At 44.0% G+C, this 107,500-nt stretch overlaps 2 protein-coding genes and 1 long non-coding RNA gene across 5 annotated transcripts; all 3 read left to right on the top strand.

The window, feature by feature from the left end:
- The first annotated feature begins 21,702 nt into the window (after positions 1–21,702).
- Positions 21,703–65,219, top strand: LOC109884519 (ceramide synthase 2). 3 transcript variants are annotated; one of them, XM_031837687.1, is made up of 11 exons: positions 21,703–22,349; positions 37,113–37,286; positions 38,271–38,388; positions 41,590–41,708; positions 57,732–57,789; positions 58,254–58,304; positions 58,664–58,756; positions 59,453–59,581; positions 59,885–59,991; positions 60,195–60,348; positions 61,513–65,219. In XM_031837687.1, exons 2-11 carry the CDS (start codon positions 37,114–37,116, stop codon positions 61,642–61,644), a joined length of 1,134 nt encoding a protein of 377 aa, XP_031693547.1. In that variant the 5' UTR covers positions 21,703–22,349; position 37,113; the 3' UTR covers positions 61,645–65,219. The 3 variants fall into 3 exon arrangements, with proteins under 3 accessions (XP_031693547.1, XP_031693562.1, XP_031693554.1); XM_031837702.1 differs by lacking the exon at positions 21,703–22,349 and adding an exon at positions 23,561–23,727 and having other exon boundaries at positions 61,513–64,141; XM_031837694.1 differs by lacking the exon at positions 21,703–22,349 and adding an exon at positions 27,881–27,987 and having other exon boundaries at positions 61,513–64,141.
- Positions 65,220–65,657: 438 nt separating this feature from the next.
- LOC116376542 (aryl hydrocarbon receptor nuclear translocator) lies at positions 65,658–80,984 on the top strand. Its single transcript, XM_031837680.1, has 19 exons — positions 65,658–65,896; positions 66,762–66,855; positions 67,038–67,085; positions 67,197–67,241; positions 67,981–68,194; positions 69,708–69,921; positions 70,961–71,063; positions 71,146–71,211; positions 72,815–72,900; positions 74,484–74,560; positions 74,652–74,786; positions 75,417–75,643; positions 76,386–76,508; positions 78,376–78,457; positions 78,696–78,892; positions 78,993–79,167; positions 79,610–79,784; positions 79,896–80,032; positions 80,150–80,984. The coding sequence occupies exons 1-19, from the start codon at positions 65,860–65,862 to the stop codon at positions 80,231–80,233; spliced, it is 2,319 nt and encodes a 772-aa protein (XP_031693540.1). The 5' UTR covers positions 65,658–65,859; the 3' UTR covers positions 80,234–80,984.
- A 7,088-nt stretch (positions 80,985–88,072) lies between these two features.
- LOC116376541 (uncharacterized) lies at positions 88,073–91,632 on the top strand. Its single transcript, XR_004211969.1, has 2 exons — positions 88,073–88,300; positions 88,766–91,632. It is a non-coding gene; the product is annotated as an uncharacterized LOC116376541 (long non-coding RNA).
- The last annotated feature ends 15,868 nt before the right edge of the window (positions 91,633–107,500 follow it).

Here is a 107,500-nt window from a genome sequence, read left to right as displayed (position 1 = left end):
CCTTATCCATCCCTGGCAGTCCTCTGGACTCGTGTCCTCACATCCGGCACGCATGGCTTCCAAAAGAGACATTTGGTCATGTGGGTGGTGACCAAACACTTTCCACCTCCAGGCAGAGACAAACTCCTCTATTGGGTTGAGGAAGGGTGAATATGCAGGCAGGTACAAAACCATAAATCTGTGATGTGCTGCAAACCAATCTGTGACAGCTGCAGAGTGGTGAAAAGCAACGTTATCGCAAACTATGACAAAAACTTGGGGGTTTCTTACTGGCTCCCCCTGTTCTGCTGGCACTAGCTGAGAATAGAGCTGTTCTAGGAAAGCTATAAGCCTTTCTGTGTTGTATGGGCCAATGAGTGGTGTGTTGAGAAGCAAACCATCATTGGCCATTGCAGCACACATGGTGATATTTCCCCCCCTTTGGCCTGGAACCTCCACAGTGGCCCTTTGACCTATAACATTCCTTCCTCTGCGCCGTGTTTTGGCAAGGTTAAATCCAGCTTCATCGATAAATACAAATGAATGTGGTCTTTCCAGTGCTTCCACCTCCATTACTCTCTGAAAAACAGTAAGTGCACAGTTTTACTGTAAATATTTTGTATAGCTGTGTACGTAACCTCAGACGTCTTACCTGGACATATTGGTATCTTTGCTCTTTTACCCGTTCACTGTTTCTCTCGAACGGTACAGTGTATAACTGTTTCATTGTAACTTGGTGTTTCTTTAGGACTCGAGCAATAGTTGTTGTGCTGACAGAATTAACATTTTCAAATATATCATTATCAGCCAGCACTCTATCTTGAATCTCCCGCAGTTTTATTGCATTGTTGACAACAACCATGTCAACAATAGCATTATCCTGCGCATCTGAAAATTTTTCCTCTTCCCCCTGTTGGGGGCAGCCTTTGGGTCCTGTTGTAAAAATATATTTTACAGTCAAACTTACTGTAATATATATCTGTGTAAATATTCTATAATTGCAATACAAAATAGATTCCTGTAATGTTTTCATTTACTGTAAGGATGTAACTCTCACCTGTTTGCATGATGGAAAAATCGCATTACAGATGCCACTGTGGATCTTTGCAGATTGGGTTGCACCCTCAACCCTGCCTCTCTCAATGAGAGACCATGGTTCACGACATGGTCTATAAGTGTAGCCCTTATTTCATCTGAAATAACAGCTCTTTGTCTTCTTTGTCTTCCTCCACGCATCCGCCCTCTCCCTGCCACCCTTCTCCCTCCACGAACCCATCTTCCTTGTTCCATTTCCAAAATGAGTCTTTCTGAGCTCTACCTATACATACTGTAATATGTGTGTGTGTTCACTAACAAGTCTAAAACAAGACACCAGACCAGCTAGATCTACTGTCTCTATTAATATGACAGACCAGCTAGATCTACTGTCTCTATTATATTATGACAGACCAGCTAGATCTACTGTCTCTATTATATTATGACAGACCAGCTAGATCTACTGTCTCTATTATATTATGACAGACCAGCTAGATCTACTGTCTCTATTATAATATGACAGACCAGCTAGATCTACTGTCTCTATTATATTATGACAGACCAGCTAGATCTACTGTCTCTATTATATTATGACAGACCAGCTAGATCTACTGTCTCTATTATATTATGACAGACCAGCTAGATCTACTGTCTCTATTATATTATGACAGACCAGCTAGATCTACTGTCTCTTTATATTATGACAGACCAGCTAGATCTACTGTCTCTATTATATATATGACAGACCACTAGATCTACTGTCTCTATTATATATATGACAGACCAGCTAGATCTACTGTCTCTATTATATTATGACAGACCAGCTAGATCTACTGTCTCTATTATATATGACAGACCAGCTAGATCTACTGTCTCTATTAATTATGACAGACCAGCTAGATCTACTGTCTCTATTATATTATGACAGACCAGCTAGATCTACTGTCTCTATTATATATGACAGACCAGCTAGATCTACTGTCTCTATTATATTATGACAGACCAGCTAGATCTACTGTCTCTATTATATTATGACAGACCAGCTAGATCTACTGTCTCTATTATATTATGACAGACCAGCTAGATCTACTGTCTCTATTATATTATGACAGACCAGCTAGATCTACTGTCTCTATTATATTATGACAGACCAGCTAGATCTACTGTCTCTATTATATTATGACAGACCAGCTAGATCTACTGTCTCTATTATATTATGACAGACCAGCTATCTACTACTGTCTCTATTAATATGACAGACCAGCTAGATCTACTGTCTCTATTATATTATGACAGACCAGCTAGATCTACTGTCTCTATTATATTATGATGACAGACCAGCTAGATCTACTCTGTCTCTATTTAATATGACAGACAGCTAGATCTACTGTCTCTATTATATATGATGACAGACCAGCTAGATCTACTGTCTCTATTATATTATGACAGACCAGCTAGATCTACTGTCTCTATTATATTATGACAGACCAGCTAGATCTACTGTCTCTATTATATTATGACAGACCAGCTAGATCTACTGTCTCTATTATATTATGACAGACCAGCTAGATCTACTGTCTCTATTATATTATGACAGACCAGCTAGATCTACTGTCTCTATTATATTATGACAGACCAGCTAGATCTACTGTCTCTATTATATTATGACAGACCAGCTAGATCTACTGTCTCTATTATATTATGACAGACCAGCTAGATCTACTGTCTCTATATATTATGACAGACCAGCTAGATCTACTGTCTCTATTATATTATGACAGACCAGCTAGATCTACTGTCTCTATTATAATACAGACAGCTAGATCTACTGACTCTCTATTATATTATGACAGACCAGCTAGATCTACTGTCTCTATTATATTATGACAGACCAGCTAGATCTACTGTCTCTATTATATTATGACAGACCAGCTAGATCTACTGTCTCTATATATATGACAGACCAGCTAGATCTACTGTCTCTATTATATTATGACAGACCAGCTAGATCTACTGTCTCTATTATATATGACAGACCAGCTAGATCTACTGTCTCTATTATATTATGACAGACCAGCTAGATCTACTGTCTCTATTATATTATGACAGACCAGCTAGATCTACTGTCTCTATTTATTATGACAGACCAGCTAGATCTACTGTCTCTATTATATATGACAGACCAGCTAGATCTACTGTCTCTATTATATTATGACAGACCAGCTAGATCTACTGTCTCTATTATATTATGACAGACCAGCTAGATCTACTGTCTCTATTATATTATGACAGACCAGCTAGATCTACTGTCTCTATTATATTATGACAGACCAGCTAGATCTACTGTCTCTATTATATATTACAGACCAGCTAGATCTACTGTCTCTATTATATTATGACAGACCAGCTAGATCTACTGTCTCTATTATATTATGACAGACCAGCTAGATCTACTGTCTCTATTATAATATGACAGACCAGCTAGATCTACTGTCTCTATTATATTATGACAGACCAGCTAGATCTACTCTCTATGTCTCTATTATATTATGACAGACCAGCTAGATCTACTGTCTCTATTATATTATGACAGAGCCAGATCTACTGTCTCTATTATTTATGACAGACCAGCTAGATCTACTGTCTCTATTATATTATGACAGACCAGCTAGATCTACTGTCTCTATTATATTATGACAGACCAGCTAGATCTACTGTCTCTATTATATTATGACAGACCAGCTAGATCTACTGTCTCTATTATATTATGACAGACCAGCTAGATCTACTGTCTCTATTATATTATGACAGACCAGCTAGATCTACTGTCTCTATTATATTATGACAGACCAGCTAGATCTACTGTCTCTATTATATTATGACAGACCAGCTAGATCTACTGTCTCTATTATATTATGACAGACCAGCTAGATCTACTGTCTCTATTATTATGACAGACCAGCTAGATCTACTGTCTCTATTATATATATGACAGACCAGCTAGATCTACTGTCTCTATTATATTTGACAGACCAGCTAGATCTACTGTCTCTATTTATTATGACAGACCCTAGATCTACTGTCTCTATTATATTATGACAGACCAGCTAGATCTACTGTCTCTATTATATTATGACAGACCAGCTAGATCTACTGTCTCTATATATTATGACAGACCAGCTAGATCTACTGTCTCTATTATATTATGACAGACCAGCTAGATCTACTGTCTCTATTATATTATGACAGACCAGCTAGATCTACTGTCTCTATTATATTATGACAGACCAGCTAGATCTACTGTCTCTATTATATTATGACAGACCAGCTAGATCTACTGTCTCTATTATATTATGACAGACCAGCTAGATCTACTGTCTCTATTATATTATGACAGACCAGCTAGATCTACTGTCTCTATTATATATGACAGACCAGCTAGATCTACTGTCTCTCTATTATATTATGACAGACCAGCTAGATCTACTGTCTCTATTATATTATGACAGACCAGCTAGATCTACTGTCTCTATTATATTATGACAGACCAGCTAGATCTACTGTCTCTATTATATATGACAGACCAGCTAGATCTACTGTCTCTATTATATTATGACAGACCAGCTAGATCTACTGTCTCTATTATATATGACAGACCAGCTAGATCTACTGTCTCTATTATATTATGACAGACCAGCTAGATCTACTGTCTCTATTATATTATGACAGACCAGCTAGATCTACTGTCTCTATTATATTATGACAGACCAGCTAGATCTACTGTCTCTATTATATGACAGACCAGCTAGATCTACTGTCTCTATTATATTATGACAGACCAGCTAGATCTACTGTCTCTATTATATTATGACAGACCAGCTAGATCTACTGTCTCTATTATATTATGACAGACCAGCTAGATCTACTGTCTCTATTATATTATGACAGACCAGCTAGATCTACTGTCTCTATTATATTATGACAGACCAGCTAGATCTACTGTCTCTATTATAATATGACAGACCAGCTAGATCTACTGTCTCTATTATATTATGACAGACCAGCTAGATCTACTGTCTCTATTAATATGACAGACCAGCTAGATCTACTGTCTCTATTATATTATGACAGAAGCTAGACATCTACTGCTAGCTTATAACTACAATCTAGATCTATTATATATTATGACAGACCAGCTAGATCTACTGTCTCTATTATATATATGACAGACCAGCTAGATCTACTGTCTCTATTATATTATGACAGACCAGCTAGATCTACTGTCTCTATTATATATGACAGACCAGCTAGATCTACTGTCTCTATTATATTATGACAGACCAGCTAGATCTACTGTCTCTGTCTCTATTATTATGACAGACCAGCTAGATCTACTGTCTCTATTATATTATGACAGACCAGCTAGATCTACTGTCTCTATTATTATGACAGACCAGCTAGATCTACTGTCTCTATTATATTATGACAGACCAGCTAGATCTACTGTCTCTATTATATTATGACAGACCAGCTAGATCTACTGTCTCTATTATTATGACAGACCAGCTAGATCTACTGTCTCTATTATATTATGACAGACCAGCTAGATCTACTGTCTCTATTATATTATGACAGACCAGCTAGATCTACTGTCTCTATTATATTATGACAGACCAGCTAGATCTACTGTCTCTATTATATTATGACAGACCAGCTAGATCTACTGTCTCTATTATATTATGACAGACCAGCTAGATCTACTGTCTCTATTATATTATGACAGACCAGCTAGATCTACTGTCTCTATTATATTATGACAGACCAGCTAGATCTACTGTCTCTATTATATTATGACAGACCAGCTAGATCTACTGTCTCTATTATATATGACAGACCAGCTAGATCTACTGTCTCTATTATATTATGACAGACCAGCTAGATCTACTGTCTCTATTATATTATGACAGACCAGCTAGATCTACTGTCTCTATTATATTATGACAGACCAGCTAGATCTACTGTCTCTATTATATTATGACAGACCAGCTAGATCTACTGTCTCTATTATATTATGACAGACCAGCTAGATCTACTGTCTCTATTATATTATGACAGACCAGCTAGATCTACTGTCTCTATTATTATGACAGACCAGCTAGATCTACTGTCTCTATTATATTATGACAGACCAGCTAGATCTACTGTCTCTATTATATTATGACAGACCAGCTAGATCTACTGTCTCTATTATATTATGACAGACCAGCTAGATCTACTGTCTCTATTTATTATGACAGACCAGCTAGATCTACTGTCTCTATTATATTATGACAGACCAGCTAGATCTACTGTCTCTATTATATTATGACAGACCAGCTAGATCTACTGTCTCTATTATATTATGACAGACCAGCTAGATCTACTGTCTATTATATTATGACAGACCAGCTAGATCTACTGTCTCTATTATATTATGACAGAGCCAGCTAGATCTACTGTCTCTATATTATGACAGACCAGCTAGATCTACTGTCTCTATTATATTATGACAGACCAGCTAGATCTACTGTCTCTATTATATTATGACAGACCAGCTAGATCTACTGTCTCTATTATAATATGACAGACCAGCTAGATCTACTGTCTCTATTATATTATGACAGACCAGCTAGATCTACTGTCTCTATTATATTGACAGACCAGCTAGATCTACTGTCTCTCTATTATATTATGACAGACCAGCTAGATCTACTGTCTCTATTATTATGACAGACCAGCTAGATCTACTGTCTCTATTATATTATGACAGACCAGCTAGATCTACTGTCTCTATTTATAATATGACAGACCAGCTAGATCTACTGTCTCTATTATATTATGACAGACCAGCTAGATCTACTGTCTCTATTATATTATGACAGACCAGCTAGATCTACTGTCTCTATTATATTATGACAGACCAGCTAGATCTACTGTCTCTATTATATTATGACAGACCAGCTAGATCTACTGTCTCTATATAATATGACAGACCAGCTAGATCTACTGTCTCTATTATATTATGACAGACCAGCTAGATCTACTGTCTCTATTATATTATGACAGACCAGCTAGATCTACTGTCTCTATTATATTATGACAGACCAGCTAGATCTACTGTCTCTATTATATTATGACAGACCAGCTAGATCTACTGTCTCTATTATATTATGACAGACCAGCTAGATCTACTGTCTCTATTTATTATGACAGACCAGCTAGATCTACTGTCTCTATTATATTATGACAGACCAGCTAGATCTACTGTCTCTATTATATTATGACAGACCAGCTAGATCTACTGTCTCTATTATATTATGACAGACCAGCTAGATCTACTGTCTCTATTATATTATGACAGACCAGCTAGATCTACTGTCTCTATTATATTATGACAGACCAGCTAGATCTACTGTCTCTATTATATTATGACAGACCAGCTAGATCTACTGTCTCTATTATATTATGACAGACCAGCTAGATCTACTGTCTCTATTATATTATGACAGACCAGCTAGATCTACTGTCTCTATTATATATGACAGACCAGCTAGATCTACTGTCTCTATTAATTATGACAGACCAGCTAGATCTACTGTCTCTATTATATTATGACAGACCAGCTAGATCTACTGTCTCTATTATATTATGACAGACCAGCTAGATCTACTGTCTCTATTATATTATGACAGACCAGCTAGATCTACTGTCTCTATTATATTATGACAGACCAGCTAGATCTACTGTCTCTATTATATTATGACAGACCAGCTAGATCTACTGTCTCTATTATATTATGACAGACCAGCTAGATCTACTGTCTCTATTATATTATGACAGACCAGCTAGATCTACTGTCTCTATTATATTATGACAGACCAGCTAGATCTACTGTCTCTATTATATATATGACAGAGCTAGATCTACTGTCTCTATTATATTATGACAGACCAGCTAGATCTACTGTCTCTATTATAATATGACAGACCAGCTAGATCTACTGTCTCTATTATATTATGACAGACCAGCTAGATCTACTGTCTCTTTATATTATGACAGACCAGCTAGATCTACTGTCTCTATTATATTATGACAGACCAGCTAGATCTACTGTCTCTATTATATTATGACAGACCAGCTAGATCTACTGTCTCTATTATATTATGACAGACCAGCTAGATCTACTGTCTCTATTATAATATGACAGACCAGCTAGATCTACTGTCTCTATTTATATTATGACAGACCAGCTAGATCTACTGTCTCTATTATTTATGACAGACCAGCTAGATCTACTGTCTCTATTATTTATGACAGACCAGCTAGATCTACTGTCTCTATTATATTATGACAGACCAGCTAGATCTACTGTCTCTATTATATTATGACAGACCAGCTAGATCTACTGTCTCTATTATATTATGACAGACCAGCTAGATCTACTGTCTCTATTATATTATGACAGACCAGCTAGATCTACTGTCTCTATTATATTGACAGACCAGCTAGATCTACTGTCTCTATTATATTATGACAGACCAGCTAGATCTACTGTCTCTATTATATTATGACAGACCAGCTAGATCTACTGTCTCTATTATATTATGACAGACCAGCTAGATCTACTGTCTCTATTATATTATGACAGACCAGCTAGATCTACTGTCTCTATTATATTATGACAGACCAGCTAGATCTACTGTCTCTATTATATTATGACAGACCAGCTAGATCTACTGTCTCTATTATATTATGACAGACCAGCTAGATCTACTGTCTCTGTCTCTTTATATTACAGACCAGCTAGATCTACTGTCTCTATTATATTATGACAGACCAGCTAGATCTACTGTCTCTATTATATTATGACAGACCAGCTAGATCTACTGTCTCTATTATATTATGACAGACCAGCTAGATCTACTGTCTCTATTATATTATGACAGACCAGCTAGATCTACTGTCTCTATTATATTATGACAGACCAGCTAGATCTACTGTCTCTATTATATTATGACAGACCAGCTAGATCTACTGTCTCTATTATATATTATGACAGACCAGCTAGATCTACTGTCTCTATTATTATTATGACAGACCAGCTAGATCTACTGTCTCTATTATATTATGACAGACCAGCTAGATCTACTGTCTCTATTATATTGACAGACCAGCTAGATCTACTGTCTCTATTATATTATGACAGACCAGCTAGATCTACTGTCTCTATTATATTATGACAGACCAGCTAGATCTACTGTCTTCTATTATATATGACAGACCAGCTAGATCTACTGTCTCTATTATATTATGACAGACCAGCTAGATCTACTGTCTCTATTATATTATGACAGACCAGCTAGATCTACTGTCTCTATTATATTATGACAGACCAGCTAGATCTACTGTCTCTATTATATTATGATGACAGACCAGCTAGATCTACTGTCTCTATTATATTATGACAGACCAGCTAGATCTACTGTCTCTATTATATTATGACAGACCAGCTAGATCTACTGTCTCTATTATATTATGACAGACCAGCTAGATGATACTGTCTCTATATATTATGACAGACCGGCTAGATCTACTGTCTCTATTATATTATGACAGACCAGCTAGATCTACTGTCTCTCTTATATTATGACAGACCAGCTAGATCTACTGTCTCTATTATATTATGACAGACCAGCTAGATCTACTGTCTCTATTATATTATGACAGACCAGCTAGATCTACTGTCTCTATTATATTATGACAGAGCTAGATCTAGTCTCTATCTATAACAACACTAGCTCTCTACTGTCTCTATTATATATGACAGACCAGCTAGATCTACTGTCTCTATTATATTATGACAGACCAGCTAGATCTACTGTCTCTATTATATTATGACAGACCAGCTAGATCTACTGTCTCTATTATATATGACAGACCAGCTAGATCTACTGTCTCTATTATTTTATTATGACAGACCAGCTAGATCTACTGTCTCTATTATTATGACAGACCAGCTAGATCTACTGTCTCTATTATATTATGACAGACCAGCTAGATCTACTGTCTCTATTATATATGACAGACCAGCTAGATCTACTGTCTCTATTATATTATGACAGACCAGCTAGATCTACTGTCTCTATTATATTATGACAGACCAGCTAGATCTACTGTCTCTATTATATATGACAGACCAGCTAGATCTACTGTCTCTATTATATTATGACAGACCAGCTAGATCTACTGTCTCTCTATTATATTATGACAGACCAGCTAGATCTACTGTCTCTATTATATTATGACAGACCAGCTAGATCTACTGTCTCTATTATATATGACAGACCAGCTAGATCTACTGTCTCTATTATTATGACAGACCAGCTAGATCTACTGTCTCTATTATATTATGACAGACCAGCTAGATCTACTGTCTCTATTATATTATGACAGACCAGCTAGATCTACTGTCTCTATTATATTATGACAGACCAGCTAGATCTACTGTCTCTATTATATTATGACAGACCAGCTAGATCTACTGTCTCTATTATATTATGACAGACCAGCTAGATCTACTGTCTCTATTATATTATGACAGACCAGCTAGATCTACTGTCTCTATTATATTATGACAGACCAGCTAGATCTACTGTCTCTATTTATTATGACAGACCACAGCTAGATCTACTGTCTCTATTATATTATGACAGACCAGCTAGATCTACTGTCTCTATTATATTATGACAGACCAGCTAGATCTACTGTCTCTATTATATTATGACAGACCAGCTAGATCTACTGTCTCTATATATTATGACAGACCAGCTAGATCTACTGTCTCTATTATATTATGACAGACCAGCTAGATCTACTGTCTCTCTATTATATTATGACAGACCAGCTAGATCTACTGTCTCTATTATATATTGACAGACCAGCTAGATCTACTGTCTCTATTATATTATGACAGACCAGCTAGATCTACTGTCTCTTATATTATGACAGACCAGCTAGATCTACTGTCTCTATTATATTATGACAGACCAGCTAGATCTACTGTCTCTATTATATTATGACAGACCAGCTAGATCTACTGTCTCTATTATATTATGACAGACCAGCTAGATCTACTGTCTCTATTATATTATGACAGACCAGCTAGATCTACTGTCTCTATTATATTATGACAGACCAGCTAGATCTACTGTCTCTATTATATTATGACAGACCAGCTAGATCTACTGTCTCTATTATATTATGACAGACCAGCTAGATCTACTGTCTCTTTATATTATGACAGACCAGCTAGATCTACTGTCTCTCTATTATATTATGATGACAGACCAGCTAGATCTACTGTCTCTATTATATTATGACAGACCAGCTAGATCTACTGTCTCTATTATATTATGACAGACCAGCTAGATCTACTGTCTCTATTTATTATGACAGACCAGCTAGATCTACTGTCTCTATTATATTATGACAGACCAGCTAGATCTACTGTCTCTATTATATTATGACAGACCACCAGCTAGATCTACTGTCTCTATTATATTATGACAGACCAGCTAGATCTACTACTCTCTATTATATTATGACAGACCAGCTAGATCTACTGTCTCTATTATATTATGACAGACCAGCTAGATCTACTGTCTCTATTATATATGACAGACCAGCTAGATCTACTGTCTCTATTATATTATGACAGACAGCTAGATCTACTGTCTCTATTATATTATGACAGACCAGCTAGATCTACTGTCTCTATTATTATGACAGACCAGCTAGATCTACTGTCTCTATTTATATTATGACAGACCAGCTAGATCTACTGTCTCTATTATATTATGACAGACCAGCTAGATCTACTGTCTCTATTATATTATGACAGACCAGCTAGATCTACTGTCTTATTATATTATGACAGACCAGCTAGATCTACTGTCTCTATTATATTATGACAGACCAGCTAGATCTACTGTCTCTATTATATTATGACAGACCAGCTAGATCTACTGTCTCTATTATATTATGACAGACCAGCTAGATCTACTGTCTCTTTATATTATGACAGACCAGCTAGATCTACTGTCTCTATTATATTATGACAGACCAGCTAGATCTACTGTCTCTATTATATTATGACAGACCAGCTAGATCTACTGTCTCTATTATTTATGACAGACCAGCTAGATCTACTGTCTCTATTATATTATGACAGACCAGCTAGATCTACTGTCTCTATTATATTATGACAGACCAGCTAGATCTACTGTCTCTATTATATTATGACAGACACAGCTAGATCTACTGTCTATTATATTATGACAGACCAGCTAGATCTACTGTCTCTATTATATTATGACAGACCAGCTAGATCTACTGTCTCTATTATATTATGACAGACCAGCTAGCTAGATCTCTCTATTATATTATGACAGACCAGCTAGATCTACTGTCTCTATTTATCTCTGTCTCTATTATAATTATGACAGACCAGCTAGATCTACTGTCTCTATTATATTATGACAGACCAGCTAGATCTACTGTCTCTATTATATTATGACAGACCAGCTAGATCTGTGTCTCTATTATATTATGACAGACCAGCTAGATCTACTGTCTCTATTATTTATGACAGACCAGCTAGATCTACTGTCTCTATATATATTTGACAGACCAGCTAGATCTACTGTCTCTATTATATTATGACAGACCAGCTAGATCTACTGTCTCTATTATATTATGACAGACCAGCTAGATCTACTGTCTCTATTATATTATGACAGACCAGCTAGATCTACTGTCTCTCTATTATATTATGACAGACAGCTAGATCTACCTGTCTCTATTATATTATGACAGACCAGCTAGATCTACTGTCTCTATTATAATTAGACAGACCAGCTAGATCTACTGTCTCTATTATATTATGACAGACCAGCTAGATCTACTGTCTCTATTATATTATGACAGACCAGCTAGATCTACTGTCTCTATTATATTATGACAGACCAGCTAGATCTACTGTCTCTATTATTTATGACAGACCAGCTAGATCTACTGTCTCTATTATATTATGACAGACAGCTAGATCTACTGTCTCTATTATATTATGACAGACCAGCTAGATCTATGTCTCTATTATTTATGATGACAGACCAGCTAGATCTACTGTCTCTATTATATTATGACAGACCAGCTAGATCTACTGTTCTTTATTTATTGACAGACCAGCTAGATCTACTGTCTCTACTATTATATTATGACAGACCAGCTAGATCTACTGTCTCTATTATAAATTAGCAGACCAGCTAGATCTACTGTCTCTATTATATTATGACAGACCAGCTAGATCTACTGTCTCTATTGTATTATGACAGACCACTAGATCTACTGTCTCTATTATATTATGACAGACCAGCTAGATCTACTGTCTCTATTATATTATGACAGACCAGCTAGATCTACTGTCTCTATTATATTATGACAGACCAGCTAGATCTACTGTCTCTATTATATTATGACAGACCACAGCTAGATCTACTGTCCTATTATATTATGACAGACCAGCTAGATCTACTGTCTCTATTATATATTATGACAGACCAGCTAGATCTACTGTCTCTATTATATTATGAAGACAGATCAGTCTAATCTGGTTACTGAGTCTATATTATATTATGACAGACCAGCTAGATCTACTGTCTCTATTATATTATGACAGACCAGCTAGATCTACTGTCTCTATTATTTTATGACAGACCAGCTAGATCTAACTGTCTCTATTATATTATGACAGACCAGCTAGATCTACTGTCTCTATTATATTATGACAGACCAGCTAGATCTACTGTCTCTATTATATTATGACAGACCAGCTAGATCTACTGTCTCTATTAAATTATGACAGACCAGCTAGATCTACTGTCTCTATAACTATGACAGACCACTAGATCTACTGTCTCTATTATATTATGACAGACCAGCTAGATCTACTGTCTCATGTATTATGACAGACCAGCTAGATCTACTGTCCTATTATCTATGACAGACCAGCTAGATCTACTGTCTCATTATATTATGACAGACCAGCTAGATCTACTGTCTCTATTATATTATGACCAACCAGCTAGATCTACTGTCTCTATTATATTATGACAGACCAGCTAGATCTACTGTCTCTATTATATTATGACACCACCTTTAGCAGCAATTACAGCATTGAGTATTCTTGGGTATGACGCTATAAGCTTGGCAAACCTGTATTTGGGGAGTTTCTCCCATTCTTCTCTGCAGATCCTCTCAAGCTCTGTCAGGTTGGATGGGGAGCATCGATGCACAGTTATTTTCAGGTCTCTCCAGAGATGTTAGATCGGGTTCAAGTCCAGGCTCTGACTGGGCAACTCAAGGACATTCAAAAACTTCTCCCGAAGCCACTCCTGCATTGTCTTGGCTGTGTGCTTAGGGTTGTTGTACTGTTGGAAGGTGAACCTTCGCCCCAGTCTGAGGTCCTGAGCTCTCTGGAGCAGGTTTTTTATCAAGGATCTCTCTGTACTTTGCTCCGTTCATTTTTCTCTCGATCCTGACTAGTCTCCCAGTCCCTGCCGCTGAAAAACATCCCCGCAGCCTGATGCTGCCACCACCATGCTTCACCGTAGGGATGGTGCCAGATTTCCTCCAGACGTGATGCTTGGCATTCAGCCTAAAGAGTTCAATCTTGGTTTCATCATACCCGAGAATCTTGTTTCTCATGGTCTGAGAATCTTTAGGTGCCTTTTGGCAAACTCCAAGTGGGCTGTCATGTGCCTTTTACTGAGGAGTGGCTTCCGTCTGTTACTATAAAAGCCTGATTGTTGGAGTGCTGCAGAGATGGTTGTCCTTCTGGAAGGTTTTCCTATATCCACAGAGGAAATCTGGAGCTCTATCAGAGTGACCACCGGGTTCTTGGTCACCTCCCTGACCAAGGCCCTGATTGCTCAGTTTGGTCAGGTGGCCAGCTCTAGGAAGTCATGGTAGTTCCAAACTTCTTCCATTTAAGAATGATGGAGGCCACTGTGTTCTTGGGGACCTTCAAAGCTGCATACATTTTTTGGTACCCTTCCCCAGATCTGTGCTTCGACATAACCCTGTCTCGGAGCTCTACGGACAATTCCTTCAATCTCATGGATTGGTTTTTGCTCTGACATGCATTGTCATCTGTGACAGGTGTGTGCCTTTTCAAATCATGTCCAATACATTGAATTTACTACCCGTGGACTCCAATCAAGTTGTAGAAACATCTCAAGGATGATCAATGGAAACAGGATGCACCTGAGCTCAAATTAGAGACTCATAGCAAAGTGTCTGAATGCTTATGTAAATAAGATATTTACATAAGTCATTTCTAAAAACCTGTTTTTGCTTTGTCATTATGGGGTATTGTGTGTTGATTGATGAGAATTTAAAAATATATATATTTTAGAATAAGACTAATGTAACAAAATGTGGAAAAATTCAAGGGGTCTGAATACTTTCCGAATGCATTGTTATACTGTATTCTAGTGATGGCTTATCTTATATAACTATTGCTGTACACACCTTTTCTATTCACATACTGTCCATACTGTCTTTACACACACCATTCACTTAGGGTGAGTTCAGAAAGAGTGGGACATCATATCAACTGGCACAGCTTAATCCTAAGGGTTTATTTATTGGTCTTGGTTACTAAATCCTTGCTGAGAAACCACATGATCCAAATCACATCAATTCATTGGTGTCACCTCATCAAGGGGGTCAGAGCAAACTTCAAACGTTTTTTTTTTGTTTCGATGTTAAGTTATAAAACTGTCATAAATAATGCACTGAGCCAAATGATGATGTAAATGTGCATACTATGTACTGGTGCATCAAAATGCATTCAGAAGTTGACAATATTATGTTTCCATTTTGTAATTCAGTCATTGTTTTTCAACCATAGCTAGCAAAAGTAGGACAGCATGGAGTAGCAAAAGTAGGACAGCATGGAGTAGCTAAAGTAGAACGGCATGGAGTAGCTAAAGTAGGACAGCATGGAGTAGCTAAAGTAGGATGGCATGGAGTAGCTAAAGTAGTACGGCATGGAGTAGCTGAAGTAGGACGGCATGGAGTAGCTAAAGTAGGAGAGCATGGAGTAGCTAAAGTAGGATGGCATGGAGTAGCTAAAGTAGAACGGCATGGAGTAGCTGAAGTAGGACAGCATGGAGTAGCTAAAGTAGGACAGCATGGAGTAGCTAAAGTAGGACGGCATGGAGTAGCTAAAGTAGGACGGCATGGAGTAGCTAAAGTAGGACGGCATGGAGTAGCTGAAGTAGGACAGCATGGAGTAGCTAAAGTAGGACGGCATGGAGTAGCTAAAGTAGGACAGCCTGGAGTAGCTAAAGTAGGATGGCATGGAGTAGCTAAAGTAGAACGGCATGGAGTAGCTGAAGTAGGACAGCATGGAGTAGCTAAAGTAGGACGGCATGGAGTAGCTAAAGTAGGACAGCATGGAGTAGCTAAAGTAGTACAGCATGGAGTAGCTGAAGTGGGACAGCAAGGAGTAGCTAAAGTAGCACGGGATGGAGTAGCTAAAGTAGTACAGCATGGAGTAGCTGAAGTGGGACAGCATGGAGTAGCTGAAGTGGGACAGTCTTATAGGCTTTTCCAATTGAGGAAAGAGTTCCAGATTACATTAGGGACCTCCTGTACTTAGGCTAGACAGGGCTCTGGTGTTGTATAACTATATCCTGTTCATGTTCTCTTGTAGTACTGTTATTAGTACTGCTATTTGAGTCCATTCAGAAAAAGTGTGACCCTTTTTGCATTTCCCTCTTCTGTAACCTCTTCAGACCTCTAGCCAACAAATTAGCCCTACACATGATACATTCTGAAATCCTCAGATGTCTCCTAATCACACAAAATCTAATTGTCATTGGGTTACAATTAACACTATAACAATGGGTTCTAGTTCACCTGACCTGCTGTCCCAGTCTAACAATACAAACTGAAAATATGGTTTTGACTCAGCGTACACAAATGTGTGTCTTATGTCTCCAGTGAATATGATATTTTGTGTGTGTGTGTGTGATAAGGAAACGTATTGAGGATTTCAGAAATGTATTATGTGGCTTTGGGATAATATGTTGGATAGATGTCAAAAAAGGTTACAGGAGACATAAATGCAAAACGTGTCTGTAACGGTTTTCTTCCTGGGAAGAAGAGGCGGACCAAAACGTAGCGTGGTTAGAGTTCATGTTAATTTAATAAGGTAACTCAAACATGAACAGGATACAAAACAATAACCGTGAAAACCGAAACAGTCCTAACTGGTGCATAAAACACAAAGACAGGAAACAACCACCCACAAACCCCAACACAAAACAGGCTACCTAAATATGGTTCCCAATCAGAGACAATGACTAACACCTGCCTCTGATTGAGAACCATATCAGGCCAAACATAGAAATATACAAACTAGACACACAACATAGAATGCCCACCCAGCTCACGTCCTGACCAACACTAAAACAAGGAAAACACAAAAGAACTATGGTCAGAACGTGACAGTGTCCCACCTATTCCAAATTCCCCCTGCATATAGGCCTACTGTATTTTTATATTCCAGACTCTGGTCCGGAAGCTACATTCCTGCAATTCTATCCATTTTGCCATGGGATTATGTACTGTGTATTTAAATACTGTATTCTCCACATGTGTAACTCTGTGTTGTCTGTTCACACTGCTATGCTTTATCTTGGCCAGGTCGCAGTTGCAAATGAGAACTTGTTCTCAACTAGCCTACCTGGTTAAATAAAGGTGTTCTCAACTAGCCTACCTGGTTAAATAAAGGTGAAATAAAAAATAAAATAAATAAATAGCTCCTTCTATTATTTCTACTACTGTAGCATTTTGGTTACACCGTTTATGCACACCACATATTTACTTATATACTAGATTTTTGACATAGAGTAGCTCACTGTAATATATCTACTGGTGTACAGTGTTGTGTTGGCTGTACATGTCATTCTTAGTATATCTTGTGTAAATTCATCCGGTGTATATCCTTATAGATTGCATTTGGATAACTGTTACAGAGCCATTTGGGTTAACTGGATTCATTCCGACATTTCAAGATTTATATATAATGTTTTATTATTTGTGGAGCCTACTTGTTTGACATTTTACTGCATTGTTAGGAGCTAGTAACATAAGCATTTCACTGCACCCACTATAACATCTGCTAAACTGTGTATGCGACCAATAAACAGTGATTTGAGAATATAGAGGACTTTACATGAATTACCGCGATGTTCAGCACTGTGCTTGTCTGGTCTCATCTCATCCTCCCTTTGAACCCGATGTTCAGCTTCACGTGCAAATTGCCCGATCAGCCACTTACTATCTGGTTGCATAGAAGTCAGTGATGTTTTAACTCTTGTCCCCATCTGTCCCGCCCCCTCAGCTATGGGGGACCAGTGGTGACATAATTCAGAATGCTATTCCAATTACGCGCGACTTTTGGTATCGCCTACATGTGCGCCACATTGGCCTATATGTCTCAGTGGCAGTGGTGTAAAAGTACTTAAGTAAAAATACTTTAAAGTACTACTTAAGTTGTTTTTTGGGGTATCTGTACTTTACTATTTATATTTTTGAGTACTTTTATTTGATGACTCCTTGCTGTCCCCAGTCCACCTGGTTGTGCTGCTGCTCCAGTTTCAACTGTTCTGCCTGCTGCTATGGAACCCTGACCTGTTCACTGGACGTGCTACCTGTCCCAGACCTGCTGTTTTCAACTCTCTAGAGACAGCAGGTGTGGTAGAGATACTCTGAATGATCGGCTATGAAAAGCCAACTGAAAGTTACTCCTGAGTTGCTGACCTGTTGCACCCTCTTACAACCACTGTGATTATTATTATTTTGACCCTGCTGGTCATCTATGAACATTTTAACATTTTGACCATGTTCTGTTATAATCTCCACCCGGCACACCCAGAAGAGGACTGGCCACTCCTCATAGCTGCCTGTGACTGGAACGAATTGCAAAAATCGCTGAAGTTGGAGACTTTTATCTCCCTCACCAACTTCAAACATCAGCTATCTGAGCAGCTAACCGATCGCTGCAGCTGTACATAGTCTATTGTTAAATAGCCCACCCTTCTTCACCTACCTCATCCCCATACTGTTTTTATTTATTTACTTTTCTGCTCTTTTGCACACCAATATCTCTACCTGAACATGACCATCTGATCACTCATCACTCCAGTGTTAATCTGCAAAATTGTAATTATTTGCCTACCTCCTCATGCCTTTTGCACACATTGTATATAGACTCCCCCTTTGTTTTCTACTGTGTTATTGACTTGTTAATTGTTTACTCCATGTGTAACTCTTTGTTGTCTGCTCACACTGCTATGCTTTATCTTGGCCAGGTCGCAGTTGCAAATGAGAACTTGTTCTCAACTAGCCTACCTGGTTAAATAAAGGTGTTCTCAACTAGCCTACCTGGTTAAATAAAGGTTAAAAAAAAATATATTAAAAAAAATAGCCTGGTTCCTCTCTAGGTTTCTTCCTAAGTTCCGGCCTTTCTAGGGAGTTTTTCCTAGCCAACGTGCTTCTACACCTGCATTGCTTGCTGTTTGGGGTTTTAGGCTGGGTTTCTGTACAACACTTTGTGACATCAGCTGATGTAAGAAGGGCTTTATAAATACATTTGATTGATTGATTGATTGATTGAACTTAGCTGGTTCATTGTCCATGCAAGGAAGTCAGGCTAGAAAGCATTTGAGCTATGTAGCCTATGACAACAAAAACAAAAACTGTACTGTGTGACAGAGCCATAGACTACCTTAAAAAAAACACAAAAAAACATCCTCTCTGGGCAGCTATAAAAATAAAGTCAAAATATGTTTGATGTCTTCTGTGCCCATATGAATAACCCCTGTAACTGGAATGATGAGATAGGTGTTCTTCTCCTCTGTTATTGTTTTATTATTTCACTGCCATACTGTGTTCCATCTTGTCTAGCCATCTTGTCTCAAGAGGACCACAATGGAAATAAGTCAACATGAAAGAGAGGAGGATGGCATTGGCTTTCAACTAGTCTTCAAGTAGGGTGAGTCAACATTTATTGTTTTACAGACACACATACACACAGAAATCAGTACCATGGACAGCCACAGGATGTTTAGCATTATTGATTGGACTACATTTATTTAGGTATCTTTCAGTTTGTTGTTTAAACTAAGCATATATAGCCTTGTTGATTTGATGTTTAAATGTTAAAGTTTAAATGGTGCTGGAATAGTGAAGGCAGTGTTCCTTGTTGTCTTTGTGCTGACTTGCAGTAACTCAATGGTTTTAAATCAGTAGTTACTTAGTAAACTGTCGAAAGCACGAACTTGCTTGACCCTGCTGCAGGTGATAAAACTGATTGTATGCAATATTTGCTTTGTGGACTTCACTAGACAGATGTTGCGATCCTATTTTATGATGAAACAAACGTATGTGTTGTTGAATCTATTCCGCCAATGTGTGACGTATTTGTGCTGTCACAGCCTTACTGAATATCACGGTGGGGTATGAACAAATGGGTTATAGAGCAAACAATGCAATTATCACAACATAGGTTGTAATATGGCTTTTTACTGGCTTGGCTGCCTCACTGATTTTATACACACACAGCTACTGATAGGCCTACATTCAAGTCACCAAATAATGTCTAAAGTCCAAACCCATAAAACAAGTCACTTTTAGACAACTATTTGTTCATAATTGCATGTATTTAGATGGCCTCTTGCAGGGGACCCAAACTACACTCAGCTGCCGGACAATTTTTTTCTTGAGCGGATGGTTGGGGGGCCAGAACATATAACATTGTACACTGTAATTGACCACAAGAAGTCCAAACATATATAATATTTGACCAAAACAAACCTTCATTACATTGGAATACGATCTAATGTGTCTCTCTATTACACGTGGAAATACTTGAAAATCACTTGGAGCTAATTTCCTGGTGTTCTTACAGTCTTTAATGTCCAACAATGAAAAATCAGCAAAATAAAATCATCCTGTGTGCTGCCAGTTGGGGAACCCTGGGCCCTATTGTATTTTTTAGGTTAGCCTATATTGTATTTTTTAGGTTAGCCTATATTGTATTTTTTAGGTTAGCCTATATTGTATTTTTTTTTAGGTTAGCCTATATTGTATTTTTTAGGTTAGCCTATATTGTATTTTTTAGGTTAGCCTATATTGTATTTTTTAGGTTAGCCTATATTGTATTTTTTAGGTTAGCCTATATTGTATGTTTTAGGTTAGCCTATATTGTATTTTTTAGGTTAGCCTATATTGTATTTTTTAGGTTAGCCTATATTGTATTTTTTAGGTTAGCCTATATTGTATTTTTTAGGTTAGCCTATATTGTATTTTTTAGGTTAGCCTATATTGTATTTTTTAGGTTAGCCTATATTGTATTTTTTAGGTTAGCCTATATTGTATGTTTTAGGTTAGCCTATATTGTTTTTTTAGGTTAGCCTATATTGTATTTTTTTAGGTTAGCCTATATTGTATTTTTTGGTCGTTTACGCACTAATAGTTGGTCATGTAAATAGCCTTAATCGCACCATTAATCGCACCGGAAACAAAATGCGGATGTGTGTGTGTCAACCAAGTGTTCTCGTGTGCCTAAACGTCATCTGTGACTCTTCCTCCCAGTTATTTTCTATTTCACTCCTAGTCTCACCCCTCTCGCGGTCCGTTCTCCAGACGCAGCAGCTCGGCTAGTATACGCCTATTCCCGGCCAACCCCCCTGTCCCCCAGAGAGAAGAGAAAGAATACATGGGACACAACGAAAGATAAATTATCCTAGATTGTTGTTTAGATTTATCCAGGACAATCAGAGCGGATATCCATCGACACAGAAAGAAACCCCGCCTTTACTCGTCTCGCGGTCTCTCAACTTCTCCCACCTACTCTTTATTTTTATCTCAATCCTTCTTTCTATTAAAATTGTTTTTGACTGGATGGAAAGATGTGGATAAACGGCGGAAGTGGTCAGGTCGGACCCTAATCTAAAACAACGAGACTCCCGGGCCGTCACGAACGCAGCAGGCAGAATATATTCAACAGGACGGAGCTATACTTTCTCTGGCTGGACTGATTTTCTGCTCAGCGGTCGAACTTTCTGAAAATTGCATATAGGCTACCGCTGTCTGTTCTGTGTGCTCTAACCCAAAGTCTCATACATTGCCTTGAACCTCAGTGAGAGGGGATTGGGACCAAAGTAAGTACCGTTATCTCAATCACATCAATAAGACTGTTATTGTGGTATAAACTGAATAACGGTTTCGTCTGAATATGCAGTGTTTCTACAATAGTCAGTACTCTGTTGTCTGTTCAAGTGTCGAAGATTTTCAACCTAATCCTACCCGTAACCCTAACTTTAACCACACGGCTAACCTTATGCCTAACCCTAACATTAAATTACTAACAAAAGGCTTATTTTTTTTCATGATTTTCTACAATAGCCAATTTTGACTTTGTGGCCGTGCTGATCCTTTCGGTTATCTAGGCATGCAGCCCACAATGAAGCGCGATCACTTGGACACGCGTCATTACGCAAGCCATGTACGTTTATCCTATGATTAAGGAACGCCGTTTGGGTCTTTTCGTGTCAAAAAATCTACACTTCAAATAACACTATTTGATGTGTCAAATAAGCTTGTTGGATCTGAATATGACTGCACGTCACATAATCATTTAACGCGTTCATAAAGCTTTTACGTAGGTATTACACATTGATTACACTATCACTCGTATGTCATATGTTACAACGATTCACCGACACGTATGCTATGATGCTGGTAAAGTTGTCTCGCGCACCTACAACGCTGGTCATAAAAAAAGCTAGCTAGCTGATGGATGCAAACAATGTTCTTCCCCAAAAACATAGCAAAACAACATCTGTTTCAGGAGCTATAGTTAGACAATTAACTATATAGCTAGGTGTCATAATTTAAAAGGACCCTAATTTATAACAGCTTTTATTTGATTAATGGTGGACGGACCCATCTATGTGAAACTAGCCACAATAAGGATTAGCCACAATACTGGATTTTGAGGTTAGCCTTCAAAATAAAAGTATGTCATTGACAGTGACGCAAATCGCTGTCGATTATGCCATAGTTAAATACATCATGCTAAACGAGTTTGGAATGTTGTTTATATAAAATTTAAAAAATGATTATAATTTGACACTGGATATATTAGACTTTAGCATTGCATTGGGGGCATACATACTTATTTCACTGTGTCACCGAGTAGACTGATACCCCATTTCATTGCTTCACATTCCAACTTTGTTTAACATGATCTAGTCTAAATATGGCATGATTCCACTAGTAACCTTCTGCATCACTTTCAAAGAGGTACTTTTATTTTGAAGGCAACCCGTAAATTCCACTATTGTGCCTAATCCTTATTGTGGCTAGCTTCACAACACATAATCGTTCCAGTCAAGCATCACGCCTCTGTCAGCAAATCAAATCAAATGTTATTTGTCACATGCGCCGAATACAACAGGTGTAGTAGACCTTACAGTGAAATGCTTACTTTTACAAGCCCTTAACCAACAATGCAGTTTTAAGAAAATCCCCCAAAAGGTAAGAGATAAGAATAACAACAAATTAAAGAGCAGCAGTAAATAACAATAGCCGGGCTATATACAGGGGTTACCGGTACAGAGTCAATGTGTCAATGTGCGGGGGGCACCGGTGTCGAAGTAATTGAGGTAGTTATGTACATGTAGGTAAGAGTTATTTAAGTGCCTATGCATAGATAATAACAGAGAGTAGCAGCAGCGGGGGGGCAATGCAAATAATCTGGGTAGCCATTTGATTAGCACTGATCTGATAGAAGTGAACAGGACAGCTGGACCTCTGATGAAGCTAGCTGGCTGCTTATAACGTTAGTTTTGGGCAACAGGGTTAAGTAGCTGGCTAGCTATTTATATCCATGAACTGAAGTTCAATTTCAATAGGCGAACAACAAGTGACTACCTAGCTAATACTTACTCGCAAGGATTCCTAAATAATTGCTAAGAATAATGAAAATGACTGCAGTTTCGACTGATCATTGTTTTCAGGCTGGTTGTATTGGTGCTAGCTAGGTACCAAGTTAAAGCTAGCTAGCTACCCTAGAAGTTGCTGTCGGAACAAATAATGCCTTATAATTAAAGCAATATTGTAAATATATCGTTCGTGGCCGGTGTGCGCTTGTTTGCAGACTTTTTATGTACAGCTTTGACAGTGCTACTGACAGTAGTGGTGGCGCTTGGTTTACAAATGCAAATTCAGCACACACAACATTCTATAATATAATTATGTTATTTGACGTGTCAAATTAAAAGCTTATTTAATGTGTCAAATAGTGTCATTTGATGCGTCAAATAGTGTTATTTGACATGTATCTTTTTTGACACGCAAAGACCCAAACACTGTTCCATATATTATGAGATAATTGTGAACTCGGATCAAATCGGTCAAATCATGACGTCGGTGATCTTCAGGTCAAAAAGTCGGAGTTCTACAAAGTGGTCCGAGTTCCTGAGTTGGAAGTTGGGTTCTTTTTCAGAGTGGGAGCTTTTTTTTTATCAGTTGTTTTGAACGCTCGGAAGTCTGAGATTTCTGAGTTCATAGATGTTTTGAATAAGGTATATTGTGTTTGGGTCCTTCTGACAAATTGTAAAATAAAAAAAGCTTAAACGTACAAATGCAGAAATCGCTCAGCCATTTCTTGGTTGCTAAAATTCTAATACTTTGCCTAATTTCAGTTTATGTGACAAAACAAGCGTAGATAATCATTTCACAATCCAAACCGCTGTGAAATAAATACATTTTCAATAACCCAAAATATAGATTTTTCAGCTGTTTGAAGCAGGTGTACAAAAGCGAAGGTAAAAGTGTGAAAAACAGGAATGGGAAGCATATGGAGTGGCATGTAGCAATGGGAAGCATATGGAGTGGCATGTAGCAATGGGAAGCATATGGAGTGGCATGTAGCAATGGGAAGCATATGGAGTGGCATGTAGCAATGGGAAGCATATGGAGTGGCATGTAGCAATGGGAAGCATATGGAGTGGCATGTAGCAATGGGAAGCATATGGAGTGGCATGTAGCAATTGGAAGCATATGGAGTGGCATGTAGCAATGGGAAGCATATGGAGTGGCATGTAGCAATGGGAAGCATATGGAGTGGCATGTAGCAATGGGAAGCATATGGTGTGGCATGTAGCAATGGGAAGCATATGGAGTGGCATGTAGCAATGGGAAGCATATGGTGTGGCATGTAGCAATGGGAAGCATATGGTGTGGCATGTAGCAATGGGAAGCATATGGAGTGGCATGTAGCAATGGGAAGCATATGGAGTGGCATGTAGCAATGGGAAGCATATGGAGTGGCATGTAGCAATGGGAAGCATATGGAGTGGCATGTAGCAATGGGAAGCATATGGAGTGGCATGTAGCAATGGGAAGCATATGGAGTGGCATGTAGCAATGGGAAGCATATGGAGTGGCATGTAGCAATGGGAAGCATATGGAGTGGCATGTAGCAATTGGAAGCATATGGAGTGGCATGTAGCAATGGGAAGCATATGGAGTGGCATGTAGCAATGGGAAGCATATGGAGTGGCATGTAGCAATGGGAAGCATATGGTGTGGCATGTAGCAATGGGAAGCATATGGAGTGGCATGTAGCAATGGGAAGCATATGGTGTGGCATGTAGCAATGGGAAGCATATGGTGTGGCATGTAGCAATGGGAAGCATATGGAGTGGCATGTAGCAATGGGAAGCATATGGAGTGGCATGTAGCAATGGGAAGCATATGGAGTGGCATGTAGCAATTGGAAGCATATGGAGTGGCATGTAGCAATGGGAAGCATATGGTGTGGCATGTAGCAATGGGAAGCATATGGAGTGGCATGTAGCAATGGGAAGCATATGGAGTGGCATGTAGCAATGGGAAGCATATGGAGTGGCATGTAGTAATGGGAAGCATATGGAGTGGCATGTAGCAATGAATAAGATCATATTTACTCTTCATAACTTATATTTTAAACTATATCTTAAACGTTTGACTGTCAAATGCATCCTTATTAAAAAGAACAGGTAAAAGTAAGGTGCTCACTCAGACAGCATGATGTCACTCAGACAGCATGATGTCACTCAGACAGCATGATGTCACTCAGACAGCATGATGTCACTCAGACAGCATGATGTCACTCAGACAGCATGATGTCACTCAGACAGCATGATGTCACACAGACAGCATGATGTCACACAGACAGCATGATGTCACACAGACAGCATGATGTCACACAGACAGCATGATGTCACTGATCTTAAACACACTGATGGATCAATAGCTGACTGTTAACACATCAAAGATCTGAATCCTAACCCTCTACCCTGCATCTATCCATTAGGCTTTACTCCTTCAATCACTTCAATCACATTTTATTGCATGTCTGTCTGTGTGTGGCCCTCTAATTTCAGTAAAGTGCTCTTTTACAGGGTCACAGAAAGGAGTACAGTCCAACATCCTCTCCCTCTGCCAGTTGGAGAAGGAGACAGACAGAACAGAATATTGCTGTTAAAAATGTTGCAGGCATGACCTGCATTAAAGTGAATTTTCAGTCGTAATAATATAACATCAGTGTGTGTGTGTGTGACTGGTGAGGATACAGAGGGTCACGCTCTGGATCTCTAAACCTTCTAATCCGAGGTCATGAAATCCCATTTTTAGTTTGAGATTAACCAAACCAGAATGTGGACTTTAATCTGGTTGTGAATTATATTACTTTATGTTGAAATTACACTGACTCTAAATAATTTAACCTGACATAATTTAGACCCACTGTTGGACAAAGTCTATCTTATTCAAGAGATTTTTATCTCAGTAGGCCAAATCCTAATTTGAGGTCTGCCTGTCACGCAAACCTCCCATTGACTGGAAGCATGATTTACAACATGGCAGTCTCAGTTATGAACGCTGATCTCAAATTACAATTAAGGTCACTGAAACTAGACAGGTCTCTCTCTCTCATATATATATATATATATATATATATATATATATATATATATATATATATATATATATATATATATATATTACTCCACACTTCTCTACTCTATCCTGGTCATCTCTGTGTGCCAGAGGATGTATGATATGCGTTATGACTCACATTCTCCTGTCAGACAGCCCCACAGAAACAGAGGGAGGGAGAGAGATGGCACTTCCACTCTCCCATCCAGCCAGAGAGACATCCTCCATCTGATTGGCTCAGAAAAATGGCCAGAGTCCGGTCACATGATCCTGTCAGCCAATAGGAAGGGGAGTTGGGCTTCTGTCAGGAAAAGTGCTGTAGCAGGCTGGATCCTCTGGCTGACCTGAAAAAGTTTTTTTCTTTGATCTGTTGCGATGCGTGCACACACACACACACACTGACGCTCTTAGACTCAAGAACACTGGTATTGACTGAAATGTCACCACCATGTTTCTAATGTTTATCTAAATGAAATCTGTGATTCCTCCCATGGAGAGACCTCTAGACCATATGTTAGCATACTGACACCCCCAGGCCTACTCTACTGTTTACTGCAGGTACGGCTGCTTTATGTCCACATGATATTGTGAGTTGGGACCAGTGGTTATCACACAGGGAAGTGAGTCCGGTCTTTATTGCTTCTCTGCTGTGTGTGATGTGTTATGATCTTTGGACTGCTCTGTGGCTCTGTTTTGTATCAGGGAAGATCCCTGTATCTGTGCTGTTGTGGTTAACTCTGCCTAGAAGACTCACCTATACAAGAATCAACTGCCTAAAACACAGTAGGACAGAGGAATTTCTACATCTACAATGTATGTTGCTTTTAAGAATTGTCTGTGAGAATTGTCTAGGGCATTTGGAATTTTTCTTAGGAGTGTGCAGTAGTTGTAAGCAATGTACTGTGTCCTACCCTCCTCTTTGCTCTGTGTACATCTGCTTGTTAGTGTTGTGATCTTCAACAGCATTTTACAGAGTTCCGTACTATATTTCTAGAATAGCAGGCAATCTGGGTGATGTGCCCTAAAGGCATGGAAAGTAGAAGAGTTCAATACCTCTGCTAGTGTGCTCACAGAAAGTCAACAGGGTTATTCACCTGTCCAGCCCCCCCCCCGCCCCCCCCCACCTCCAGTCTGTGTTGTGGAGGTGTTGATTTCCCAGTGAATACATGGACCCTCCCTCCCTTCCTCTGAGTTCAGCAGGATGATGTTGTATCAGTAATCCCATGATGCTAGCAGGAATGCTATGCTGCAGAGGAGTGACAGGTGAAACAATAGCACTAATGCTGTCTCAATAGCAGCAGCAACCCCCCAGGACTCGGTGTCATCAACCTTGCAGCGTTTGTACAACAGGGTGCAGGGGTTTGCCAAATCCTGCATCCTATAGCCCACGTTGGAGAAACTACTTTAGACACATGTTGATGTGTTTTTAACATCATCTACACTGATCTCAATAGACTGGATAGGTGGAAGCTTTATAGCAGAGGTCCAGCTGTCCTGTCCGCTTCTATCAGATCAGTGCTGACAGAGGAGATGAGATGACGAGAGGAAGGCATTTTAGAGTATTGAGATACACACCTGATGAAGGAAAGGAGATGAGGAGGGGAAGACGATTGAGATGCACTCTCTCTGAGTTGTGACAGGAAATGTGTCTGGTGTTGATGAGTAACCTGCTATGATGTGGAATTAACTGAACAATGACAGTGTCTCAGGGGAGAGTGTGTGTGAGAAGGGAAGGCTTCTGTAGACGTAACTTAGTGTTGTAACTTCATTTACCATCTTGTTAGTGTGACTGGTGTATGGGGATCCACGCCTACGTAACCTAAGCTATCCAAAGCTAGCCTAGCGTTAGCTAACATTTTTATTGAAGCTCAAAGGGTCAGTTCTGTATTAGCCGGTAGCTCCTATCCGTTTCAATGTTAACCAATGTGACAAGCCCAGTTTATCTTAGTATATGCTACCGTTGGGTGTCAGCGGCACTCCCTTCCCTGGCTGTATATCAGTCCTTAATTTGTGTGTAAATCCAGCTACATAGTTGAAAGAGAGCCAGGCCTGCTCTGTGTCTGGGTCTGGGAGTAATGTTAGGCAGGGAAGGAAGGAGAGGGCCAGGCCTGCTCTGTGTCTGGGTCTGGGAGTAATGTTAGGCAGGGAAGGAAGGAGGGAGGCAGGCAGCGAGGTAGGCATGGAGGGAGGCCTCGCTCTGCCTCTCTGAGCTTCTGTCAGCTGGGGAGGGAACCTACTCAATGAGGCAAGTCCTGGAGGGATCAGGGAGGGGGAGTGGTTTGGGGGCTGAGGAGAATCGGGGGAGTGGGTTGGGTAGGGTGTAGGAGGGTGGCGTCAGAGAGGATTAGGGTAGTGGTTTAGGGTTGAGTGGTGTGTGGGAGGACATTCTGACTCAGCACAGATAGATGATTCACAGCAAAAAATTCAGCCATGATTCATACCGTCCCCCACTCAACTCCCGTCCCCATCCTACCACACCCAAATCACAGTCAAAGTAAAGCTTCTCTCTACTTTTCTCTCTCTGAAACCACGAAGCGCCTGTCATGAATCAGGAAGCCAAGTGTTTGTTTCTTGGGCTTTAGGAATGTAACTGAAGAAGTGCCTCAGGCCTTGAAAAATAAGAAAATAACTGATTGAAAGGAAGGTGATATCATCTTGCAACGTGGTCTCAGAGCATTTTGTATTATTCTGTACGTAAATCCAAAACACGCCATTTATACTGAACAAAAATATAAAAACGCAACATGCAACAATTTCAAAGATTTTATTTCACATGACTGGGAATACAGATATGCATCTGTTGGTCACAGATACCTTAAAACCACCATTTGCCTCATGCAGCGCGACAAATCTCCCGATCAGGCTGTTAATTGTGGCCTGTGGCCCAGTCCTCTTCAATGGCTATGAGAAGTTGCTGGATATTGGCGGGAACTGGAACACGCTGTCGTACACGTCCATCCAGAGCATCCCAAACATGCTCAATTGGTGACATGTCTGGTGAGTATGCAGGCCATGGAAGAACTGGGACATTTTCAGCTTCCAGGAATTGTGTATAGATCCTTGCGACATAGAGCTGTGCATTACCATGCTGAAACATGGCAGCAGATTAAAGGCACGACAATGTGCCTCAGGATCTCATCACGGTATCTCTGTGTATTCAAATTGCCATCGATAAAATGCAATTGTGTTGTTGTCCGTAGCATATGCCTGCCCATGCCATAACCCCACCGCCAGTATGGGTCTCTCTGTTCACAACGTTGACATCAGCAAACCGCTCGCCTACATGATGCTATACACATGGTCTGCGGTTGTGAGCCAAATTCTCTAAAACGACGTTGGAGGCAGCTTATGGTAGAGCAATTAACATTACATTCTCTGACAACAGCTCTGGTGGACATTCCTGCAGTCAGCATGCCAATTGCACGCTCCCTCAAAATTTGAGACATCTGTGGCATTGTGTTGTTTGACAAAACTGCACATTTTAGAGTGGCCTTTTATTGTCCCCAGAACAAGATGCACTAGTGTAATGATCATGCTTTTTAACCAGCTTCTTGATATTCCACACCTGTCAGGTGGATGGATTATCTTGGCAAAGGAGAAATGCTCATTAACATTAGCTAGGTGGCTAACGCGGTTAAGGTTAGATTTAGTGGAAGGGTTGGCTGAAAGGGTTAGGGGAAGGGGTAGCTAACATGCTACATAAACTCAGCAAAAAAAGAAACGTCCCTTTTTCAGGACCCTGTCTTTAAAAGATCATTTGTAAAAATCCAAATAACTTCACAGATCTTCATTGTAAAGGGTTTAAACACTGTTTCCCATGCTCGTTCAATGAATAATAAACAACTAATGAAAATGCACCTGTAGAACGGTCGTTAAGACACTAACAGCTTACAGACGGTAGGCAATTAAGGTCACAGTTATGAAAACTTACCACACTAAAGAGGCCTTTCTACTGACTGAAAAACATCAAAAGAATGGCTCATCTGCGTGAACGTGCCTTAGGCATGCGGCATGAGGACTGCAGATGTGGCCAGGGCAAATAAATTGCAATGTCCGTACTGTGAGATGCCTAAGACAGCACTACACGGAGACAGGACGGACAGCTGATCATCCTCGTAGTGGCAGACCACGTGTAACAACACCTGCACAGGATTGGTACATCCGAACATCACACCTGCGGGACAGGTACAGGATGGCAACAACAACTGCTCAAGTTACACCAGGAACGCACAATCCCTCCATCAGTGCTCAGATTGTCCTCAATATGCTGAGAGAGGCTGGACTGAGGGCTTGTAGGCCTGTTGTAAGGAAGATCGTCAACAGACATCTCCGGCAGCAACGTCGCCTATGGGCACAACCCCACTGTCGCTGGACCAGACAGGACTGGCAAAAACACTGAGGCCTGTACTCTGGAGCGGAATCGATTTGGAGGTGGAGGGTCCATCGTGGTCTGGGGCGGTGTGTCACAGCATCATCGGACTGAGCTTGTTGTCATTGCAGGCAATCTCAATGCTGTGCATTACATGGAAGACATCCTCCTCCCTCATGTGGTACCCTTCCTGCAGGCTCATCCTGACATGACCCTCCAGCATGACAATGTCACCAGCCATACTTCTCATTCTGTGTGTGATTTCCTGAAAGATAGGAATGTCAGTGGTCTGCCATCGCCAGCGAAGAGCCCGGATCTCAATCCCACTGAGTGAGCATGTCTGGGACCAGTTGGATCGGAGGGTGAGGGCTAGGGCCATTCCCCCCAGAAATCTCCGGTAACTTGCAGGTGCCTTGGTGGAAGAGTGGGATAACATCTCACAGCAAGAACTGGCAATTCTGGTGCAGTCCATGAGGAGGAGATGCACTACAGTACTTAATGCAGCTGGTGGCCACACCAGATACTGACTTTGACTTTTGATTTTGACCCCCCCTTTGTTCAGGGACACATTATTCAATTTCTGTTAGTCACATGTCTGTGGAACTTATTAAGTTTATGTCTCAGTTGTTGAATCTTGTTATGTTCATACAAATATTTACACGTGTTAAGATTGCTGAAAATAAATGCAGTGGACAGTGAGAGGACGTTTAGTTGCAAAGGAGCTATAAAGTAGTTGCAAAGTTGGCAATTAGCTAAAATGCTAAAGTTGTCTGATGAGATTGAAACACGCAACCTTTGGGTTTCTAGATGTTCGTGTTGGTAGACGTTTGCGTTATATTCCCACCCCTAACAACCACCCTCCTTTCGTTTTTGCTTTAAGTAACCTTATATCTTACATAAGCATACCAAATATAACATATCATACTCATTTTAGTGTTCTGGATTTATGCTTACTATGTTACGTCTAGGCTATGACACCAGACTGGGATATCAGTGAACAACAAATGCTGTGGTAACAGCTACGAAGGTGCCAGGGCAATGAGTGGAGCTTACTCAGGTGTTCAAAACACATGAGACCGAGAGCCTAATGCTTCATAGGGAGTTTTTTAAGGAGTTTTAGTTTTGAAAACGATCTCTCCACAAAAGCGACAGTTTTACAGGGATGGTAAAAACTGCACTACCTGACCCACTTGGTCTTGATTGCCATAGCAACATCCGGGGAACTGGGCAGAAGAGTTCAAATACAGCAGTTCTGCAACATCTTTAATTTAGCCTCTGATTCTCCTTAATTGCCGGCCTCAACAGGTTACGGAAAGAGATGAACTGTAGCCTATTGAAAGCTCTGGGGACAGGTCGTCTGGATACTTAACAGTCAATAAATTGGCAGATGCAAACAGATTATCATCTTTAGCGGCCAACAGTTCTTGAGGGCTTGAACAAAAAAGCTGTTTGCTATTTCGTTCATACTGGTGAACCGGCATTTGAGTTGTGGGGTTGCAAACTCAACAGTGCCTTATCTCAGGTATACCTTGGCATACATCATTCAAGACTGTTTAAATTGTGTGCAGCGCAATGGACATATAATGTCACAGGAAAGACTGTCTGGGTTGGCAATACTCAGTATAGAGAACAGTTGGGCCAGTAACCTGGACCTACAGGCTGTGGTGAAAACATATGCACACAAAATAAACTGTTTCGCCTGTGCTGGCTGTATATAGGCATTGCTATGCCTTGTCCATGTGGTGGATGAATGAAGAAGTGATTTATGTTCAGTTGTACTTCCCCTCTGTGGGCCACTGGGCCTATACTACACCTGTTGTGTTGATAGTATGTTGACCACTAGTTAGGAGCCTGCAGGTCTTGGTCCTAAATGTTGTGTTGATAGTATGTTGACCACTAGTTAGGAGTCTGCAGGTCTTGGTCCTAAATGTTGTTGATACTATGTGGACCACTAGTTAGGAGTCTGCAGATCTCGGTCCTAAATGTTGTTGATAGTATGTTGACCACTAGTTAGGAGCCTGCAGGTCTCGGTCCTAAATGTTGTGTTGATAGTATGTTGACCACTAGTTAGGAGCCTGCAGGTCTTGGTCCTAAATGTTGTGTTGATAGTATGTTGACCACTAGTTAGGAGTCTGCAGGTCTTGGTCCTAAATGTTGTTGATACTATGTGGACCACTAGTTAGGAGTCTGCAGATCTCGGTCCTAAATGTTGTGTTGATAGTATGTTGACCACTAGTTAGGAGTCTGCAGGTCTCGATCCTAAATGTTGTGTTGATAGTATGTTGACCACTAGTTAGGAGCCTGCAGGTCACGGTCCTAAATGTTGTTGATAGTATGTTGACCACTAGTTAGGAGCCTGCAGGTCTCGATCCTAAATGTTGTGTTGATAGTATGTTGACCACTAGTTAGGAGCCTGCAGGTCACGGTCCTAAATGTTGTTGATAGTATGTGGACCACTAGTTAAGAGTCTGCAGATCTCGGTCCTAAATGTTATGTTGATAGTATGTTGACCACTAGTTAGGAGCCTGCAGGTCTCGATCCTAAATGTTGTTGATAGTATGTGGACCACTGGGCCTCTCCTACACTTGTTGTGTTGATAGTATGTTGACCACTAGTTAGGAGCCTGCAGGTCTCGGCCCTAAATGTTGTTGATAGTATGTTGACCACTAGTTAGGAGCCTGCAGGTCTCGATCCTAAATGTTGTGTTGATAGTATGTTGACCACTAGTTAGGAGCCTGCAGGTCTCGATCCTAAATGTTGTGTTGATAGTATGTTGACCACTAGTTAGGAGCCTGCAGGTCACGGTCCTAAATGTTGTGTTGATAGTATGTTGACCACTAGTTAGGAGCCTGCAGGTGTCGGTCCTAAATGTTATGTTGATACTATGTGGACCACTAGTTAGGAGCCTGCAGGTCTCGGTCCTAAATGTTATGTTGATAGTATGTTGACCACTAGTTAGGAGCCTGCAGGTCACGGTCCTAAATGTTATGTTGATAGTATGTTGACCACTAGTTAGTCTGCAGGCCCCGAACCTAAAGATGTTGGATTTAGATTTAAAGATGTAGCATTTAGCAGTTTCGTCTTCAAAACGTGAAAAGGGGCTACTTCTAAATATTATTCAGTAAAAACAGCGAAATACACTGCTCAAAGAAATAAAGGGAACGCTTAAACAACACAATGTAACTCCAAGTCAATCACACTTCTGTGAAATCAAACTGTCCACTTAGGAAGCAACACTGATTGACAATACATTTCACATGCTGTTGTGCAAATGGAATAGACAACAGGTGGAAATTATAGGCAATTAGGCAAGACACCCCCAATAAAGGAGTGGTTCTGCAGGTGGTGACCACAGGCCACTTCTCAGTTCCTATGCTTCCTGGCTGATGTTTTGGTCACTTTTGAATGCTGGCGGTGCTTTCACTCTAGTGGTAGCATGAGACGGAGTCTACAACCCACACAAGTGGGTCAGGTAGTGCAGCTCATCCAGGATGGCACATCAATGCGAGCTGTGGCAAGAAGGTTTGCTGTGTCTGTCAGCGTAGTGTCCAGAGCATGGAGGCGCTACCAGGAGACAGGCCAGTACATCAGGAGACATGGAGGAGGCCGTAGGAGGGCAACAACCCAGCAGCAGGACCGCTACCCCCCGCCTTTGTGCAAGGAGGAGCAGGAGGAGCACTGCCAGAGCCCTGCAAAATGACCTCCAGCAGGCCACAAATGTGCATGTTTCTGCTCAAACGGTCAGAAACAGACTCCATGAGGGTGGTATGAGGGCCCGACGTCCACAGGTGAACACCAAGATTGGCAAATTCGCCACTGGCGCCCTGTACTCTTCACAGATGAAAGCAGGTTCACACTGAGCACATGTGACAGACGTGACAGAGTCTGGAGACGCCGTGGAGAACGTTCTGCTGCCTCCAACATCCTCCAGCATGACCGGTTTGGCGGTGGGTCAGTCATGGTGTGGGGTGGCATTTCTTTGGGGGGCCGCACAGCCCTCCATGTGCTCGCCAGAGGTAGCCTGACTGCCATTAGGTACCGAGATGAGATCCTCAGACCCCTTGTGAGACCATATGCTGGTGCGGTTGGCCCTGGGTTGCAAGACAATGCTAGACCTCATGTGGCTGGAGTGTGTCAGCAGTTCCTGCAAGAGGAAGGCATTGATGCAATGGACTGGCCCGCCCGTTCCCCAGACCTGAATCCAATTGAGCACATCTGGGACATCATGTCTCGCTCCATCCACCAACGCTACATTGCAACACAGACTGTCCAGGAGTTGGCGGATGCTTTAGTCCAGGTCTGGGAGGAGATCCCTCAGGAGACCATCCGCCACCTCATCAGGAGCATGTCCAGGCGTTGTAGGGCGGTCATACAGGCACGTGGAGGCCACACACACTACTGAGCCTCATTTGGACTTGTTTTAAGGACATTACATCAAAGTTGGATCAGCCTGTAGTGTGGTTTTCCACTTTAATTTTGAGTGTGACTCCAAATCCAGACCTCCATGGGTTGATACATTTGATTTCCATTGATCATTTTTGTGTGATTTTGTTGTCAGCACATTCAACTATGTCAAGAAAAAAGTATTTAATAAGAATATTTCATTCATTCAGATCTAGGATGTGTTATTTTAGTGTTCCCTTTATTTTTTTGAGCAGTGTATATAAAATCAGACTTTATTAACCAACTGTATTAGCTCAACCCCCTTGTTGAAAGTGAGAAAACAACACAACAAGTAGGGGCAGCATGAGGTTGCCCGCAACCTTTGGATTCCATCTTTAATTTGAGCCAGTTTGCTACAGCAGGAAAATAATCCTACATCAACATGAATGTGATTATTATGTAGATTATAATTCATTTACATTTTCGTAGGGATTGATACATTTTACATAAGGGAATATTAAGTCTGAAATTTCGAAATGGAAATTACAAACTTCAGAAGCCTTTTTAAACCTCAAATACACAACAAGTTTTACATTTCCTACATTGCAGGACAGTTCTCCTACAACAGGGTGATCAAATGAAGATCCTACATCTGTAATTGAATGGGGAAGATTTGCACAATGGCATTACATCTAATTAGTTGGTGCCAATCTTTCCTATTCAATTGGCCTGCAGATTTCTCCCAATGCGTGTTATGTGGAGTTTACACAACAGATGGTATAGATTAGAATATGGATCTGACTTCAGATGATTGTTGAGGTATGAACATTTCCTCTGATTGGGATGGTTCCTGTTGTTTAACTGCGGTGAGAGAAATGGATAAATAAACATTCATTCAGTTAGGGATTTTAACCCTTTCCATTCTTCCTGTGTCTGGCTAGGATGAGATAGAGAAGGATTAGACAGACATTGTGTCATAAAAGAGACCAGGAAGTAGGCTACACATGGGACAACTGGTCACATCCTTTCATTAACTGGCAATTCAAATAACCACAAAGGATGATGTAACCACTCCTTTCTCCCATCCCTCTGAGGCAGCATGCTGCCAGCTGGTTGTGTTTGTGTGTGTGTGTGTGTGTGTGTGTGAATGTCAGTATATTAACCGTCTTCTCTGCTCTCTCCCCAGTATGGTGTCCAGCCTGAGCGAGTGGTTCTGGAATGAGCGGCTGTGGTTCCCTGAGGGGCTGGGTTGGGCTGACCTGGAGGACAAAGATGGCCGTGTCTACGCCAAGGCCAGCGACCTTTGGGTGGTGCTACCCATCGCCCTAGCCTTCCTCGTAATACGACAGATCTTCGAGGGGTACGTCTGTCCGTCTGTCTGTCTGTTTGGCTGGCTGTCACCCCTCATACGATTAATCCTCTGACTCTTTCCCTCATCTGTCTACATGTTAATACCTCTTCTCTTTCACCATCTGTCTACATGTTAATACCTCTTCTCTTTCCCCATCTGTCTACATGTTAATACCTCTTCTCTTTCACCATCTGTCTACATGTTAATACCTCTTCTCTTTCCCCATCTGTCTACATGTTAATACCTCTTCTCTTTCACCATCTGTCTACATGTTAATACCTCTTCTCTTTCACCATCTGTCTACATGTTTATATTCCTACGCCCCCCCTCCTCCACATGCTCCACCCTTTTTCTCCCTCCCTCCCTCGCTCCCTCGCTCCCTCGCTCCCTCTCTCCCTGTTCCCTGTTCCCTCCCTCTCTCCCTCTTCCCTCTTCACTCCTTCCCTCCCTCCCTCCCTCCCTCCCTCCCTCCCTCCCTCCCTCCCTCCCTCCCTCCCTCCCCCCTCCCTCCCTCCCTCCCTCCCTCCCTCCCTCCCTCTTCCTCCCTCCCTCCCTCCCTCCCTCCCTCCCTCCCTCCCTCCCTCCCTCCCTCCCTCCCTCCCTCCTCCTCCCTCCCTCCCTCTCTTCCTCTCTCCCTCTCGCTCTCCCCCTCCCTCCCTCCCTCTCTCCGTCTCTCCCTCCCTTTAATTACATTATTTTACCTTCAATCTGTAATTTAATCTCGGTCTGTTTTCACTGAGTCACTCTGATCATATCTCTGCTTCCTCTTCTCCTCTGTGTCCTTTCCCTCCCTCCCTCTCTTCTCTTCTCTCACCCACCTGTATGTTGTGTGTTAGCTTAGCAATAGCAATCAGTCAACCTTTCTCTGTCACTCTCTCTCTATCACTTTCTCTCCCTCCCTTCATACCTCTCCATCCTCCCTCATGATAATATCAAACCGTATCATGCCGTCTCTCTCTCTTCCTCCCATCTCCTCCCTCTCTGTGTGTGCAGGTTAGTGGCCACCCCACTGGCTGCTGTCATGGGGGTGAAGGAGAAAGTTCGGCTCATAGTCTCACACAACCCCACACTGGAGTCCTTCTACTGTAACACAACCAAGAACCCCTCACAGGTAACACAACTAAAAAAGACTACACCAATGCACGCATGCACAGAGACGCATGCACACAGGTACGCACGCACACACACACATGAACACATTAACACTACACAATTGCTACAGATCTTAATTTGTTCAGTCTTTTGTTGCAAAAAGAATTCTGCACAGCAGGAAAAAACGTGTGTATTTGAGTTTTAAAAATGTTTCTAAAGTTTGTCATTTCAGACTTGATTTGCCCTAACGAAAAATGTATCAACCCCTAATTATAATCCATATAATAATTCACATATCTCGTTGCTGCAGAATTATTTTCCTGCTGTAGCAAACTGACTCAAATTAAGATCCTACATCTGTATACAGCACCACACAAATCATTATGCTAAACTGTATCACTTTCTACCCTTCTCTCCCTCCTCCCTTTCTCTATCCCCCCGCTCTCTCTCCCTCCTCCCTTTCTCTCTCCCCCTATCCCCCGCTCTCCCTGCCTCTTCCCTTTCTCTCTCCCCCTATCCCCTGCTCTCTCTCCCTCCTCCCTTTCTCTCTCCCCCTATCCCCCGCTCTCTCTCCCTCCTCCCTTTCTCTCTCCCCCTATCCCCCGCTCTCTCTCCCTCCTCCCTTTCTCTCTCCCCCTATCCTCCGCTCTCCCTTTCTCTCTCCCCCTATCCCCGCTCTCTCTTCCGCCTCCCTTTCTCTCTCCCCCTATCCCCCGCTCTCTCTCCATCCTCCCTTTCTCTCTCCCCCTATCCCCCGCTCTCTCTCCCTCCTCCCTTTCTCTCTCCCCCTATCCCCCGCTCTCTCTCCCTCCTCCCTTACTCTCTCCCCCTATCCCCCGCTCTCTCTCCCTCCTCCCTTTCTCTCTCCCCCTATCCCCCGCTCTCTCTCCTTCCTCCCTTTCTCTCCCCCCTATCCCCCGCTCTCCCTGCCCTCTCCCTTTCTCTCTCCCCCTATCCCCCCGCTCTCTCTCCCTCCTCCCTTTCTCTCTCCCCCTATCCCCCGCTCTCCCTTCCCTCTCCCTTTCTCTCTCTCCCTCCTCCCTTTCTCTCTCCCCCTATCCCCGCTCTCCCTGCCCTCTCCCTTTCTCTCTCCCCCTATCCCCCGCTCTCTCTTCCGCCTCCCTTTCTCTCTCCCCCTATCCCCCGCTCTCTCTCCCTCCTCCCTTTCTCTCTCCCCCTATCCCCCGCTCTCCCTGCCCTCTCCCTTTCTCTCTCCCCCTATCCCCGCTCTCTCTTCCGCCTCCCTTTCTCTCTCCCCCTATCCCCCGCTCTCTCTCCCTCCTCCCTTTCTCTCTCCCCCTATCCCCCGCTCTCTCTCCCTCCTCCCTTTCTCTCTCCCCCTATCCCCCGCTCTCTCTCCCGCCTCCCTTTCTCTCTCCCCTATCCCCCGCTCTCTCTTCCGCCTCCCTTTCTCTCTCCCCCTATCCCCCGCTCTTTCTTCCGCCTCCCTTTCTCTCTCTCCCCCTATCCCCCGCTCTCTCTCCCTCCTCCCTTTCTCTCTCCCCCTATCCCCCGCTCTCTCTCCATCCCTCCATTTCTCTCTCCCCCTATCCCCCGCTCTCTCTCCCTCCTCCCTTTCTCTCTCTCCCTCCTCCCTTTCTCTCTCTCCCTCCTCCCTTTCTCTCTCCCCCTATCCCCCGCTCTCTTCTCCATCCTCCCTTTCTCTCTCCCCCTATCCCCCGCTCTCTCTCATCCTCCCTTTCTCTCCCTCCCTCTCCCTTTCTCTCTCTCTCCCTCCTCCCTCTCTCTCCACCCTTCCCCCGCTCTCTCTCCCTCCTCCCTTTCTCTCTCCCCCTCCTCCCTTTCTCTCTCCCCCTATCCTCCGCTCTCCCTTTCTCTCTCCCCCTATCCCCGCTCTCTCTTCCGCCTCCCTTTCTCTCTCCCCCTATCCCCCGCTCTCTCTCCCTCCTCCCTTTCTCTCTCCCCCTATCCCCCGCTCTCTCTCCCTCCTCCCTTTCTCTCTCCCCCTATCCCCCGCTCTCTCTCCCTCCTCCCTTTCTCTCTCCCCCTATCCCCCGCTCTCTCTCCATCCTCCCTTTCTCTCTCCCCCTATCCCCCACTCTCTCTCCCTCATCCCTTTCTCTCTCCCCCTATCCCCCGCTCTCTCTCCCTCCTCCCTTTCTCTCTCCCCCTATCCCCCGCTCTCTCTCCCTCCTCCCTTTCTCTCTCCCCCTATCCCCCGCTCTCTCTCCCTCCTCCCTTTCTCTCTCCCCCTATCCCCCGCTCTCTCTCCTTCCTCCCTTTCTCTCCCCCTATCCCCCGCTCTCCCTGCCCTCTCCCTTTCTCTCTCCCCCTATCCCCCGCTCTCTCTCCCTCCTCCCTTTCTCTCTCCCCCTATCCCCCGCTCTCCCTTCCCTCTCCCTTTCTCTCTCCCCCTATCCCCCGCTCTCTCTCCCTCCTCCCTTTCTCTCTCCCCCTATCCCCCGCTCTCCCTGCCCTCTCCCTTTCTCTCTCCCCCTATCCCCCGCTCTCTCTTCCGCCTCCCTTTCTCTCTCCCCCTATCCCCCGCTCTCTCTCCCTCCTCCCTTTCTCTCTCCCCCTATCCCCCGCTCTCTCTCCCTCCTCCCTTTCTCTCTCCCCCTATCCCCCGCTCTCTCTTCCGCCTCCCTTTCTCTCTCCCCCTATCCCCCGCTCTTTCTTCCGCCTCCCTTTCTCTCTCCCCCTATCCCCCGCTCTCTCTCCCTCCTCCCTTTCTCTCTCCCCCTATCCCCCGCTCTCTCTCCATCCTCCATTTCTCTCTCCCCCTATCCCCCGCTCTCTCTCCCTCCTCCCTTTCTCTCTCTCCCTCCTCCCTTTCTCTCTCTCCCTCCTCCCTTTCTCTCTCCCCCTATCCCCCGCTCTCTCTCCATCCTCCCTTTCTCTCTCCCCCTATCCCCCGCTCTCTCTCATCCTCCCTTTCTCTCCCTCCCTCTCCCTTTCTCTCTCTCTCCCTCCTCCCTCTCTCTCCACCCTTCCCCCGCTCTCTCTCCCTCCTCCCTTTCTCTCTCCCCCTATCCCCCGCTCTCTCTCTCTCTCCTCCCTTTCTCTCTCTCCCTATCCCCCGCTCTCTCTCCCTCCTCCCTTTCTCTCTCCCCCTATCCCCCGCTCTCTCTCCCTCCTCCCTTTCTCTCTCCCCTTATCCCCCGCTCTCCCTCCCTTTCTCTCTCCCCCTATCCCCCGCTCTCCCTCCCTCCTCCCTTTCTTTCTCCCTCTATTCCCCCGCTCTCCCTCCCTCCTACAGAGTTCTATAGACAGTCTGTGTAAGCAGACAGGTTGTTCAGAGAGACAGGTGCAGAGATGGTTCAGGAGACGCAGGAACCAGGACCGACCCAGTCTACTGAAGAAGTTCAAAGAGGCCAGGTACACACACACACACACACACACACAAACAAATACCTATATGCATACACACTCCCACACATGCACACACACACACATGCATGAACACAGGCACAAAACAAGATAACAACACAGCTGCTTCACAAAAAGCTGCTTAATGCAAATCTCTCACCAACACACCCCCATGCACAGACACACCCCCATGCACAGACACACCCCCATGCACAGACACACCCCCATGCACAGACACACCCCCATGCACAGACACACCCCCATGCACAGACACACACACACACACGTGCTGTGAGCACATGTCTGAGTGTTAAAGCATGAGTCTATTTACAGTATATCTGACACTCATTATATTGCCAGCCTGGTTTTATCAAGGCTCCTCCTACCCCCCGGGCCCCACACACACACCGCCCGCCCCTCACATCCCTCACCAGTCCCAGGAGACAGTTTGGCCCTATCAGCAGAATCAATTTATATCCCAACAGTGTGTGCCATTGTTATTGGACTGAGACAGTGGCTGTGTTACACTAATACTGACATTAATATCACAATCACTAGTGTAGATAACAACCTGTAGTTAATATCACAATCACTAGTGTAGATATAACCTGTAGTTAATATCACAATCACTAGTGTAGATAACAACCTGCAGTTAATATCACATTCACTAGTGTAGATAACAACTGTTACGGTTTTCTTGCGTCGAAAGAGAGTCGGACCAAAATGCAGCGTGGTTAATTCAATACATGTTTAATACACGAAAAAACAAGAAACGTAACGCGAAAACCTATACAGCCTAAACTGGTGCAAACTAACACAGAGACAGGAACAATCACCCACGAAACACTCAAAGAATATGGCTGCCTAAATATGGTTCCCAATCAGAGACAACGATAATCACCTGCCTCTAATTGAGAACCAATTCAGACAGCCATAGACTATGCTAGAAAACCCCACTAAACCACAATCCCAAAACCTACGAAAAACCCCAATACAAAAACGCACCACAAAATAAACCCATGTCACACCCTGGCCTGGCCAAATAAACAAAGAAAACACAAAGTACTAAGACCAGGGCGTGACAACAACATGTAGTTAATATCACAATCACTAGTGTAGATATAACCTGTAGTTAATATCACAATCACTAGTGTAGATAACAACCTGGAGTTAATATCACAATCACTAGTGTAGATAACAACCTGGAGTTAATATCACAATCACTAGTGTAGATAACAACCTGGAGTTAATATCACAATCACTAGTGTAGAGACAACCTGTAGTTAATATCACAATCACTAGTGTAGAGACAACCTGTAGTTAATATCACAATCACTAGTGTAGAGACAACCTGTAGTTAATATCACAATCACTAGTGTAGAGACAACCTGTAGTTAATATCACAATCACTAGTGTAGATAGCAACCTGTAGTTAATATCACAATCACTAGTGTAGATAGCAACCTGTAGTTAATATCACAATCACTAGTGTAGATAGCAACCTGTAGTTAATATCACAATCACTAGTGTAGAGACAACCTGTAGTTAATATCACAATCACTAGTGTAGATACAACCTGTAGTTAATATCACAATCACTAGTGTAGACAACAACCAGTACCTCCAGTACAGTACTGGAGGTCTCTATCTGTAGTCAGCAGGTTGTTGTGTTGTACAGTACTGGAGGTCTCTATCTGTAGTCAGCAGGTTGTTGTGTTGTACAGTACTGGAGGTCTCTATCTGTAGTCAGCAGGTTGTTGTACAGTACTGGAGGTCTCTATCTGTAGTCAGCAGGTTGTTGTGTTGTACAGTACTGGAGGTCTCTATCTGTAGTCAGCAGGTTGTTGTACAGTACTGGAGGTCTCTATCTGTAGTCAGCAGGTTGTTGTGTTGTACAGTACTGGAGGTCTCTATCTGTAGTCAGCAGGTTGTTGTACAGTACTGGAGGTCTCTATCTGTAGTCAGCAGGTTGTTGTACAGTACTGGAGGTCTCTATCTGTAGTCAGCAGGTTGTTGTACAGTACTGAAGGTCTCTATCTGTAGTCAGCAGGTTGTTGTACAGTACTGAAGGTCTCTATCTGTAGTCAGCAGGTTGTTGTACAGTACTGGAGGTCTCTATCTGTAGTCAGCAGGTTGTTGTACAGTACTGAAGGTCTCTATCTGTAGTCAGCAGGTTGTTGTACAGTACTGGAGGTCTCTATCTGTAGTCAGCAGGTTGTTGTACAGTACTGGAGGTCTCTATCTGTAGTCAGCAGGTTGTTGTACAGTACTGAAGGTCTCTATCTGTAGTCAGCAGGTTGTTGTACAGTACTGGAGGTCTCTATCTGTAGTCAGCAGGTTGTTGTGTTGTACAGTACTGGAGGTCTCTATCTGTATTCAGCAGGTTGTTGTGTTGTACAGTACTGGAGGTCTCTATCTGTAGTCAGCAGGTTGTTGTACAGTACTGGAGGTCTCTATCTGTAGTCAGCAGGTTGTTGTACAGTACTGAAGGTCTCTATCTGTAGTCAGCAGGTTGTTGTACAGTACTGGAGGTCTCTATCTGTAGTCAGCAGGTTGTTGTACAGTACTGGAGGTCTCTATCTGTAGTCAGCAGGTTGTTGTGTTGTACAGTACTGGAGGTCTCTATCTGTAGTCAGCAGGTTGTTGTACAGTACTGGAGGTCTCTATCTGTAGTCAGCAGGTTGTTGTACAGTACTGGAGGTCTCTATCTGTAGTCAGCAGGTTGTTGTACAGTACTGGAGGTCTCTATCTGTAGTCAGCAGGTTGTTGTGTTGTACAGTACTGGAGGTCTCTATCTGTAGTCAGCAGGTTGTTGTGTTGTACAGTACTGGAGGTCTCTATCTGTAGTCAGCAGGTTGTTGTGTTGTACAGCACTGGAGGTCTCTATCTGTAGTCAGCAGGTTGTTGTGTTGTACAGTACTGGAAGTCTCTATCTGTAGTCAGCAGGTTGTTGTACATTACTGGAGGTCTCTATCTGTAGTCAGCAGGTTGTTGTACATTACTGGAGGTCTCTATCTGTAGTCAGCAGGTTGTTGTGTCGTACAGTACTGGAGGTCTCTATCTGTAGTCAGCAGGTTGTTTTTGTTCATTATACTGGAGGTCTCTATCTGTAGTCAGCAGGTTGTTGTGTCGTACAGTACTGGAGGTCTCTATCTGTAGTCAGCAGGTTGTTGTGTTGTACAGTACTGGAGGTCTCTATCTGTAGTCAGCAGGTTGTTGTACAGTACTGGAGGTCTCTATCTGTAGTCAGCAGGTTGTTGTACAGTACTGGAGGTCTCTATCTGTAGTCAGCAGGTTGTTGTACAGTACTGGAGGTCTCTATCTGTAGTCAGCAGGTTGTTGTACAGTACTGAAGGTCTCTATCTGTAGTCAGCAGGTTGTTGTACAGTACTGGAGGTCTCTATCTGTAGTCAGCAGGTTGTTGTGTTGTACAGTACTGGAGGTCTCTATCTGTAGTCAGCAGGTTGTTGTGTTGTACAGTACTGGAGGTCTCTATCTGTAGTCAGCAGGTTGTTGTGTTGTACAGTACTGGAGGTCTCTATCTGTAGTCAGCAGGTTGTTGTACAGTACTGGAGGTCTCTATCTGTAGTCAGCAGGTTGTTGTACAGTACTGAAGGTCTCTATCTGTAGTCAGCAGGTTGTTGTACAGTACTGGAGGTCTCTATCTGTAGTCAGCAGGTTGTTGTACAGTACTGAAGGTCTCTATCTGTAGTCAGCAGGTTGTTGTACAGTACTGGAGGTCTCTATCTGTAGTCAGCAGGTTGTTGTGTTGTACAGTACTGGAGGTCTCTATCTGTATTCAGCAGGTTGTTGTGTTGTACAGTACTGGAGGTCTCTATCTGTAGTCAGCAGGTTGTTGTACAGTACTGGAGGTCTCTATCTGTAGTCAGCAGGTTGTTGTACAGTACTGAAGGTCTCTATCTGTAGTCAGCAGGTTGTTGTACAGTACTGGAGGTCTCTATCTGTAGTCAGCAGGTTGTTGTACAGTACTGGAGGTCTCTATCTGTAGTCAGCAGGTTGTTGTGTTGTACAGTACTGGAGGTCTCTATCTGTAGTCAGCAGGTTGTTGTGTCGTACAGTACTGGAGGTCTCTATCTGTAGTCAGCAGGTTGTTGTGTTGTACAGTACTGGAGGTCTCTATCTGTAGTCAGCAGGTTGTTGTGTTGTACAGCACTGGAGGTCTCTATCTGTAGTCAGCAGGTTGTTGTGTTGTACAGTACTGGAAGTCTCTATCTGTAGTCAGCAGGTTGTTGTACATTACTGGAGGTCTCTATCTGTAGTCAGCAGGTTGTTGTACAGTACTGGAGGTCTCTATCTGTAGTCAGCAGGTTGTTGTGTCGTACAGTACTGGAGGTCTCTATCTGTAGTCAGCAGGTTGTTTTTGTTCATTATACTGGAGGTCTCTATCTGTAGTCAGCAGGTTGTTGTGTCGTACAGTACTGGAGGTCTCTATCTGTAGTCAGCAGGTTGTTGTGTTGTACAGTACTGGAGGTCTCTATCTGTAGTCAGCAGGTTGTTGTACAGGACTGGAGGTCTCTATCTGTAGTCAGCAGGTTGTTGTACAGTACTGGAGGTCTCTATCTGTAGTCAGCAGGTTGTTGTACAGTACTGGAGGTCTCTATCTGTAGTCAGCAGGTTGTTGTACAGTACTGAAGGTCTCTATCTGTAGTCAGCAGGTTGTTGTACAGTACTGGAGGTCTCTATCTGTAGTCAGCAGGTTGTTGTGTTGTACAGTACTGGAGGTCTCTATCTGTAGTCAGCAGGTTGTTGTGTTGTACAGTACTGGAGGTCTCTATCTGTAGTCAGCAGGTTGTTGTGTTGTACAGTACTGGAGGTCTCTATCTGTAGTCAGCAGGTTGTTGTACAGTACTGGAGGTCTCTATCTGTAGTCAGCAGGTTGTTGTACAGTACTGAAGGTCTCTATCTGTAGTCAGCAGGTTGTTGTACAGTACTGGAGGTCTCTATCTGTAGTCAGCAGGTTGTTGGACAGTACTGAAGGTCTCTATCTGTAGTCAGCAGGTTGTTGTACATTACTGGAGGTCTCTATCTGTAGTCAGCAGGTTGTTGTGTTGTACAGTACTGGAGGTCTCTATCTGTAGTCAGCAGGTTGTTGTGTTGTACAGTACTGGAGGTCTCTATCTGTAGTCAGCAGGTTGTTGTACAGTACTGGAGGCCTCTATCTGTAGTCAGCAGGTTGTTGTACAGTACTGAAGGTCTCTATCTGTAGTCAGCAGGTTGTTGTACAGTACTGGAGGTCTCTATCTGTAGTCAGCAGGTTGTTGTACAGTACTGGAGGTCTCTATCTGTAGTCAGCAGGTTGTTGTGTTGTACAGTACTGGAGGTCTCTATCTGTAGTCAGCAGGTTGTTGTGTTGTACAGTACTGGAGGTCTCTATCTGTAGTCAGCAGGTTGTTGTGTTGTACAGCACTGGAGGTCTCTATCTGTAGTCAGCAGGTTGTTGTGTTGTACAGTACTGGAAGTCTCTATCTGTAGTCAGCAGGTTGTTGTACATTACTGGAGGTCTCTATCTGTAGTCAGCAGGTTGTTGTACATTACTGGAGGTCTCTATCTGTAGTCAGCAGGTTGTTGTGTTGTACAGTACTGGAGGTCTCTATCTGTAGTCAGCAGGTTGTTGTACAGTACTGGAGGTCTCTATCTGTAGTCAGCAGGTTGTTGTGTCGTACAGTACTGGAGGTCTCTATCTGTAGTCAGCAGGTTGTTGTGTCGTACAGTACTAGGGGTCTCTATCTGTAGTCAGCAGGTTGTTTTTGTTCATTATACTGGAGGTCTCTATCTGTAGTCAGCAGGTTGTTGTACAGTACTGGAGGTCTCTATCTGTAGTCAGCAGGTTGTTGTACAGTACTGGAGGTCTCTATCTGTAGTCAGCAGGTTGTTGTACAGTACTGAAGGTCTCTATCTGTAGTCAGCAGGTTGTTGTACAGTACTGGAGGTCTCTATCTGTAGTCAGCAGGTTGTTGTGTTGTACAGTACTGGAGGTCTCTATCTGTAGTCAGCAGGTTGTTGTGTTGTACAGTACTGGAGGTCTCTATCTTAGGTCAGCAGGTTGTTGTACAGTACTGGAGGTCTCTATCTGTAGTCAGCAGGTTGTTGTACAGTACTGGAGGTCTCTATCTGTAGTCAGCAGGTTGTTGTACAGTACTGGAGGTCTCTATCTGTAGTCAGCAGGTTGTTGTGCAGTACTGGAGGTCTCTATCTGTAGTCAGCAGGTTGTTGTACAGTACTGAAGGTCTCTATCTGTAGTCAGCAGGTTGTTGTGTTGTACAGTACTGGAGGTCTCTATCTGTAGTCAGCAGGTTGTTGTACAGTACTGGAGGTCTCTATCTGTAGTCAGCAGGTTGTTGTGTCGTACAGTACTGGAGGTCTCTATCTGTAGTCAGCAGGTTGTTGTGTCGTACAGTACTAGGGGTCTCTATCTGTAGTCAGCAGGTTGTTTTTGTTCATTATACTGGAGGTCTCTATCTGTAGTCAGCAGGTTGTTGTACAGTACTGGAGGTCTCTATCTGTAGTCAGCAGGTTGTTGTACAGTACTGGAGGTCTCTATCTGTAGTCAGCAGGTTGTTGTACAGTACTGGAGGTCTCTATCTGTAGTCAGCAGGTTGTTGTACAGTACTGAAGGTCTCTATCTGTAGTCAGCAGGTTGTTGTACAGTACTGGAGGTCTCTATCTGTAGTCAGCAGGTTGTTGTGTTGTACAGTACTGGAGGTCTCTATCTGTAGTCAGCAGGTTGTTGTGTTGTACAGTACTGGAGGTCTCTATCTGTAGTCAGCAGGTTGTTGTACAGTACTGGAGGTCTCTATCTGTAGTCAGCAGGTTGTTGTACAGTACTGAAGGTCTCTATCTGTAGTCAGCAGGTTGTTGTGTTGTACAGCACTGGAGGTCTCTATCTGTAGTCAGCAGGTTGTTGTGTTGTACAGTACTGGAAGTCTCTATCTGTAGTCAGCAGGTTGTTGTACATTACTGGAGGTCTCTATCTGTAGTCAGCAGGTTGTTGTACATTACTGGAGGTCTCTATCTGTAGTCAGCAGGTTGTTGTGTTGTACAGTACTGGAGGTCTCTATCTGTAGTCAGCAGGTTGTTGTACAGTACTGGAGGTCTCTATCTGTAGTCAGCAGGTTGTTGTGTCGTACAGTACTGGAGGTCTCTATCTGTAGTCAGCAGGTTGTTGTGTCGTACAGTACTGGAGGTCTCTATCTGTAGTCAGCAGGTTGTTTTTGTTCATTATACTGGAGGTCTCTATCTGTAGTCAGCAGGTTGTTGTACAGTACTGGAGGTCTCTATCTGTAGTCAGCAGGTTGTTGTACAGTACTGGAGGTCTCTATCTGTAGTCAGCAGGTTGTTGTACAGTACTGAAGGTCTCTATCTGTAGTCAGCAGGTTGTTGTACAGTACTGGAGGTCTCTATCTGTAGTCAGCAGGTTGTTGTGTTGTACAGTACTGGGGGTCTCTATCTGTAGTCAGCAGGTTGTTGTACAGTACTGGAAGTCTCTATCTGTAGTCAGCAGGTTGTTGTACATTACTGGAGATCTCTATCTGTAGTCAGCAGGTTGTTGTGTTGTACAGTACTGGAGGTCTCTATCTGTAGTCAGCAGGTTGTTGTACAGTACTGGAGGTCTCTATCTGTAGTCAGCAGGTTGTTGTGTCGTACAGTACTGGAGGTCTCTATCTGTAGTCAGCAGGTTGTTGTGTCGTACAGTACTGGAGGTCTCTATCTGTAGTCAGCAGGTTGTTTTTGTTCATTATACTGGAGGTCTCTATCTGTAGTCAGCAGGTTGTTGTGTTGTACAGTACTGGAGGTCTCTATCTGTAGTCAGCAGGTTGTTGTGTTGTACAGTACTGGAGGTCTCTATCTGTAGTCAGCAGGTTGTTGTACAGTACTGGAGGTCTCTATCTGTAGTCAGCAGGTTGTTGTACAGTACTGAAGGTCTCTATCTGTAGTCAGCAGGTTGTTGTACAGTACTGGAGGTCTCTATCTGTAGTCAGCAGGTTGTTGGACAGTACTGAAGGTCTCTATCTGTAGTCAGCAGGTTGTTGTACATTACTGGAGGTCTCTATCTGTAGTCAGCAGGTTGTTGTGTTGTACAGTACTGGAGGTCTCTATCTGTAGTCAGCAGGTTGTTGTGTTGTACAGTACTGGAGGTCTCTATCTGTAGTCAGCAGGTTGTTGTACAGTACTGGAGGCCTCTATCTGTAGTCAGCAGGTTGTTGTACAGTACTGAAGGTCTCTATCTGTAGTCAGCAGGTTGTTGTACAGTACTGGAGGTCTCTATCTGTAGTCAGCAGGTTGTTGTACAGTACTGGAGGTCTCTATCTGTAGTCAGCAGGTTGTTGTGTTGTACAGTACTGGAGGTCTCTATCTGTAGTCAGCAGGTTGTTGTGTTGTACAGTACTGGAGGTCTCTATCTGTAGTCAGCAGGTTGTTGTGTTGTACAGCACTGGAGGTCTCTATCTGTAGTCAGCAGGTTGTTGTGTTGTACAGTACTGGAAGTCTCTATCTGTAGTCAGCAGGTTGTTGTACATTACTGGAGGTCTCTATCTGTAGTCAGCAGGTTGTTGTACATTACTGGAGGTCTCTATCTGTAGTCAGCAGGTTGTTGTGTTGTACAGTACTGGAGGTCTCTATCTGTAGTCAGCAGGTTGTTGTACAGTACTGGAGGTCTCTATCTGTAGTCAGCAGGTTGTTGTGTCGTACAGTACTGGAGGTCTCTATCTGTAGTCAGCAGGTTGTTGTGTCGTACAGTACTAGGGGTCTCTATCTGTAGTCAGCAGGTTGTTTTTGTTCATTATACTGGAGGTCTCTATCTGTAGTCAGCAGGTTGTTGTACAGTACTGGAGGTCTCTATCTGTAGTCAGCAGGTTGTTGTACAGTACTGGAGGTCTCTATCTGTAGTCAGCAGGTTGTTGTACAGTACTGAAGGTCTCTATCTGTAGTCAGCAGGTTGTTGTACAGTACTGGAGGTCTCTATCTGTAGTCAGCAGGTTGTTGTGTTGTACAGTACTGGAGGTCTCTATCTGTAGTCAGCAGGTTGTTGTGTTGTACAGTACTGGAGGTCTCTATCTTAGGTCAGCAGGTTGTTGTACAGTACTGGAGGTCTCTATCTGTAGTCAGCAGGTTGTTGTACAGTACTGGAGGTCTCTATCTGTAGTCAGCAGGTTGTTGTACAGTACTGGAGGTCTCTATCTGTAGTCAGCAGGTTGTTGTGCAGTACTGGAGGTCTCTATCTGTAGTCAGCAGGTTGTTGTACAGTACTGAAGGTCTCTATCTGTAGTCAGCAGGTTGTTGTGTTGTACAGTACTGGAGGTCTCTATCTGTAGTCAGCAGGTTGTTGTACAGTACTGGAGGTCTCTATCTGTAGTCAGCAGGTTGTTGTGTCGTACAGTACTGGAGGTCTCTATCTGTAGTCAGCAGGTTGTTGTGTCGTACAGTACTAGGGGTCTCTATCTGTAGTCAGCAGGTTGTTTTTGTTCATTATACTGGAGGTCTCTATCTGTAGTCAGCAGGTTGTTGTACAGTACTGGAGGTCTCTATCTGTAGTCAGCAGGTTGTTGTACAGTACTGGAGGTCTCTATCTGTAGTCAGCAGGTTGTTGTACAGTACTGGAGGTCTCTATCTGTAGTCAGCAGGTTGTTGTACAGTACTGAAGGTCTCTATCTGTAGTCAGCAGGTTGTTGTACAGTACTGGAGGTCTCTATCTGTAGTCAGCAGGTTGTTGTGTTGTACAGTACTGGAGGTCTCTATCTGTAGTCAGCAGGTTGTTGTGTTGTACAGTACTGGAGGTCTCTATCTGTAGTCAGCAGGTTGTTGTACAGTACTGGAGGTCTCTATCTGTAGTCAGCAGGTTGTTGTACAGTACTGGAGGTCTCTATCTGTAGTCAGCAGGTTGTTGTACAGTACTGAAGGTCTTTATCTGTAGTCAGCAGGTTGTTGTGTTGTACAGCACTGGAGGTCTCTATCTGTAGTCAGCAGGTTGTTGTGTTGTACAGTACTGGAAGTCTCTATCTGTAGTCAGCAGGTTGTTGTACATTACTGGAGGTCTCTATCTGTAGTCAGCAGGTTGTTGTACATTACTGGAGGTCTCTATCTGTAGTCAGCAGGTTGTTGTGTTGTACAGTACTGGAGGTCTCTATCTGTAGTCAGCAGGTTGTTGTACAGTACTGGAGGTCTCTATCTGTAGTCAGCAGGTTGTTGTGTCGTACAGTACTGGAGGTCTCTATCTGTAGTCAGCAGGTTGTTGTGTCGTACAGTACTGGAGGTCTCTATCTGTAGTCAGCAGGTTGTTTTTGTTCATTATACTGGAGGTCTCTATCTGTAGTCAGCAGGTTGTTGTACAGTACTGGAGGTCTCTATCTGTAGTCAGCAGGTTGTTGTACAGTACTGGAGGTCTCTATCTGTAGTCAGCAGGTTGTTGTACAGTACTGAAGGTCTCTATCTGTAGTCAGCAGGTTGTTGTACAGTACTGGAGGTCTCTATCTGTAGTCAGCAGGTTGTTGTGTTGTACAGTACTGGGGGTCTCTATCTGTAGTCAGCAGGTTGTTGTACAGTACTGGAAGTCTCTATCTGTAGTCAGCAGGTTGTTGTACATTACTGGAGATCTCTATCTGTAGTCAGCAGGTTGTTGTGTTGTACAGTACTGGAGGTCTCTATCTGTAGTCAGCAGGTTGTTGTACAGTACTGGAGGTCTCTATCTGTAGTCAGCAGGTTGTTGTGTCGTACAGTACTGGAGGTCTCTATCTGTAGTCAGCAGGTTGTTGTGTCGTACAGTACTGGAGGTCTCTATCTGTAGTCAGCAGGTTGTTTTTGTTCATTATACTGGAGGTCTCTATCTGTAGTCAGCAGGTTGTTGTGTCGTACAGTACTGGAGGTCTCTATCTGTAGTCAGCAGGTTGTTGTGTTGTACAGTACTGGAGGTCTCTATCTGTAGTCAGCAGGTTGTTGTACAGTACTGGAGGTCTCTATCTGTAGTCAGCAGGTTGTTGTACAGTACTGGAGGTCTCTATCTGTAGTTAGCAGGTTGTTGTTGTACAGTACTGGAGGTCTCTATCTGTAGTCAGCAGGTTGTTGTACAGTACTGGAGGTCTCTATTTGTAGTCAGCAGGTTGTTGTGTTGTACAGTACTGGAGGTCTCTATCTGTAGTCAGCAGGTTGTTGTGTTGTACAGTACTGGAGGTCTCTATCTGTAGTCAGCAGGTTGTTGTGTTGTACAGCACTGGAGGTCTCTATCTGTAGTCAGCAGGTTGTTGTGTTGTACAGTACTGGAAGTCTCTATCTGTAGTCAGCAGGTTGTTGTACATTACTGGAGGTCTCTATCTGTAGTCAGCAGGTTGTTATACAGTACTGGAGGTCTCTATCTGTAGTCAGCAGGTTGTTGTACAGTACTGGGGGTCTCTATCTGTAGTCAGCAGGTTGTTGTACAGTACTGAAGGTCTCTATCTGTAGTCAGCAGGTTGTTGTACAGTACTGGAGGTCTCTATCTGTAGTCAGCAGGTTGTTGTGTTGTACAGTACTGGGGGTCTCTATCTGTAGTCAGCAGGTTGTTGTACAGTACTGGAAGTCTCTATCTGTAGTCAGCAGGTTGTTGTACATTACTGGAGATCTCTATCTGTAGTCAGCAGGTTGTTGTGTTGTACAGTACTGGAGGTCTCTATCTGTAGTCAGCAGGTTGTTGTACAGTACTGGAGGTCTCTATCTGTAGTCAGCAGGTTGTTGTGTCGTACAGTACTGGAGGTCTCTATCTGTAGTCAGCAGGTTGTTGTGTCGTACAGTACTGGAGGTCTCTATCTGTAGTCAGCAGGTTGTTTTTGTTCATTATACTGGAGGTCTCTATCTGTAGTCAGCAGGTTGTTGTGTCGTACAGTACTGGAGGTCTCTATCTGTAGTCAGCAGGTTGTTGTGTTGTACAGTACTGGAGGTCTCTATCTGTAGTCAGCAGGTTGTTGTACAGTACTGGAGGTCTCTATCTGTAGTCAGCAGGTTGTTGTACAGTACTGGAGGTCTCTATCTGTAGTTAGCAGGTTGTTGTTGTACAGTACTGGAGGTCTCTATCTGTAGTCAGCAGGTTGTTGTACAGTACTGGAGGTCTCTATTTGTAGTCAGCAGGTTGTTGTGTTGTACAGTACTGGAGGTCTCTATCTGTAGTCAGCAGGTTGTTGTGTTGTACAGTACTGGAGGTCTCTATCTGTAGTCAGCAGGTTGTTGTGTTGTACAGCACTGGAGGTCTCTATCTGTAGTCAGCAGGTTGTTGTGTTGTACAGTACTGGAAGTCTCTATCTGTAGTCAGCAGGTTGTTGTACATTACTGGAGGTCTCTATCTGTAGTCAGCAGGTTGTTGTACAGTACTGGAGGTCTCTATCTGTAGTCAGCAGGTTGTTGTGTCGTACAGTACTGGAGGTCTCTATCTGTAGTCAGCAGGTTGTTTTTGTTCATTATACTGGAGGTCTCTATCTGTAGTCAGCAGGTTGTTGTGTCGTACAGTACTGGAGGTCTCTATCTGTAGTCAGCAGGTTGTTGTGTTGTACAGTACTGGAGGTCTCTATCTGTAGTCAGCAGGTTGTTGTACAGGACTGGAGGTCTCTATCTGTAGTCAGCAGGTTGTTGTACAGTACTGGAGGTCTCTATCTGTAGTCAGCAGGTTGTTGTACAGTACTGGAGGTCTCTATCTGTAGTCAGCAGGTTGTTGTACAGTACTGAAGGTCTCTATCTGTAGTCAGCAGGTTGTTGTACAGTACTGGAGGTCTCTATCTGTAGTCAGCAGGTTGTTGTGTTGTACAGTACTGGAGGTCTCTATCTGTAGTCAGCAGGTTGTTGTGTTGTACAGTACTGGAGGTCTCTATCTGTAGTCAGCAGGTTGTTGTACAGTACTGGAGGTCTCTATCTGTAGTCAGCAGGTTGTTGTACAGGACTGGAGGTCTCTATCTGTAGTCAGCAGGTTGTTGTACAGTACTGGAGGTCTCTATCTGTAGTCAGCAGGTTGTTGGACAGTACTGAAGGTCTCTATCTGTAGTCAGCAGGTTGTTGTACATTACTGGAGGTCTCTATCTGTAGTCAGCAGGTTGTTGTGTTGTACAGTACTGGAGGTCTCTATCTGTAGTCAGCAGGTTGTTGTGTTGTACAGTACTGGAGGTCTCTATCTGTAGTCAGCAGGTTGTTGTACAGTACTGGAGGCCTCTATCTGTAGTCAGCAGGTTGTTGTACAGTACTGAAGGTCTCTATCTGTAGTCAGCAGGTTGTTGTACAGTACTGGAGGTCTCTATCTGTAGTCAGCAGGTTGTTGTACAGTACTGGAGGTCTCTATCTGTAGTCAGCAGGTTGTTGTGTTGTACAGTACTGGAGGTCTCTATCTGTAGTCAGCAGGTTGTTGTGTTGTACAGTACTGGAGGTCTCTATCTGTAGTCAGCAGGTTGTTGTGTTGTACAGCACTGGAGGTCTCTATCTGTAGTCAGCAGGTTGTTGTGTTGTACAGTACTGGAAGTCTCTATCTGTAGTCAGCAGGTTGTTGTACATTACTGGAGGTCTCTATCTGTAGTCAGCAGGTTGTTGTACATTACTGGAGGTCTCTATCTGTAGTCAGCAGGTTGTTGTACAGTACTGAAGGTCTCTATCTGTAGTCAGCAGGTTGTTGTACAGTACTGGAGGTCTCTATCTGTAGTCAGCAGGTTGTTGTGTTGTACAGTACTGGAGGTCTCTATCTGTAGTCAGCAGGTTGTTGTGTTGTACAGTACTGGAGGTCTCTATCTTAGGTCAGCAGGTTGTTGTACAGTACTGGAGGTCTCTATCTGTAGTCAGCAGGTTGTTGTACAGTACTGGAGGTCTCTATCTGTAGTCAGCAGGTTGTTGTACAGTACTGGAGGTCTCTATCTGTAGTCAGCAGGTTGTTGTACAGTACTGGAGGTCTCTATCTGTAGTCAGCAGGTTGTTGTACAGTACTGAAGGTCTCTATCTGTAGTCAGCAGGTTGTTGTGTTGTACAGTACTGGAGGTCTCTATCTGTAGTCAGCAGGTTGTTGTACAGTACTGGAGGTCTCTATCTGTAGTCAGCAGGTTGTTGTGTCGTACAGTACTGGAGGTCTCTATCTGTAGTCAGCAGGTTGTGTCGTACAGTACTAGGGGTCTCTATCTGTAGTCAGCAGGTTGTTTTTGTTCATTATACTGGAGGTCTCTATCTGTAGTCAGCAGGTTGTTGTACAGTACTGGAGGTCTCTATCTGTAGTCAGCAGGTTGTTGTACAGTACTGGAGGTCTCTATCTGTAGTCAGCAGGTTGTTGTACAGTACTGGAGGTCTCTATCTGTAGTCAGCAGGTTGTTGTGTTGTACAGTACTGGAGGTCTCTATCTGTAGTCAGCAGGTTGTTGTGTTGTACAGTACTGGAGGTCTCTATCTGTAGTCAGCAGGTTGTTGTACAGTACTGGAGGTCTCTATCTGTAGTCAGCAGGTTGTTGTACAGTACTGGAGGTCTCTATCTGTAGTCAGCAGGTTGTTGTACAGTACTGAAGGTCTCTATCTGTAGTCAGCAGGTTGTTGTGTTGTACAGCACTGGAGGTCTCTATCTGTAGTCAGCAGGTTGTTGTGTTGTACAGTACTGGAAGTCTCTATCTGTAGTCAGCAGGTTGTTGTACATTACTGGAGGTCTCTATCTGTAGTCAGCAGGTTGTTGTACATTACTGGAGGTCTCTATCTGTAGTCAGCAGGTTGTTGTGTTGTACAGTACTGGAGGTCTCTATCTGTAGTCAGCAGGTTGTTGTACAGTACTGGAGGTCTCTATCTGTAGTCAGCAGGTTGTTGTGTCGTACAGTACTGGAGGTCTCTATCTGTAGTCAGCAGGTTGTTGTGTCGTACAGTACTGGAGGTCTCTATCTGTAGTCAGCAGGTTGTTTTTGTTCATTATACTGGAGGTCTCTATCTGTAGTCAGCAGGTTGTTGTACAGTACTGGAGGTCTCTATCTGTAGTCAGCAGGTTGTTGTACAGTACTGGGGGTCTCTATCTGTAGTCAGCAGGTTGTTGTACAGTACTGAAGGTCTCTATCTGTAGTCAGCAGGTTGTTGTACAGTACTGGAGGTCTCTATCTGTAGTCAGCAGGTTGTTGTGTTGTACAGTACTGGGGGTCTCTATCTGTAGTCAGCAGGTTGTTGTACAGTACTGGAAGTCTCTATCTGTAGTCAGCAGGTTGTTGTACATTACTGGAGATCTCTATCTGTAGTCAGCAGGTTGTTGTGTTGTACAGTACTGGAGGTCTCTATCTGTAGTCAGCAGGTTGTTGTACAGTACTGGAGGTCTCTATCTGTAGTCAGCAGGTTGTTGTGTCGTACAGTACTGGAGGTCTCTATCTGTAGTCAGCAGGTTGTTGTGTCGTACAGTACTGGAGGTCTCTATCTGTAGTCAGCAGGTTGTTTTTGTTCATTATACTGGAGGTCTCTATCTGTAGTCAGCAGGTTGTTGTGTCGTACAGTACTGGAGGTCTCTATCTGTAGTCAGCAGGTTGTTGTGTTGTACAGTACTGGAGGTCTCTATCTGTAGTCAGCAGGTTGTTGTACAGTACTGGAGGTCTCTATCTGTAGTCAGCAGGTTGTTGTACAGTACTGGAGGTCTCTATCTGTAGTTAGCAGGTTGTTGTTGTACAGTACTGGAGGTCTCTATCTGTAGTCAGCAGGTTGTTGTACAGTACTGGAGGTCTCTATTTGTAGTCAGCAGGTTGTTGTTGTACAGTACTGGAGGTCTCTATCTGTAGTTGGCAGGTTGTTGTTGTACAGTACTGGAGGTCTCTATCTGTAGTCAGCAGGTTGTTGTACAGCACTGGAGGTCTCTATCTGTAGTTGACAGGTCGTTGTGTTGTACAGTACTGGAGGTCTCTATCTGTAGTCAGCAGGTTGTTGTGTCGTACAGTACTGGAGGTCTCTATCTGTAGTCAGCAGGTTGTTGTACAGTACTGGAGGTCTCTATCTGTAGTCAGCAGGTTGTTGTGTTGTACAGTATTGGAGGTCTGTGTGTGTGTTGTCCAACAATTTTGTGTGTTCTCTTGCAGTTGGAGATTCACCTTTTACCTTCTTGCTTTCATTGCTGGCCTGGCTGCCCTCATTGACGTGAGTACTGCTGTTTCACCTTTGACCTTTAAAACTCTCGCCTGTCTCCAAGCTAATCTTCCTGCACCCTCATTGGTCAATCGTGTCATCTGACCTCTGTCGTAACTCATAGTTTAAACTTTAGATCCTAGTTAAACCATTGATGGGAGAAACAGAGCCTGTTCACTGACAGCATTAATGTGTTACAGGATACTAAGATAGAATAGAAGCCTTGTCAACAAAGGTGCTGGTTATATCAGGGACAACGGAGTATCCAAAACAAATGTTATACAATTTAATGTTTTTCTAACATGATTAATAAAGAAGTTACGAATGACACTGGAAGAGAATTATAAAGCCAAATTAATATATAAAAAATAAAATAAAAGAGGGTGTGAAAATGATTTATCACTTCTTCTGTTTCAATGCTGTTTTTCTCTGTGACTGAAGTGTCTGATTTATGTATGACTCTCTCCCTCTCTCAGAAACCCTGGCTGTATGACTTTAAGGAGATGTGGCAGGGCTTCCCTATTCTGGTATGTCCCTCTGGTTATTGATGAGTGGTAACTAATACATTGTAACATAGGAAAGTCATTGGAAGGCATATATCATAATCAATCATATCATGTTATGTCCAGTGTTTGACTGTGTTCAGAAAGCATATTATGGAAGTATCAATGTATATTGATATTATCTTGCTCTTTCTCTCCTCTCTCCCCATCCCATCTCTCTCCCTATCCCTCCATCTCTCATCAATTTCCCTCCATCTCTCACCAATTTCCCTCCATCCCTCCATCTCTCATCAATTTCTCTCCATCAATCCATCCCTCATCTGTTCCTCTCCATCCCTCATCCATTTCTCTCTCCATCCCTCAATCTCTCATCTCTCCCCCAGACTCTCCTGCCGTCTCAGTATTGGTACTATATGATAGAGCTGGGTTTCTACGTCTCTCTAATCTTCAGTGTGGCATCAGACGTCAAACGGAAAGTAAGTGTGCACCGTGCCTGCTCTATGAAGCACACTATGCTTGTAACAATCAAGAATACAGTATACAAATCAACCACGAAAAATGGTGGCACAGAATCCCTTTACTTACAGTCCTATTCACTTTAAGAGTCAATCAATTACAGCACGCAGATCACCCGAAGATTCTTCCATACATGGGGGAGTGCAGTTGACAAGATCAGGGATAGTGGTTAACCAAGGCTGCACACTCTGTTAGCTACAAGTGATTCATTGAAAACAGTAAGCAAGTCTTTCTGATCCCTCTCCTGCTGTCGCCATGGTGTTGCCCCTGTAATGACGACCAGGGGTTACTGTCATGGCACTGATGTAAGTGTCAGTGTGTATAGGGACAGGGGCCAGGGGGCAACTGCAGGAGGTGGACATTGGACTGATATGACGTGTTTGTGTGTGTGGAGCTGGAGGTTAAAGGGGAGTTTGTCAGTGGACTCTACTCCACTAGGGTCAGGTCAGTACAGACCGTGTGTACCTGCTAAATAAAGTCACCTGATGGCCCTCTGGCATGATTTACTATAGTGTGTGTGTTTGCGCAGGTGTGTGTGTGTGAAGGATCAGAATGTTATCATGTTATCGAGGTAACAAAACACAAACTCTAACCTTCTCTCTCCCTCCCTGCATTTCTCTCTTTCCCTCCTTCTCTTCCTCCCTTCCTCTCTGTAGGACTTTAAGGAGCAGATGGTTCACCATATGGCCACCATCTTCCTCATCAGTTTCTCCTGGTGTGTCAACTACATCAGAGCGGGCACACTCATCATGCTGCTGCACGACTCCTCCGACTATTTACTGGAGGTACAACCAATTACAGGAGAGCTGGGTCACCAACATAACATGATAATAATATCACTGCCATGATACGATAATAAACACAATAATACAGTTAGCACATGTAGTTTGTAGGTGGGGCCCACAGGGGAATCACCCACAAGGAAATCCCATTTTATTTGATAAACCAGGAAGTGGACAAAGTACTACTGATATTGGAGAAGCGGAGATATGGAGAGATTTAGTACTGTCACCTGGTGGAAGAAATATGACATTACAATTATTTTCTAACAACAACAACCTTTCTCTCTCTCCCTCTCTCTCTGATAGTCCGCTAAGATATTCATCTATGCTGGATGGAGAAACACCAGTAACTACGTCTTCTTCCTCTTCGCTGCCGTCTTCATCTTCACTAGACTCTATATCTTCCCCTTCTAGTGAGATGACACCTGAACACTCCCACCACACACCAATTATCTTTCTCTCACAGCCATTCTGATTGTTTTACTTTTGTCACCTTTAACTAGGCAAGTCAGTGAACAACACATTCTGATTAGCATCATACATGTCTGTTAATTGTCTGTTGGTTGTTACTGATGTTATTGCTCTTCTTGCCCCCCCCCCCCCCCCTCTTTCTCAGCATCATTTATTCTACGTACATTTATCCAATGACTATGTACTCTCCGTTCTTTGGATACTACTTCCTGAATTTCCTTATGATGGTGCTGCAGTGTCTCCATATCTTCTGGGCCATCCTCATTCTGCGTATGGCCGTCCGCTTCCTGAGGAGCGATGTATGTACACAACACTGCACACACACACCCTGACAACACTGTACACACATACCCTGACAACACTATACACACACACCCTGACAACACTATACACACACACCCTGACAACACTATACACACACACCCTGACAACACTACACACACACCCTGACAACACTATACACACACACCCTGACAACACTACACACACACCCTGACAACACTACACACACACCCTGACAACACTATACACACACCCCCTGACAACACTATACACACACCCCCTGACAACACTATACACACACCCCCTGACAACACTATACACACACACCCTGACAACACTATACACACACACCCTGACAACACTATACACACACACCCTGACAACACTATACACGCACACCCTGACAACACTATACACGCACACCCTGACAACACTATACACGCGAACCCTGACAACACTATACACGCACACCCTGACAACACTATACACGCACACCCTGACAACACTATACACGCACACCCTGACAACACTATACACGCACACCCTGACAACACTATACACGCACACCCTGACAACACTATACACGCACACCCTGACAACACTATACACACACACCCTGACAACACTATACACACACACCCTGACAACACTACACACACACCCTGACAACTATACACACACACCCTGACAACACTACACACACACCCTGACAACACTACACACACACCCTGACAACACTACACACACACCCTGACAACACTATACACACACACCCTGACAACACTACACACACACCCTGACAACACTACACACACACCCTGACAACACTGTGGAGGAGAGAGAATGGGAGAGGAGGGGTGGGAGGGTGGAGGAGAGAGTCTGGGAGAGGAGGGGTGGGTAGGTGGAGGAGAGAGACTGGAAGAGATGGGGTAGGTGTAGTAGAGAGACTGGGAGAGGAGGGGTGGGTGGGGTAGGTGGAGTAGAGAGACTGGGAGAGGAGGGGTGGGTGGAGGAGAGAGAAAGTTTATTCAGAAATCACACGTTGATATGTGTTGGAAAGCCCAGCTGATAAAGAGCAGCAGTCTGGTTTGGGTTCAGTTTGCCGAAAGGAAAAGTAATGTCTCTGGACGGATTACCTGTTTATAAACACACCTCTCTTTCTTTCCCTCCTTTCGCTTCAGGAAAAGGTGGAGGACGAGAGGAGCGATAAAGAAGAGACAGACGAGTCAGGGGAGGAAGAGGAGTGGGAGGAGAAGAAAGGTGCAGTGCAGAATGGTCACGCCGCTCACAACAACCACCGCAAGACGGAGTAATGAAAACGTGTGCCAGGAAGTAAGAGTGTGAAGAATTCACATCCCTCACTCATTAGAGTGGGAGGGAAGGGGAAAGGGAGAGATGGAGGGAAGGGGAAAGGGAGAGATGGAGGGAAGGGACAGAGTGGTAGGGAAGAGGAAAGGGACAGAGTGGTAGGGAAAATGGACGAAGGAGAAGGAAAGGCATTCCTAAAGCCTGAGAAGTACAGGTAGACCTGTACCTGTGGTTAGATACACTGTTCTACATTATAAACACTCAATCACACACACAATTTTGGATATACTACATTAATTGGCATGGACCTGTTATTATAGTCCATTAATAACACACACACACACAGGTAATTATCACGAAACTGTAATTAAAAAAATACATTTTGTCATTTTTCACAAAATGTCCTCTTGAATAACAGATTAGGATCTATACGTATCTATTTTATAATTATTATTCGTTTTTTAAATCAGATATTATACTAACATGTTCATAAAATTCTCATTCGTTTTTGTCCAAAAAAGTTATAAATCAATATTTCTATATTTTTTAACATTGCTCCCCTAATGAAAATGCCTGAGACAAATCATTTTAAATTACAATTATTATAAAATGAAAATCAGACTTTTCCCCAATTTGAGCTCTTTAGCTGTTTTCTAAGGACTACTCTAGATGATGCATCATGGGGGAAGAAATGTTTATTTAAAAACTGGAGTTTTATAGGAACTTGAAAAAAATGGTAATGAGACATATCCACAGACACTGCTTGTATGTAATAAATATTATAGTTTAATGTAAACTTCAACTAGTATACAATTTTTATAATTTATGGAGAAACTACAGCAACATATTTTGTTTTATTTAAATAAGTTAGGTTTTTCTAAATATGTATTTTTATAAAATTACCATGAATTTAATCAGGAGGCATTTCAGTAATGAAAATGTATTTTAATTTTTTTACATGACATTTTCCCCTAAAACTAGACATCTTAGTCCTAAGAATGATAGTTGATTTTTGCAGATGCATCATAGTTTTGTAACTCAATTTGTTCCAGACATTTTAAAACTGGTTTCATGAGAATACCTCCCCACACACACACACACACACACAAGTTAAGGAATAGCTTTGGGAACGTCTGTGTGATTTCAGTCCCTCTAAAAGAGTGTTCAAAATGATGTGAATGGAAGAGAGGACAGAATGATGAGAATGATGAGAATGAAGGGAAGAGAAGAAAGGGGAGAAGGAAGAATAGAAGGAAGGAGAGAAGGAAGAAGAGAAGAAAGGGAAGAAGGAATAATAGAAGAAAAGGGAGAAGGAAGAATAGAAGTAAGAAGAGAAGAAAGGGGAGAAGGAAGAATAGAAGGAAGGGGAGAAGGAAGAAGAGAAGAAAGGGGAGAAGGAAGAATAGAAGAAAGGGGAGAAGGAAGAAGAGAAGAAAGGGGAGAAGGAAGAAGAGAAGAAAGGGGAGAAGGAAGAATAGAAGGAAGAAGAGAAGGAAGGAGAGAAGGAAGAAGAGAAGGAAGAAGAGAAGGAAGAAGAGAAGGAAGAAGAGAAGGAAGGGGAGAAGGAAGGGGAGAAAGTGTGATGCTGCTTCTAGTATGGCTCTTCTTACTGTACTCATGTGCCTTACAGCCAGACTATGGTGCTTTTACCTTATTCTGGTTTTTTTCACTTACCTTGTTGTTGCTCAACCTGCTATAAGCATGTTTTGTCCATGTGCCTTTATGTCCAATACTCCAGTTTCCATGAAAGACAGACTTTAGAAAAGAGACACAACAAGATTTAACCTGACACACAAATACACAATCGTGTGAATTTTGATTTGGGGCTGACTTACAGATTCGCCGGCCCTGGTTTTTATGATTCTATGCAACTATGTTTTTTTCTGCTCAGCTCCTGTAGTGCATCTGAATGGGCGTTGTTTGGGACACCTCTAAGCTTGTAGAAGCCATGCAGTAAGATAGTGAGGGAGTCTGGTTGTCTCCCTCACTGGTACCATGGGTTTAAATACTGCACTGTATGGACCTTGATTTGAGGGTCTGTTTATAAACTTCTTTATTGAATGGTTAATAAACAATGTAATAATGTGAACTGGTTCATAAACGATGTAATAATGTTTATTAGCAGCTTATAAGCAGTCCTTCAAACAAAGTGTTAAATCGTTTTGGGGGGTATATTGAGATTCTGCTGATTCTGAATGATGCTCTCCTTCCTCTGCTGATGTCATGTTTATGTGCCAGTGGTAACGCTCTGTCTGTAGACTCTCTCCGTTGACATTGGAGAGGAAAATACTTGTTATCAAACAGTTTTACACAGGCAGAACTTTATTTTCAGTATATCTTCTGAGTGTCATTGACATCTTACCAAGGTCACACAGGCAGAACTTTATTTTCAGTATATTTCAATAGTTTTTGCAAAACAAAAATTGCCATTGTAAATGTAAAGGCAAAAAACAACAGTCCAGCCAGTCAGGATCCAAAATAGAATGTCAATAATTCCAATTTTAAAAAAAGCAATATTTTAACTGTTAGACCAGTTAAGACCAGTATGGACCAGTGTGGTATGATGCATGTCATCGACTAGAGATGCATTCAACTCCGCTAACGATTATAAAGCTCCCAACTCTGAGCGCCCACCAACAATCCAATTCACCAAGAATGTTCGACAACAGGAGCGAACTGTTCTATTCTATTGAAAACACTTGATTGTGTACTCTTTCTTCAACAATGACCTCGTAAGGACTAAAGTTTTCTGCAAATGTTTGCAGAGTTGAATGCCAGTCTGGTTTGGTCCAGTCCAATCTGTTTCTGGGCACAATGATCCAGTAGAATCCTGACCCACACTGAAGATATCATGCATCATGATGGATATTTTTCGGGGGCCTGGATTGGTTGGTCAGAACAGGACATTTCTTCTCAGGAGACTGGAAAGGGCCATTGTAATTTATGCTTTATTTAGGGCAGATTTTTTAGGCCATACTGCCCCGGATTAGATTATCCCGTGTGTGTGGTATGTGTTTTTCTGTTATTCTAGAGTGATTTGAGGTATGATTCCTATGAGAAACAGGTTTACAGTCATGTTTCATGTTTGACATCATTGTTTCAGAAAAGTTAGGATTTTTCTTGAGTTTGGATTTTAGCAACTCAATTGCTCAGTAAGCAAAAGTATGATACATGGAACAATGGAAGTGTTGTATTTTTATCATTATATATTTTCAATTGTTGTTGTATGTTAAGTGCCTTATCTGTAATGTATGGGATAGCCTACCCTCTCACCTTTCTACCTTCTTCAGCTCCTCTCATCCTCATTCATCCTTTCTCCCTCTTTCTTTTGCTTCTTATTGTTCCCCACTCCTTCTACTCATCCATCTCCTCCCTCATTCTGAGATCCTCCCCTCACAGCCTTTCACATCCCCATTCCAACCCTCGTTCATTTGTACTAACCTTGACCAATCTTCCTCTCTTCCCCCATCGCTTTGGAAAAACAAGTCACGTAATTACAGTGTTATTTTTTTGTGTGTATTATGATGCTTAAGTATTATCATTAATAATAAAAACAACGATCATGAATCACTACGCCAAACCTGTCTACTCCAATGTTTGTTTTACACACTCAAATTATGAAGTTCTCCTCACTGATGGATAAGGGGAGAGTATCTATAGGTTTCCTATGTCTTGGTTTAGGTACTGAGGCCTATAACCTTCTATAAACACAGGGATTGTATATTGTGCACTTTATTTTAGTGTACACACATACAATACGTTTCTGAAATAGGAGTAGTAGGTTTATTACATTATAATGTGAGTATAACATATCACTCAAATAATCTTAAAGGTTAAGATCTTGCTTTGACTCAAATAAAATATTATACAGATTGTACTGGCCTGTGATTCTGTGTAAGTGGTCAAACATTGGGGTTGCCCTCTTATTGGATTTCACTTGTATCCCACTCGTGATTGAAGAAAAGTGTTACATAGCTAGAGCCTATACAGTTATTGCTATTAGCCGTGAACGCCATCTTGGATCGAGAAGGTTTCTAAACGGGGAAAACAGGAAAATAGATACTTTCGTTCTTATTTTGTAATTTCCCCAACTGGCTGATGATGAAGAAACACGAGTCATGACGTCGCCTCTTTATTTGCTGATATAGTTAAAATCGGTAAATCTGAGAGGATTGTGGATTGAGAAAATTTCCGCAGTTTACTGTAACTTGGGTTTGTTTATGTTATTCAACCCGGACATGGACTCTTCTAACCCAGGTACAGTAAAGTTTTAAACTTGTGGGAATAAGTTCAAATGTTACAGGTGATAATGCAGATGGAAAATTGGCGATCCGTGGCCCTTTGACCGAATCTGTCACTTTCTCCAGATTGGCTCTGATGACAGCATTAGGGAGGTAGCTCAGCTGGGGCTAAGCTAACTGGCCAGCGAAAGCAAGCTAACTGAATATTTTACTTTGAATTGAATAATTTAACTAGCTAACTACTTAGCTAGCTATTGACGTTTCTGTCTTGCAACATCGTAGTTAGCAAGTTCTCGCCATGTTAGCTTAGCTAGTTATCATTTTTAGCTAGCTTGCTAGGTGACAGACTTGCGTAGGTTATGCTCAGATAAGTTAGCTATTAACTAGCTAGCTAGTTTGTGTCAATATTTCCTCAAAACTGTGTTATTTTGAACTAATGATTAGCTTTTTTGGCCAGCTGACAGTTAGCTTGTTCTGCTTGGCTTAGCATAGCTAGCGAGTTAGTTGTAGCTACAGTATTTGTTAGCTAGCTAGCTTTGTGGCTAGGTAAGTTAACGCATAGCCAGTTTCATTATCAGAGAGGCAATAGCTAGCTCGCTATACTCACAACTGCAGTGGTCACACGCTCTGGCTTGGAGAGCTACATGGTTCAATCCAGCATTCACACACTTTCATTTTATTCGTCTAATCAATTCTTACGATTGGTTGATTAACGTTAGTTGACTCAGGTGTGTTACTACATGGCTGTCTGGAGTAGATATGTTTATGGCTAAATAAATTATTGAAGTTGATACACTTGTAGCATCGTGTAACGTTACGTTGCATAATTTATCTCTGTCTGTCTGTCTGTCTGTCTGTCTGTCTGTGTGTGTGTGTGGCAGACATACCAGATGACTCTCTGGGTTTGGGAGCCGGTGGGGCCCAGGCAAGCAGCAGTGCTGTTGTGCCAAAAGGGTCCAATAAGAGACGAGCTGCGTAAGTATAGTATACAATGCCAATGAATCAGTCAATCACTATGTCACAACTTTAACAGACGGTCTATAGCTATGACAGCACAGGGTAGAAGTTGTCCATAGGTGCAGAATCACACCGATAACTTGTTGATCCATTCTTGTGTGTTAACTTTACAAACATGGATTCTGTCTACTTCCTCACAGGCCAGACTTCGATGATGATGATGATGATGATGGAAGCAAGCTCTTCAGGTAGGACTGACACCTGTCTCTCGCTCTTTCTTGCTCTCTCTCATCTCTCTATCTGATCTGACTGTACTGTGTTGGTTGTTTTGATGTCAGATCTTCTCTGTCTTTGACCAGGTGTGATGACGATGGAGGAGGAGGAGACAAAGAGCGATTTGCCAGGTAGAATAAGGAGGTTGTTTGTGCGTGTTTGTGCGTGTGTATAATACAGATATTCTGCATGCACACATCCCGAGACACCAGATTCCCTATCACACCACTGTGATTATTGTCACTACTACTAACCCCTGAGCTCAGGGACACCTGTTCACTCCTATCAATCCCTTTCTTCTGAGCACAACCCCTTTCTCTCCCTCCTTCCCTGTCTGCTTCTCTCTCTCAGGATCTCTGAAGTCTTTTTCTTTCAGCACTCCCTCTCCTCTATCACTCCGTCTCGCTTTGAAAGACCAGGTTCTCTCTATCTCGATCTCTACATTTATCTATCGTATTGATGGATCATTCACTCCTTGTTATATTTATCAATCCATGCTTGTTCCACCTACCTCATCCTAATCTGCAAATATCATTTGGTTACGCCGACACTAAACTCTACTCCATGTTGTCCACCTACCTGCCCACCTCTTCCCATTTATATCCCTCCCTCTTTTTCTCCACCCCACCCCATCCCTCCTCTACCTCTTCCTCTCTGCCCTTCCTATTTCTCCCCATCTCTACCCCATCCCTGTCCCTCCTCCGACTCCATGTCTGTTGCTCCTCCCCCTGCTCTCCCCATCTCTACCCCATCTCTGTCCCTCCTCCGACTCCATGTCTGTTGCTCCTCCCCCTGCTCTCCCCATCTCTACCCCATCTCTGTCCTTCCTACTCTCCTCTCTTCCTCTCCTCCCTCATTCCCTCGCTCCAGGGAGAACCACAGTGAGATTGAGCGGCGGCGGAGGAACAAGATGACTGCTTACATCACAGAGCTGTCGGACATGGTTCCCACCTGCAGCGCGTTGGCACGGAAACCAGATAAGCTGACCATCCTGCGCATGGCCGTGTCCCACATGAAGTCTCTGAGAGGGAGCGGCAACACTGCAGCAGACGGGACATACAAACCATCCTTCCTCACCGACCAGGTTAGAGAAAGAGAGGCAGGAAGGAGAGGGAGGAGAGGGGGGCTGAGAGATGAAAAGTGGAAAATGTTATCATGTGTGTTTGTTGCACAATAATAACTGAGTGTATCTTCCATGTCATCTCTCCCTCCATCGTTCTCTCTCTCCTCTACCTCTCCTTTCCTCTCTCTCTCTCCTCTACCTCTCCTTTCTTCTCTCTCTCATCTACCTCTCCTTTCCTCTCTCTCTCTCCTCTACCTCTCCTTTCCTCTCTCTCCTCTACGTCTCCTTTCCTCTCTCTCTCCTCTACCTCTCCTTTCCTCTCTCTCTCTCTCCTCTACCTCTCCTTTCTTCTCTCTCTCATCTACCTCTCCTTTCCTCTCTCTCTCTCTCTCCTCTACCTCTCCTTTCCTCTCTCTCCTCTACCTCTCCTTTCCTCTCTCTCCTCTACGTCTCCTTTCCTCTCTCTCCTCTACCTCTCCTTTCCTCTCTCTCCCTCTCCTTTCTTCTCTCTCTCCTCTACCTCTCCTTTCTTCTCTCTCTCCTCTACCTCTCCTTTCTTCTCTCTCTCCTCTACCTCTCCTTTCCTCTCTCTCTCCTCTACCTCTCCTTTCCTCTCCTTTCTTCTCTCTCTCTCCTCTACCTCTCCTTTCCTCTCTCTCTCCTTTCTTCTCTCTCTCCTCTACCTCTCCTTTCCTCTCTCTCCTCTACCTCTCCTTTCCTCTCTCTCCTCTACCTCTCCTTTCTTCTCTCTCTCCCCTACCTCTCCTTTCTTCTCTCTCTCCTCTACCTCTCCTTTCTTCTCTCTCTCCTCTACCTCTCCTTTCTTCTCTCTCTCCTCTACCTCTCCTTTCTTCTCTCTCTCCTCTACCTCTCCTTTCTTCTCTCTCTCCTCTACCTCTCATTTCTTCTCTCTCTCCTCTACCTCTCCTTTCTTCTCTCTCTCCTCTACCTCTCCTTTCTTCTCTCTCTCCTCTACCTCTCCTTTCTTCTCTCTCTCCCCCTACCTCTCCTTTCCTCTCTCTCCCCTACCTCTCCTTTCCTCTCTCTCTCCTCTACCTCTCCTTTCTTCTCTCTCTCCTCTACCTCTCCTTTCCTCTACCTCTCCTTTCTTCTCTCTCTCCTCTACCTCTCCTTTCTTCTCTCTCTCCCCTACCTCTCCTTTCCTCTCTCTCCCCTACCTCTCCTTTCTTCTCTCTCTCCCCTACCTCTCCTTTCTTCTCTCTCTCCTCTACCTCTCCTTTCTTCTCTCTCTCCCCTACCTCTCCTTTCCTCTCTCTCCTCTACCTCTCCTTTCTTCTCTCTCTCCCCTACCTCTCCTTTCCTCTCTCTCTCCTCTACCTCTCCTTTCTTCTCTCTCTCCTCTACCTCTCCTTTCCTCTACCTCTCCTTTCTTCTCTCTCTCCCCTACCTCTCCTTTCCTCTACCTCTCCTTTCCTCTACCTCTCCTTTCTTCTCTCTCTCCTCTACCTCTCCTTTCTTCTCTCTCTCCTCTACCTCTCCTTTCTTCTCTCTCTCCCCATCCCTCTCTTTGTAGGAGCTGAAGCACCTGATCCTGGAAGCTGCTGATGGCTTCCTGTTTGTGGTGTCGTGTGAGAGTGGGCGGGTCGTCTACGTGTCAGACTCCCTGACCCCTGTTCTTAACCAATCACAGTCCGACTGGCTAGGCTCCTCACTCTACGACCAGCTCCACCCGGACGATGGAGACAAACTACGAGAGCAGCTCTCTACTGCAGAGAGTAACAATACAGGTACACACAGGTGGTACAGATGAACTACAGGAGCATCTCTGTACTGCAGAGAGTTATAATACAGGTGGTACAGATGAACTACAGGAGCAGCTCTGTAATGCAGAGAGTTATAATACAGGTGGTACAGATGAACTACAGGAGCAGCTCTGTAATGCAGAGAGTTATAATACAGGTGGTACAGATGAACTACAGGAGCAGCTCTGTACTGCAGAGAGTTATAATACAGGTGGTACAGATGAACTACAGGAAGAGCTCTGTACTGCAGAGAGTTATAATACAGGTGGTACAGATGAACTACAGGAGCAGCTCTGTACTGCAGAGAGTTATAATACAGGTGGTACAGATGAACTACAGGAGCAGCTCTGTACTGCAGAGAGTTATAATACAGGTGGTACAGATGAACTACAGGAGCAGCTCTGTACTGCAGAGAGTTATAATACAGGTGGTACAGATGAACTACAGGAGCAGCTCTGTACTGCAGATAGTTATAATACAGGTGGTACAGATGAACTACAGGAAGAGCTCTGTACTGCAGAGAGTTATAATACAGGTGGTACAGATGAACTACAGGAGCAGCTCTGTACTGCAGAGAATTATAATACAGGTGGTACAGATGAACTACAGGAGCATCTCTGTAATGCAGAGAGTTATAATACAGGTGGTACAGATGAACTACAGGAGCAGCTCTGTACTGCAGAGAGTTATAATACAGGTGGTACAGATGAACTACAGGAGCATCTCTGTAATGCAGAGAGTTATAATACAGGTGGTACAGATGAACTACAGGAGCAGCTCTGTACTGCAGAGAGTTATAATACAGGTGGTACAGATGAACTACAGGAAGAGCTCTGTAGTGCAGAGAGTTATAATACAGGTGGTACAGATGAACTACAGGAAGAGCTCTGTACTGCAGAGAGTTATAATACAGGTGGTACAGATGAACTACAGGAGCAGCTCTGTACTGCAGCGTTATAATACAGGTAGGAGACACACACAATACTAATGACTGTGGGTAACGACCCTTCTCTCTCTTTCTCAGGGAGGATGTTAGACCTGAAGACAGGAACAGTTAAGAAGGAGGGACAGCAGTCATCCGTCAGGATGTGTATGGGAGCAAGACGATCCTTCATATGTAGGATGAGGTGTGTGTGATGAGCTTGCATGTGTATATGACTGTATGCACCTGTGTTGGGCGTGTATATTCTGAAATGTCTGTGTTTGTAGATGTGGTTCGTGTCCAGTGGAGCCCATGTCTATGAACAGATTGAATTTCCTGCGGAGCAGGAACAGGTGAGATCATTCTTGTATATTTTACTGTAAAAAGTGCATTCGGAAAGTATTCAGACCCCTTGACTTTTTCCACATTTTGTTATGTTACGTTGTTATGTTTTAAAATGTATTAAATAGACATTTTTTCCTCATCAATCTACACACAATACCATTATGACAAATCGAAAACAGGCTTTTATACATTTTTGCACATTTATTAAAATAAAAAACAAATACCTTTACATACGTATTCAGACCCTTTGCTATGAGACTCCAAATTGAGCATCCTGTTTCCATTGACCATCCTTGAGATGATTCTACAACTTGATTGGAGTCCACCTGTGGTAAATTCAGTTGATTGGACATGATTTGGAAAGGCACACACCTGTCTATAAAAGGTCCCACAGTTGACAGTGCATGTCAGAGCAAAATTCAAGCCACGTTGTTGAAGGAATTGTCTATAGAGCTCAGAGACAGGATTGTCTAGAGGTACCAGAGACAAATCTGGGGAAAGGTACCAAAATATTTCTGCAGCATTGAAGTTCCACAAGAGCACAGTGGCCTCCATCATTCTTGAATGGAAGAAGTTTACTCTTCCTAGAGCTGGCCACCCGGCCAAACTGAGTAATCGGGGGAGAAGGGCCTTGGTCAGGGAGGTGACCAAGAACACTGACAGCTCCTCTGTAGAGATGGGAGAATCCTCCAGAAGGACAACCATCTCTGCAGCACTCCACTAATCAGTCCTTTATGGTAGAGTGGCTAGACAGAAGCCACTCCTCAGTATAAGGCTCATGACAGCCCACTTGGAGTTTGGCAAAAGGCATTTAAATGACTCTCAGACCGTGAGAAACAAGATTGTCTGTTCTGATGAAACCAAGATTGAACTATGGCCTGAATGCCAAGTGTCACGCCTGGAGGAAACCTGGTACCATCCCTACGGTGAAGCATGGTGGTGGCAGCATACTGTGGGGATGTTTTTCAACGGCAGGGACTACGAGACTAGTCAGGATCGAGGGAAAGATGAACAGCGCAAAGTACAGAGAGATCCTTGATGAAAACCTGCTCCTGAGAGCTCAGACTGCGGCGAAGGTTCACCTTCCAACAGGACGATGACTCTTAAGCACACAGCCAAGACAATGCAGGAGTGGCTTCGGGACAAGTTTCTGAATGTCCTTGAGTGGCCCAGCCAGAGGCCGGACTTGAACCCGATCTAACATCTTTGGAGAAACATGAAAAGAGCTGGTCAGCGACGCTCCCCATCCAACCTGACGGGGTTTGAGAGGATCTGCAGAGAAGAATGGGAGAAACTCCCCACATACAGGTGTGCCAAGCTTGTAGCGTCATACCCAAGAAGACTCTGGGCTCTAATCGCTGCCAAAGGGGCTTCAACAACTGAGTAAAGGGTCTGAATGCTTATGTAAATGTCATATTTCAGTTCTTTTATACATTTGCAAACATTTCTGAAAACCTGTTTTTGCTTTGTCATTGTGGGCTATTGTGTGTAGATTGATGAGGAAAAAGGCTTTAACTTAACAAAATGTGGAAAAAGTCAAGATGTCTGAATACTTTCCCGAATGCAATGTATAGTGAACTATGCCTTGACTGGTAGTGTTCTCCCCTGTAGGAATGGTCTGGGCCCACCCAAGGATGGAGAGCCTCAGTATGTGGTGGTCCACTGCACTGGATACATCAAGTCCTGGCCCCCCACAGGTAACTTACTAACTAACCTATGGCATAGCTCTTATATCAAATCAAATTTTATTGGTCACATACACATGGTTAACAGATGTTAATGCGAGTGTAGCGAAATGCTTGTGCTTCTAGTTCCGACTGCAGTAATATCTAACATGTAATCTAACAATTCCCCAACAACTACCTAATACACACAAATCTAAAGGGGTGAATGAGAATATGTACATATAAGTATATAGATGAGCGATGGCTGAGCGGCATAGGCAAGGTGCAATAGATGGTATAAAATACAGTATATACATATGATATGAGTAATGTAAGATATGTAAACATTATTGAAGTGACATTATTAAAGTGGCATTGTTTAAAGTGACTAGTGATCCATTTATTAAATTGTCCGGTGATTGGGTCTCAAGCTAGATAAACTAGTAATATCATCAACCATGTGTAGTTAACTAGTGATTATGTTAAGATTGTTTTTTATAAGATACGTTTAATGCTAGCTAGCAACTTACCTTGGCTTCTTGCTGCCCTCGCATAACAGGTAGTCAGCCTGCCACGCAGTCTCCTCATGGTATGCAATGTAAGGCAGGTGGTTAGAGCGTTGGACTAGTAACCGGAAGGTTGCAAAAACGAATCTCCGAGCTGACAAGGTAAAAATCTGTCGTTCTGCCCCTGAACAGGCAGTTAACCCACCGTTCCTAGGCCGTCATTGAAAATAAGAATGTGCTCTTAACTGACTTGCTAGTCAGACTTCCTAGTTAAATAAAGGTGTAAAAAAAAAAATTGGCCAATCTGTGTCCAAAAATAACGATTACCGATTGTTATGAAAACTTGAATCGGCCCTATTTAAACGGCCATTCCGATTAATCGGTCGACCTCTGGTTGAGACACAGGGCCTCAAGCTTAATTTTGAGCTTGGAGGGTACTATGGTGTTGAATGCTGAGCTGTAGTCAATGAACAGCATTCTTACATAGGTATTCCTCTTGGGGCAGTGTGATGGCGCTTGAATCATCTGTGGACCTGTTGGGGCGGTATGCAAACTGAAGTGGGTCTAGGGTGGCAGGTAAGGTGGAGGTGATATGATCCTTGACTTGTCTCTCAAAGCACTTCACGATGACAGAAGTGAGTGCTACGGGGCGGTAGTCATTTAGCTCAGTTATCTTTGCCTTCTTGGGTACAGGAACAATGGTGGCCATCTTGAAACGGGAACATCAGACTGAGATAGGGAGCGATTGAATATGTCCGTAAACACACCAGCCTGTCTGCATGCTCTGAGGACGCGGCTGGGGATGCCATCTGGGCCAGCAGCCTTCCAAGAGTTAACACATTTAAGTGTTTTACTCACGTCGGCCGCGACGGTAACACTGTATTATCTTCAAAGCGAGCAAAGAAGGTGTTTAGTTTGTCTGGAAGCAAGATGTCGGTGTCCGTGACGAGGCTTGTTGTCTTTTTGTAGTCCGTGATTTCCTGTAGACCCTGCCACATACGTCTGGTGTCTGAGCCGTTGAAGTGCGACTCCACTTTCTACCGGCATATATCCAATCTATACACTACTGCTGCATACTGAGTCGTGTGTGTTTGCCTGCTCGCATTTCAGGGGTGAATCTAACAGATGAGGAAGCAGACAATATTCAGGGGAGTCGCTACTGTCTAGTCGCCATCGGTAGACTTCAGGTAAGATAGGACAACTTAATGTCCAATGTTTGGATGGGCTCATGGAACCACCATCTTGCAGACACTTGTTGCCTGCCCCCTTGTTGTCTAGGTGACCTCTTGCCCGAGCGACACAGACATGAACAGCATCAGTGTTCCGGTGGAGTTCATCTCTCGTCACAACTGCCAGGGCCTCTTTACCTTCGTAGACCACCGCTGCATGGCCACAGTGGGCTACCAGCCTCAGGTAGGCCTCACTCACAGCCTGGGGCTAGAGTAGGACAAACACCCAGCATCGCATTTCATAGTGTATCAGGATATAGTATGTGTTTAAACTGTGTATCAGGATACAGTATGTGTTTAAACTGTGTATCAGGATACAGTATGTGTTTAAACTGTTTACCAGGATACAGTATGTGTTTAAACTGTGTACCAGGATACAGTATGTGTTTAAACTGTGTACCAGGATACAGTATGTGTTTAAACTGTGTACCAGGATACAGTATGTGTTTAAACTGTGTATCAGGATACAGTATGTGTTTAAACTGTGTATCAGGATACAGTATGTGTTTAAACTGTGTATCAGGATACAGTATGTGTTTAAACTGTGTACCAGGATACAGTATGTGTTTAAACTGTGTATCAGGATACAGTATGTGTTTAAACTGTGTACCAGGATACAGTATGTGTTTAAACTGTGTACCAGGATACAGTATGTGTTTAAACTGTGTATCAGGATACAGTATGTGTTTAAACTGTGTACCAGGATACAGTATGTGTTTAAACTGTGTACCAGGATACAGTATGTGTTTAAACTCTGTGACAGCTGTAAGCTTGATCTACCTTTTTCAGTGTTGTGTGTGTGTGTTTTCACCAGGAACTGCTGGGTAAGAACATCTTGGAGCTGGCCCACCCTGAGGACCAGGAACTGCTGAGAGACAGCTTCCAGCAGGTGGTCAAGCTGAAGGGTCAGGTGCTGTCCGTCATGTTCCGCTTCCTGTCCAAGACCAGAGACTGGCTCTGGATCAGGACCAGCTCCTTCACCTTCCAGAACCCCTTCTCTGAGGAGATAGAGTACATCATCTGTACCAACGCCAACGTCAAGTAGGTGCTGTATACACACACAGACACGCATCATCTGCACCAACACCAAGTAGGTACACACATCATCTGTACCAACGCCAAGTAGGTACACACATCATCTGTACCAACGCCAAGTAGGTACACACATCATCTGCACCAACGCCAAGTAGGTACACACATCATCTGCACCAACGCCAAGTAGGTACACACGCACACACACACACACATACACACACATCTGCACCAAATCAAACTTCAAGTACCAACACACACACACGTACACACACACGTACACACACACGTAGACACACACGTACACACACATCTGCACCAACTCAAACCTCAAGTACCAACACACACACACGTATTATCTGCACCAACGCCAAGTAGGTACACACATCATCTGCACCAACGCCAAGTAGGTACACACATCATCTGCACCAACGCCAAGTAGGTACACACACACACACATACACACACATCTGCACCAACTCAAACTTCAAGTACCAACACACACACACGTATTATCTGCACCAACGCAAGTCACCTGAGTGTGAGACGCCTACAACACATAGACACCACAACTCTATTCCACCTCAACATCTGAACATCTCCACTCTGTCTAACCAATCTGTTGAGCCACCTCAGGAAATGTGATGTCATCTCTTCCAGAATGTGTGTTTGTCAGTATGTTCACCTCCCCTCCATATCTTTCTCTCCCTTCCTTTCCTCCTCACCCCTTGTTTTTGTTGTGGGCCAGTAGAACCTCGACTCAGGACACCCTCACCCCCCTCTCGTCCTCAGGGGTGTCTTTGCCCCCCTCGCTGGGGGAGAGCAGTCCTAACTTCCCCCCTGTATCCCACAGCCCAGGGCAGGTGGCTGCCAGGTGAGACCCCCTCAACCCCCCCTCTGGCATGGGTCAGCTGGGGCTGCTGCTGCTGCTTCACTGGAGACTTCAACTCTATTTCTCTCTTGTTCCCTTTATTCTCTTGTTCTCTCTGGTCTGGGTCACCCCTTGGTAAGGGCTGTGGATTGTTACTTGACTTGACCGGGCCTCTCTGTTTTTGGGTGATTCCCCCTCTCCCTCCTCAACAGCAGTAAGAAATCCATCATGACCACGGTGCTGGTAATGAACACCCTCTCCTCTTTTCTTCTTGGTTACCATAGTGACTGGTGGTGGGGCAAGTGCTGTTGGTCGGCAGGTGTTTTGGTTTCCCAAGCAGCGGTGGAGGGCCTTGACGAAAATTATATTTTCTGTTGTCACTGCTAACACTTCTTTTTTTCTCTCTCTACCACCCCCTCTCTTTTCTCCCTCTACCACTCTCTACCACTCCCTCTTTTCTCCCTCTACCACTCCCTCTTTTCTCCCTCTACCACTCTCTAATAACCCCTCTTTTCTCCCTCTACCACTCTCTACCACCCCCTCTTTTCTCCCTCTACCACTCTCTACCACTCCCTCTTTTCTCCCTCTACCACTCTCTACCACTCCCTCTTTTCTCCCTCTACCACTCTCTACCACTCCCTCTTTTCTCCCTCTACCACTCCCTCTTTTCTCCCTCTACCACTCTCTAATAACCCCTCTTTTCTCCTTCTACCACTCTCTACCACCCCCTCTTTTCTCCCTCTACCACTCTCTACCACTCCCTCTTTTCGCCCTCTACCACTCCCTCTTTTCTCCCTCTACCACTCTCTACCACTCCCTTTTCTCCCTCTACCACTCTCTACCACTCCCTCTACCACTCTCTACCACTCCCTCTACCACTCTCTACCACTCCCTCTTTTCTCCCTCTACCACTCCCTCTTTTCTCCCTCTACCACTCCCTCTTTTCTCTCTCTACCACCCCCTCTTTTCTCCCTCTACCACTCTCTACCACCCCCTCTTTTCTCTCTCTACCACTCTCTACCACTCCCTCTTTTCGCCCTCTACCACTCTCTACCACTCCCTATTTTCTCCCTCTACCACTCTCTACCACTCCCTCTTTTCTCCCTCTACCACTCTCTACCACTCCCTCTTTTCGCCCTCTACCACTCCCTCTTTTCTCCCTCTACCACTCTCTACCACTCCCTCTTTTCTCCCTCTACCACTCTCTAATAACCCATCTTTTCTCCCTCTACCACTCTACCACCCCCTCTTTTCTCCCTCTACCACTCTACCACCCCCTCTTTTCTCCCTCTACCACTCTCTACCACTCCCTCTTTTCTCCCTCTACCACTCTCTACCACTCCCTCTTTTCGTCCTCTACCACTCTCTACCACTCCCTCTTTTCTCCCTCTACCACTCTCTAATACCCCCTCTTTTCTCCCTCTACCACTCTCTACCACTCCCTTTTCTCCCTCTACCACTCTCTACCACTCCCTCTACCACTCTCTACCACTCCCTCTTTTCTCCATCTTCCACTCTCTACCACTCCCTCTTTTCTCCCTCTACCACTCCCTCTTTTCTCTCTCTACCACCCCCTCTTTTCTCCCTCTACCACTCTCTACCACTCCCTCTTTTCTCCATCTTCCACTCTCTACCACTCCCTCTTTTCTCCCTCTACCACCCCCTCTTTTCTCTCTCTACCACTCTCTACCACCCCCTCTTTTCTCTCTCTACCACTCTCTACCACCCCCTCTTTTCTCTCTCTACCACTCTCTACCACTCCCTCTTTTCTCTCTCTACCACTCCCCCTCTTTTCTCCCTCTACCACTCTCTACCACCCCCTATTTTCTTCCTCTCTTTTGTCTCTCTCCCCCTTTCCCCCCCTTTCCAGACAGTTGCAGCAGCAGCAAGCAGAGTTGGGGGGAGGAGGGAGAGATGGTCTGTACGAGGCAGGACAGGTTACGCTTCCACAGGTAAGACTAGCACTGACTAAAACACAGACCTAACTGGGGCCTTAACCCCACAACAAGCCCTCCATCCAGTGGTGCTGCACTGCAGCTTGATCCTGTGCTTATCTCACTGTATGTGTGATGTCTTGGGGACGAGATCGTTCTATTGTTCGCTGTAACATGGACAATAAAGTTGTATTGTTGTTCCTACCTCCAAGCCTTTAGTGAGTATTGACCGCTTGTTGACCGTTGTCCATGTCAGATGCCTGTCCAGGCCGTGACCGCAGCTGGAACTGACCACAGTAAGACCAGGGACAAGGCAGAGATGCACCCCTCCATGTACCCCAACCCAGACCAGGCCAAGTTCCTGCCCTCCACCTCTGCCCCCGGAGTACCCATCTACCCTCAGGACAACAACAACTACACCACTGCCAACCGCTCCAACGACACATACAGCAGGTATGACCACTAGCCTCTGTTGTACTGTTTTCAACTGATCTAAGGGCCATGTATACTGAATAAGAGATTGTCATTTCCTGTTGTTATGAACTAATTCCAGGTCAGTAGGGATGGCCCCTCAGATGGTGCAGCCATCCCACTCCGCAGGCCAGGTGCTGGCTCAGATGTCCCGTCAGAACGGGGCACCCCCCTCCAACAGCAGCCCCCTACAGGGAGGGGCAGCGGTGAGCTGGCCGGGGCCAGCAGCAGGGGCTAGACCCCCCTTCAACAACCAGGTGAGACAGCTGGCAGCTGCAGGTAGAAGCTGTCCAAAACAGCCTGAAGTTTAGATCCTCTGTTGTTGCCCAAAGTGCTACAGATGTAGAATCTTAATTTAAGACTATTATAATTATTATAATTTGTTTGTGGAAATTACAATTGTCAGAAGCTTTTTTTAAACCTCAAATACAATACAAGTTTAAAATTGGCTGCATTGCAGGACAGTTTTCCTTGAACAGGGTCAAATTGAAATCCTACATCTGTAGCTGGCGTGATGGGGAGTGCTCTGAGGTTCTTGCATCTCTGTATCTTAGTGTTATAAAGGACCTTGTATTTTATTCCTGTGTAATCTGTGTTTTGAGTATCACACCCAGACAGTTTCAACAGTAAATGTATAACAGAAACCTTGTATGTTTATAAGTGTGAATAATAACATGGTGTTGTTCACCACCCGCCCAGCAGGTGGTGCCCCAGGCAGGGAAGGCCCTGTCTCCCCAGTTTGCCATGGGGAGTTTTGTTGGGGGCTCTTCCTCCTCATTTGGGGCGATGCCCACCACTGCCGCTCCGACCCCCACCACGGGGGCTAACTACCCAAATATCAACCCCCGCGCCAGCCTCAATACCAACGGATATGGTACGTGACCCTGAGAGAGAGTGTGTGTGTGTGTCAACTACAGTACAGTGTTTTTATGTGTTTGTGTATGCTGGTGTAGTTAGATACTGAATCGCCCATTGTCTCTGATAGATGGCTTGGGGTCGGGGCAGCAGTTCCCCTCCAGGGCAGCGGAGGCAGTGTGGCCCCAGTGGCAGGGCCAGCAGCAAGCTCAGAACAGGGCAGAGCAGCACCCCCACACACAGAACAACCAGCCTGACATCTTCCCTGTAAGTCTCTCTCCCTCTACCTATATCAATCTGCCTTTCTCTTCCCCATGTCTCCATCTGTACCTTTTGTTATGTGTTGTCATGTTGCTTTGAAGTTAAATCTTTCTCTCTCTCTAGGATGTTCTCGCCATGCTGGACCAGCCGGCCAACTTCAACAACGATGACTTTGAGATTCCCATCTACCCCTCTTTCAACGAGTGACCCCACATACACTCTTCTACTTACCTCCTCTGTCTCTCAAATGTCTCCTTCTCTCTCATTTGGTGCACTTTTGCTCTCTTTCTTCGCCTTTCGTGATGCAAAGAGAGCATGTCTAATTATCGCTCAGATGATTGCACTGCCAGGGTGGAGAAAGCGAGTTAATCAGGGAAAAGAGAGAGTGAAATCAAGTATAGGTATTCAAATGCAGGTTTAATAAACACGTGGAAGGAGAGAGAGAAGAGATTCAGGGTTCAGCGATAGTTGGGCAAATGTAAAATGACATCTGTAGCCAGCACTGCCCAAGCTCCACAGCCAGTGGATTTGTTGTAGAGATGTAACACACAATCCCACCTGAGCATGCACAAGGCCCTGAGGCAGACCCTGCTTCACCAGTAACACACAAACATGGCCTTTCACTAACCGAGTCAGCTGTGTGTTTAGATCTATGCTGCTCCACTGGTCTGTACATCATATGGATAGATCAGTCCAATCATTCACTTGAAGTCTCAGGCAATCCAGGTGATAGCTTAGCAACCCGTAGCATGTTCAAAAATACACTGTCCTCACGCAGGCAGATTTATACAAACACTTTTATATTTGTACATTGACGATGTCACCTATGAATGTGGTTATGGTGGTTTCAGGTGGAAAAGAGGGATAGAGATGTCTATGACTAGTGAGAGGGAGAGATATGTCTATGACTAGTGAGAGGGAGAGAGATGTCTCTGACTAGTGAGAGGGAGAGAGATGTCTATGACTAGTGAGAGGGAGAGAGATGTCTCTGACTAGTGAGAGGGAGAGAGATGTCTATGACTAGTGAGAGGGAGAGAGATGTCTATGACTAGTGAGAGGGAGAGAGATGTCTATGACTAGTGAGAGGGGGAGAGAGATGTCTATGACTAGTGAGAGGGAGAGAGATGTCTATGACTAGTGAGAGGGAGAGAGATGTCTATGACTAGTGAGAGGGGGAGAGAGATGTCTCTGACTAGTGAGGGGGAGAGAGATGTCTATGACTAGTGAGAGGGAGAGAGATGTCTATGACTAGTGAGAGGGAGAGAGATGTCTATGACTAGTGAGAGGGGGAGAGATGTCTATGACTAGTGAGAGGGAGAGAGATGTCTCTGACTAGTGAGAGGGATAGAGATGTCTATGACTAGAGAGGGATAGAGATGTCTATGACTAGAGAGGGAGAGAGATGTCTATGACTAGTGAGAGGGAGAGAGATGTCTATGACTAGTGAGAGGGAGAGAGATGTCTATGACTAGTGAGAGGGAGAGAGATGTCTATGACTAGTGAGGGGGAGAGAGATGTCTATGACTAGTGAGAGGGAGAGAGATGTCTATGACTAGTGAGAGGGAGAGAGATGTCTATGACTAGTGAGAGGGAGAGAGATGTCTATGACTAGTGAGAGGGAGAGAGATGTCTATGACTAGTGAGAGGGGGAGAGATGTCTATGACTAGTGAGAGGGAGAGAGATGTCTCTGACTAGTGAGAGGGATAGAGATGTCTATGACTAGTGAGAGGGAGAGAGATGTCTCTGACTAGTGAGAGGGGGAGAGAGATGTCTATGACTAGTGAGAGGGATAGAGATGTCTATGACTAGTGAGAGGGAGAGAGATGTCTCTGACTAGTGAGAGGGGGAGAGAGATGTCTATGACTAGTGAGGGGAGAGAGATGTCTCTGACTAGTGAGAGGGATAGAGATGTCTATGACTAGTGAGAGGGAGAGAGATGTCTATGACTAGTGAGAGGGATAGAGATGTCTATGACTAGTGAGAGGGAGAGAGATGTCTCTGACTAGTGAGAGGGGGAGAGAGATGTCTATGACTAGTGAGAGGGAGAGAGATGTCTATGACTAGTGAGAGGGAGAGAGATGTCTCTGACTAGTGAGAGGGAGAGAGATGTCTATGACTAGTGAGAGGGAGAGAGATGTCTATGACTAGTGAGAGGGAGAGAGATGTCTATGACTAGTGAGAGGGGGAGAGAGATGTCTATGACTAGTGAGAGGGAGAGAGATGTCTATGACTAGTGAGAGGGAGAGAGATGTCTATGACTAGTGAGAGGGGGAGAGAGATGTCTCTGACTAGTGAGGGGGAGAGAGATGTCTATGACTAGTGAGAGGGAGAGAGATGTCTATGACTAGTGAGAGGGAGAGAGATGTCTATGACTAGTGAGAGGGGGAGAGATGTCTATGACTAGTGAGAGGGAGAGAGATGTCTCTGACTAGTGAGAGGGATAGAGATGTCTATGACTAGAGAGGGATAGAGATGTCTATGACTAGAGAGGGAGAGAGATGTCTATGACTAGTGAGAGGGAGAGAGATGTCTATGACTAGTGAGAGGGAGAGAGATGTCTATGACTAGTGAGAGGGAGAGAGATGTCTATGACTAGTGAGGGGGAGAGAGATGTCTATGACTAGTGAGAGGGAGAGAGATGTCTATGACTAGTGAGAGGGAGAGAGATGTCTATGACTAGTGAGAGGGAGAGAGATGTCTATGACTAGTGAGAGGGAGAGAGATGTCTATGACTAGTGAGAGGGGGAGAGATGTCTATGACTAGTGAGAGGGAGAGAGATGTCTCTGACTAGTGAGAGGGATAGAGATGTCTATGACTAGTGAGAGGGAGAGAGATGTCTCTGACTAGTGAGAGGGGGAGAGAGATGTCTATGACTAGTGAGAGGGATAGAGATGTCTATGACTAGTGAGAGGGAGAGAGATGTCTCTGACTAGTGAGAGGGGGAGAGAGATGTCTATGACTAGTGAGGGGAGAGAGATGTCTCTGACTAGTGAGAGGGATAGAGATGTCTATGACTAGTGAGAGGGAGAGAGATGTCTATGACTAGTGAGAGGGATAGAGATGTCTATGACTAGTGAGAGGGAGAGAGATGTCTCTGACTAGTGAGAGGGGGAGAGAGATGTCTATGACTAGTGAGAGGGATAGAGATGTCTATGACTAGTGAGAGGGAGAGAGATGTCTCTGACTAGTGAGAGGGGGAGAGAGATGTCTATGACTAGTGAGAGGGAGAGAGATGTCTATGACTAGTGAGGGGAAGAGAGATGTCTATGACTAGTGAGAGGGAGAGGTTGAGAGAGATGTCTATGACTAGTGAGGGGAAGAGAGATGTCTATGACTAGTGAGGGGAAGAGAGATGTCTATGACTAGTGAGAGGGAGAGAGATGTATATGACTAGTGAGAGGGAGAGAGATGTATATGACTAGTGAGAGGGAGAGAGATGTCTCTGACTAGTGAGAGGGAGAGAGATGTCTATGACTAGTGAGAGGGAGAGAGATGTCTCTGACTAGTGAGAGGGAGAGAGATGTCTCTGACTAGTGAGAGGGAGAGAGATGTCTCTGACTAGTGAGAGGGAGAGAGATGTCTCTGACTAGTGAGAGGGAGAGAGATGTCTCTGACTAGTGAGAGGGAGAGAGATGTCTATGACTAGTGAGGGGAAGAGAGATGTCTATGACTAGTGAGAGGGAGAGGTTGAGAGAGATGTCTATGACTAGTGAGGGGAAGAGAGATGTCTATGACTAGTGAGGGGAAGAGAGATGTCTATGACTAGTGAGGGGGAGAGAGATGTCTATGACTAGTGAGGGGGAGAGAGATGTCTATGACTAGTGAGGGGGAGAGAGATGTCTATGACTAGTGAGAGGGAGAGAGATGTCTATGACTAGTGAGGGGGAGAGAGATGTCTATGACTAGTGAGAGGGAGAGAGATGTCTATGACTAGTGAGGGGAAGAGAGATGTCTATGACTAGTGAGAGGGAGAGGTTGAGAGAGATGTCTATGACTAGTGAGGGGAAGAGAGATGTCTATGACTAGTGAGGGGAAGAGAGATGTCTATGACTAGTGAGAGGGAGAGAGATGTATATGACTAGTGAGAGGGAGAGAGATGTATATGACTAGTGAGAGGGAGAGAGATGTCTCTGACTAGTGAGAGGGAGAGAGATGTCTCTGACTAGTGAGGGGGAGAGAGATGTCTCTGACTAGTGAGGGGGAGAGAGATGTCTATGACTAGTGAGAGGGAGAGAGATGTCTCTGACTAGTGAGGGGGAGAGAGAGGTCTATGACTAGTGAGAGGGAGAGAGATGTCTATGACTAGTGAGGGGGAGGGAGATGTCTATGACTAGTGAGAGGGAGAGAGATGTCTATGACTAGTGAGAGGGAGAGAGATGTCTCTGACTAGTGAGGGGGAGAGAGATGTCTATGACTAGTGAGAGGGAGAGAGATGTCTATGACTAGTGAGGGGGAGAGAGATGTCTATGACTAGTGAGAGGGAGAGAGATGTCTATGACTAGTGAGAGGGAGAGAGATGTATATGACTAGTGAGAGGGAGAGAGATGTCTCTGACTAGTGAGGGGGAGAGAGATGTCTCTGACTAGTGAGGGGGAGAGAGATGTCTCTGACTAGTGAGGGGGAGAGAGATGTCTCTGACTAGTGAGAGGGAGAGATATGTCTCTGACTAGTGAGGGGGAGAGAGATGTCTATGACTAGTGAGGGGGAGAGAGATGTCTCTGACTAGTGAGAGGGAGAGAGATGTCTCTGACTAGTGAGGGGGAGAGAGATGTCTCTGACTAGTGAGGGGGAGAGAGATGTCTCTGACTAGTGAGGTTGGAGAGAGATGTCTCTGACTAGTGAGGGGGAGAGAGATGTCTCTGACTAGTGAGGGGGAGAGAGATGTCTCTGACTAGTGAGAGGGAGAGAGATGTCTCTGACTAGTGAGGGGGAGAGAGATGTCTATGACTAGTGAGGGGGAGAGAGATGTCTATGACTAGTGAGGGGGAGAGAGATGTCTCTGACTAGTGAGGGGGAGAGAGATGTCTATGACTAGTGAGGGGGAGAGAGATGTCTATGACTAGTGAGGGGGAGAGAGATGTCTATGACTAGTGAGGGGGAGAGAGATGTCTTTGACTAGTGAGGGGGAGAGAGAGATGTCTATGACTAGTGAGGGGGAGAGAGATGTCTCTGACTAGTGAGGGGGAGAGAGATGTCTATGACTAGTGAGAGGGAGAGAGATGTCTCTGACTAGTGAGGGGGAGAGAGATGTCTCTGACTAGTGAGGGGGAGAGAGATGTCTCTGACTAGTGAGGGGGAGAGAGATGTCTCTGACTAGTGAGGGGGAGAGAGATGTCTATGACTAGTGAGGGGGAGAGAGATGTCTATGACTAGTGAGAGGGAGAGAGATGTCTATGACTAGTAAAGGGAAGAGGGGGATATGAAACTACAACCTGATGTATTCCTACATATACCCCATATATAAGTCAAGTGTTTATATACGGTTATATGTCTACTGGAGGTGTTTGTATAACTTTATTGATCTCAACCTGAATGCACAGCAATCCCAGGGTCCCTTTCTCACTCGTTTGTATTCCTTCCTCTGTTGCCCAGGGTTACCCAGCACACTCTTCCTCCTCTCACGCTCTTCCTCAGTCACCCTCCCAAGTGTGTTTTTTTTCTACTTACACTAGGAAAAGGAAACTGAAAGAAGACATTGGAAAGCAATCATTTACAAGCAGGAATTGTTATTTTTTAAAGCCATTCTTGTTGTCCTACATGTTTTTATCTTGATTATTGTTCTTGAATATGGAAATACACAGGAAATAGTAATGATTTGATTGACTGAAATTTTCCCCAACTGACGTTTTTATTTTCTGGCCTTTTGATTGGCTCTTCCTGTTTTGTAGCCATCTCCATTGCTACTTCGTGATAGGTTGTTTTTGATGTATATTGATCAGGGCATCTTGTTCAGGACAGAAAGGTCTTGTTTAGAACTGACAAGATTCCTCATTCAATATGACAGAATCATGCCATGATGTTTGGCCTGAAATTCAAGTCATCCTAATCATGTTCCAAACACATGACCCAATAATCAATTAAGCAGTAGATGTTGATTGTGAGTTTGGCAATTAATACATTTTTTTTTTTTTGCAGTAGATTCAATCAAAGTTCATCCTTATCGAGATAGTTTGACATTCATAAATATGATCTGAATCAAACATTTGTTTTCTGAAATCGATTGTGATGTTTAGTAAGTCACTATAACACTCTTATACAGGGAAACAAATCATTCTGATTGGGCAACAGGGGGCTGTGAATTTTAAGGTTCTGAAATACATTTTTTCTTATTGTGTAGGTCTTTCATTTTAAGTCTGATAATGTATACATGTCTGTGAGTGTAATTCACAGACTTCCCGAAACATGTGAATTGTATGTAAACCCATCATGTGTCAATAGTCACATGATGAAAATAGCAGTTTGATGACTGTTGTCTTGTTATTGTTTTAAACCACTTTGGTTGTTCCCTGTCCAGGTTTTTACAATGACGTGAGCTGCAGTTTACACAGATACACAAATATAGGAATGTATATGAAATGTTAAACAAGAGAAAGTGAAATGTTTGGTTTTTCTATTAAATTGTTATATTGTCAAGAACTTGTGGGTGGATATTTGTTTATTTTAGGGTTCCGGGGGCTGTAACACTTGAACTGTTACTTTTGAGAAATGTGATGATTGTACAACGTCACTCCTATGTATAAAATGTGTAGGCCTAGTCATCAGACCTGGGTTATAACACTATTTCAGGTATTTCAATAGATTTCAAAACAAGTATTCAGAACCTTTTATTTGAAAAAACAAGTAATTTAATATGGGATTGTGTTTGAAGTACTCAAATACGCTGACTCAAATACACTCCCAGGTATTTAAATAGTATTTGAAAACACTTTCAAATACAATTTGGTCAACTACTAGGTTTTTACAAATAAACGTTCAAATAAAAGTATTTGTTTTAGGTTGTGTATTTGGAAATACCAAAATACACAGAAAAAACAAACATTTAAATAACATACTCAAATTCACATTTGAAATGAGGTCTGAGTCATATGCATAAAACCATGACTTTGTCCTCAACAGTCTTTAGAATGTTCAGTATGTTCACATGGTCTCTACCTATATAAGAGAGGAACAGACAGTCCATAAATCCATCCATCCTCTGTCCATCTATAGAAACACAGATGGTTTCACTATGTAAGAGAGGAACAGAGAGACAGTCCATAAATCCATCCATCCTCTGTCCATCTATAGAAACACAGATGGTTTCACTATGTAAGAGAGGAACAGAGAGACAGTCCATAAATCCATCCATCCTCTGTCCATCTATAGAAACACAGATGGTTTCACTACGTAAGAGAGGAACAGAGACAGTCCATAAATCCATCCATCCTATGTGTCCATCTATAGAAACACAGATGGTTTCACTACGTAAGAGAGGAACCGAGACAGTCCATAAATCCATCCATCCTATGTGTCCATCTATAGAAACACAGATGGTTTCACTATGTAAGAGAGGAACAGAGAGACAGTCCATAAATCCATCCATCCTCTGTCCACCTATAGAAACACAGATGGTTTCACTACGTAAGAGAGGAACAGAGACAAGGATAGGAAAAATACGTAGTGAAAGGTTGCTCTTTTTAGAATAAGCTTCTCTCTCATTCTCCCTCATCGTTTGGCTCATCATAGGCTAGTTGTTCCACAGACTCTGTCGTTAGATGTGTTTAGTACCAATGGACTAGATGGCTAAAAACACCATCAGTGTCACCAACCATGGAGAGATACAGGGTGAACAGGCTTTTGTTCTAGCCCAGCACTAACATACACTAACTCAATCAGGTCTGGAAGAGCATGTAGTGACAAATCTTAGTCACACACAGGCACACATGCATCCTACATATGCTAGCCCCACCCATATTCCTCACTGGACAGTATTTTTAGCTGAAACCTGATACCTTCAGCAACAGAGAATAAAGGCAACCCTGCAAAACCCCTGCCTTTAACTAGCTCCGTGGACACACACACACTAACCCGTTCTGACATGCAGACATGCACACTGTGACGCAGATACGCAGCAGGACGTTACGTACACATGGGGACACACCCGTCTACAGTCCAGTAAGGAAAATAAAAGAATGAGACGTGTGAGCTGAGGGCTGAAGTTATTCTCCACCAATCTGGAACAGAGTTCCATTACAGAGACACACTGCAGCAGACATTACGGATCCATAACCAGGTAATGTACAACTTAATGTATACCCATATCTCTGTGTGTTAGAGAGGGATACGTGTGTAAATAGTAGTGAGAGAGCTGTGTGTGAGTCAGACTCAAGCCCTTCCTGTGTGTGAATACTTTCCTCAGTGCAGACAGCCTGCCTGACTAATATGGCCAGATTAAATGTGCACGTATAAACAATGGCCTGTTTTGGAACCCTGTTTGATTGTAGATGGGAGGAAGAGAGATCCTGTTCACATTATATATTTCATTTTGATTGAATAACCAATGGGTTGTAGAACAGTTGTAGAAGCTCTGAGTGTTAACGGGGTCAGAGAATGACATGGACCCAGGGATCAGATAGGGACGACCCCATTCAGTTCCAGTGCATATTTAAATCCAGATGGGCATCTGTAAAATAGTTTTTTAATGAGAGGGGGGGGGCTACAAGCCACTTCACTCACTGAGCTATTTGTTTCTCTGCAGCTTCAAGACTTCTAAAGGATGAAGAACCTTAAACTTCTCATCCTCTCTCTCTCCATCTGCCTGTTGCTGGGCAACCTGGGGGTGAGTGGCTACAGTAATGTCAAACCCTGTCAACGGTCCCGATGCAATAACTGCCATGAAAAGTTCCTATACCGGCATGTGCGTCCAAATATCCCGCTAACGACGGACCGCAACGCGTGGGAGAAGTATCTACGTGAACAAAATGACTGCTCAAGACCCACGCAGTCCTTCCTCCATCCCAAAGACCGGGAGAGGGTGGACGCGGTCTGCTCCAGCTCTGGGGGAAAGAGGTACCAGGGGAACCTGTGCATCAGCCAAAGCCCGTTCACATTTCTAACAGTGAGGAGTGAGACTGGGACCTGCGGTGTGTCCAGTGTGCGGGAAGAGACCAAGCATTTGATCCTGGCATGTGAGGTGCTGGAGAACAGGTGTGTGCCGGTCCACTTCGAGGGGAACCGCGAGGGGAGCAAGCCCGACAATAACGCTGCAGGATGTGGCAGCACGGAGAAAGGGAAGGGCTCAAGCTTCAAAGTATCAGGAATGTGGCTGGCATCTTCATTGATACTCATGTTTCTCTCACAACTCCTTTTCTGAACAGTTAATGGGGAGGAGGGGGTGGGGGGCAGATAGTCAAACAATATATCAAAAGGAAGTTTGTTTTAAAGTGTCTGTCCTACACTCTAAAAAGAAAATGTTCCTGGAGTATCCTTTAGGGGTTCTTCAAATGTAATGTGTGGGTAAACCACTATGAATTCTTCAAAGAACCCCTTTTAATGGATCCTCAGAGAAGCTTTTGAAGAACCTTTGGGGTACAACGACCCCTCTCCCATTATTAATAAAGGTAATAACAAAAACAACAATAACACAATATTTTATTGTTCTCAGTGTTTATTATGATTGTAGTGGTAAAAGCAGAATAATAAAATCTAAATATGATGTAAACTCCCAGCAGAGCCCCAAGTCCAGTGGAAGTCCAATGGATGTATATCCTCTGGTGTGTTGATGTCATTGTGTTGATGTTCTCCGTATCCATACCCAGAATGAGGCGTATTTCTGTCTGTAATAATGCCCTTTTGTGGGGAAAACTCATTCTAATTGGCTGGGCCTGGCTCCCCAGTAGGAGGGCCTATGCCCTCCCTGGCCCACCCATGGCTGCGCCCCTGCCCAGTCATGTGAAATCCATAGATTAGGCCTAATTTATTTATTTCAATTGACAGATTTCCTTAATTAACTGTAACTCAGCAAAATGTTTGAAATAGTTGCATGTTGCGTTTATATTTTTGTTCCGTATACTTCCATATATACTTCCATTCATTGGTGAGTAGCCCAAACCGTTCTGAAGCTACAGACAGAAGTTGGCAGATCGGTGGTACCGACTTGCGGGGGTCGTAGAAAACTGAGAACACCATCATGTTGGTGAGAGTCTCATCTTTCCATAGAAGGGTCGTATTAGTGTGTTGACCAAACCGTTCGGACGCTACAGACGTTTTTGTGAGAAGAACGATTTCCGCCATGTCTCATGGTCTGACAAACAGTAGCTTGGTCACCTTCCACCACAGATGCGGAAGGACGCCGTTGGAAGGACGCCATGAGGTGAATTGAGACGCAGCCCATCCAAAAGGCTACATATCTCTAGCTTAAAGCTACAATATGTAACTTTTTGGGCAACCCAAACAAATTCACATAGAAATATGAGTTATGGATCTTATATAGATCAATAACTATATAGATCTCTATAGATCAAGTCTAAGAAGCGGTAGATCTGTTCTATGTGTGCTATTTTCGCGTCTTTTACTTTCAGTTTTGTACACAAGCAATATTTTTGGTTATTGAAAACATATTTCACAGCAGTTTAGGTGGTACTATGATTCTCTACACAATGACTGCTTGTTTTGTCATAAAATTCTAATAGTTTACCTAATTTCAGTTTATCAACCAGGAAATGGCAGAGTGATTTCTTAATAGTACATCTTTAAACAGAGGGATTTTGATGGGGATTTTTTAAATTATTCGAATTAGATTTCAGCGGGGGGCGCAGACATCGACTCTAGGGGGTGTAGACTGCCATGTATTCAGGTCTGGTCCTGGGCTATAACGTTTCCCTCACAACATTTAAAAGACTGCCATGTATTCAGGTCTCGTCCTGGACTATAACGTTTCCCTCACAACATTTAAAAGACTGCCATGTATTCAGGTCTCGTCCTGGACTATAACGTTTCCCTCACAACATTTAAAAGACTGCCATGTATTCAGGTCTCGTCCTGGACTATAACGTTTCCCTCACAACATTTAAAAGACTGCCATGTATTCAGGTCTCGTCCTGGACTATAACGTTTCCCTCACAACATTTAAAAGACTGACATTTATTCAGGTCTCGTCCTGGGCTATAACGTTTCCCTCACAACATTTAAAACTGCCATCTATTCAGGTCTGACCCTGGGTCTGACCCTGGGCTATGATAGCCTGGGTACCTTGTACTCTGTGTCATATGCCAAAGATGTTTAGCAAAAAAAGAGTGGCAAGATGGGGAATGATAACTAAACAGACTGGTACCCGTACCAGACTAGTGCTTTGACGTTTCACACACAACAGTTAAAAGACTGACATGTTTTGTTCTCTCACGACATCTATTCTGAACAGTTGAAAGACTGGTCATTTGTTTTGTCATATGTATGTTATGGACGGTGTTGCCTGTTCCTGTGTGTCAGTCAGGGATCTGTCTATGGCTGTGGGCCCCAGCCTAATGTTGGCGTCAGCATTTCATTACCTTGTACTTCATTTGAAAAAGTGTATTGTATCATGCTGAATATATGCACTATGAATAAAGGTTGATTTGGTAGAATGTTGAAAAGCAGCATCATCAGCCAGAATCGTCAGCCAGCATCATCAGCCAGCACCATAGGCCTTAAAGCAGGGGTTAAACCACATGACCTCATCTGAGAGGTCACACACAAGCAGCACATTCCGAGTTGGCAGGCAAGTACTTTACTATGAGCAATTGAACAGGAATAGAATGTGAAAGAGGAAGTTTGTTTGTGGTTTAGACAATTCTGAACTATTGGGCTATTCAGGGCTCCACTGTGACCCCTTTCCTTGTTCTATAGGCCACTCAGGTCCAGCTTCTCTATCACACATGCACTGTGTGAGGGACGTCTAGAAATATAGGCCAATTGTGGAGCTCACCTGGTGAAACTTGTTCTGCATGCACACACAAACACAGACACACGCATGTACACCAGTGGAGGCTGGTGGGAGGAGCTATAGGAGGGTGGGATCAGTATAATGGCTGGAATGGAATAAATGGAACGGTATCAAAAACATCTAATGTATGGAAACCACACGTTTGACTCTATACCATTTATTCCATTCTAGCCGTTACAATGAGCGCGTCCTCCAATAGCTCCTCCCACCAGCCTCCACTGACGCACACACTATGTAACTGAACTCACATACACGGCTGGTTCCAGGGATAAGCGACATAAACTCACATACACGGCTGGTTCCAGGGATAAGCGACATAAACTCACATACACGGCTGGTTCTAGGGATAAGCAACATAAACTCACATACACGGCTGGTTCTAGGGATAAGCAACATAAACTCACATACACGGCTGGTTCTAGGGATAAGCAACATAAACTCACATACACGGCTGGTTCTAGGCATAAGCAACATAAACGCACATACACGGCTGGTTCCAGAGGGATAAGCAACATAAACTCACATACACTGTTGGTTCTAGGCATAAGCAACATAAACTCACATACACTGTTGGTTCTAGGGATAAGCAACATAAACTCACATACACGGTGTCACGTTCTGACCTTTATTTCCTTTGTTTTGTATTTATTTAGTATGGTCAGGGCGTGAGTTGGGTGGGCAGTCTATGTTTGTTTTTCTATGATTTGGGTATTTCTATGTTTCGGCCTAGTATGGTTCTCAATCAGAGGCAGGTGTCATTAGTTGTCTCTGATTGAGAATCATACTTAGGTAGCCTGGGTTGCACTGTTTGTTTGTGGGTGATTGTCTATGTTGTAGCTTCACGGTCGTCATTTGTTTATTGTTTTGTATGCAGTGTCAGTACTTGCTTTATTAAAGATTTACCATGGACACTTACGACGCCGCATTTTGGTCTGATCCTTCTCGCCTCTCCTCTTCAGATGAAGAGGAGGACGATCGTGACACACGGCTGGTTACAGGGGGATAAGCAACATAAACTCACATACACGGCTGGTTCTAGGCATAAGCAACATAAACGCACATACACGGCTGGTTCCAGAGGGATAAGCAACATAAACTCACATACACGGCTGGTTCTTGGCATAAGCAACAAACTCACATACACTGCTGGTTCTAGGCATAAGCAACATAAACTCACATACACGGCTGGTTCTAGGGATAAGCAACATAAACTCACATACACGGCTGGTTCTTGGCATAAGCAACATAAACTCACATACACGGCTGGTTCTTGGCATAAGCAACATAAACTCACATACACGGCTGGTTCTAGGGATAAGCAACATAAACTCACATACACGGCTGGTTACAGGGGGATAAGCAACATAAACTCACATACACGGCTGGTTCTTGGCATAAGCAACATAAACTCACATACACGGCTGGTTCCAGGGATAAGCAACATAAACTCACATACACGGCTGGTTCTAGGGATAAGCAACATAAACTCACATACACGGCTGGTTCCAGGGATAAGCAACATAAACTCACATACACGGCTGGTTCCAGGGATAAGCAACATAAACTCACATACACGGTTGGTTCCAGGGATAAGCAACATAAACTCACATACACGGCTGGTTCCAGGGATAAGCAACATAAACTCACATACACGGCTGGTTCCAGGGATAAGCAACATAAACTCACATACACGGCTGGTTCTAGGGATAAGCAACATAAACTCACATACACGGCTGGTTCCAGGGATAAGCAACATAAACTCACATACACGACTGGTTCCAGGGATAAGCAACATAAACTCACATACACGGCTGGTTCTAGGGATAAGCAACATAAACTCACATACACGACTGGTTCCAGGGATAAGCAACATAAACTCACATACACGGCTGGTTCTAGGGATAAGCAACATAAACTCACATACACGGCTGGTTCCAGGGATAAGCAACATAAACTCACATACACGGCTGGTTCCAGGGATAAGCAACATAAACTCACATACACGGCTGGTTCCAGGGATAAGCAACATAAACTCACATACACGGCTGGTTCCAGGGATAAGCAACATAAACTCACATACACGGCTGGTTCCAGGGATAAGCAACATAAACTCACATACACGACTGGTTCCAGGGATAAGCAACATAAACTCACATACACGGCTGGTTCTAGGGATAAGCAACATAAACTCACATACACGGCTGGTTCCAGGGATAAGCAACATAAACTCACATACACGGCTGGTTCCAGGGATAAGCAACATAAACTCACATACACGGCTGGTTCCAGGGATAAGCAACATAAACTCACATACACGGCTGGTTCCAGGGATAAGCAACATAAACTCACATACACGGCTGGTTCCAGGGATAAGCAACATAAACTCACATACACGGCTGGTTCCAGGGATAAGCAACATAAACTCACATACACGGCTGGTTCCAGGGATAAGCAACATAAACTCACATACACGGCTGGTTCCAGGGATAAGCAACATAAACTCACATACACGGCTGGTTCCAGGGATAAGCAACATAAACTCACATACACGGCTGGTTCCAGGGATAAGCAACATAAACTCACATACACGGCTGGTTCTAGGGATAAGCAACATAAACTCACATACACGGCTGGTTCTAGGGATAAGCAACATAAACTCACATACACGGCTGGTTCCAGGGATAAGCAACATAAACTCACATACACGGCTGGTTCTAGGGATAAGCAACATAAACTCACATACACGGCTGGTTACAGGGGGATAAGCAACATAAACTCACATACACGGCTGGTTCTAGGGATAAGCAACATAAACTCACATACACGGCTGGTTACAGGGGGATAAGCAACATAAACTCACATACACGGCTGGTTCTAGGGATAAGCAACATAAACTCACATACACGGCTGGTTCTAGGGATAAGCAACATAAACTCACATACACGGCTGGTTCTAGGGATAAGCAACATAAACTCACATACACGGCTGGTTCTAGGGATAAGCAACATAAACTCACATACACGGCTGGTTCCAGGGATAAGCAACATAAACTCACATACACGGCTGGTTCTAGGGATAAGCAACATAAACTCACATACACGGCTGGTTCTAGGGATAAGCAACATAAACTCACATACACGGCTGGTTCCAGGGATAAGCAACATAAACTCACATACACGGCTGGTTCCAGGGATAAGCAACATAAACTCACATACACGGCTGGTTCCAGGGATAAGCAACATAAACTCACATACACGGCTGGTTCCAGGGATAAGCAACATAAACTCACATACACGGCTGGTTCCAGGGATAAGCAACATAAACTCACATACACGGCTGGTTCCAGGGATAAGCAACATAAACTCACATACACGGCTGGTTCTAGGGATAAGCAACATAAACTCACATACACGGCTGGTTCTAGGGATAAGCAACATAAACTCACATACACGGCTGGTTCCAGGGATAAGCAACATAAACTCACATACACGGCTGGTTCCAGGGATAAGCAACATAAACTCACATACACGGCTGGTTCCAGGGATAAGCAACATAAACTCACATACACGGCTGGTTCCAGGGATAAGCAACATAAACTCACATACACGGCTGGTTCCAGGGATAAGCAACATAAACTCACATACACGGCTGGTTCTAGGGATAAGCAGTCACTAATGTTTTTTTTATTTTCGTTTAATTATCTAGGCAAGTCAGTTTAAGAACAAATTCTTATTTACAATGATGGCCTACCAAAAGGCAAAAGGCCTCTTGAGGGAACGGGGGCTGGGATTTTTTATTTATTCTGCAAATAAAATATAGGACAAAACACACATCACGACAAGAGAGACAACACAACACTACATAAAGAGAGACAACACAACACTACATAAAGAGAGACCTAAGACGACAACATAGCATGGACGCAACACATGAAAACCCAGCATGGTAGCAACACAACATTGTTTTCATGTCAACATTGTTGTGTTGCTACCATGCTGGGTTTTCATGTCTTGCGTCCATGCTATGTTGTCGTCTTAGGTCTCTCTTTATGTAGTGTTGTGTTGTCTCTCTTGTCGTGATGTGCGTTTTGTCCTATATTTTATTTGACAACAGCACAACATGGTAGCAACACAACATGGTAGCAACACAACATGACAACAGCACAACATGGTAGCAACACAATACTTGGTACAAACATGAACTGACTGAGTCAGGGTCTCAACTTAATATTCAGAGTAAGACTAGTAGAATTAATCAGGTACAATTTCGACATTTGGTTGTGCATCAGCAGTTTTTCCTTATTATTTTTTCTCTGACGTCAGTCACTGACAGCAGGTTTCCATCCAATTGGTGACAGATTTTCATGTGAATATTCTAACATCAGCATAAAAACAATCTGCACGTTTTCCCATCAGAGATGTGTTTCCATCAAATTGACTTGTTGCAGATAAAACCCTGTGCGTGATGATGCAGTGCACAGAAACATACATTTTCCGTATAAATTCCCATGTACCGAATATACAGTACCAGTCAAAAGTTTGGACACACCTACTCATTTAAGGGTTTTTCTTTTTACTATTTTCTACATTGTAGAATAATAGTGAAGACATCAAAACTATGAAATAACACATGGAATCATGTAGCACCCAAAAAAGTGTTAAACAAATCAAAATATATTTTAGATTTTAGATTCTTCAAAGTAGCCACCCTTTGCCTTGATGACAGCTTTGCACACTCTTGGCATTCTCTCAACCAGCTTAATGAGGAATGCTTTTCCAACAGTCTTGAAGGAGTTGCCACATATGCTGAGCACTTGTTGGCTACTTTTCCTTCACTCTGCGGTCCAACTCATCCCAAACCATCTCAATTGGGTTGAGGTCAGGTGATTGTGGAGGGCAGGTAATCTGATACATCTCTTGGTCCAATAGCCCTTACACAGCCGAGGTGTGTTTTGGGTCATTGTCCTGTTGAAAAACAAATGATAGTCCCACTAAGCCCAAACTAGATGGGATGACGTATCGCTGCAGAATGCTGTGGTAGCCATGCTGGATAAGTGTGCCTGAATTCTAAATATATTACAGACATTGTTACCAGCAAAGCCCCCCCACACCATCACACCTCCTCCTCCATGCTTCACAGTGGGAACCACACATGCGGAGATCATCCGTTCACCTACTCTGAGTTTCACAAAGACACGGCGGTTGGAACCAAAAATGTCAATTTTGGACTCATCAGACCAAAGCACAGATTTCCACCAGTCTGATGTCCCTTGCTCGTGTTTCTTGGCCCAAGCAAGTCTCTTATTATTATTGATGTCCTTTAGTGGTGGTTTATTTGCAGCAATTCGACCACGAAGGCCTGATTCATGCAGTCTCCTCTGAACAGTTGATGAACAGTTGAACAGTTGATGTTGAGATGTGTCTGTTACTTGAACTCTGTGAAGCATTTATTTGGGCATTTATTTGGGCTGCAATCTGAGGTGCAGTTAACTCTAAAGAACGTATCCTCTGCAGCAGAGGTAATTCTGGGTCTTCCTTTCCTGTGTGGGTCCTCATGAGAGCCAGTTTCATCATAGTGCTTGATGGTTTTTGCGACTGCACTTCAAGAAACTTTCAAAGTTCTTTGAACTTTTCCTTATTGACTGACCTTCATGTCTTAACTGACTTGCCTAGTTAAATAAAGGTAACTTTTTTTTAAATGGACTTGGTATTTTACCAAATAGGGCTATCTTCTGTATACCACCCCTCACAACAAAACTGATTGGCTCAAATGCATTTAGAAGGAAAGAAATTACACAAATTAACTTTTAAGAAGGTACACCTGTTTATTTAAATGCATTCCAGATGACTACCTCATGAAGCTGGTTGAGAGAATGCCAAGAGTGTGCAAAGCTGTCATCAAGGAAAGGGTGGCTATTTGAAGAAACTCAAATATAAAATATAGTTTGATTTGTTTAACACTTTTTTGCTTACTACATGATTCCATATGTGTTATTTCATAGTGTTGATGTCTTCACTACTATTATACAATGTAGAAAATAATAAAATATAAAATAAAGAAAAACCATGGAATGAGTAGGTGTGTCCAAACTTTTGACTGGTACTGTATTTTTTTTATGGGTTTCCATCGCATTTTCAATACTGACGGTTTTCTAACAAAAATGTTTGCGTTATATAGCAAATGTCTCGGTCAGGTCTTCGCACGAGCGCTCTATCGAACAGCTTGCAGATCCAGTGCGAGTATAGCCTACATGATGAGATCATTACAAAAGAGCAAGATCATTTTTATTTGTCAAATGGCAGCCAATCATGTCACCAGAATTAGACCTTCGATATTTAATGGAAAGGAGCATCAAGCTCATTGCGTGCACTTTCACATCCCCGCGATGTTCATCATCATTTATTTCATCTGTAGCCTAATTAACTACATTTCCCGAGTCGTAGTGGGCGGACCACACACCATCACCAGGTGACTCCGAGTTTACTTCGATATGATGTGATATGATATTTGTGCATAAAGTCGTTTCCACCACCGTGTCTCGCATAATTTTGACAACTCAAAAAGATCCCACCTTGTCTAGTTTATATTGTTGTGTGGACATTTGGAAAGTTTACTGACAAATGTAATGTTTCCATTAGGCCTGTAGTGATTTATTTTATCGGACATGTACTTTACTCCTATAAAAAGTTTGGATGTAAACCTGGTTAGTCATTCAATTAGCAATGTCAACACATTTTGGGGGATTGGTAGTTATCCTAGTCATCTATCTAAACGTTGGCTGAATACCAACGGGCATGCAGGACCTCCAGGTGCCCCTCATGGATTTTGTTCGTCATTTGCACTCAAATATTATATTAACATAAGTCATTACAAAATGTGTAGAATTGCAGGAAATGAGCTTTAAAACTGCAAACATGTATCTCCAACCAATGGCAAATGGGTAGCATTGCAGGAAATTAGCTGTAAAACTGAAGAAGAAGAAACAAAAGTTGCTTTGCCCAATGGCAAAATTAGTAGAATTGCAGTATCCCTCTGAGTAGCCCTCTGAGTAGCCCTATGAGTAGCCCTATGAGTAGCCCTCTGAGTAGCCCTATGAGTAGCCCTATGAGTAGCCCTCTGAGTAGCCCTCTGAGTAGCCCTATGAGTAGCCCTCTGAGTAGCCCTCTGAGTAGCTCTCTGAGTAGCCCTCTGAGTAGCCCTATGAGTAGCCCTCTGAGTAGCTCTCTGAGTAGCCCTCTGAGTAGCCCTCTGAGTAGCCCTATGAGTAGCCCTCTGAGTAGCCCTCTGAGTAGCCCTATGAGTAGCCCTATGAGTAGCCCTATGAGTAGCCCTCTGAGTAGCCCTCTGAGTAGCCCTATGAGTAGCCCTATGAGTAGCCCTCTGAGTAGCCCTCTGAGTAGCCCTCTGAGTAGCCCTATGAGTAGCCCTCTGAGTAGCCCTCTGAGTAGCTCTCTGAGTAGCCCTCTGAGTAGCCCTATGAGTAGCCCTCTGAGTAGCTCTCTGAGTAGCCCTCTGAGTAGCCCTCTGAGTAGCCCTATGAGTAGCCCTCTGAGTAGCCCTCTGAGTAGCCCTCTGAGTAGCCCTATGAGTAGCCCTCTGAGTAGCCCTATGAGTAGCCCTCTGAGTAGCCCTCTGAGTAGCCCTCTGAGTAGCCCTATGAGTAGCCCTCTGAGTAGCTCTCTGAGTAGCTCTCTGAGTAGCTCTCTGAGTAGCCCTCTGAGTAGCCCTCTGAGTAGCTCTCTGAGTAGCCCTCTGAGTAGCCCTCTGAGTAGCCCTATGAGTAGACCTCTGAGTAGCCCTATGAGTAGCCCTCTGAGTAGCCCTCTGAGTAGCCCTATGAGTAGCCCTATGAGTAGCCCTATGAGTAGCCCTCTGAGTAGCCCTATGAGTAGCCCTATGAGTAGCCCTCTGAGTAGCCCTCTGAGTAGCCCTATGAGTAGCCCTCTGAGTAGCCCTCTGAGTAGCTCTCTGAGTAGCCCTCTGAGTAGCCCTATGAGTAGCCCTCTGAGTAGCTCTCTGAGTAGCCCTCTGAGTAGCCCTCTGAGTAGCCCTATGAGTAGCCCTCTGAGTAGCCCTCTGAGTAGCCCTCTGAGTAGCCCTATGAGTAGCCCTCTGAGTAGCCCTATGAGTAGCCCTCTGAGTAGCTCTCTGAGTAGCCCTCTGAGTAGCCCTCTGAGTAGCTCTCTGAGTAGCCCTCTGAGTAGCCCTATGAGTAGCCCTCTGAGTAGCTCTCTGAGTAGCCCTCTGAGTAGCCCTCTGAGTAGCCCTATGAGTAGACCTCTGAGTAGCCCTCTGAGTAGCCCTCTGAGTAGCCCTCTGAGTAGCCCTATGAGTAGCCCTCTGAGTAGCTCTCTGAGTAGCTCTCTGAGTAGCTCTCTGAGTAGCCCTCTGAGTAGCCCTCTGAGTAGCTCTCTGAGTAGCCCTCTGAGTAGCCCTATGAGTAGCCCTCTGAGTAGCTCTCTGAGTAGCCCTCTGAGTAGCCCTCTGAGTAGCCCTATGAGTAGACCTCTGAGTAGCCCTCTGAGTAGCCCTATGAGTAGCCCTATGAGTAGCCCTCTGAGTAGCCCTCTGAGTAGCCCTATGAGTAGCCCTATGAGTAGCCCTCTGAGTAGCCCTCTGAGTAGCCCTCTGAGTAGCCCTATGAGTAGCCCTCTGAGTAGCCCTCTGAGTAGCTCTCTGAGTAGCCCTCTGAGTAGCCCTATGAGTAGCCCTCTGAGTAGCTCTCTGAGTAGCCCTCTGAGTAGCCCTCTGAGTAGCCCTATGAGTAGCCCTCTGAGTAGCCCTCTGAGTAGCCCTCTGAGTAGCCCTATGAGTAGCCCTCTGAGTAGCCCTATGAGTAGCCCTCTGAGTAGCCCTCTGAGTAGCCCTCTGAGTAGCCCTATGAGTAGCCCTCTGAGTAGCTCTCTGAGTAGCTCTCTGAGTAGCTCTCTGAGTAGCCCTATGAGTAGCCCTATGAGTAGCCCTATGAGTAGCCCTCTGAGTAGCTCTCTGAGTAGCTCTCTGAGTAGCTCTCTGAGTAGCCCTATGAGTAGCCCTATGAGTAGCCCTATGAGTAGCCCTATGAGTAGCCCTCTGAGTAGCCCTATGAGTAGCCCTATGAGTAGCCCTATGAGTAGCCCTATGAGTAGCCCTCTGAGTAGCTCTCTGAGTAGCTCTCTGAGTAGCCCTATGAGTAGCCCTATGAGTAGCTCTCTGAGTAGCTCTCTGAGTAGCCCTATGAGTAGCCCTATGAGTAGCCCTCTGAGTAGCCCTCTGAGTAGCTCTCTGAGTAGCCCTATGAGTAGCCCTCTGAGTAGCCCTATGAGTAGCCCTCTGAGTAGCCCTCTGAGTAGCTCTCTGAGTAGCTCTCTGAGTAGCTCTCTGCTGCAAGATCAAATAAAACATATAATATATTTATTCATCACTTACACAGTTTCCAGCAGGTATAAAAGGTGCAGCGAAATGCTTAGGTGCTCCAGTTGTGTAAGAATGGAGCAGGAAAAACCACACAATAACAAGCTTTCATAACATTACCTCCAACCCAGCTTAGTGGGGCGGGCCATCCTTCCAGAGCTGAGAAACATGGGCTTCTAAGGCTACCTCCAACCCAGCTTAGTGGGGCGGGCAATCCTTCCAGAGCTGAGAAACATGGGCTTCTAAGGCTACCTCCAACCCAGCTTAGTGGGGCGGGCCATCCTTCCAGAGCTGAGAAACATGGGCTTCTAAGGCTACCTCCAACCTAGCTTAGTGAGGCGGGCCATCCTTCCAGAGCTGAGAAACATGGGCTTCTAAGGCTACCTCCAGCCCAGCTTAGTGGGGCGGGCCATCCTTCCAGAGCTGAGAAACATGGGCTTCTAAGGCTACCTCCAACCCAGCTTAATGGGGCGGGCCATCCTTTCAGAGCTGAGAAACATGGGCTTCTAAGGCTACCTCCAGCCCAGCTTAGTGGGCGGGCCATTCTTCCAGAGCTGAGAAACATGGGCTTCTAAGGCTACCTCCAACCCAGCTTAGTGGGCGGGCCATCCTTCCAAAGGTGAGAAACATGGGCTTCTAAGGCTACCTCCAGCCCAGCTTAGTGGGGCGGGCCATCCTTCCAAAGGTGAGTAACATGGGCTTCTAAGGCTACCTCCAGCCCAGCTTAGTGGGGCGGGCCATCCTTCCAAAGCTGAGTAACATGGGCTTCTAAGGCTACCTCCAGCCCAGCTCAGTGGGCGGCCATCCTTCCAAAGCAGAGTAACATGGGCTTCTAAGGCTACCTCCAGCCCAGCTTAGTGGGGCGGGCCATCCTTCCAGAGCTGAGAAACATGGGCTTCTAAGGCTACCTCCAGCCCAGCTTAGTGTGGTGGACCATCCTTCCAAAGGTGAGTAACATGGGCTTCTAAGGCTACCTCCAGCCCAGCTTAGTGGGGCGGGCCACCCTTCCAAAGCTGAGCAACATGGGCTTCTAAGGCTACCTCCAGCCATTAGGACACAAGGGACACTACACTACCATGCTGTTACCACTAGGTGGTGTGAGGGCTCCAGTTGTTATTCATGCACCGACACTTGAATCTTTCATGAAGCAAGGCACATAACTTTTCACACTTTCATTGCTCTCTATTCTACATCCCTCCTTTTCTCCCTCTCTCTTTTACCCCTCCATTCACCTCTATTCTTCTCTCTCTCTTTCATGTGACTCCATTGTCTTCAATGGAAGAGGAATGTTTCCTTTCTGTTCAAGAAATCAGCTTTCTTTCACTTTTTCCATGACCATTTGTCCGTTTCCATCCTTTCTTTGTTGGCTCCAGGGTAACTCACCCGGTCATGGACAAATCACAGGACCAACGTACCGTCAGTCTTAGTTCACAGAGAGAGCATCACACCAAGTAGTCCACTGATGATAAATGCAATGGCGTGGGATTGTCATGAATCTGTGCACTGAATAGTAACATGCAGGTATCTGGTGTAGGTGATATCTGTGAAAACAACCTGCAGAGAGACTTATGGTGTCACACACACACAAAACTGGTTATTTGCGTACTGTCACAGTCTATATCTATTCCGAGTCACAGTGAGGTGAAACAAAACAGTCATTATAGGGTCCGAATCTAGTACAGTCAGAACTCCCATGAAGACTTGCAACGGTCAGAGGTTGACTGTTGAGCACTGGTCATAACACAACCGTGACATCAGAGGGCAAAACACACACACACACACGCACACATGCATACACACACACACGCACACATGCATACACACGCACACATGCATACACACACACACGCACACATGCATACACACACACACACACACACACACAAGAGCGCGGGGCACATACACAGAAGAAGAAAAAAGCAAAAGCAGGAAACAATCGATCACTGAGAGAAAAGAGGAAAAGCTATGAGAAGAATAAAATAATGAGTGCAGAGTGAGATGTAATGGAGGAGTTGAGAGATGGAGGAAACAGAGGAGGGTGGAGGGGTGCTGGGAGAAGAGGATGGTGGAGAGATGGAGGGTGGAGGGATGGAGGGAAAAGAGGAGATTGGCAAATAAAGTAGATTAGCAAATAAAGAGAACAATTCACCCCTCCTCCTCTCCCCCCAAATACCTCTCCCTTCTGCTCTCCCTCTTTTTGTATCTCCCTCCTAATCTCCCTCCTACTCCCCCATCTGATCTCCCTCCTGCTCTCCCTCCTAATCTCCCTCCTACTCCCCCATCTGATCTCCCTCCTGCTCTCCCTCCTAATCTCCCTCCTACTCCCCCATCTGATCTCCCTCCTGCTCTCCCTCCTAATCTCCCTCCTACTCCCCCATCTGATCTCCCTCCTGCTCTCCCTCCTAATCTCCCATCTGATCTCCCTCTTGTTCTCTATCCTACCCCCCCTCCTGCTCACCCTTCAGCTCACCCTCCTGTCCTCCTCCTGCTCTCCCTCCAGCTCTCCCTCTTACCCCCCTCCTGCTCACCCCCTTGCCCTCCTCCTGTTCTCCCCTCGTCTAGACTAGCTCATAACAAATGAGGGTGATAATTTGAACCAAAAAGAGATGGGGGAGGAAATTAGATGGGGGGGGGGGATAAAAGGAGTGTGAGTAATGCAGGTATCTGGACACAACTGGCCACTCATCTGGAGCTCGGGTCTCCCTCTCTCTCTCACACACACACACACAGACACACACACACACACACACACACACACACACACACACACACACACACACACACACACACACACACACACACATACACACACACACACACACAATAAATCTATAATAATTGTTATCATAATAATACAGCTGTGTGTGTGTGTGTGTGTTTCAGTGTACAGGATCTGTGAGGTAAGTGTGTGTGTGTCTGTGTGATGGTCTGTGAGGTAAGTGTTTGTGTGGTTGGGAAGTCCCAGAGAACCGTCTCCAGTGTCCTCTATTATTCTCGGACTAATTCCTGTAAGATAATATTCTACCCAGGAGGATAAACCAGAAACAAATGTTTAGCAGAGACACATTTCAACACACACACACACACACACACACCCATACACACCCACACACCCACACACACAGATCCTGTACACTGAAACACACACACACCCACACACACCCATACACACACACACACACATACACCCACACACACCCACCCACACACACACACACACACACACACACACACACACACACACACACACCCACACACACCCGTACACACACACACACACACACACACACCCACACACACACACACACACACACACACACACACACACACACACACACACACACACACACACACACACACACACACACAGATCCTGTACACTGAAACACACACACAAACATACACACACCCACAGATCCTGTACACTGAAACACACACAAACATACACACACCCACAGATCCTGTACACTGAAACACACACACACATACACACTCACAGATCCTGTACACTGAAACACACACACAAACATACACACACCCACAGATCCTGTACACTGAAACACACACAAACATACACACACCCACAGATCCTGTACACTGAAACACACACAAACATACACACACCCACAGATCCTGTACACTGAAACACACACACAAACATACACACACCCACAGATCCTGTACACTGAAACACACACAAACATACACACACCCACAGATCCTGTACACTGAAACACACACAAACATACACACACCCACAGATCCTGTACACTGAAACACACACAAACATACACACACCCACAGATCCTGTACACTGAAACACACACACAAACACCCCCACCCCCACAGATCCTGTACACTGAAACACACACAGTCTTTCACAGGTCTGGCCTTGATTTACTTTAAGAACATTTTCTCACCTTCTTTAATTGATTTAGAAAAAAATCACTGATCCACAACACAAATGTTTGGCAGAGTGAGATTTCTACACACACCATGGTTCAATCACCTTATGTTCAGTGAGGTTGACATTTCATTTTCAGTAGCATAGTCCCTCTCTCTCTTTCATTTTTTAAATTTAACTAGGTAAGCCAGTTAAGAACAAATTCTTATTTACAATGACGGCGTAGACCGACCAAACCCCGATGACGCTGGACCAATTGAGTGCCACCCAATGGCACTTTCAATCACGTCCGGTTGTGATACAGCCTGAAATGGAACCAGCATGTCTGTAGTGATGCCTGTAGCACTGATACAGTGCCTTCGACCACTGCGCCACTAGGGAGTCCTTTCATACTTTCTTCCTGATGGTCTGTCTTCTATCTGCAGGCTCTCCCCCTCTTTCTTTCAGCTCAACTTCACCCCCCCCCCCCCCCCCCGTCTCTCTCTTTTATTCTTGCTCTTTGTGTCGTTAAAACTCTGCCATCCTCTTCTCTAATCAAACCCACATGAGCCTGCCAGAAACCCAACGAGCTAAAGAGTCACTGCTGCTGTTTGTGTGTGCGCGCGCGTGTGTGTGTGCTGTGTGGGTGAATGAGTTTACTTGTGCTACAGTGGGATAAACCTCAGCTATCAGAAACAAACAAACATATTTACAGGTCTCTCTCTCTCTCTCTCTCTCTCTCTCTCTCTCTCGGCATAGCGAGACAACCATCTCTCAGTAGCATTCTCTAAAATTAGAATCAAGTAATGGGGTTCAGAGTTCAGTGTGTATTTGTGTGTGTGGCTCTCAGTAGTTTCCTGTGAGAATGAAGGTCAGGGGTCAAAGGCTATATAGGTCAGGGTCAAGTTCATCTCTGGTGGGGTTACCGGGGTGACTGGTTTTACTGGGGGTCAACTGGATGATAAAGTGGGGAACGCCACAGACGTGTGACTTTACTGCAGGCTGGCAGTACACATACGGTCACAGACGTGTGTCTTTACTGCAGGCTGGCAGTACACATACGGTCACAGACGTGTGTCTTTACTGCAGGCTGGCAGTACACATACGGTCACAGACGTGTGTCTTTACTGCAGGCTGGCAGTACACATACGGCCACAGACGTGTGTCTTTACTGCAGGCTGGCAGTACACATACGGCCACAGACGTGTGTCTTTACTGCAGGCTGGCAGTACACATACGGTCACAGACGTGTGTCTTTACTGCAGGCTGGCAGTACACATACGGTCACAGACGTGTGTCTTTACTGCAGGCTGGCAGTACACATACGGTCACAGACGTGTGTCTTTACTGCAGGCTGGCAGTACACATACGGTCACAGACGTGTGTCTTTACTGCAGGCTGGCAGTACACATACGGCCACAGACGTGTGTCTTTACTGCAGGCTGGCAGTACACATACGGCCACAGACGTGTGTCTTTACTGCAGGCTGGCAGTACACATACGGTCACAGACGTGTGTCTTTACTGCAGGCTGGCAGTACACATACGGTCACAGACACAGACACACATGCTTAGCCTGACACCCATTCAGTCATTCAAGGAGCTTGGGAGGCTGTGAGTAAGAGAGAGCTTCAGAACCACCATAGAACTGACAGAGACTATCCAGAACCATACGTCTATATGACCCTGATGACTGTCTACTCTGCATATACATCCTTCTCTGCTGGAATGTCAGTATGAAGTCAGTATGAGCCAAGTCCATTCTAACCATTCTATTAGAGTGGAGTGGAACCCTGTGTCATTTGACTGAGGGGGAACCAGGAAGTGATACCAGGGAGAAGAGGAAGTCACAGTGGAGATAGGGAATGGTAATCCGTTAGAGTACTGGGGGGAGAGTGTTGACACAAGACTGAGCCTGATTTGAATGAGAGGGAGGCAGGAGGAGAGAAGGAGACAGAAGGAGAGAGGGAGACAGGAGGAGAGAGGGAGACAGGAGGAGAGAGGGAGACAGGGAGGGAGGCAGGAGGAGAGAGGGAGACAGGAGAGGAGGGAGACAGGAGGAGAGAGGGAGACAGAAGGAGAGAGGGAGACAGAAGGAGAGAGGGAGACAGAAGGAGAGAGGGAGACAGAAGGAGAGAGGGAGACAGAAGGAGAGAGGGAGACAGAAGGAGAGGGAGACAGGGAGGGAGACAGAGGAGAGAGGGAGACGGAGGGAGACAGGGAGGGAGACAGGGAGAC

This window comes from Oncorhynchus kisutch, linkage group LG2 (genome assembly GCF_002021735.2).
Source record: "Oncorhynchus kisutch isolate 150728-3 linkage group LG2, Okis_V2, whole genome shotgun sequence".
Lineage (NCBI taxonomy): Eukaryota > Metazoa > Chordata > Actinopteri > Salmoniformes > Salmonidae > Oncorhynchus > Oncorhynchus kisutch.
This window is presented reverse-complemented; position numbering and strand designations above follow the sequence as displayed.

What these genes read in the sequence shown, in the direction of transcription:
- LOC116376542 (XM_031837680.1), top strand. Translation starts at nt 65,860, where the DNA reads ATGTTATTCAACCCGGACATGGACTCTTCTAACCCAG. An exon ending in GATGGAAGCAAGCTCTTCAG is followed by an intron (nt 67,086 to 67,196) that starts GTAGGACTGACA and finishes GTCTTTGACCAG; the next exon opens with GTGTGATGACGATGGAGGAG. An exon ending in CCTCAATACCAACGGATATG is followed by an intron (nt 79,785 to 79,895) that starts GTACGTGACCCT and finishes TGTCTCTGATAG; the next exon opens with ATGGCTTGGGGTCGGGGCAG.
- LOC109884519 (XM_031837687.1), top strand. Translation starts at nt 37,114, where the DNA reads ATGGTGTCCAGCCTGAGCGAGTGGTTCTGGAATGAGCGGCTGTGGTTC. An exon ending in ATACGACAGATCTTCGAGGG is followed by an intron (nt 37,287 to 38,270) that starts GTACGTCTGTCC and finishes CTGTGTGTGCAG; the next exon opens with GTTAGTGGCCACCCCACTGG. An exon ending in GGCAGGGCTTCCCTATTCTG is followed by an intron (nt 58,305 to 58,663) that starts GTATGTCCCTCT and finishes TCTCTCCCCCAG; the next exon opens with ACTCTCCTGCCGTCTCAGTA.